Genomic DNA, 135,456 nt, shown 5'->3' with positions numbered 1-135,456 from the left:
AAAATGTAGAGTAAGCATGGAAGGTAATAAAATTTTGACGAGGAATACTGAAACTAACTGAAAGTTCTAAGTCAAAAAATATAATTAATACTTTATATATCTCAGACTTAGGGAGAGGTTTGAATAAAAATACTAAGTCAAAAATTTGTAAGTAAAATTTTGAGTAAGCTCAAGAAAAAATTTCTAAGTAACTTTTGTTAAGGATTTCTGAGAAAATGTTTGTAAGAATTTGAAAAAAAAAATATTTACAAAATTTGAGAGCAATTTTGAAATAAGGAAGATTTCAAAAATATTTTTCTAATATTTTTTTGAGTAAAAGTAAGTTTGAAAAATATTCAAAGTAAGTTTGTTAGAAAAATTTTCTAAGTGAGAATTTCAAAATAATTTCCAAAAAACTTTTCTATAAAGGAAAATTTTGTTTTAATAGAAATACTTAAATAAAAATGCTTTAAAAAGTTGTAAGTAAAACTTTCCATAAAAACTTTTGTAAATATCTTCAAAAAGTTTCCAGGTTAGTAAATATTGTCAAATAATTTTAAAAGTAGGTTACCAAGTATTTTAAAATAATTTTTAAAATAGGTCTTTGTTATATGAAAATTTTTTAAGAATTCGAAAGATTTTTACAAAAGATCCTTTAAATAAACAAAACAAAAAAAATATCTTTAAAAATTCTTTCGAAAGAATTCAAAATGCTTTTAAGTTATTTTGAGAAAAAAAATCAAAACAAAACACAATTTTTATTTTTAATAGTGAAAGTTAAAAAATAATACAGGTTTCAGTCTTGACCAAGATAATCAGTTACATACCAGTCCCTTGTACGCAGGTGGAGTCACAAGCATGCTAAGGTCTAGTCAGTCGGACTTGAGCCTCTTTTGACTTGACTTGGAGGGGAGGTTTGTAATACGGTGCATAAAGGTAGGGCCTAATAAGGTCAGACAATCAATAGTCAAGGGGACGTGACAATCAAAATTCAAGGGGACGTGACAGTCAACAATCAGGAGAAAGAGGGAGTTGGACAGCCTTACATCATCAGCCGCATATTTCTTGGACGGTCACAGCCAGGGCAAGTGCCTGATAACCATGATTTTACTTTATTATTTTGATTCATATATGCATGGTTTGATGTTGATTTCATAGGTTTAAATCATGGTTACACCACATTTTATGCATTGTATACATTTTGGACCTAATTACAAATTATTGTATTTTTGTGTTATTTGATGCTAATATTTGATTCTTATTTTGTAGGCATCAAAGGATCTTGGATTTGGATCTATTTGGACCAAATTTGTGCTCGAATCGGAGTTGAAACAAGAAGATCAAACCTTGGAGTTATTTAGACTGTTCATCTACAATCAAGCAGATCTAAGTCATCCATTGAAGATCTGGCTCATCCAACCTAATGAGGAGGAGATCTCAGCCATAGATGAAGATCCAGAAGTTTTGATTCAGATCTGAGTTCATACAGCCATTGATCAAGCCCGAATTAATCTGGACCGTTCATCGAAGATTGGGCAGATTTGAACCATCCAGTGAAGCTCTGGTCGATCCGACCTAAGGGAGAGTAGATCCAGACCCTAGCTCAAGACCAGTACCTCCGGATCGGATTTTAGGCAAACTTTCACCGTTGATTTAGCTCCGAAGCATCTCAGCCGTCCGTTCAGATCCAGATCTGATTCAAAACAGAGAAGCTACAGTGTTTTCCAGCGTCGATTCTCCTCACGCTGTGTTCGCGTCCGCGAGCGTCTCCGACGAGATTCTGACCCCATCTCGACTTCTAGATCAGTTTTCCGGCCAACTTCATCGGCGATGATGTTCTCAGATGCTTGCGACCAGCTTCCGGCGATCTGACCTAGCTCCAAGGTGATCCTACGGCAAGAATTCTGTCTATGATACTCTGCTTCTGCCGCGCCCGATTTGGAGGTGTTCTTCCGATTCGAGGTTCCGCTTCCATTAGTGAGCTTTGGCGGTGTTCCTCCACTGCTACTGGACCATTCCCGACGACCTTCCGACCACCATCGACTCCACATCAGATCTGAGATTGCAGCTCACATATTTTCAGATTTCCCGAGTTGGGCGGCTCCGATCTTCATCAGCTTCGCTTGGAGAGGTGTCCGGTGAATCTGGTAAAGGCTGAGCTTAGTCTAGCTACTGAGGTTGTCTTCTCCGATTGCTGAGATGAGGTTTCACCAATGCTTCCTTGTGTAACGGCAAGGAGAAGTTGCCGTGAGAAGAGATTTAGTGTTGAGATGGTTTAGAGTTTACTTTTTACATTCTTGTTATTGTTGATTGATTTAGATTTCAGTTCTGTTGTTGAATTCAGTAATCATAGGTTTTTTTATGCTTAATTGTTTTAATTCATGTGTTTTGAGTAATTTAGTTTCAATTGATTTTAAAGTTGTTGTTAATCTTGCTTTAGCTTAGGGTTTAGTACTAGCGAGTAATTTAGTTTTTTGTAGTTTAGTTAGCTTTAATTTCAGCAGTAGAGTAGTTTTTTATTTGCTTGCATTTCATTTGCTAAATTTGGATTTAAAGCTTAAACCCCCCATTTATATATTTTAAACTCCAAAAATAAGAATAAAATACAATCCTAAATTACATTCTACCGTTGGTTCCTCGAGATCGATCCTGAGCTCGTTACTACAACATGATTGTGTAGATAAGGGGTTTATGGAATATACATTGTTAATTTGATTTACGAGTGTGACAGACATCGTTATCAGTCCCCCAGGTCTGAAACATAAGATGACGCTCGTACTAGTTCCAGACCTGCCCCGACTAATCAGACTTCCTTAGCTCAAGCCGTGTATCCAGGCCTGGTGCTTTCACTAAGACAACTCTCGGTCGACCCTTTAGTGATCAAGGCGTGAAAGATGGGTCCCTCGCCACAGCTCATCCTCCTTATCGAGACTCAAGTTGAGTGGTGCATCTGAATGATCATCCTGAGCTGTCTATAGCTAAACCCGGGAGGGATGAAAAGCGCTAAGCGACAATAATGTCAGAGAATCATAACCTTCTATAAGATAATAACTGTCATATGTCAGGGAATATTCTAGTAATCTACTATTACCCGCGAATGAAATCTTCCTTCCACCAATAAGAGGACACCGTACATCCTCTCTCACCCGATAGATCCTGACACCCGACGTTCTCTAACAACAGGCAGGCTTTGATGGTATGTAGCGTCATATAAAAAGGGAAGTCCTCTTCCTTAGCAAGGTACGCGCACATACGCACTCATCTTCAATAATTCTTTTTCCATCGAACACGGTTCTTTTGAGGGAAAATGACCTGATTTGAGCGTCGGAGGGCCTACGCCGGGGACTTTTTCCCTGATTTCTGGTCTCTAACGTTTTGGGTACTTGTCTGGGTGTGTGCAAAATTCGCTTACCATCAGTTCTCGTACTATTAGGGGTGTCAATTCGGGTGGGTCGGGTCGGGTTGGGTCGGGTTGAGTTTTTTTTTTTTTTTTTTTAACCCAACCCGAACCCGACCCGAACCCGAGTTCAACCCAAAACACCTCAACCCGAACCCGAACCCGACCAACCCGATCAACCCGAACCCGACCCATATAACCCGAAAATCCGATTCAAAACGACTTTTTTGGGCTATTTTCCCTATAATTCTTCACTTTTATCTCAATATTCCATCATTATCATACAAACATGATATTAATATACATAAAAACATCTAAATTTTTAAAATAAAATTTGATTTAACTCTAAAAAAACCCACAAAACCCTATATTTAAGCCAACCCGGGTCAACCCGGGTCAACCCGAACCCAACCCGACCCAACCCGAAATTTTTTTACTCTCCAACCCTCCAACCCGAACCCGACCCGAACCCGAAAATGCCCAACCCGAACCCGATTTTTTTCGGGTCGACTCGGGTTGGGTCGTCGGGTCGGGTTCATTTTTGACACCCCTACGTACTATAGATCAGGGAGTTCCATGTGGGGGTTGACTTTTCGAACATGTGTACATCGAGTACATCAAAATCATCTCTTCGTCAACACTGATGTCATCTCTATCGGACTCGGTCTGACTCAGATTGTAGACATGATCAATAGCCATCAAGACGAATATCTTTGAAACTTAATAAATTTCAATGGGACTTAGGTGAAAATAATGCATTATTGATTAACAAATTAGTCTCTTCTGGTAATAAAATGTTTGCTTTGTTAGAGATTTCAATTAGAGTTATACTATTATATTTAGTAATCACATATTTTGCTTTTTCATAATAAGATTAGAGAAATATTTTTTATTTTGGAGGATTGTATGTGTAGTCGTACTGTCTATGTGACAGAGATCCTCATCTTCAATCTTTAATGGAAGTTTAGATGCAATAATAACCATAGGTCTTCAAAAAACTAAATAAATGAACAAATAATAAACTTGAATTTATTATAGATATTAAAGAATCAAAATAATTATGTTAATTAAAATCACCAAATTCAGCGCTATCCAGAATCATCAACTTCTAGTTGGGACAAATTTTCAAGACCCTAAAAAATATTATTAGGGTCAATATTTTGAGATAGGGCATTTGCCTCTACATTATTCTTCTTTTCCTTCAATGAAGTTTCATAAAGCTCGACAAGATCTTTAGCGTATGATAGGTATAAGACCAATGTCCAATCACTCAACATCTATAGAATTTATTCTCAACATTCTGGCTAAATCCATATTTTTTTAAATTTTGTCTCATTATTTTTCCACTTCTGGTGGTTTGTATGCCCACCATGATCATTACGATAAACATCCCAGCCACGACCAAAATCATGACTGATCCTGTCTGAAAGTTGTCGGTGACAAGAGCTAGAACATTGACAAAGAGAAGATTCAGGCCTAGTTTTAGTGGAGAAAAGAGGGGGGATCGCCAAATTTGTATCCACGGAACTGCAAATACCACAGACCAAGCACCTAGGAGCATTAAAGCTAAAACCAGGGAAGAAGTCCCTGACGTAAGTCCTCCAATGCTCAAGTAAAAAGAAATCCAACAGAAAAAGTATGAAATAATTGAAGTGATGCACGTGTATGAGCAAGTTTGTGCACGTGAAAGCGTATTTGGCAAACGAAGATGACATCCCTTTTTATACTGCCTTTGTAATCTTCGTAATCATCAGACTTCAGAGAATGTTGGATGTCAAGATATGTCAGATGAGAGAGGATATATGGCGAACTCTCATTGAATGGAGGAAAGTTCTGCTTCATGTATTTGGCAGAGTCTCCTGCTGTTATAAATATTCCTCCTTTCCAATGCCATCATGCCTTTATCCAACTTTCTTTTCCCAGGCAAGATAGTGAACACACGACATTCTATTACGCTTTGCCTACTTCTAGATCCAATGGTCCTAGGGGAGGGGCAGTTTATCTTCCAATGTGATCTATCGGTTTGTGTCTTATGGTCCCTCTTTAAAAGGACCAACGATGTCTAGTACTCACACACTTTTTGCCCCCATTGTATCGTATTCTCATCTTTCCTTCAGCGAATCCTATCTTAGCAATTGTTCAGAATCTCATCCTAGCACTATGATCAGGGAGATTCGCTAGCTTCGACTAGAAGCAAAACAATCAATCCAACTACTTGCCGAGAAAGAAAAAGCCCTAGCAGAGGCCTTGCAAGCTAGAGACATCCAATGCATGATTTGAAGGGAAGTGAGGAGCACTGGCTTGCAACTAAATTTTGAGTCCTGCCACGATAGTCCTAAATCACAAAGTAAATTCTGACCTTGACAGTATGACATGGGAATTGAACACCCTAAAAATGAAGTTCCTTATTGGCCCAAGCAGCTAAAGAAACACAGGCCAAAAATTGGGTGATATCGCAGCAACAATGGGAGAAGGATTCATAGATAGCCAAGTTGGGATCTTTGCAACCTAAGTTAGAACGAACTAGGTCCAAGGTGGAAACTGAATAAGGGAAGGTTAGGCGAGCAGAGTACTTCTATCTGGACTATAACTTAGTCACAAGCCCTCAACTAGGGTAGGAGGAGTAGTTCGGCCATTACTCGAGGGACACTTGATGGCTAACCCGTCTGAAAAATTTTACATACAATAATTTGTATGGGAGGGCTAGAGGATACAGACTGTCTTTGTATTACGTGCTTATTAATGAAATAAAAAACCTTGCATTTTTGCCTTTATAGCGTGACAATCATCTTTCAGATCGGACGTTCATAACCGAGCAGAGCAGCTATTAGGAGAGGAACCGATTAGAACGGTAATTTAAGATGAGAGCTAGGCAAGGTGGTGATTTGAGCGTAAGAGCCAAGCAGAGTGACTATTCAAGATAAGAGCTTAGCAGAGTGGTTATTTGAGGTAAGAGCCGGGTAAAGTGGATGTTTGAAATAAGAGTAAGGCAGAGCGGCTATTCAAGATAAGAGTCGGGGAGAGTGGCTATTCGAGACAAGAGTCGGGTAGATCGACTATTTGAGATAATAGTCGGGCAGAGCGGCTATTTGAGATAAGAGTCAGGAAATCATTGAAGCACGTGAACCATACACGGTTATAATTTGTACTGGGGTAAGAGTCTAGAATTTGACTAAGAAGTCATTGAACGCGAAAGCTCTGTTTGCTTATAACTCAAACTGGGAAGAGAGTTTGGAATCCGACTGAGAGGTCGTTAGACATAAGAGTCCTACTCACTTATAACTCGCACTAGGACGAGAGTTTAGAATCTGACTGAAAGGTCGTTGAGACACGAGAGCCCTGCTCGCTTATAACTAGCACTTGGTTGAGAGTCTGAAATCCGACCAAGATGTTGTTAGTGTTGGACCCCGTGGTAGTTTTGATGTGATCAACCAAGTTGGTTAGGTCCTGCTGTGTTTGATCCCTGTGTCTGAGTGTGCAGGAGCTTAGGAACACAGGAAGTCGAGCGGAAGACGCAGCTAGCGAGAAGGACGGCACGGGAAGGGAGCCGACGGGCTCGGTGCGTCCGAAGGACGAGAGAGCTGCGGAAGAGTACTCCGGTGGGCGTGAAGAGCGTGCGCGGCGTTCAAGGGACATTAAGCCGGGACGGAAGGCTGCTCGAGGAGAAGGTCGGGAATTGGGTTCGGGTGAGCCCTATTCCGGTTGGCCGCAATCACCCAAAAGAATGGAGCGTCGGAAGCTGAAGAAACCAAGCTGGAAGCTTGGAGGTGCCCTTGAAGGCGCCCTGGAAGGCGCCTTCAACCCTGTTGAAGGCGCCCTCAACAGATCAGATTTGACCGTTTGCGTGCAGATAAAGTTTTATCCGCTGACCGAGCTGGAAGCGCCTTGAACCTGTAGGACCGTTAGATTCGATAGAGGGGGGGTGAATATCGATTCGAAAAACAAGAGTATAAATACGCAGCGGAAAAGTAAATGAACACAGTTGTTTTTTACTTCGTTCGGAGCCTGTGACGACTCCTACTCGAAGGCCCGTGGTCTTTGACAACTTTCGTTGGGCAATCACTAGCAATTCGGAATAATAATTACAAAAGAGCCGTACAGGGAATGCTAATGAAACTGAAAAACAAATACCGACAAAAGGGAAAAGATGAAGCGTAGTGTCGGAGCTTTGTTGGCGTCGCACTGAGCGTCGAGCAGCAAGACCAGCAGTAGAAGAGTTCTCAGCTTGATTGATTGTTCTGAAGCTCCTGTCTGGGGCTTCTTTTATATGCTGTTCCGGGCGCCTGGATCCCTTCCGGGCGTCTGGAATGTGACGTAGCTACTCCACCCGAGATGCTCCACGTGGCGACGACTTGGCTGGATAGAATTCGCCTTCCGGGCGCCCGGACCACCTTGTTCCAGAAAACTCCCTTTTCCTGCAAAACAAAGTTAGTCCGAGGCAAATGTATATCCTGTAAAACAGATTGTCAGCACAGTTAAAGTTCAACAGATAAATAAAAAGAGTATGACTTAGATTCCGTCTCTCCGAGACCGGAATCTAGTCACGATCTCGACTTAGACATCCGAAATGGATCTAAGCCGGATCGACGCCTAATGTCCCCTTCCCGGGAACGCGTCCTCACAGTCACTCCCTTCCAGTGACTTACCTTTCTTACCTGCCAGACGTCCGGTCTGCCCGTCGACCCGTCTGGACTTCTCGCCAAGCGTCTGGTCAGCCCGTCGACCCGCTTGGACTTCTCGCCAGCTATCCGGTCAGCCCGTCGACCTAGCTGGACTTCTCGCCAAGCGTCCGGTCAGCCCGTCGACCCGCTTGGACTTCTCGCCAGCTATCCGGTCAGCCCGTCGACCTAGCTGGACTTTTCCTGCACACTCGATCAAAGTGTCAGACAACAACAAAACTAACTTAACCTATTTGTCATTCATCAAAACCTGGGTTAAATCGTTAGTGCTAACCGCACCAACAATCTCCCCCTTTTTGATGGAATGACAACCTGGATAAGTTAGTGAAAACATATGTACGAAACAACATGCATTTATGTGGTTTTTAAGTTAGTCTGTATTTTCAAATTAGTTTATCTAACTTAACCACCTAACCCTCCTCCCCCTTTGGCATTCATCAAAAAAATGAACAAAGGTAAATAACTATAGTGAAGAGTTACTGTAATAGGTAATCAAATTTTGAAAGATAGCTAAGTTTGGTTCAAAATTTGAAAGATAAAAGTACAATTTTGAACACCAAGTTAAAAAATAGTCAAGTTGACTTGGGGTAGACAAGTTGAGTTTTGAAAAGTTAAAGTTAATCAAGTTTAACTTTTCAAGCGTGTAGAAATTTTCAAGACAGATTTTTCAAATTTACTTTTTATATTTAAGTAACATTTAATTTTCAAAAAGGTAAAATTTTCAACTTCGATTTAAAACAAAGCAAAATTTAAACTTTTCAAGAAATAAAATTTTTGTCAAAATTAATTTTTAAGGCTAATTTTGGAAATAGTTAATTTTTCAAATCAGGTTTGAAAATTAATGTTCAAACATAGGTTAGGTTTTAAAAGGCATTTTTCAAACATACAAAATTTGAGTTTATTCTCCCCCTGAACTTGATACTTACTCTAACCAGCTGTCTAACCAATTAGCTACTAACTGACTATCAGTAGATAATAGCTTTCACTTGGTTAGTCAGATTAAGTTAATTATAACCAGTCAGTGTTTGACTTGACTGATGAACTTTAATCTGATTAATGTCTGAAATGTATTTAACGTCCAGACTTATGTTGATGCACTGAAATAAGCATCTTAAGTCCAGACAGTTGGCCTATGCATCTCACCCCTTTCTATGTTTGTCAAACACAAGCAAGGTAAACCTAAGGTGTTGGTGAGATGCTCAAAAACTAGTCTTATGGGTACATGCTTTCTAAGGATTCAAAACTAGTCTAAGGCCAAAACTGTTTTTGAAAATCTAAAAATGGAAAGTTTTGAAAACAAACAAGTTCAACCTATAAGTTGGTAAAATCATTTTTGAAAGTATTTTTGAAAGATCCTAGCCTATTAAGATAGAACATATTCAATGTAAGTTTGAAATGCCACTAGATAAATCCAAAATGTTTTACAAGTAGTGTAGCTACAGAAGTAGGTCATCACTAAAGCTACTGAGATGATGAAGGGGTGGTCCAGATCCCAAGGATCGAAGAAGTGACATCAGCTCAGTGTGTCGGGTGTCCCCGGCAGCTCGTAACTCGGCAACCTCTCGCCGTATGTCCCGATGAAAATCAGAGTTCTCCTGCTGGAGACTCGCCATAGCTCTCTCTAGTCCGGTCATACGGTCGGCTAGAGTGCGGGGAGCCTGTCGTGGTGGTGGTGGTGGAGCCAGTGCGGCTTCCTCTGGAAATAGTGCGAGCATGAACTCGTCCACCTGTGCGTCTTGGCTGGTGCTGTGCCCCCTCCGCCAAGACATAGTCCCGTCATCTCTATCTATATGGATGCTGGCTAGGGAAAAGTTCCGAGCGGCTATAACATCGAACTCGGTCATATGGGCAACGTCTCCCTAGTGACATCAATATGCAACGAGGACATATAGGCCGTCAGAATGTGACCAAATGGCATATGGACTCTCTGTCAGTCACATATCCAGGTGAATAGATGATGGTGGAGAAGATATGAAGGTGATGTCAATTTTAACCTATGAATCAGGGCATAAAGTAAGAACGAATGGAAAGGGCGCATCACGATGTCTCGGGTAGTCGGTGGTAAAATGCAAAGGACTACAACCCTATAAAGAGCGTAGTCCCGGACTCAAGTTCTATTGACCTAAACCGTGTCACCGTGGGATCTCTCTCTCCCAGAAAAACATAAATCGTATCGAGAGTAATATGTGAGTAGGGATCTTGAGCGGTAGATCCTCGGAGGATAGCACAAAAAGGAGCAAGTAGATGGACGCAACTCTAAAAACTCTCGGATGGTCGTAGGGGAAAATACGATATCGGTGCCTGCTGCCCTAGTGGTATAGGTGAGATCGTCTACTTTTACTAGGTTATTGCAAAATTCGGCACACAGACTTATGTTTATTGGACTGGTACATTCGACAAGGTTCCTTAAATTATAGTGGCCTATAACCTCTAAAGCAGAGGGACATGACCTTAGAAAGAATGATCTATCTATGCATGTAGTCCTAATGGCCTTATAAATGGTGGACTCAAATTTAATCCTAAGTTCGTCTGTGGGAAACCTAGGGTCTGTACTAGCATTGGAGGGTCCAGCACCAGTGTTTGTTCGTTTCCTACTGTATATAAATAAAAGAATATTCAAAAAAAAATTGAGAAGACAAAAAATAAAATTTTAGAGAGGGGAAGAATTTTTTACCGAGGAGCCATCGAAAAATATAAATTTGACGACCTCGGTTGAATCGCAACAGCGTCTTCACCGCAAGAAAATTTTGATTTAGAGTACTTTCGCACTGAGGTTCAAAGTGAACCTTGGCAAAAGTGAGAAGTAGTGGGGCAAAGGTTGGGGGCGCCTGCTGCCCCTTATTTACAGGGGACTCCGGGCGCCCGGGGTTGCGAGGCGGGGCGCCCGCCCGTGGTTTTTTACTTTTTTTTTTTTTTTTTTTTTTTGGGAAATTAGGTTTGAAGTTAAGTTTTAAGTTTAAAATAGTTCTTTTTAAGTTTAGAATTTTGAAATTAAGTTTTAAAATTAAAATTTTGAAGTTAATTTTTAAGTTTAAAATTAAAATTTTGAAAATAATTTTTAAGTTTGAAATTAAAATTTTGAAATTAATTTTTAAAGTTAAAATTTTGAAATTAATTTTTAAGTTTAAAATTAAAATTTTTGAAATTAATTTTTAAAGTTAAAATTAAAATTTTGAAATTAATTTTTAAGTTTGAAATTAAAATTTTGAAATTAATTTTTAAGTTTAAAATTAAATTTTTGAAAATAATTTTTAAGTTAAAATTAAAATTTTGAAAATTATTTTTAAGTTTGAAATTAAAATTTTGAAATTAATTTTTAAAGTTAAAATTTAGAAATTAATTTTTAAGTTTAAAATTAAAATTTTTGAAATTAATTTTTAAAGTTAAAATTAAAATTTTGAAATTAATTTTTAAGTTTGAAATTAATTTTTAAGTTTAAAATTAAAATTTTGAAAATAATTTTTAAAGTTAAAATTAAAATTTTGAAATTAATTTTTAAAGTTAAAATTAAAATTTTGAAATTAATTTTTAAGTTTGAAATTAAAATTTTGAAATTAATTTTTAAGTTTGAAATTAAAATTTTGAAATTAATTTTTAAAATAATTTTTAAGTTAAAATTAAAATTTTGAAATTAATTTTAAAGTTAAAATTAAAATTTTGAAATTAATTTTTAAGTTTGAAATTAATTGAAATTAATTTTTAAGTTTAAAATTAAAATTTTGAAAATAATTTTAAAGTTAAAATTAAAATTTTGAAATTAATTTTTAAGTTTAAAATTAAAATTTTGAAATTAATTTTAAGTTTGAAATTAAAATTTTGAAATTAATTTTAAGTTTAAAATTAAAATTTTGAAAATAATTTTAAAGTTAAAATTAAAATTTTGAAATTAATTTTAAGTTTGAAATTAAAATTTTGAAATTAATTTTAAGTTTAAAATTAAAATTTTGAAAATAATTTTAAAGTTAAAATTAAAATTTTGAAATTAATTTTAAGTTTGAAATTAAAATTTTGAAATTAATTTTTAAGTTTAAAATTAAAATTTTGAAAATAATTTTTAAAGTTAAAATTATAATTTTGAAAATAATTTTTAAAGTTAAAATTAAAATTTTGAAAATAATTTTTAAGTTAAAATTAAAAATTTTGAAATTAATTTTTAAGTTTGAAATTAAAATTTTGAAATTAATTTTTAAGTTTAAAATTAAAATTTTGAAAATAATTTTTAAAGTTAAAATTAAAATTTTGAAAATAATTTTTAAAGTTAAAATTAAAATTTTGAAATTAATTTTTATGTTAAAATTAAAAATTTTGAAATTAATTTTTAAGTTTAAAATTAAAATTTTGAAAATAATTTTTAAAGTTAAAATTAAAATTTTGAAATTAATTTTTAAGTTTGAAATTAAAATTTTGAAATTAATTTTTAAGTTTAAAATTAAAATTTTGAAAATAATTTTTAAAGTTAAAATTAAAATTTTGAAAATAATTTTTAAAGTTAAAATTAATATTTTGAAATTAATTTTTAAGTTTGAAATTAAAATTTTGAAATTAATTTTTAAGTTTAAAATTAAAATTTTGAAAATAATTTTTAAAGTTAAAATTAAAATTTTGAAATTAATTTTTAAGTTAAAATTAAAAATTTTGAAATTAATTTTTAAAGTTAAAATTAAAATTTTGAAATTAATTTTTAAGTTAAAATTAAAATTTTGAAAATAATTTTTAAGTTTGAAATTAAAATTTTGAAATTATTTTTTAATTTTAAAATTAAAATTTTGAAAATAATTTTTAAGTTTAAAATTAAAATTTTGAAATTAATTTTTCAGCTTAAAATTAAAAATTTTGAAATTAATTTTTAAGCTTAAAATTAAAAATTTTGAAATTAATTTTTAAAGTTTAAAATTAAAACCTTATTCATCTCACCCGATCTATATTTTCAATCAGGGAATCCTTTGATTTCGTGAGATGAAATTGGATTTTTAATTATAGAGTTTTGGTTTAACGTGTGTTAGATTCAGTTTTAGTTTTGGTTTCCACAAATAGGCATTCTTCGGATAAACTTCTAAGCTTGGTGAGTCACAAGGATATCATTAGAAGTAACCAACCTTTCGAGGTTTTCCGAATAGTCCTATCCACGGAACTTAGTACTAAATCTTGGTCTAACTGGTTAGGATTCGTTTAAGGGTAGCTTCGGTCAGTTCCACTTGGCCAAATGCACCAGATCGAAACCATATCTTTCTAGACATGCGATGCCCAAGTTTCCCTAACGTACTATCATCCAAAAATTTCACCAATACCATGATTCAAGTTAAACTTGGTCTCTAATTCTAATTGCCCTGCCGGGTTTATTAGTTTTGGGTTACCCTGTCGGGTAAGTTAGTTTTGGAGGTGCCAGCTATTCTAGAGCCTCCCCCTGAATTATTGGTCATTAATTTATGTTTTAATTTTAGGCTTGTGTCGATTCTTTTTATAGTTATAGTTAACTTGGTGATAATTTTGTTGTTTCTTAAACTGTTTAGATTTTGAATTTGATTTAGGTTTGTATTTTGGATTTTGGTTTGGTTTATTTAATTTTATATAATGTATTTTTTCTTTAGGTATATAATATTGATTAAGTCCTACTTGCGTGGTCAGACACGCTTTCGGAACCCAAGCTAAATTGGTTGACTTGTATTGGGTTATTAATGATTTGAAGGTTTTATTTGAATTCGACTTATATCCTAGTCCGGTTTTATTATAACATGCTTTTTGATTATTTAGGATTAAGTCTAGATTTTTTGATCTTGTTGTAAATTTTTCTAGCATTTCTTTTAAATCTTTAACATCATTTTTTAACGATAGATTTTCCTCTTCAAGTGTTAGATCTTGAGTTGGATTCGAATTTTTTAATTGTTCCTTGAGGTTTTGATTTTCCTCAAGAAGTGATTTGTTTTCATTTTCTAATTTAGTTAATTTACTATTTAAACATGAAATAATTCTAAAAAATTTTTTGTTTAAATTAAAGTATACCTCATTCGGGCTTTCGGAAACGAGTACGGACTCGTGGCTTGTTTCGGGTTCAGACCCGTTTTCTGTTTCGGCTTCGCGGGCCATCAGTGTGAGGTGGCTTTGATGTTTCTGCTCTTCTTCCTCCGATTCGTCCGAGGAGTCGTCCCACGTTGCTTTGAGTGCCTTCTTTTTGGTTGGCTTTGGTTTTTCGAACTTTAGTTTTGGACATTCGTTCTTGTAATGTCCCTTTTTGTTGCAGCCGTAGCAAGTCACGTTCTTTTGTTCTGAGGGAGAGCTGATCTTTTGAAGATCCTTTTTGCTGAAGCTCCTCTTTCTCCTGGTGAACATTTTTCTTACCAAGTTCACCAGGTGTTCTTCGTCTTCAGAATCTTGATCGGAGTCTTCTTCAAGTTCAGGCTTGCTTTTCTTTTCTTTGGAGGAACCTGCAAATAGAGCTATACATTTCTCGGCTCCAGCATTAGTTTGTTCATGTAATTCTAATTCACAAAACAGCTCGTCTAATTTTAAGTTGGAAAGATTCTTAGAAATTTTGTAGGCATCCACTATTGATGCCCACAAACTATTACGTGGAAAGGCGTTTAAAGCGTACCTTATTAAGTCTCTGTTCTCCATTTGGTGGCCTATCGCATGAAGCCCGTTAAGGATGTCTTTGATCCTCGCGTGTAGTTGATTCGTTGTTTCTCCTTCCTGCATTTTTATATTAAAAATTCTATTTAAAAGCAGGTCTCGTTTTGTTACCTTAGCGTCGCTCGTTCCCTCGTGCAGTTCGATCAGCTTGTCCCATAGCTCTTTAGCGTTTTTGTGTGGACCGACTCTGTTCAGTTCTTCTCTTGTCAATCCGCACTGTAGAGTGTTGATCGCTTTATTTTTTGTTGATGCTTTTTGTTGGTGCAACCTTAGGTCAAGGTTGACCTGGTTGACCCGACTCGAGTTGACGTGACTCGAGTTGTATTTTGATGTTTGACTTGGGAAGATTGTCGGTGCAACCTTAGGTCAAGGTTGACCTAGTTGTGTTGCATGTTGATGTTTGACACTCGTGAGAGAGTTCTATTCTTGATGTGGGACAAGAATAGATGTTTGGGAGATTATTGGTGCAACCGTAGGTCAAGGTTGACCTGGTTGACCTGATTCGGGAAAAGTCCAAGTATGGAGACTTGGCACGGAAAAGTCCAAGCAGGGAGCTGGCGCGGAAAAGTCCAAGTATGGAGACTTGGCACGGAAAAGTCAAGCAGGGAGCTGGCGCGCGAAAAGTCCAAGTATGGAGACTTGGCTGGAAAAGTCCAAGTATGGAGACTTGGCAGGAGAAAAACAAGGAGTTTGGCATGGGGAAAAGTCCTGGTGAGTGAAGCCGGGAAATCCTGGTGAGTGAATCGGTGAAAATCCTAGTGAGTGAAGTTAGGTGAAGGTGAAAGTCCGGTAAGTGAAGCCGGGCATTGGAAATCTGGTGAGTGAAGAGGCATTCGGAAAATCCTGGTGAGTGAAGCCGGTGAAAATCCTAGTGAGTGAAGCTAGGTGAATGAGAAAGTCCTAACTGGGATGTTAGGCGGTGTGATCTAGTGAGTGAAGCGGTGGAAAGTCCCAGTGAGTGAAGCGGGCAAGGGAAAATCCAGATGGATCAAGGGTGATCGGACATCCGGTGTTGAGAAGTCCAAGTGAGTGAAGCTTGGCATATGGAGTCGAAGAGGGCTCGGTAGCTCGTTCTCCGAACTAGGTTAGAGAGGGCACTCTAAACCTAGGAGTTGGATCGGTGCACCGATCCAGTGATCTCATGTTTCTGATCGGTCGGTGACCGATCGGTGACCGATCGATATGCTGCGATGGTTATCGATCGGTCCGAGACCGATCGGCGAGATCGAGACGCAGCCGAGAGGTGGGATCGGTGCGTGGACCGATCCCTTTGATCGGTCCACGCATCGATCGAGATTCCTCGATCGGCCGTGGCGACCGATCGAGACGATGTCGCGAGCACAGAGTTGGGATCGGCGTGGACCGATCCCTGATCGATCCACGCATCGACGAGTACGCATGAAGGTTCGTACTAACCGATCGGATGCGGGACCGATCGAGCGAGCTCGATCGGTCCGTAGACCGATCGGGGTTCTCTTCGCTGCTAGTTTGCCACTGTTCTCCTTGTCTTCTTCGCAGGTATAAAAGAGGGCTACGGGACTTCGGTGTCTTCTCCTTCTTCTTCTTCCTACTGAGCTGCTGCTGTGCTCTTGAGCTTTGTTTGAGCTGAGCTCAACCGCTGCTGAAGCTTCGCGTGAGCTTCCCCGACAGTTTTCTTGACTAGTTTGCTGTTGCATCTGTCCGTGGAGTTGCTACTTCATCCGGGACCCCAGTCGACGAGAAGGCAAGCCTGTTTGTTTTACATTCATTTTGTTCTTGCTATTCTTCTTGTACTCTTTGTTTGCTGTTGCAAACGTTTGTGGCGAGGTTTCTCCACCCACAAGGAGTATATTGTATTAGCCGGTTCTCCGGGGACTCATCCACCGACGGATTGACTGGACTCGTCCACCTTACGGACACGCCGAGGAGTAGGAGCCCTAATCTCCGAACCTCGTTACATCCTTGTGTTAAGGTTTGGTATTCTTCCTTTCGTTTCTATTTGTGGTTTCCGCTGCGCTAACAAATTGTAGGAAGAAACGCGAGAGATTTGGGGCGGCTATTCACACCCCCCCTCTCTAGCCGAGTACGAAGGATCCTAACACTTTTTTCTTGAGATCTGCTGTCCAGTCTTCAGGATCCACTAGATTCCCGGCGTTGTCCACTGGAATTTTGTAAGGTTTCATAATGCTCATCCACTGGTCGAAGTCTGTTTTGAGGTAGACCTCCATGCGCTTCTTCCAGTAAGGGAAGTCGTCCCCGTTGAAGAGTGGAGGTCGCACTGTGCTGAATCCTTCTTGTTGGGACATTCTGTGCACAGGTAAATAACCAAAAAAAATCCCAAGACTTGGTCTTGGATTAGTAGTGCGGGAAGAGAAAAATAGAGAGAAAAAAATCTAGATTCGTGTTGCACTAATTTAAATTGATTAGAGAAATATTAAGTTAACGAAACACCAGTTTTAAAATTAATTATTAAAAAAAAACAAAAACAATTCACCCCCTGTCTGATTGGTGGTTGCACCAAATCAGAGCGGTACCTGCTCTGATACCACTTGTAGAACCGTTAGATTCGATAGAGGGGGGGTGAATATCGATTTGAAAAATAAGAGTATAAATACGCAGCGGAAAAGTAAATGAACACAGTTGTTTTTTACTTCGTTCGGAGCCTGTGACGACTCCTACTCGAAGGCCCGTGGTCCTTGACCACTTTCGTTGGGCAATCACTAGCAATTTGGAATAATAATTACAAAAGAGCCGTACAGGGAATGCTAATGAAACTGAAAAACAAATACCGACAAAAGGGAAAAGATGAAGCGTAGTGTCGGAGCTTTGTTGGCGTCGCACTGAGCGTCGAGCAGCAAGACCAGCAGTAGAATAGTTCTCAGCTTGATTGATTGTTCTGAAGCTCCTGTCTGGGGCTTCTTTTATATGCTGTTCCGGGCGCCTGGATCCCTTCCGGGCGCCTGCAATGTGACGTAGCTGCTCCACCCGAGATGCTCCACGTGGCGACGACTTGGCTAGATAGAATTCGCCTTCCGGGCGCCCGGATCCCCTCCGGGCGCCCGGACTACCTTGTTCCAGAAAACTCCCTTTTCCTGCAAAACAAAGTTAGTCCGAGGCAAATGTATATCCTGTAAAACAGATTGTCAGCACAGTTAAAGTTCAACAGATAAATAAAAAGAGTATGACTTAGATTCCGTCTCTCCGAGACCGGAATCTAGTCACGATCTCGACTTAGACATCCGAAATAGATCTAAGCCGGATCGACGCCTAATGTCCCCTTCCCGGGAACGCGTCCTCACAGTCACTCCCTTCCAGTGACTTACCTTTCTTACCTGCCAGACGTCCGGTCAGCCCGTCGACCCGTCTGGACTTCTCGCCAAGCGTCCGGTCAGCCCGTCGACCCGCTTGGACTTCTCGCCAGCTATCCGGTCGGCCCGTCGACCTAGCTGGACTTTTCCTGCACACTCGATCAAAGTGTCAGACAACAACAAAACTAACTTAACCTATTTGTCATTCATCAAAACCTGGGTTAAATCGTTAGTGCTAACCGCACCAACAGAACCTTGTTGGAGGCGCATTGGACCCTCGGGATAGACTTTCCAGGAGCTATATAAAGGCCCCTGGAGCTAGGAATTACATAATAACTCAAGCATCCAACTTGTAATCAATTCCTAGCAACTAAGTGAGCGTTCTAAGTGTAAAAAGGCTTCTCCGCCTACAATAAAGGAGATTCTGCTAGTAGAGCTTTTCATCGCCCTGGATTAACAACCTCCTTGGTTGTAACCAGGTTAAATTATGTTTCTGTTTCTTTTTCTGTCTCCTTAATTTAGTTGTTATTTTATTGCTGATTTATTTCTGAATTGAAATCCGAGGAGGGTATAGTTTATTTTTGTTTACAGCAATTCACCCCCCTCTTGCCGGCCTCCAATGCACCTACAATTGGTATCAGAGCCTGATCGCCTCAGAAGGACTAACCGTCAACTGAAGCACTACGATCAAGACGATGGCCGGAGCTAACATTCATCCCCCGAAGTTCGACGGAGACTTCGCCACATGGAAGCGCAAAATGGAGGTATTTTTTTAAACATATTTTGATATTCTTATTACAATGAAATATGGTTTTGCAGCACCGAAAGATAAAGAAGAAAACACATGGAGCAAGAAGGAGCAAGCCGATTTCGTCGCCAACGGAAAGGTTGAGTTCCATCTACTCAGTGTACTACCACCTCAGGAGGTAAATCGGATCGGAAGCTACGACTCCGCGAAAGATCTCTGGGAAAAATTCCTGGAGCTTCACGAAGGTACTTCCGAAGCGAAGCTAGCGAAGTGCGACATCCTCCGGAACTAATTAACGAACCTCCGGATGAACCAAGGCGAGAAGATAGCGCAACTCCAAGCGAGAATCAAGGAGCTGATAACGCAACTAACAAACCTTGGAGAAGAGATAACCAACCAGGATTCTATCCGATACGCGCTCAATGCCTTCCCGAGAACTCCATAGTGGACTTCCTTAGTAGATGTGTATTACATCTCTAAGGACCTCGAGGTAAGTACTTTAGAACAATTATTTCTACTTTTGAACTTCACGAGTCTCGAGTTTCAGAATCCAACGGATCTGAGAAGACAAGTCAGAACATTGCCTTAAAGGCAAAGATGAGCAGTTCTGACTCCGAAGCCTCAGTCAACGAATTCGAAGCGGCACTACTGGTAAGACGCTTCAATAAGTTTTTCAGTTCTAATAAATTTAAATCGCAAAGGCATCATCGAAAGAAGAGGACAGTTCGTTGCTACAACTGCAACGAAAAAGGGCACATCAAGGAGGACTGCCCAAAATTGAAGAGAAAGGAGAAAGAAAAGGAAAAGCCAAAATACAAGAAACCAGAACCTTCCAAGCACAAGAATCTGAAGTCTACTTGGTCAGATTCATCAACCTCTGAGTCGGACATCGAAGAATTCTCAGGGTTAGCGCTATTGGCGAACCATCAACCGGAAGAAGACTCAAGCCCAGAGATGAGCATCGATGAAGGGGGAGGAACATCAGAAGAAGAAAGCAGCAGTGAAGGGGGAGCGTCGCCAGATCAGGTAAGTAAGGTACGCAATCTAACCCCGTCTCAGTCATTTCGATTTATTAAATCGCTTTCTAAAGACTTATTCGAATTAGAAAAAGAAAATAAGGAATTAAAAATGAAATTAGCAAAAGCATGTCCACTTGAAATTTATGATAGGATAAAATCAGAAAATGATAAATTAAAATTAGAAATTGAAAAACTAAAATCTGCTGCATGCTTAAATCAATTTCTAAATTCAAAATTAAGAATTTATAGTAAATTAAATTGGTATATAAGGAAGCATCAAGGTCAACTTAGGAAAATACTAAGAAACTATGTACCCCCTAGATTTTTGAATAATCCTGTAAGAAGGAACCTCTATTGGGTTCCAAAATCTGTGTTTAATTAATTTTTCAAAAATTAAAAGCTTACAATGAAAAAATTAAACATTGAAATTCTTTATGGAAGCTTTGTCTAAGGAAGTGGTTGTTACTCCAATAACCAAGAAGGCCTAGTGCCTCGCCACAACCTGGAAGCTAAAATATTGAAAGAAAATGTTTAATTAACTTTCTGAAAAAGCATTAAATCAGAATTAAATAATGTTTTGAAAGTTTATCAAATATTCGTTAAAATAAACAAAAATTCCTTAGAATTTTTTTTTTTTAAAAAATATTCTAACTTAATTTTTTTTTGGGTTAGAAATTTTCTTCTGGAAAATTCACTTGACTTAGAAAATTTTTTGGGGGAATATTTAAACATTTACTTAGGATTTTTTCTTAGAAATTTTTTTGGAAAATTTATTTTAACTTAGCAATTTTTTTTCAAAAATTCAATCTTACTTGAAAATATTTTACTTAAGACCCCATTTTTGCTGTGATCAAAGGGGGAGAGAAAAGTACAAGTTTAGGAGGAGTTAGATAAATTTAAAATTTCTTTTATTATCTTTATAAATGTTTAGGGGGAGTTAGACAAATTTAAAATTTCCTTTATCTTTATAAAAAGTGTTGCAATTTTACTAATTGTAAAAATTATATTTAACTTGTTAGTTTAGTAATTTTTCTTTAAAATTACTTTTTATGTCTATTTTAACCCTAACTTGAACTTGGGTTGATGCACATCAAAAAGGGGGAGATTGTTGGACCCCGTGGTAGTTTTGATGTGATCAACCAAGTTGGTTAGGTCCTACTGTGTTTGATCCCTGTGTTTGAGTGTGCAGGAGCTTAGGAACACAGGAAGTTGAGCGGAAGACGCAGCTAGCGAGAAGGACGGCACGGGAAGGGAGCCGACGGGCTCGGTGCGTCCGAAGGACGAGAGAGCTGCGGAAGAGTACTCCGGTGGGCGTGAAGAGCGTGCGCGGCGTTCGAGGGACATTAAGCCGGGACGGAAGGCTGCTCGAGGAGAAGGCCGGGAATTGGGTTCGGGTGAGCCCTCTTCCGGTTGGCCGCAATCACCCAAAAGAACGGAGTGTCGGAAGCTGAAGAAACCAAGCTGGAAGCTTGGAGGTGCCCTTGAAGGCGCCCTTGAAGGCGCCCTGGAAGGCGCCTTCAACCCTGTTGAAGGCGCCCTCAACAGGTCAGATTTGACCGTTTGCGTGCAGATAAAGTTTTATCCGCTGACCGAGCTGGAAGCGCCTTGAACCTTGTTGGAGGCGCATTGGACCCTCGGGATAGACTTTCCAGGAGCTATATAAAGGCCCCTGGAGCTAGGAATTACATAATAACTCAAGCATCCAACTTGTAATCAATTCCTAGCAACTAAGTGAGCGTTCTAAGTGTAAAAAGGCTTCTCCGCCTACAGTAAAGGAGATTCTGCTAGTAGAGCTTTTCATCGCCCTGGATTAACAACCTCCTTGGTTGTAACCAGGTTAAATTCTGTTTCTGTTTCTTTTTCTGTCTCCTTAATTTAGTTGTTATTTTATTGCTAATTTATTTCTGAGTTGAAATCCGAGGAGGGTATAGTTTATTTTTGTTTACAGCAATTCACCCCCCTCTTGTCGGCCTCCGCTGCACCTACAGTTAGAACGTGAGAGCTCTGCTCGCTTATAACTCACATTGGGGCGAGAGTCTGGAATCCAACCAAGAGGTTATTGGACGCGAGAGCTCTGCTTGCTTATAACTCACACTGGGGTGAGAGTTTGGAATCTAACCGAGAGGTTATTGGGATGTGAAAGTCATGCTCGCTTATAACTCACACTAAAGAGAGAGTCTGGAATATCACCGAGATGTCGTTAGAACGTGAGTGTCCTGTTCACTTATAACTCGCACTGGAATGAGAGTCTGGAATCTGACCGAGAAGTCGTTGGATGTGAGAGTCTTGCTCAATTATAACTCGCACTGAGACGAGAGTTAGGAATCTGATTGAGAGGTCATTGAATGCGAGAGGCCTACTCGCTTATAACTCGTATTGGGGTGAGAGTCTGAAATTTGATCGAAAGGTCGTTAGACGCAAGAGCCCTGCTCACTTATAACTTTTACTAGGGCGAGAGTCTGGAATCTAAATCGAAAGGTCATTGGATACGAGAGTTCTGCTCACTTATAAATCACACTAGGGTGAGAGTTTGGAATATATTTATTAGATAAAGGTCTGTTCAAATAGAGGATGCTCCCCAAGTGTGGTAAGGCTAGAGATAATTTGCATCCTATAGGCGATCCAGCTTCTTACCATTGACATTTTGGAGACAGTGATCACTGGATATAAGTTTCTTGAGGGCCATATATAATCCCTCCCCGTGGGATACTAGCTTAATTATATCTCCGATCGGCCCTACATAGCTTCTCTATCGAGTAAAGGACTCGTCTACATAATGTCACGGATGACAGTATTTACTCGGTTCTCCTCCTCCCGTGTCTCCCTCATTTCCTTTCATCTGTCGATTGATGAGTCGTCTGAATTCTCCTTACCTGGAGGTGGATTGGTCGATCAGGTAGAGGTGTTGGGGGTTATTGGCCTGTTGTCACAGACGTTGAGGCGTGATTTCGAGCAGAGACAAGCATAGTTCTGTTGCTCGACGAGAATTTAAAGCGAACTAAAAGAAATTCCCTATGTTATGAGTATGTGATCGGTGGCAAGTGTAGTACCGGGCTTCCAAAGGTGTAGGTCGGTCAATGGGGGGCCCGAACAACTTCGACACGCTATGCCACCCTTGCCTCTCAAACTGGAGGGAGATTCGGTCGGGGGTCATTAGGCCGAACAGGTGGCGGTGGTGGCCTCCTTTCTATTTGACATATTAAAGTAGGGGATTTGACTTCCTTCTTCCAGGCAGCTTGAGCTTCCATTACATTAATGTATTTAGCTACTTTTCCTAGTATCTCATTGAAATCCTGTGCAACTTTCGGATGAGGGCTCGAAAAAAATCCCCCTCTAATAGACCTCGAGAGAAACCACTTATTAATATCTCAGAGGTGGTGAACAAGACATCTAGAGCCACCTGGTTGAAACGCTTAATGTATGTTCTCAAGGACTCCATAGTTCATTGTTTGAGTGCGAATTGATTATGATTAGTTTTCTGGTATCTCCTACTACTGACAAAATGATGTAAGAATTCAGGTGTCTCCTGAACTACCCGGGCTTTTCCCTGTTGGGGGCAATTTCCCCAGACCAAGTTTGACAAGTTTGACTAAGCTTGAGTTGAGTCAAGCTTGAGTCAGGATTTGAGTTTTGATGTTTGACAATAAAAGGATATTGCTGGAGCAATCGTCCGGTTATGGAGATGATCAAAGGGTTGACCAGGTTCATGAGAATACAAGTCAAGTAAGTCAAGGTTGACAGGAAACTTGACTGAGAAAGTCCTAACTAGAGGTTAGGCATATAAAAGTCTTAACTGGAGGTTAGGCGTATGGAAGTCCTAACTGGAGTTTAGGTAGTGGTGGAAGTCCTAACTAGAGGTTAGACGTATGGAAGTCCTAACCGGAGTTTAGGCAGTGGTGGAAGTCCTAACTGGAGGTTAGGCAAATTGGAAAGTCCAAGTGTGATCTTGGCAAAGGAGAAAGTCCTGGTGAGGAGCTAGGCATTTGGGAAGTCTTGGTGAGGAGCTAGGTAACTGAAAGTCCAAGTGTGATCTTGGCAAAGGAGAAAGTCCTGATGAGGAGCTAGACAATTGGGAAGTCCTGGTGAGGAGTCAGACAACGAAAAGTCCAAGTGTGATCTTGACAAAGGTTGTAAGTCCAAGCATGTGATCTTGGCAAGGTAAGTCCTAGTGTGACTTGGCAAGGAGAACTCGATAACTAGGATGAGGGCGAAGGAAGCTCTTGAAAGCAAGGCGTGAAGGATGGGGAGATATCCGAGGGACGTAAGGCTGATGGAGGAGGCTAGAAAGCTAGTTCGAGGTTGGTCGAGTGTGGTGGTATAATCCGACAACTAGGATGAGGCCGAAGGAAGCTCCTGAAGTCAAGGCGTGAAGGATAGGAGATATCCGAGAGATGCAAGGCTGATGGAGGAGGCTAGAAAGCTAGTTCGAGGTTGGTCGGATATGGCCAAATGTTAGGCATGGAGACCCAATAGGTCACGGTTGACCAGGAGTTGGATTAGAGATTTTGGACTTGAGGTTGAGTCAAGTCCAGGCTGGTCAATCGATCGGGCGATCGATTGAACCAGAGTCCAATCGATCAATGGATCGATTGGAGTGTGTTGCAATTGTGGGAAAGCCCAATCGATCGGTCGATCGATTGGAATGTGAAATCGCAAGCACAGAAGCTTTCCCAATCGATCGGACGATCGATTGGGAGCTACCAATCGATCGGGCGATCGATTGGGAGCTATCAATAGATTAGGTGATCGATTGGGAGCTACCAATCGATCGGGCGATCGATTGGGAGTTGCCAATCGATCGGTTGATCGATTGGGCAGGGGAGTTCTCGCGCGATCGAGAGAACACATAAAGCTTCTGAATCGATCCACCGATCGATTCAGATGTTCCCAATCGATCGGTCGATCGATTGGGATTCAACCGTTGGGAAGGATGCAGGTGATGGACGACTGCGATGGAGTGGTGCTGACGTGGCAATCGATTGAGGATGGATTGGATCGATTGGGAGCACTGTTTAAAACATTGGCGGAGCGTTTTCTCCGCAGATCTTTGCGATCTTTTCTTGCGGTCTTCTGCGATTTTCACCAGCGATCTTCTCCGAGATTCTTGCCAGTTCTTGAGGGTTCTTGGAGTGCATCTCCAAGATTCAAGAGGCAACAAGCAACAAGCAAGAAGAAGGGTGTATTTCAGTTGTATTCTTGTATTTTCTTCTTGTGTGAGTTGTTATAGTGTTGTGTGGGTTTGTACGAGGCTTCTTCGCCTCCGGCTGCGACCGAGAAGGAGTGTTTCATAGTAGAGGAGTGAGTCGATGTGTGGATCCTTGGATTAGTCACCTCTTCTTGAGGTGGATACCAAGTAAACCCTAGGCGTTAGCATTGTGTGTATTTGTATTCAATTTTCCGCTGCATATCAAGACGAAGCAAGCACAAGTACGCGACGAGACGCAATTCACCCCCTCTCTAGCGGGCACATCAGTCCCAACATTCCCTTCTTTGGGTCCCTCTAGGGCGAATTCCCAACTGAGGAAGCTTGCGATTGCTATATTTTGGTGTCATCATCTCCCGGGGCTCAATACAATCCTCGGGGGAAATCACATGGCTGCTTCCTCTCAGACCTTCAATCCGAGGTGGAGGGTCCATCTTTCAAGACCACAGCTATCCGACGCTAGTGAGAATCCGCAGTCTAGTTTTATGAGGACGCTCGTGTCCTGGTTTCCTTGAATAGCTCATATTCCTCGGGTGTCATTGTGATGTTGATTCTACCAGTGTCGTCCATCTGCTCGTTCTAGAGTAGGTGAATGTGTTCCCACAGACGATGTCAAATTAATCTCGTCTGGAAGCTGAGTCGAATGGAGATGTCGGTGACGGGAGCTAGAACATTGATAGGGAGAAGATCCAGGCTTGGGACCAATGGAGAAAAGAGGGGGGATCACCAAATTTGATATCCACGAACCTACAACACCACAGACTAAGCACCCAGAAGCCTTAAAGCGAGAATCAGGGAAGAGGTCCCTAGTACAAACCCTTTGACACTCAAGTCAGAAAGAAGCCGAGCGGAAAAAGTATGAAAGAGTTGAAGTGATGTGTGTGTATGAGCGAGTTTGTGTATGTGAGAGCGTACCTAGTCAACGGATAGGACCTCCCTTTTTATACTATCTTTTTTAACCTTCAGAATCATCAGACTTCAAAGAATGTCGGATATCAAGGTACATTGGGTAATAGAAGGTATACAGTGAACTTCCATTAGGTGGAGGAAAGTTCTGACAACATTGCCTCCTAACAATAGTTTGCCCGGTATTTATGTTGGGCGGGCGTAGAATGGAAATGTCGCAATGGAATGGGGTCAAAATGGTATTGTGCCAACCGAAAGAATGAGGGGACTAAGCCCTTGGGGTCCGACCGGTATAGAGACAATCGGGAGTAGATGGGAAGTTGTGTCCGAGAGCAGTGAGGGGACTGAGTCCTTGAGATCCGATTGGCATAGAGTCGACTGGGAATAGATGGGAAACTGTGCTCGAGAGCAGTGAGGGGACTGAGGCATATAGCCGACCGGGAGTAGATGGAAAGTTGTGCCAGAGAGCAGTGAGGGGATTAAGCCTTTAGGGTCCGACTGACATAGAGCTAGCCGGGAGTAGATGGGAAGTTGTGTTCGAGAGCAGTGAGGGGACTGAGCCCTTAAGGTCCAACTAGCCTAGAGCCGACCATATTATTGATCTAGACACGTACCCCTCGAATTTGATTGTCATCATATTATTGACTTTTGACTATCACATCACTTTGACCCTTGATCTTATGTTATATTTGAGGTCACCCGTTATGCGCCACATCATCTTGACCCTTGACCATTGACCATGACCATGATCAAGACCATAGCCACGTCCTCGACCACAACTATTTCCACATCCTCATCCATGTCCAGGATTATTATGAGTTGTGGGAATGGATATACTAGAGCCTATTGAATGAGATTCATAATTTTTTTTTGATTAATAACTCATTATTTTGTTCAGTCACAAGTAAATAAGAAATCAATTATGAATACTTTTTGAAATCTTTTTGTCGACATTGCTTATACATGAGCATATTTGAGGTATGAAAATTAGTAAAGAGTATTTTCTCTAACATATGACAATCAATAATATTCTCTCTACATAATTTTAATTGAGAATTAATTTTGAAAGCGGCTAACTTATATTCACTAATTTAAAATCTTGGAATCTTAAATAAATCTAATCATAACGAGCTTTAAGGAGTATTATAGTTTCTTGATGGTTAATAAACATTTCCTCCAAACTTTTCTATAATTAAAGTGGAACTTTGGCGATCAAATACTTGATTTTCAAATTTTCATAGAGGTGGTGACGGAAAAAATTCATTACCTTAGCTCAATTTTATAAATTCTCTTTATTATTTTCTTTAAATTGTTTCTCCGATTTCATTTGCATTCAAATGGATTTCAACATCAAACATTGATGATCAATAATTTTTTTACAAAATGTCAAAAGCCACATTCTCAAGTTTAGTGAGATTTACCATATAAAATATTATCACATAAGCCCAAAAAATAAATTAGAAAATAATCTATACAAATGTTACTAAAATATATTATTACTGGCAATATGTTAAGAAATTATTAGATGATAAGTATGATAAAAAGTTCTTAACCAAATTGACACACAAGAATCATAAGGTGCGTCAAGACAATATTATTAGCACATTACCACTATACAATTTAAATATCAAGAATGCCATCAATGAGACAAATTAGGCAATAGATTCTTAATTATTAATTAAAAAGTGAGCAAGATGATCCGATGACAAATCATGACCTCAAAAAATTGTCGGTGCTCAAATTACTTATGTTACTTAAATGTGATCAAAATTAATACTCATAACAGGATTAACTTTTTCAGATAAAAGTAGCTCCGGTCCTTCTACAAAGGAGGTCCGGGATAGAAAAAAAAAATTTCAAAATAAATTTAGGTCTCAACTACTCAAGGCCTTAATTACATGTTTAAAAAAATAAAATTAAAAGATAATATCAAAAAATTCTGAAATATATATGAATTTGAGTCTAATTATTCAAGGCCCAATTATATGTCTACAATACATAATATTAAAACAAAAATATTTGAACCCTCTCAAATTATGGACCTAGGGCTATTGTCCAATACCACCCTCCTCCAGACTGGCCCTGGATAAAAGCAAAGTATCAATGGGCAAGATAATGATTTACTTACAAGTTGTGATTATCGAAAATGATCTTGATGTTAATCTTGTATAAAATTCGAGCAAAAGTCATGGGGCCCTCACTTAATTAGCCCGTCAACAAATGGAGTGGGCAAGCTTAGTCCACCAACTCTCCCCAAACAATTTTTATCGTATGTTAAGCACATATATGTGAGGTCAGATCCTCTGATCCAAAATTTTTTAGATAAAAAAAAATTCTATTCATTCATTTGATGGGTGAACTAGCCCCCATCTATTAAACAGGTGGGATTCAGCCCATCCAACCAATGAATGAGTAAGAGACCAGGACTGATCCAGGGATCCGGGACCAGAGGATCCCTACCCCATATATGTGGGCATGCATCTATAATAAATGTATCTTATTATTTTCTCAAGACGGTGTAGTGGTTAAGATATGAAGTGTTATCATATAAGGACATATCCATTCGTTAAAGCTTTGAATGAGTTTTTTTAGAATTCTAACATGCCACATCAATATTATAAAAATTCATTGAAACATTTTCAATCGTTAAAGCTTTGAGTGACCTTTTTTTTGTAATTCTCTCAATATGTAGTTGCATGACTCCATGTATATTACATCAATTTCAATACAAATCTATATTCTCTCCATAATTTTAAAAAAACCTACGTACAATTTTTTCATTTAATATCTTTATATAGTTTTCATTTGATATTTTAATTAATTATAATCTTTAATTTAATTTATTTATAATTAAAAATTAATAAATTAATATAATTTTAATTTAATATAATTTAATATAATTTATCATTTTATTTAATATTTAATTATTTTATAAATTCAATTTAATTATAGTCATTTGTATATTTTTTAACTTATCTCAAATACATTTATTTTTTTTTAAAAATATAATTTTAATTATTACTAATTATTTATAAACTGAAACATTATAATTAGCACATCAAATAATTTATTTTTAAATTATTTAAAAATGATCAATCATGTACATTAATTATTGACTCTATCTTCAAGAGAAAAAACAAGTTTCAAAACTCAAACTTGTTCTTGAATTAAAAACTCAAGACCTCACTTATACAATTATAAAAGCTTTAAATATTACAAACCTTTGACAAAGCTTGTATTGGAGATGCTCTAAGATTTTGAGGTCGAAACTTGACGTACCTGAGCAAGCATTCTTCCATATCTTGACCACATATACTAATGATTAGTAGTCATCCGTGATTTATCTCTTTCATATTAATTTAGTAACAAATTAGTTGGACATTACGAGGAACAAATCATTTTTTTATCCCATATAATAAATGTATATTATTTATAATAGGTCTAAATTATTTATATATATATACAATTTATGAGCCGAGTCCCACCGGCATCACATGCACGTACGTACTCAGTTGGAATAATCTCACGTTCCCATGCAAAATAAAATAAAATAAAAATAAAAATAAACAATCGCATATTTAAGTACTGCACCACAATTTAAGTAATGCATGCATGCAAGCATTCATGATTAATTAATTAATTAATTAATGGCCACTTCACAGAGCCTATAGAAAATTTCGAAGCTACTGATAAAGCAACCGCACTGTCCTACCTAATTAAAAAATAATAAAAATAAATAAATAAATAAGAGCACAATGTTTACTGAGCTAATAATAAATTTGCTTACAGAAGGGAGATGGAAGATTTGCTTGTCTCCCTCTGCCTCAAAGTGTTTTAATTTTACTTTTATATATTATGAAAAAATTAACTTCGAATTTAAGGATTAATTAAAGAAAAATCAGCATTAAATGTGACAGCTGAGTAGACCAAAAAGGAAATAAAGATGAAGTATTGTTTTATTCCAATTACACATGTTCTTGCGGCTACACAATGCTACTCGACTACTTAATAGTTATTATAATATTATTTATAGAGTTATTATAACAGTTATGATTAGTTGTACACTGTGTAAAATATACTAAGGAGCTAATACAACGGTTATAAAATAATTTAGAATTTTAGATTAATTTTAAATGATTGTAATAAAATTTAAATAATTTTGATCAAGATTATAAAAAATATTTTGATATAATAGTGTTAAGTTTAGGATTTATGGTTTAATTTTTTAAGATTTAATCACAATGTGTAGAAGCTACTCAGTAGTTGTTTCAGTATAAAAAAATTAACTATTTTAGGGCATCTATATCAAATACCTTATTTAAAAATTTTACCTTAAATTTTAGATAGAGTAGCTAAAAAATCTTTACAACAGCTATCCTATCTATTTCCTAAATTATACATTTATTAACAATACTTCTCTTAATTTTGGGAATATATTTCATTGCACAAACATTATAGAGGAGAGAGAAGAAATAGAGAATATGATATATGATGTATTTAAAAGTACATATCCAAATTTAATAAAAGTAATTTTTTATCTTAAATTATGTATTTTGGATAGAAAAACTAATGTGAATGTTCTTAATATTTAGAGTTTAACATTTAGAATACAAGATTTTAAGATTTAATCTTAATGTGTAAAAAGCTACTCAATAACTGTAGTTAAAACTAAATGGTAATTGTTATAGCGTATAGAAGATACCTGATAACTACTAAAATATGTAAAAATTACTTGACAATTACTATAATATGAAAAATAACTGTTTCACTAAAACTTTAAATCCTAATTTCTGAATAAGATTATATTAAAATTTTCTATCAACCTAGTTAAAATTATTTAAAATTTATTAAAATCACTTGATAATAATTACAATAACTATTTAGTAGTTACTATAACATGTATAAACTGTTAAGTAGCTATTATAATATACCAATAATATCATATTAAGTGTTATATGTTATAGCAGGTACAATTAATTACTCTAATAACATTGAAAGTAAATATATTATCAAGATAAAATTAAATATCTCATGAGATGTGCTTTTATTTTTTTTAGGGACATCTATGATTTACTTAATTTGAGATGCTCCATTTTTGCCCTACATAATAATATGAAAAGTTAACTTTAAAACTAAGCAATAATTAAAGAAAAATCAGCATTAAATTTGACAGCTGATGAGACCAGAAAGAAAACAAAAGAGGGAGTTGTGCTTTCTTCAAGAAGACAAGGTGTCACTTTCAGCCCTAAAATCCCACCCCATTCTCATGTTCCACAATATATTAATTAATTTTTTATTTTTTTATTTTTATTTTAATTTATTGTATCATTATTACTTCATTATTTCCTCCATCTATTTCCCTCATAAAATAACATGCTTGATTGGGTGGAAATCTATAATTCAAATACAATTATAGTAAATTTGAAATTTTAGCTAGGTATCTCACTTTTACGAGACTCATCTTTACATGCCTAACAAATTAAGAATATATCTCATGGCTACTGTAATACTTTGCGAACTTTTTTCTTTTCTTCTAAATTAGAGTAAAAAATGATATCATTCAGCTTTAAAATTATTGTATCTTCGATCCCTACGATAAAATGTAAATAGATAAGTTATGAGAATTTTTTTAAAAAAATAGTAACTATTATAGTAGTAAAAGGTGTGTATATTTATTTTATAATTAATTTTAAAATTATGTGAAAAAAATGATAAATTATAGAATAAGTTTATATTCCACTCTCCATAAGTTTAACTCCATGATGATAAAAAGTGAATACGTTCGTTCTTAATGTTTTTATTAATTTATTCTAGGATCAATACGAAGAAGATAAATTATTAATTTTAGAATAATGACTATCTCAATTTTATAAAAATTCGAATTTTAAATTTTATAATGATAATATCTCATATGTGAGTCACTGGATCACGCTGAGAGGAGGATAAATTTAGCTCCATGGCCATGGGTGTGAAGGTGACAAGGTGCCCTGCATTCTCGGTTCTACCCTTCTGGCCTCTTTTCTCTCTCTTTCCACAAACCAATGCAATGTCCGCAAGTGATTTATTAAATGTGCGTAGCAGACCTTCCTGCGCACCTTCACTCGCTCGGTGAGACAGACAGATTGAAGAGAGAGTCAAGTTATTGTTGGCGTTGGCGTATTTGCAAACCCTAGTTAGTGCGCGAAGTTTCGTCCGAGAAGCTTTCCAATCAGCTGTTCTTCGGTTGTAGGTGTGATTCAGGTGTTCCTCCTCATCTTATTTGTGAGAAAAAGATGTTTTTTTTCTTCCGGTCTCGCTAGGTTTTGTAGGGAAGGTGAAGAAAGCTAAGGCTTTTAGCCTTCAAAACCATCTCCTTGTCTCTTTCAGTCCCCTTCGGCTCCACTGCTTAGGTAGGTAGGTTAGGTAGAGTTGGGCAACCTGCTTAAACCTAGGGATTTCGCTTAGATTTTAGCTTTTTTGTTCTTCGTACTGAACCCCGGAAAACCCCTCGAGTCTAAAACCTGAAGCAAGGAAGCTCCTTTCTTCGATTTCATCGGATACTCAGTTGCTAGACCACTTTTTTGTAAGCTAAACCCTAGGCGATTCTGGGACACTCAGCTAAGGGAAGCAGGGGGAAGAAGAAAGATCCACTTTTTATGAGATTTCCTCCCTGTCAATGAGTTGGATCGATCTCGATGTTTTCGGGGTGCTCGGTTTCGAGTCTGGCGGCGAAGTTCGCCTTCTTCCCGCCCGACCCACCTACTTACAGCGTGAAGAAGGACGACAGCGGCCGAATGGTGGCGTCCGGCGTGCCAAGGGACCATTCCATGGATGTCCTGGTTCTTGATACCAAGCAGGGGAACAAGATTGTTGCCTTTTATTGGAAGAATCCCCTTGCGAGACTTACCGTGCTCTACTCGCATGGCAATGCTGCAGATCTGGGTCAGCTCTACGATCTCTTCGTGCAGCTCAAGCTCAATCTCAGGGTGAATCTGATTGGGTTAGTGGATTTTTCTTCTTCGTTTTTACTCTTCACCAACTGTTTGTTTCTTTGTCTTACTGTTCTTTTCAGCACATGTTGTTCATGTGTTTTTGTTCGAGCAGTCCTGATCTGTCGACTCCATCTCGAACTTTCTTTTGTATTTCTTGCCCTCGCTTGCTGTTGAATCTGCAAATATCTGCAGATGAAAGGAAGTTTTCTATCTGTTTTTGTTACTGCAATTTTCTCCTCAAAATTAGATCTTTTGCATCATAGTCTCTGGTTTAGATCGCTTTAATTCAGTAATTCAAAGCATAAATGTGTGGGATAATTCAGGAATATGACAGTGATATTTGAAAACTATTAGTTTTACAGTAGCTAATTGATTTACGAGTTGATTAGTTTTGTTGAATGGGAATTTTCTCCCATGCATGTTCATAGTTTGACACGATTTCGGTCGAGCAAATTCTGTGTAATTTTGAAACTGCATGAAGACAGCAGAATGCTCGATTCACCATTTACATCTACATGTTGAATGTAACGCGAGGTGAATCCATATTTTACATTGAGTTATCGAAGGCATTATAACAAAATTAGACTCGATGAAATTGAGAATGGATAAGGCATTTACAATGTAGTAATGCAGGCTTAACTACTTGATGATCTATAAACTCTGTAGAAGTATAGCAAGAAACACTTTACAACACCGTAGTTTTAGAAATGGACAAAATCTTTGAGATGTTTATCGCTGTGCCAAGAAGCTATACTTGTTCTGAGACCTTCAAATATTTTCAAAATGGAATTCGTGTCTAACAAAGCTTTCTTCTAACGTACAGATACGACTACTCAGGATATGGAGCATCTAGTGGTAAGGTATGGTAGTTCATCGAACCAAATAAAGTCTCTTTTTCCTCTTACAAATAGCAGAAAGGTTTGTATTTTCACACACCGAGATCTCAAGTTCAACGTACGCGTTATGATTCTTGAGAAAGTGTTTGTAACTTTTAACCAAGTTAAGGAGGTGAGTTTTGTTCTCTCCGCTTGAAATTGTGGAAACTCTTTAAACTTATCAATTTATGTGAACTTCTCCCTAATTATCATTGTTGGTTCTTTGGATTCACTTCGATGAGTATCAGTTCTTCTGGTTTTATGTTTTCTTAGCGTATTCATTTGGTTCTTCTGGTTTTCGTGGTGTTTAGCCAAGCGAATACAGCACATATGCAGACATTGAAGCAGTATACGAGTGCTTGCAAACCGAATATGGAGTCAGTCAGGAAGACTTGATCTTGTATGGCCAGTCGGTTGGTAGCGGCCCAACATTGCATTTGGCATCTCGGTTGGCAAGATTGCGGGGTGTAGTGCTCCACAGTGCTATATTGTCGGGAATTCGCGTTGTTTGTCATGTCAATTTCACCCTTTGCTTCGACATATATAAAGTATGCCTCATTCTTAACTCCATTTCTTTTCGCATGCTTTTTTTTTTATAGCTATCTCGATACTAATCGGCCTACTTGTTGGTGCAGAACATTAACAAAATTAAAAAGGCCAAATGCCCAATTCTCGTAATTCATGTAAGTTTTCGTCTAAAGTTCATCCAATTTCTCTACGGAAGTTGAATTCTTAAAGTTAGTACTTCTCACACTGTAAAAAAGACAAGAATAGCAGCATTGCTTTCGTATTTCGATATGTCTGAACATACCTTACTTGCAGGGTACCGAGGATGATGTAGTGAATTGGCTCCACGGACATGGCCTATGGAAGCTCGCAAAGGAACCGTACGAACCGTTGTGGATCAACGGAGGAGGTCACTGCAACCTGGAGCTGTATCCGGACTACATCCGTCACCTTTGCGGGTTTATACGCGAAATTGAGAACATAACCACCGCAACCCGGCTCAAGAAGATCAAGCAAACTCTCAAGCTCCCTAAAAAAGCTACCGTGACTACCAGCACTGCCTCGACGACTACCTTCACCACAAACTGCTGCTGCCGAATCAAATTCGTGAAACCAAACTGCGCAAGCTGTTCGTGCGGAGGATGCCTAACGGTGCGGCGTTCGAAGGGGTCTGCTAACTTGTGCAACTGGTGTTCTGGGAGAAACAGGCGGTGATTGCGGTCTGTGTACAGATTTGCCGAAACATCTAACCGTGTTTATTGTATCTAAAGGCTGTAATTGGTGGTGAAGATATCGGTCGAGAATTGTGAGGATTTGGTGCTAGTTTGTATTCATATGTTTCTTAGCTTTGCTAAAACACTTGTTGAATTAGTTTGCCTTTCTCGGTTTGATTGTTGCTGTTGAATGTGGTGTTCTATGGTGAACCTGAGATAGTCATCTGTCTTGCTGCATCTGTAATGTTCTACTTTAGGTAAAATCCAGCCCATGATCCGTCTAGATTTCGGCCCAAAATTAGACATCGAATCTAGTCCTCAAATCTAAGGCGGTGATGGAATCTTAGAATTGGAGATAATGTGAAATTGGGTTTAAGAATCTTGATTTCTTTTTGAAAAAAGAAAATAAAATACGAACGATGAAAAGAAAAAAACAAAAAAAAAAGAAAAAAAAGAAAAGTGTGGGAATGAAAAGGCAATTTCCCATTTATCATGGGCCACATGTCCATAAAAAATCTAAGACAAAGTGCATTATTTGCCTTATCCATGAGAATGTCAAGGAATGAATGATGAACAACCAATCTCTGTCCACGATGGTCGTCTTCTCCCCTATCCTTATCTAGCAAAGTGATAGAAATACACACATAATAATATAAAATTTTTATGTGTTTTCTTTAGAAAAAAATCTTTAAACTGTAAAATATTGTTTAATTAATCCCGTCTAAGTTCAAGTGAGAATTATAGTAAAAAAATAGAATCCGTCGTCTCAACGGTCCCATACGATCAGTCCCAAACGAAAAGTAAATCAAAAACTATAATTAGTCACTGCAGGAAGGATTACAACTTCGGCTTATAGGCTTCTACCAAGAATAAGTTAAAGTGTGAATGATAATATATCAGATGGTGACAAAGTGGTGTCATCGTCAGGTTTGGCAGGATGCCAACAAATTATTGAGAAGTGTATAGATATTCAAAGTGATGGTCGTGAAGTCCACTCAAACCCAGCAAAGATCAATTATAAAAAAATCATATCAAATTTTACTTTTATATTAAAAGGATATTTATTCTGATTTTTTAACTATTTTTTATCCGATAATTTATGAAAGGGCAAGTAGGTTTGTAAATTGATTAAAAAGGTTAATTAAACTTTAGTAATTATCGAATGTCACATTCAATTTTTCACTCTTCTCATCTTACCCTTCTAATTTTTTTTATCTTTTCACTTTTCTTAGACAAGTGATTATCTTCTCTTTTATCTTATCTTTTCTCTCACTTTTGCATTCACATTTAAGATTTAATTGATTTTTAATAATATTTTAATATATCCAGAGAAATCAAAGTAAATAATGAAGTGGTTAAATTTCTTACAACTTTAAAAATTTAAAAGATCTGAAATTGATCCAATCGAATATTGTCTATATCCATCAATAAATGTTTCTTAAATTTTAAAGTCAAAATAAGTAATAGAGGATATCGTTAAACTTCTTACAATATTATAAATTTACATAGTCTAAAATGGATCCAATTAAATCCGTCTACATTCATCAGTTATTCCAATCAAAATCTATTGATATATCTAGATATATTTGATTGGATCTATTTCAATTCCTATGAATTTTTAAGATGATAAGATGTTAAAATATTATTAAAAGTATCATTTAAATTATTAATTTTAAATCTAAAATTATGTAAATCTGATATGAATCCCAGGGAGAAAGAAAATAAATATTGTAGATATAGAAGGAAGGGAAAAAAAATCAAAAAAGTTAGAAAAAAAATAAGAAAATTGAATGTGACCTTTAATAAATACTAAAATATAATGTTCTTGCGGTTTTTTTTATAAATTGTCATTTTTTTATCTGATTGATTTATACTATAAATTATTCTAATAGTTGAATAGAGAAGTACGTTTTTTTAAAAAAAATATTATGATGATAAAATAAGTTTTGTTTTTTTTTTAAAAAAAATTGAGAGAATGTAGAAGACAGAAGAAATATTTAAGGTGGTGGGGTCCCTAAAGAAGCCTCCACTGGTGATGCGGTAAACACCAACAAGAAGTGGACATGATTCTCTGTGACCATGTTAAGAGAAGATAATAATAATAATAATAATAAATACTTTTATTTAAATAATAGTAATAAATACTTTTATTCAAATATTTATTTTATAAACGATAATTTTAAACCATAGAAAAATAAGAAGAATCTCGATAATTTCTCAAAGTACTACGAAGCCACGTAAGGAATTAGTACTGACACGTCATCTCCAGTGAGCGACTTTACGTACCGTTCATGGTCATTGAGCCAGTCTGCTGGCAGTCCAAAAGTAGTGGTCCCGGACAGCCTACTCACACAGCCACCGCCAATCACTATCCTGACTCCGTTCCCGATGCGCTGCACTGAATGCTACTGCGAGGACAGGAGCTGGGTAGGCGGTGGGTAAGTTCTGGTATTCGCCTGTCCTTCCCCATCAATCACCGCACCAGTTTTTTATGCGATTCGTACTTTATTTTTTTTTCAATTTAAAAGAAAATTAATTTTGAGATTTTATGTAAAATTAAAAAAAAATATATTTTTTTAGACTCATCTTATTAATTAATTAATTTAATTAATTAAGAAATCATCGAGGGACCATTTCCGACCTGAAAGTGACATGACTCTGCATGCCAAATTGCCAACTAACGTGATATATTTCTATAGCATTTTGACAACGTATATGGTATTATACGTGGATATCTATGCGGTGAGATCTAGATTAGGAGTGGGTATCGGCCGGTTTTGTCTATTTTACTCTAATATGATTTAATTTTTTTAATTTCGATTTTAAAAATTTTTATTTAAAATTAAATTATATTATACAATTTGATCTAATTTTTATTGTAATATGATCCGATTTATACTATCAATTATATACAATTTATATAATAAATTAAATTGATTTTGTGTGATTACAAATATTAGTTTAGAGACAAAAAAAAAAATAATATCAATTTATTAAAATAATTATAAATTTAAAGTAATATTAAAATTTTATTATCGGATAACAATAAGTAAATATATAAATAGATTATGTTATTATATTACAAATGATTAAAGACTCAATCCACTTGTATAATTTAATATCCATATAAGTCATATTTTAAGTATAATATGATTGATTTAATGTATTTGATTTTTTTAATACTCAAAATTATAATTTGAATCAGCTAATCGAATTTTAAAAAATTTGAATTAAAATCGGTCGAAACATCAAAAAAAATTGAATAAAAAAATCAAAATTTTTTGATTCGATAGATTTTTTCGATTTTAATTAAATTATGTCCACCCCTAATCTCACGCTGCAAAAGTCAGCATCAACCTTTTGCCATTTACTTCTTCGGATTTTTCATAATTCTTTTTTTTTCCAAATTTTATAATATTATCTATCTTTTTGGATTTAAGTAAATTTAATGATTTTTTAAATCTAAGTCCTTAAATTTTCATCAACTAACTTTATTTTTTGTCTTGTTATAACTAGTGGACCCACTCATATTATTATGATGCATGACGGAAGGACCCCACTTCGATTCATGCATTTAATTATGCAAAACATGTGGATTATAAAAGTATAAAAAATGGTAATCGAATTTAATTATATTATTATTAAATATTTATTATTGAGTGTAAAGTTAGAAAGTGTTAATTCAAAAAATTGTTCTACAATTTTAGTTTTAGGTAAAAAAAAAAATATACACGTGTAGCAATGTAGATGGTCCCTGTTTGCATCAGCTTGTGTCTGAAATGCAAGTGGCCCTGTATTTTATAGGGCTCGTGCTTATCGCCGACGATAAGTAGGTGTTCTTATCATTTTAGAAAGGGACATGTCCAGGCCTTATCCCGTGTCTATTGACTTGTATAAGGTAATAAAATATTGAGCTAAAGTCACCCCGATTTCCATTTTTTTATACTTCGAATCTGGAGAAGGAAGGAACGCACATTGATGCGGAATGGGCGTGATGTTATCACTTCCCAAAGAACGATCCGGGGAGAAATAGCGAAAAGCCTAGCGGGTTGAATCGCGTACGAGGAAGGATGACGTGGCGATCTCTAGTTCGAGCGTCCGTAGATTGACCAAAATGCCATCGATGGTTGTGGGCCACGGAAGGAAGATGCCCTTCATTTGGGCGGAATGACTAATTCGTCCCTATTGTGAAAGTGAACGATGCTACGTTGTGAAATCCCGAAAATGGGCTCAATTCGAGCTGATTAATCCCGGGCACCGACATGTCTCGTGGAGGGTGAGATAGTAATTTCGGATGTGGATGGGGTCAGTCTATAAAAGGTGAGAGATAGGGGGGACAGGACAGCGAACGCTGCGGCTGATGAGAGAAGTGGGAAGTAGGGAAGAGTCGAGAGAAAGAGGCGGAGAGAGAGTGGTTGAGGGAAAAGAGACTCCACCAAAACCCTAGAAATTCACGTGGAGGCGTGGAGTTCGCTGCATCGGCGGGTTCTCTGTCCAGGAAATTAGGCGTCTTCGTCAGTTCGTGAAGGATTCAGCTCCGGATCGAGGGTTTCTCGTCGTCTGGTTTGGTAAAGGGTGTTTGTTTGGGAGGCGTCGATTGGATCGGGTTGCTTTGCGGCGCGAGTTTTCCCTCTGGTTTAATCGCTTCCGGCGCGCTATTTTTGGTTGGATTCTGGATTTTGTTGGATGAAAATAGCGCCTTTTGGGGGTTAAGATCGTAGCTTTTGTGCTCGGAGGCTGCGAACTGCAGGCTTCTTGAAGCTTTGGTTTTTCTGTTTCTGGGCTCACTGACTTTTCTGGGTTGTACTGATTGTGATTTTTGTGCTCCGAGACTCAGGAAACACGCGCTACGGTCTCCACTATTGTTTTTTTTTTCGAGTCTTTGCTCTGCCAATCTTCTTGAGGTGGGAAGTTGTGAATTTTTTGTTTGCTCCAGAGTTAGAACCTTGTAAGATTTGGATTCTGTTGGTGGTCGAGGATACTTTGGACGGAATTCATTTACCGCTACATTTTGTAGCAACAAGGTACTTGCGCAGGAGGAAGAAGTTTTATGCATTTTCCGTTAGGGGATAGGTGAAAGTGGGATTCTGCCAGCGTGAAGTTTGGGATTTTGTTGTTTGTCTGTCTGTCTTGCCTTTTCCATTCTATCTGCACAACAAAATTTCTGCGCTGGAGCGTATAGGGATTCCTGGTTCGATGTCTTCTCTGAGCAGGGAACTGGTTTTCCTGATACTGCAATTCCTAGATGAGGAAAAATTCAAGGAAGCTGTTCACAAGTATGCTAACATTTTCCTTGACAAACTTATTATCTGGAGTTCTTAATTTCTTTTGGTCTTTGTTTAAATCTCTGGTTGTCTTGTAGGCTGGAACAGGAGTCAGGCTTCTACTTCAACATGAAACACTTTGAAGATCTAGTTCAGGCAGGGGAATGGGATGAAGTTGAAAAATATCTTGGTGGTTTCACTAAAGTTGAAGACAATAGGTACTCCATGAAAATCTTCTTTGAGATCAGGAAACAGAAGTACCTTGAAGCACTTGACAGGTAAAGTTATGCAACTGCCTTAGCTTTTGTTCGAATTTAGCTGAAAATTTCTGTTTTCAGATCATTTTACGCTGTTACTTTTACAGACATGACAGAGCAAAAGCCGTTGAGATTCTTGTTAAGGATCTCAAAGTTTTTGCTTCTTTCAATGAGGAACTCTTCAAGGAGATCACTCTGCTGCTTACTCTGGAAAATTTCAGGTAATATATTCTAGAGTTGGATAACATATGTGTTTTTCCTTAAACTTAATTGGTCATTCACATTTTTCAAATTTTAAAACCTATGTAGGCAGAATGAGCAACTTTCTAAATATGGAGATACAAAATCAGCAAGAACTATAATGCTTCTGGAGCTTAAGAAACTTATTGAAGCTAATCCTTTATTTCGTGACAAGTTAACATTCCCACCTTTTAAAGCTTCTCGCTTGCGAACACTAATCAACCAAAGGTGCAAAGTTACTTTTCCCTTATTGCATGATTACTTTGATTAGTCGATATATCCAAAGATAGCTAATTCATGTGATCGAGGCTCCGTGTATGTATTGTCAATTTTGTATTCCATGGATTGGCTAATGGAGTTGGTCTATACCTATAATAGTTTTTTTTCCTCTTGGATGTTTGTCATCTTTTCTATTTTCATGCATTGAACTTGTTATGAGGACCCATCAATTTTCTTTTTCTATTCTTGAATTGTCCCAAGTTGAAGGGTGCTTCAAATGTATAACAATCTGGTGCTATCCAATATTGATTATGGAAAGTGAACCTCTTACCCTTTTTTCTACCTAGGATAGAACTTCTGTATCTTCTTTATTTTCTTGTTTAAGTCTCATTCTGGGGAATGCATTGTAATAGCGCAGTACTATTTATTGACTTATGCCTGTTGTTTAGTCTCAACTGGCAGCACCAGCTTTGCAAAAATCCACGTCCCAACCCTGACATTAAAACACTCTTTATTGATCATTCATGCGCTGCTCCTACAAATGGAGCACGGCCACCTCCGCCTACCAATGGTCCACTTGTTGGGTCAGTTCCCAAGACTGGGACGTTTCCTCCAATGGGTGTTCATAGTGTAAGTGGATTATGTTTGTCAGTCTCTGCGTTTAATTTTTTTTCTTCATTTTTTAATCTGATTACTAATTATTGTGCTCTATCCTTTTTTAGCCTTTTCAATCAGTTGTTTCTCCACCTGGTAGTGCCATTGCTGGATGGATGACCAACCCTAACCCTTCACTGCCACATGCTGTTGTAGCACCTGGCCCCCCAGGTTTGGTGCAGCCTCCAAATGCAGGTACTGATTGTTCAATGTTTCTCTCATATGCATTCGAAAAGTTTAACATGGTGTCGAAATCAAACCATGCATGTGATATTGCAGCTGCATTTATGAACCACCCGCGGCTTCCCACAGGAGCTCCTGGGATTGATTATCATACTGCAGATTCGGAACACTTGATGAAAAAAATCCGAACAAGCCAAGTAGATGAAGTATGAAGGACATAATGCTTACAGATTTCTGGGATGGGATTCTTTATTCATAAAGTTGAATGCATTTCTTCTTGGAATGTAATTGAGTTTATCATCTAGGTATCCTTCTCTGGTGTAACTCATCAGCGCAATATTTATTCTCAAGATGACATTCCCAAGGCCGTGGTACGGACTCTTAATCAAGGTTCAAACGTGATGAGCTTGGATTTTCATCCAATCCATCATATGATTCTTCTAGGTAATTTCTGTTCTTGGGAAGTATTTTGTTTTTTTTGCATTGAGCTTCTCTATTCAAGTTTATATTTTTTATCCTATCATTTTCTCTTAGTTGGGACAAATGTTGGTGACATTGGCATTTGGGAAGTTGGATCCCGAGAAAGGCTAGCACAAAAGACATTCAAGGTTTGGGATATTACATCTTGTTCTTTGCCTTTGCAGGTATTCATCAAGCTGAAAACCCACCCCTTGTCTTTTTTTGGTCAGACTATAAGAACATGAACAGACAATTCTTTTTTAAATCTCCTAGTATATTTCATACTTGACATCACTTTCAATTTCAATATACTTGCAGGCAGCACTCATGAAAGATGCTACCATATCTGTCAACCGATGCTTGTGGAGTCCTGATGGTTCTATTCTTGGTAGGCTTAAGCAAATTTTTTTTAACCTAGTTGGATCATTGGTTGGGCGGGTATATTCACAACATTATTATATTGTTATAATTCTTCTTAATTCTTTTTATTCTTCTATGATACTTGTAGGTGTTGCATTTTCAAAGCATATGGTGCAGACATATGCTTTTAGTCTAAATGGAGAATTGCGACAACATTTGGAGGTTAGTTAATTAGTTATTGATTTTTGTCAACCATATGATGGTTCTGATAGTATCTTGTTTTGTAGATTGATGCACATGTAGGTGGCGTTAATGACATTGCCTTTTCCCATCCCAACAAGACTCTCTCAATCATTACTTGTGGTGATGACAAGACAATTAAAGTGAGTAGGAAACCATGTGGTTAATTAGTCACAAGTTAAAAAGAAGAATTGCATGTTATCTTCTGTTGCATGATGGATAGGTATGGGATGCTTCAACTGGACAGAAACAATACACTTTTGAAGGTCACGAAGCCCCTGTTTATTCTATTTGTCCTCACTACAAGGAGTCCATCCAGGTTTGTATTTGCTCACCTTTGTATGTACTGTTTATTTGCATGATCTTCATGGTGCAAAACTTACAATTATGGTTTATTTATCCATACCCTTCTGACATTGTTTCACCATTTCTCTCTGTGAAGTTTATCTTCTCAACTGCAATTGATGGTAAAATCAAAGCATGGCTCTATGACTGTTTGGGATCTAGAGTCGACTATGATGCTCCTGGCCGTTGGTGCACAACCATGGCATATAGTGCTGACGGAACAAGGTGATGCATATTCATATAACCTCTGTCACAGGCCTGAGTATATTTGCTACTCTGTTAATTTATGAACAACACAACCAGTGACTGGTCATTTTATATCTTATGCACATATAGTCATGATTATTATTTTTTCTGTAGCTTTGATGCTATCTTTCTTGTTCTGCTCTTCTAATGTTAATAATTATTCTGTATTCTACTATACTCATTACTATCCAGTATCCATGCTAAAGTTTCATCTTTTGGTGGCAGGCTTTTTTCATGTGGAACAAGTAAAGATGGTGATTCACATTTAGTTGAGTGGAACGAGACTGAAGGAACTATTAAGCGGACATACACTGGTTTTAGAAAACACTCATTAGGAGTTGTCCAGTTCGACACAACTCGGAACCGCTTCTTAGCTGCTGGAGATGAATTCCAGATTAAGTTTTGGGATATGGATAACACTAATATACTGACTACTACTGATGCAGATGGCGGGCTTCCTGTTAGTAGCTTTTCTTATATATTTCTTGCAATTCGAACTTTTAGTTTGTATGTAACTATTTCTCCATGGCAGGCAAGCCCTCGTCTGGGATTCAACAAAGATGGTTCATTACTTGCTGTTACGACTAGTGATAATGGAATCAAAATTCTGGCAAATGCTGATGGACAACGGGTTATAAGGATGCTTGAAAGCCGAGCATTTGAAGGTTCACGCAGTGCTTCTCAACAAGCTATTGCGAACGTGAAGGTAATATTCAGATCAACTAATTCTCTAAGAGAATATTTTCTTTCAAATTCCTGTGTGGCAAGTGCTTACTGCTAAAATGAAATTCATTGATAAACTGCACTTCAATGATGTGCAAAATTTTATGTCACAAGCCTATTCATAGTCAGCACTTCAATTATCTAACATTCTCTTCACACTTTCTGCAGCCCCCTGTTATCAATGCTTTAGGATCGGTTTCTAATGTCTCTAGCCCTATAACTGCAACATCTGAACGCCCTGATCGAATCTTACCTGCAGTATCTATGAGTGGCTTGGTAAGTGAACTTGGTACTAATGCCATTGTCCAAAAATTAGAGCTATGACATGAACAAAATCTGCAGGCTGTTATGGATAGCAATAGGACTGCAGATGTCAAGCCAAGGATTTCTGAAGAAGCTGAGAAAATCAGAAGCTGGAAGTTACCTGAGATTGTGAATTCTGGGCATCTTAAAGCTTTGCGGTTGCCTGATTCAACATCAGCAGTGAGCAAGGTACATTTTTATGTAATGCAAAATTTTATTTGGAAAATTTCTTATTTTGCTACCTCCAATTATTTTTCGGGTTGCTTCAAATGTTTTTATGTTGTTACCTTTTTAAATAATTTTTGTTTGTTATTTTTATTCAAGAACCGCTAGGTACGGTCCAGTTTAAAAGTATGAAAGCATAAATTTGTCAATTAGGCAAAAGGAATTTTATCTTAAGGGAATTACTTTTGATATGCCAGGACAAAAAGAAATCATGAATTCCTATTTTTTTTTTATCTCAAAGAACTTATTTTTCTTAAAACTAATAAATATTTAGCCTATTCCTTTGTATAATAAATTTACCATGTTTGCAAAATTATTTTTTTGTCTCTTTATAATGTTAGTTCCTTTATATATTTTTTTACTTTTAAAATGAGTTCTTTTCAGTATTTGTATTCCTAAGAGATTAGTGCGGGCAGTATGTCCTTAGCAGCTATTATAGCTCCGTCCATGCTTGCAATAACTCCAGCAAATTTTATGGTTAATGTTAGGTATGTTTGAGATAGAAGAGTGAAACATAATATCAGCTTTTGCTATTACAATAATTGAATCTTACACAACATCTGTTGAGTGTCCTATACGCTAGTTTGTTTGTTGTGACTGTAATGCTACGTAGATTCTACTACAATTTTACTTGCATCAATTGTCTTTTGTTCTAATTCTTCATCTTCTCTAATCTCTATAATGTGTTCTATTTTACATTCTGTCAAGTATTACATTAGTTATCTCCTTTATTTTGCTAATTTCAATAAGGTGATCAACTTACATACTTGTGTTCTCTCGCAGGTTGTGAGATTGTTATACACCAATTCTGGACTCGCTGTATTAGCACTTTGTTCCAATGCCATGCATAAACTATGGAAGTGGCCACGCAATGAAAGGAACCCATCATGCAAGGTCAGAAAGTAACAGTTGTAATAAATTGGTATTTGCTTTTAGGGTAGCGTTGATTGTTTCTATTGTTCTTTCAGTCAACTGCATCTGTTGCTCCTCAACTTTGGCAACCATCAAATGGTATTTTTATGACCAATGAAACAAGTGATAACAATCCAGAAGAAGCAACTGCTTGTATTGCTTTATCAAAGAATGACTCTTATGTAATGTCTGCATCAGGAGGAAAAGTTTCTTTGTTTAATATGATGACTTTTAAGGTACATAGCCATGGTCTGATTTGATCTGTTGCTACCAGCATCTTTTTTATTTCACAGAGAACTTGAGCCGCAACATATCTTGCAGGTTATGACCACTTTTATGTCACCCCCGCCTGCAGCCACGTTTTTGGCATTTCATCCTCAAGACAATAACATCATTGCCATTGGAATGGAAGATTATAGTATCCAGATCTACAATGTCCGGGTTGATGAGGTTTGCAATCCCATAAATTTCAATTAGCATAGGTCATCCCTCATGCTTTCTACTAGCCAAACTATTTGTATCTTTGATGTTTTTCAGTGATTTGTATTGCTTTTGAAAAGTACATGCCATTTTCAACTTTTGAATCATTCCATTAGATAACTTTTTCTCTATAGCATTAATGCCTTTTTATTACCCTCTAGCTTCCAAATGTTTGGATCTTGTAGAAATTTTAGCATCCGTTAAGGATTTTATAGTTATGGATGGTTGAGTTTGATATCATGTAGGTTCAGAATTATAACTTTTTGGTAATTCGAAAATCTCTGATCTTGTACTTGTGTCCTTTTGCGTCACTTGAAATCATCTATAATTTCACCTGCTTGCAGGTGAAAACCAAGCTCAAGGGTCACCAAAAGAAGATAACTGGTCTTGCATTTTCCCAGTCTTTAAATGTTCTCGTGTCCTCTGGCGCTGATGCTCAGGTTTGCAGATAAAAAATGGAATTCTTTGTTGATCATATCTTGAATCACATTTCGGAGCTATATCTTTTTTCAGTTTTATCTTTTAACATCTTCTGTTATTACTCGTAGACTAATGCAATAATATGCAGCTTTGTGTTTGGAGCATAGATGGATGGGAGAAGAAAAGATCGCGGTTCATTCAGGCACCTGCTGGGCGTGCATCTCCATTAGTTGGGGATACCAAAGTTCAATTTCACAATGATCAGACACATCTCTTGGTTGTCCATGAAAGTCAAATCGCAATCTATGACAGTAAACTCGACTCTCCGCGTTCGGTTAGTTCTCATCTCCAATAATAGACATTACTTACCAGTTATAATCTATCTTCAAATACTTATTTCAATCCAAATGTGCAGTGGTCTCCTAGAGATGCACTTCCAGCATCAGTATCAAGTGCAATATTTTCTTGTGATGGTATGTTGGTGTATGCTGCATTTGTTGATGGCGCTGTTGGAGTTTTTGAAGCTGACAGCTTGAGGCTCCGGTGCCGAATCGCTTCCTCTGCTTATATACATAGGTACATATCTCCTTTTCCCAGTAAATTACAGTTTGATGATGATGAACTAACTACATTGCGATAACTTTCTTTTCTTCCTTTCAATCATCAATTCCCAGTGGATCTGCCTACCCCATAGTGATTGCTGCTCACCCATCTGAACCCAATCAGATAGCCCTGGGGATGAGTGATGGTGCTGTTCATGTGGTGGAGCCATCAGACAGCGATACGAAATGGGGGTCGGCGGCGCCTTCCCAAGACAGCGGAGCTCCGCCAACCACATCCTCGACCCCTGCTCAAAACAGTAGTCAGGCATCCGAACCCCCCTCTCGATGACTTTGACAGTAGTCGAGCTCAAGCGGAACTAAATGAGGAAGATCAATCTAAAGGCTAGAAGCAGGTTATCTCCTTTTTGTTTCTGCTAACCTGTTTGTTTTCTGTAAATCTCATTGTGTATGGTACCTTTAGAGATTCTTAAAAGAGTGAGGAAGATGTTTGTTGTGTAAAGAAATATATATAAACTTATGGTAATCTAGATTTTTATTTGCTCTCTTAATTATTATCCTTACAAATCAGAACTAATCAAACAAACAAACAAACATATAAAAAATCGTAGTTGCTTCTGGCAAATATTTGCTTACAATGTTTTTGGCTTTTGCTAAAAAAAAAAAATTGTACACTTTAAAAAGAGATTTTACTTTATGTTATAATTATTAATTAAAATAATTGAATTGATGGGTAAAAATTAAAAGGATCTTTTAAATTTTGTAAGATATCAACAAAAGAAAAACGAACTTTTTTAATAAAAAAATTAAAAGGGTAATTCATTGGATATTTTATATCTAAAATATTTTTAATTTAAGTTTTATTATAAACGATGCAGTAGTTATCGAGTGGTTATTAGCACGCAAAAATTAATTATTTTGTTTTAACTATAATATAATATAAAACATGATTATATTAAAATATTTTTTTATCAATTTAATTAAAATTACTTAAACTTTAATAAAATGGCTATAAAAACTACTTAACTCGTTGCTACAGAATAACTAAATTTTAAATTTTAAATTTTAAATTCTCAAGGGTGTCTTTTTGATAATTTATAAAATTTGAGGGGCCCTATTATTTTTCCCTAAATTGTTTACATTTATCTTTCTTTATTTATGTATGCACCCTGTCAGTGAAGCGGAAGCAATGGCGTTCGCTCCTTCCTCTGCTTCACTCTCTTCGGCTTCGCCTCTCCCCTTCCTTCTCCGCTCGGATTCCATCGCCTCCACGGACGAGATCAAGCAAGGCCACGCACCCACGGCCTCCTTGGGCGTAAACCACGCTCGATCCCTCCTCGCCCGCCTCCGCGCCGGCAATAAGGATTTGGCCGCGTCGACATCCATCGCCTCGTACAGCGATTCGCTGAAAAGAGGTACCTTTCCGGATAATTTCACCTTTCCTCCCCTTCTCAAGCTCCTCGCCGACGCCCACGCGTTCCGGGCCGGGGTCGCCCTCCACGCACACACGGCGAAGATGGGGTTCGACGCCGATGTGTATGTTAGAAATAGCCTTATCAGGTTGTACTTTGTGTGCGGAGAGATCGGTTGTGCGAAGAAGCTGTTTGATGGATTTCCTGAGAGGGACTTGGTCTCTTGGACTACTATGATTTCGGGGTTCACGAAGGCAGGCCACCCGAAAGATGCCGTCAAAGTGTTCTTCGAGATGGTGGATGAGAATCTGAGAGTGGATGGAATGACCATTGTCGCGGTCCTGTCGGCCTGCGCTGAGATCGGGGACTTGGAATTGGGTAGGAAGTTGCGAAGGTGCGTTGATGCCTTTCATTTGGATGCCGACGTCTTCATTGACAATGCTCTTGTAGACATGTATTCCAAGTGCGGCGACATTGACTCTGCTCGCGAGGTGTTCGACAAAATGCCCTTGAGGAACGTCGTCTCTTGGAACTCCATGATTGCCGGGCTAGCTAACAACGGTGAGTTCGAGATGGCCTTGGTGCTGTTCAGGCAAATGCAGTGCGATGATGTGCAGCCCGACGGCTTTACGCTGGTTCCAGTGCTTAACTCTTGTGCAAGTCTTGGTGCACTTGAGCTAGGAAGGTGGGTTCATGCTTGCCTCAGTAGAAAAGGCATCGAAGCGGATGGTATCGTAGGGAATGCCTTGGTTGACATGTATGCCAAATGCGGGATGATCGGTCCGGCCATGGAGGTTTTTAGCAGCATGTTTCACAGGGATGTCTACACTTTCACTTCCATGATTGTTGGACTGGCAATGCACGGTCGAGGAGATGAGTCACTTACACTCTTCGATGACATGTTGAGAGCCGGTGTGAGGCCAAATGAAGTCACATTTATTGGAATTCTGTCAGCGTGCAGCCATGCCGGTTTCGTTGAAATTGGCCTTCGTCATTTCAGGAGCATTACGGCGACGTATAACCTCACTGCAAAGATCGAGCACTATGGTTGCGTGGTCGATATGTTTGCACGAGCAGGGATGCTAGATGAAGCACAAGAATTCATTTCGAGCATGCCTATTGAGCCTGATGAGTTCATATGGGGATCTCTTCTAGGTGCTTGTAAAAACTACTCAGAGGTAGATATCGGGGAAACTGCCTTGGAACGTATTGTAGAGCTAGACCCGGACGAGGAAGGAGCTTATATTCTCATGTCAAATCTGTATGCCTCCTCTAATCGTCGCAAAGATGGATATCAGATAAGGAAAACAATGAGGAAGAACAAGGTCAGGAAGACTCCAGGATGCAGCCTAATTGAGGTAGATGGCATCATTCACGAATTCCAAAAGGGCGACAAGTTGCACCCACAAGCCCAGCAAATATACGCCATGGTCGACGAGTTCATTCATCTTCACCGAACTCTTTCTCATGAAAAGTCATGCCACCACAGTGAGAGGTTGGCCATTGCCTTTGGTTTGATTAGTACAAAGCCTAGCACATTGCTAAGAATTGTCAAAAATCTTCGAGTATGCAAATATTGCCACATTGCAATTGAGTCGATTTCAAGGTTGTACAATCGGGAGATCATCGTCAGAGATCGATACCGGTTTCACCACTTCAAGAATGGAGCATGCTCATGTAATGGGTTCTGGTAATGTTAGAACGATTTCTCTTGTTTGCAAAGGTCACAGAACAGGTGTGCTCATTGCTCTCCATTCAATTACAAACAATCCTTAGGCTTAAATTCCATTTTTTTTTAAAAGATGACTAGGTTGCATTGATCTTTTTTTATTTCTTTTGTTGATAGGGTTAATGAATCACTTATTGCAGGTAAGACTGAAGGCAATGCCAAGGGCATTATATACTAGTGCTGCTCGAACAGCAACTACAGCAGGCATGACTGTGAGGTTCATGCCAGATTGTTCCGCGAACAAACCTTTACGCTGAAACACAAGATGAAAACAAAAAAAGAAAACTGAGAATTTTTCATCGGGTATAAACAACCTCGTCTGAACGGTATGCTGATGCTTGTCCGGACAACTGATGTATGACTGGTTGCAATATGTTGATGCTACCTATAAGCTCCATGCCTTCTCTATCCTTGTTCCTTCTGCGAGAATCATCTGAAGGTTATATCGATCTCATTGTTTTTCATTTTTCTTTCATGGTAAATTCCTACTCTGCATTTGATCTTTCTTAAGCTTTATCTACAATGCAGTTCTATGTTTGTCGTAACAGTTCCACTCTGAACATAGTGACTTTATCACACAATTTGCAAAATTAAAATAGGGTTAATGTCAGTGTATATCACTAAATTAGACTCAATTAGTCGCTTAACTGATACCAATCCACTACCTTGTAGCTTAACACATATTGAACCCATTACGACACAACTTGGATAGTTAGTTGACATTGCATTTGTTCTCTCATTGAACTACATGAACTTTACATATCCAAAATACCAAGAAACTACTCGGCCTTCTTCATTGACCAGCAGAATGAAAACTCATCAAGAGGGAGGGAACTTGACTACATTCCCTTCTCGGTGTGCCACTTCTTTATGACCCCAAACCAACTCCACTGGAAGCACAACCCTACGAGGCGCATAAGGCTTGCACCGAGAACCTCTCTGAATGCCATGAAGATGGATGGTTGAGGAGACATACCGGCTGTTGCAATGCAAAGCATGACTCCCTCAAAGTTGCAAGGAACAACGAATAGAGCAGACTTGATCCCGTTCAAGGCTATTTGGGCAACTTTATCAGCCTTCATGCCACCTGAGGATGCTGCAATTTTGTTTGTAACCTCTGGTCTTCGCTTCAACTCTGCAATTCGGAATATAGACGGTTGAGAAACACACACCACCCTAACAACTATGTCAATATGCAATTTTCACTTTTAAATTAGCAAAAGCAATCACTGTAAATTTTAAAATTTTGCATATGCGATAGAGAATTTTTATCTTCAATTTAATTATATATAACTCTCCTACATCTTTTCATCCCTTGAAGTGATGCCAGACTCTCTTCAACCTCTCTTGATATTAACACTTAGTGGCATAGAGTAAGTCGATATATCAGTGTGATTTTTCTTGCTTTAGTCATAATAATATAATTTCTTCACTCCCAACTCCTTCCATTCAAATAAGCTACACAGGCTTATGTTTAAAGAAATAGTAACAAGCATTATAAATTTTGGATGAGGAAAATGAAACAATAAATAGCATGAGTCTTTGAAACTAACCTTCAGCAAGCCCTGGTGTTTCAGTATCTGGAGGAAATATGAGAGTGACATGAATATGATCTGCAACAACCTCATGTTGCAATGCCTCTGCAAGACCTCGAAGTGCAAATTTACTAGCTGAGTATGCCGTATAACCATAAACACCCACCTGCATGACAAAATACTCATCGTTCAGATTAGCCATAGTTTATTCTAGTTTATTGTGAGTGCTTACCATTGACAGTAAGATAAAAAAAAAACACTGATTCTTAAATAGAATCCTGCTAACCAAATTTGAGATGGTTAACAGTTCAGGATACAATATGTGGAAAGGATTCACCTTTTAAATATTAGTATGTTTTCCATTTTATCCTGAGTAATCCAAGTTTACTGTAGAAAAATTATAAGATTAAACAGGAAAAGGCTGATATTGATGACCTTTGAAATGCTTCTCGACATATTTCAGATCATCAAATATTGATCACACAATTTCCCTTTGTTAGATATGGTAACTTGAAATTTCTCATTATGAAATGTACAAGTCTTGCTTGATTCACCTTTAATGAATCGTGTTGCTTGAATTTCAAATACTTAGGGTTCCTGTTTATCAATCTTAATCATCAATTTATGATAAAATTTTATATCAAATTCAAAGTAAAAAATAAATAAATTAAAGCTGACATAGAAAGAAAACAATTTGGAATAGGGGAGGAATATGGATACCTGACCAGCTTGGGAGGACATTAGGGCAATTGATGCGGGGATGCCAGTCTCTCTGGCCCTCTTCTTCATGGCAGGCAGCGCAGCCTTGATCAGGTGAAATGTGCCCATGAGGTTGACATCGACCATGAATCTGACCTCATCTAGGCTCTGCAGATCGAGCTCCTGCGGCACGAACACGCCTTGGTTGCAGATGAGGACGTCGACGGGGTCAAGGGCTTCGATGGCGCGGGCGACGCCCTCGGCATCGCGGACGTCAACCGCGATAACCGATGCGTCGACGCCGGTGGCGAGGCGGATGGTTTCCCGTGCGTCGGAGAGGCGGGAGCGATCTCGCGCGAGGATGGAGACGCGGGCTCCCTCGGCGGCGGCGCGGCGAGCGAGGGAGAGGCCGATGCCGCTGGACCCGCCGGAGACGAGCACGTGCCGCCCCTTGAGGGGGATCCGCGCCGGTCGGGGGCGGACGAGGACCGCAAGGGCGAGGAGGAGCGCGGCGAAAGGGAAAACGAAGAGGAGGAGGAGGAAGTAGAGGGAAGAAGCCATTGGTCTGCAATGAAGGTCAGTGAGCAGAGTGGTCTTTATGAATTAATTATACTGATTTCATAAAACTTAAAATTATTTTCTTCTTTTTTAAATATAATTGTAGATTATAAAAAATTATAATTATATATATATATATATAATATCTAATTTTTCGAACTTACTAGATGCTCATGAACATTTAGTCAGTTGGTCTATTTTTTTCCAGGTCCGTTATCGATTAAAAAAAATCGCTTATAATTCGTCACAATCTTCACCTGAAAATTCTTGAAATCCGTACTTAGCATGAGGCGAACTGCTTCTCCACCTCCCTGGACACAACCTTCCCTTTTGTCTCCCTTTGAAATGACTTTTCTACCCCTCTTCTTTCTTTCAACTCTTTTATTTATATTTTTTGTTTTCAATTTTATTTAATTTTAATTTAGTTTTCTTTTTAATCATTTTTTTTTATTTTTCATTTTATATAATTTTTAACCTATGTCATTCGATATGATTCATGTTTATTCGTGGTACGAAATAATATGTACACTTTTAAGTGCGTCAAAGTAAAATTTAAAGATAATATTGATTAAATTTTTTATTTATATATATATATATATATTTATATTATTATATATCAGGAGGAGCAGATCTTCTAACTCATAGAAAAGTGGACCAAGAGATAGATCATTCTTAATTGTAGCTAGATCTTGATCGCGATCTGGTCGCAATTAATTATGATACCTTTTTTGATGCACCGTTTCATCTAGGTTATAATTTGGATAAGAGCAGGCGATCAGAAGTCGTCTGAAAGCCGCTTCCACTTGGGAGGCCGGATCCTCTAGTTTACAAATTGCGGATCAGAGGATGATTTACTTTTTTAGATCCTTGATTTGGATAGACCCTACCTATTTAAAGGTGGAGTCTATCCAAATCAAGGGTCCTCATGCAATGGACCATTCCCTGGTCCATAATTTGCGGACCAGAAGATCCCTACTGCCCACTTGGCGCCCAACAGCCTGACCACTTGCCCACATCTGACGGCTTTTAGGCGGCCTTCAGCCGTCCGCACCGACCCAAACTATAACCTGGAGGGGACGTTGAATCTAGAAAGGTATTGCAATCAATTACGGTTGGATCGTGGCCACAATCCAACCACAATTAAGAGTGGTCCATCGCCTGGTCCATTTTTTTATGGACCAAGAGATTTGGCTCTGTCCCCGAGGTTATGATCCTGCGGTAGGACATCCAGATTATTACCTAGGCACTCACGGTTCAATTCCCAACTATGACATATTTGCAAAAAAAAAAACTCTTCCAAATAAGGGATGCAACCAAAAGATGTTGAGTTTCTGGGTTGGTTGCCGCGTGCGCTTCTTGATTTACCTTGGTAGCTGGTGGAAAATTTTCGTAGGACCGGACCGATTATCTAAGGATAGTTAATCTCAAGGATAGTTAATGAGATTAACTGAGATTATCAAATTTTTTTCATTTTAAAAAATATTTATTTATAAATTATAAATGTATTTACTATTAAGTATTAGTATTTTTATTAGTTTATATATATATATATATTTTGATATTTTTAAAATTTTTACAAATAATAAATCCTAAAATTTATCTAAAGATTACAAACATATAATTTAAAAAAATTATTAAAAAAAAACTGATAAAAAAAACTAAAAAAACTAGTTAAAAAAAATAAAACTAAACCAATAAAAAAGATATAAACATAAATAAAATTAAAATTTAAGATGGAGCCTGGAAAAAAAAATGTCACAAGGGTACGGAAAACATCTCTCTTAAATTACCCATATTCTAATCATTGACATGTCAAAATTTCACTCTTTCTTTAAACTATTTTCTCTAACTTTTGACATGTTACAACCTCTCCTCTTACCCTTTTTAATTCTTAAAAATAATTGATAAAATAAAACCAATAAAAAAATAAACAAAACTTAAAAAAACTCCAAAAAAAAAAGAACGAATAAAAATCAGATTGCAAGGATATAAATGGAAGATTGAAGATGGAGCCGGAAGGGAGGCGTGTCAGAGGGGTGCCAAAAGCACCTCTTTACAACAATATAAAATCACTGCACATTTATAGCACCAAGCATCACTGCACATTTACATGCAAAATTTAATGTAAATGAATTCAACAACTTGTTTCGATGTACTAATAATAGTTATTAATGTTTTAAAAAAATTCAAATAAATAAAATAAAGCTGAAGCATGAGATCTCCATAAAGAGAGAGCTGTCGAAAAAGCAGAAACACAACTCTCTCTCTCTCTCGTGTTTTTTCTCCCTTTTTTTTAAAATATAATTGGATATTCAATTCTTGTGGAATAGACTATTCCGCCTCGTATTTTCTTCATCAAATACATTTCAGTTTTGTACTGTATACGAGGGATCGTGACACACTATATCAGGTGGAGCAATACCAGGAAACGTTGATAAAAAAAAAATTGACTTATAAAAATTAATTTTAATTTTTAAACATTATTCCTATTTTTATTTTTTTTTAAGTAGGACAAGACTTTAATAGTTTTATAATTTTATACACTTGTAAGGATATATATAAAAATTTGAGGTGGGCAACTGCCTACCAAAACTACACGTGTCTTTGTCCCTGATTGCGTATGTAATGTTAGGGTGACTCTCAAGAATCCCAATAACAAACTACTTTAATAATTTTTTTTTAGATTTTTAATTGATTAATGAGAAATTTTTTTAATAATACGTCAAAGCTAAAATCTCGAATTCTAAATTTCTGATTGATTAATGAGAAATTTTTTTAATAATATATCGTAGCTGAATCTCGTACTCTAAATCATTGATTGATTTATGAAAAAAATTTTTAATAATAAACCGAAGCCGAATCTTCAACTTTTATTTTTGATGTGAAAAAAAGGACATTAACATAATTTCATTTTAGAATTTATCAAAATTAATTAATAAAGAGGATACATTTTTAATAAAATAGTAAAATAAAAGTTTATGAAATATTTAAATCGAGTACCTAATTTTACTTTTGCACCTGCGTTCCAAGGTTTAACTAAATTATACTCAATTAGTTGCTTAACTGATACCAATCCACTACTTATAACTGAACTCATTTCCATAAAACTTGAAGGGTTAGTTGGAGAAAAAGATGATAATACTCATATAAGGCGGTCTAGTATCGTCGGTTCACCGGCTAAATATGGACAGATAAATCATGAAGAATAATTTATCCTAACACAACGGTCCTTTGTATTAAGGAGATCAAACACACAAGAAGTATTTTACAACTTAAAAGAGTTAGTTGACATTGCATTTGTTCTCTTATTGAACTACATTAAGTTCTAAAACTTTATGAGTACATATCCAAAAGACCAAGAAACTACTCGGCCCTACATGCCCTTCTTGGCGTGTCGCTTATGACCCCAAACCAATTCCACTGGAAGCACAACCCTACGAGGCGCATGAGGCTTGCACCGAGAACCTCTCTGAATGCCATGAAGATGGATGGTTGAGGAGACAAACCAGCTGTTGCAATGCAAAGCATGGCTCCCTCAAAGTTGCAAGGAACAACGAATAGTGCTGACTTGATCCCATTCAAGGCTATTTGCGCGACTTCATCAGCCTTCATGCCACCTGTGGATGCTGCAATTTTGTTTGTAACCTCTGGTCTTCGCTTCAACTCTGCAATTCATAAACATAGACGGTGGAGAAACACACACTGCCCTTACAAGTATGTCAATATGCATTTTCACTTTTAAATTAGCAAAAACAATCACTGTAAATTTTAAAATTTTGCACATATGTCATAGAGAATTTATATCTTTACTTTGATGTTATCTCTTTTCAACCTCCCTTGATATTTTACTCTTAATCACAAGAGTAAAAATCGGAAATTTTATCTCTCTTTTTCTTTGGGATTGTTTATAATTTGTCCCTATATTCATCTTGTAAGGGGAATGTTAGAATTAATAATTATATGCACTGAAGATAATAGTTCACTCAAATATTATATTTGGTCATTTGGTGGCATAGAGTAGTAGGTATATAAGTGTGATTGTTCTTGCTTTAGTCATAATAATATAATTCTTCACTCCCAACTCTTTCCATTCAAATAAACTACACAGGCTTATGTCAAAAGAAATAGTGGCAAGCTGTCTTCACTCTATCTTACCTTACGCTGTAGATAAGGAATTATTTGGACAAGGATTTGATTTAGATGTTTAAAAACGTAATGAACTTGAATGTTGTGTAACAAAATTTTCAAACTCATCTAAGAAAAGACATTCTACCCGAACAGCTATCCAATATTCCACTGACAATAACATGAGAGAACAATTTAAACACACTAACATAAACATGCATGCCTTATAAATAGGTGAAGTAACATTATCAATTTTGGTTGAGGGAAAGAAACAATAAATAGCATGAGCCTTTGAAACTAACCTTCAGCAAGCCCTGGTGTTTCAGTATCTGGAGGGAATATGAGAGTGACATGAATATTATCTGCAACAACCTCATGTTGCAATGCCTCTGCAAGACCACGAAGTGCAAATTTACTAGCTGAGTATGCCGTATAACCATAAACACCCACCTGCAAGACAAAATACTCATCATTCAGATTAGCCATAGTTTATTCTAGTTTATTGCAAGTGCTTACCATTGACAGTAAGAAGAAAAAAACACTGATTCTTAGTATGCGGCAGGGATTCACCTTTTAAATATTAGTATGTTTTCCATTTTTCCTGAGTAATACAAGATTACAGTAGAAAAATTATAAGATTAAACAGGAAAAGGCTAATATTGATAACCTTTGAATGCTTCTCGACGTATTTCAGATCATCAAATATTGATCACACAATTTCCCTTTGTTAGATTTAGTAACTTGATCTTGCAAGATTTTTTCTATATAAAAATTAAGTCTTGCTTGATTCAGCTTTAATGGATCGTGCTTCTTAAATTTCAAATAGTTGTGCTTCCTGTTTATCAATCTTAATTATCAATTTATGATAAAATTTTATATCAAATTCAAAGTAAAAAATAAATAAATTAAAGCTGACATAGAAAGTAAACAATTTGGAATAGGGGAGGAATATGGATACCTGACCAGCTTGGGAGGACATTAGGGCAATTGATGCGGGGATGCCAGTCTCTCTGGCCCTCTTCTTCATGGCAGGCAGAGCAGCCTTGATCAGGTGAAATGTGCCCATGAGGTTGACATCGACCATGAATCTGACCTCATCTAGGCTCTGCAGATCGAGCTCCTGCGGCACGAACACGCCTTGGTTGCAGATGAGGACGTCGACGGGGTCAAGGGCTTCGATGGCGCGGGCGACGCCCTCGGCATCGCGGACGTCAACCGCGATGACCGATGCGTCGACGCCGGTGGCGAGGCGTATGGTTTCCCGTGCTTCGTCGAGGCGGGAGCGATCTCGCGCGAGGATGGAGACGCGGGCTCCCTCGGCGGCGGCGCGGCGCGCGATGGCGAGGCCGATGCCGCTTGAACCGCCGGAGACGAGCAGGTGCCTCCCCTTGAGGGGGATCCGCGCCGGTCGGGGGCGGACGAGGACCGCAAGGGCGAGGAGGAGCGCGGCGAAAGGGAAAACGAAGAGGAGGAGGAGGAAGGAGAAGGAAGAAGCCATAGATCTGCAATGAAGGACAACAGCGAGCAGAGTCGTTCGATTTAAAGTGACTTAAAAAATACTCAAAAGAAACATAATTGTAAATAAAAAAATCATAATTTTGTATGTACTATTCAATCCAGTATTTTATTGGAATTGAGTATATTTTCTATCAAAATTAATCCTCATATTTTTTCAGTACAAATAGTCTAAAAATGAGTATAATTCCTATCAAATTTAGCACATTAAACTAGAATTGAGTATATTTTCTATTAAATTGAGCACGATTTTTTTCTTGTTTAATATAATTTCTCGTAAATTCAGCACCATTTACCATTTTAAAAAATCTAATATATTTTTCATCAAATTGAGTATCATTTTTAAAAAATCTATTATATTTTCCATTCAATTGAGGTGAAAAAAGAATCATACTCAATTTGATAGAAAATGTACTAGATTCTAATTTAATGTACTGAATTTAAAAGGAAATATACTGATTTTTAGACATTTTATATCGAAAAGTATCATGGACAATTAGGTAAATATATTTGATTAGGGAGTGGAAACAAAGATTTTTATGGATGGGGACTGCATAAAAAGATGAGTTTATGATTAGGGACTACATGCAAATTTAGTTTATTTAAATTTATTTCAAAATGCTTTACCGTGCCTATTAATTAATTAATTTAGTTTATTTAATTCTCATCCAACTTAATTAACAATTTTATTGTCCTTATAAATTAATTCTCCTGATTCATAAAACTTAAATTATTTTCTTATTTTTTAAGATATAATTTTAAACTATAAATTTTATATATCTAAATAAAAAAATTAAAGATATATTTATAATCAAATTCTATTTAAATTAATAAATAAATTTATTTATAAACTTTAATAAACTAAAATTATTAGTGTACAAATTTATATATTTTATTGTTGAATTAATATAAATAAATTTTATCGAATCGAACATTTAAATTTTTGGCAGGTATTTAAGGAACAAGCAACACATAACTAACTTCATGTGCATTTAAGTAAATGAATACGACGCGAACCGGTTTCAATTGACTAATAATAGTTATTAATATTTCAAAATTTTCCAAATAAATAAAATTAAGCTGGAGCACGAGATTGTTGTGCAAATTTATTTATTATACATATATTTTATTACTATTGAACTAACCTAAATAAATTTATTAATGACCTTATCAAGTGGATCATGGAGGATCGAATATTTGACATAGCTAAAAAAATTCAAGTGAGTCAAGGATTGACTGTGCACTTGATAACAAAGTCCTAACAGGTCAAGGTTGATTAGATGTTAGACATGATCGAGTTCCAACAGGTCACGATTGACCAAATGTTGGGTTTGCGACCCTAGACTTGAGTTAATCAAGTTAGAGTTAGTCAATCGATCAGCCGATCGATTGAACCAGAGCCCAATCGATCAGTTTATCGATTGAGAGAGTTTCACGAGCAAGGACAGCCCAATCGATCAGTTGATCGATTGAGGCTAGGCCAATCGATCAGGCGATCGATTGGAGGACGCTCGCAAAGAGCTAGAGGAAGAAGAAGTTGGAGCACCAATTTCATCAAGTTAAAGATTTCAAAAGCTTAACTTCAAATGGATTTCCGAGATGAACTTGAATACGACACAAGGATGCCTCCACCATTCACATCCATGAGCTTCAATTCTTGGAAATCAAGAATCGAAAACTTCTTAATAATGGAGATAGAGCAATGATTTGCTCTAATGGAAAACTTTTAAGCTTCAAGAGATTCAAAAGACAAACTCATCAAAAGGAGCAAATGAAGCCAAGAGCAAATCCAAAGTGTGAGGCTAATGATAAAGTGACCAAGCTATTAGTCAATTTATTGCCTAACAACATCTTGAGCAAGATAGAAGAATTTGAGGATGCTAAGGAGTTTTGGAGTAAATTGGCAAGAATCCACGAAGATTCCTCCACTATACAAAATCATGAAGAATCTAAATAGGGCAACTCATTAGATCAAGAAGAAGAGGAATCCGAAGTTGAGAGATGCTCAACATCGAAAGAAGTAGAAGGTTCATCCTCTATAGAATATGAAGACAAAGGCAAAGGAATATACTCCTTATTTTAAGTGCATGAGGATGATGATGAAGAGACATTCGCCTCAAGGATTGAGGGGGAGCGTGGAACATTAATATCGAATTAAGAAGAAGTCTCTTCATCTAGATCAAATGAAGAAAGTGTCACTCCTACAAGTAAAGGTATAAAAATTCTAATTGTAAATAATAAAGATCATATCGATCGTATCATTTGTTTTGAGTGCAGGGAAAAAGGATACTACAAGAGTAAGTGTCCCAAATTGACCAGAAATAAGAGCCAAGTGACACCAAAAGGCAAGGAGAAGCCCAAGGAGGTCAACCCCATGGTACATAAGAGCAAGGAGCGCATTGTGTGCTTCTTGTGTAAACAAAATGAACATTGCCGAAACTAGTGTCCAAAGGGGAAGAATCAGGCCAAAGTCAAAGGAGGAAGCTCAAGTTAAGAGGGATCTTCTAAGGGGAAACTCAAGGTATCATTTATTGAACAAATTCCTTTGACACATGATAAAAAGCATGTTAGGTGGAGGTTATATCATTTTAATGTTATCTATCATGAAAATAGGAAGCATGATAAGATTAAGGAAAAATATGTAGCGTATCATGCAAAAACTATCTCACATAAGGTTAGGAAGGTAGATAACAAATTAGGCAAGAACTCTAAGAATTTTAGATATATGTCTAAAAATAAAATGCTCATGGGAATTAAGAAAATTCTAAATCTATGGATTTAAGGATTGAAAATCAAGTTTTGAGGTTAAGGTTTGATAAATTAGAGAAGACCCTAAAGAAAATGGAAAGAATCTTAAAAGGGTCAAATAGACATAATCTAGGTTTAGGAATAGATAAACAAGAATCATCCAATGGACATAGAGGGTTGGGATACAAATTTAAAGCCAAGAAGGATGTGTGACATCATACCATAGGATTCCATATAGTTATAGAACCAATCCTAGGTCTAGGGGTCAAGTCAAGGTTACAAGGGAGACCATCCCTAGAGTTAACTTTGAGAAGATCAATATGACTAAGGCTTCTAAGAAGTCTAAGAAAGTTACTAGGAAGGTCACAAGGGAAGTTATCCTTAGAATTGACCTAGTAGAGCCCAACATGACCAAGAATTCTAAAAAGACTAGGAAGGTTACTAGGGAAGTTATCCATAGTGAGTACCTAACATACCCAAGGAGTACCAATAGATTTTGGGTTCCTAAGAGTGTGTTCTCTACATCCTAGATGGGTCTAGAGAGTGTTAACTCTAGTTGGAAGGGTAGTTAACATAACCTTAAAGAAGTTGACACTTGGAAGACATTTTCAAAGTAGTTGTACTCCTTGAAAAGAAGGATTTATTGTTTACTCTTTTGGAAGAGTAAAATGTATCAAAATTTGAGAAATTATGATTAATTTAAATTGACACAAATAAGAAAAGGTGAAAGAAATGTCAAGTTGGGATTTGGACATTTTCTTTGATGATGAGGGCAACTTAGGATAAATTTTAGCTAAGAAAATTAATTAGGGATACTTAGATAGATTATATATATATATGTTAAATGGCTATGATTGTTTGCTTTTCATATGTCATGATATCATATGTTGCATTCATATTTATTATGAAAAATAAAAATACAAAAATATCATATCATGTCATACATACATCATATAGTCATAGTAAGTTTTCTTTTGAAAATTATACATTTTGATATATGTCATAATCATTTTCATGCATTATTTTAAGTTCCTTGTAATTAAGGATAATGACATTAATCAACAAGTGACATCCTAGGTGGATGATCAATTTTAAAATGCCTAGATAGATATACATGATCCCTTAGTTTAGGGCAAAAATCAAAATCTACATCTCACAGAGACTATAACTTGACTTGTATGTGTTTTAGTACACATTCGATACATGTGAGATATTAGGAAGACGAACAAAACTCAAGATATTAATTTAGTGCATCTTTTGAGTTTTAGTTTCATCCAAAACACATAGTTATAAGTTATCCAATCATTGGAAAAACTAATATACAAGTCATGTGTATCTAGCCTAGAGAACATGGTTGAAAATTGGTTTTGAAAATCACTTCAAAATGTCTTTGGAAAACCTTTGTGAAGTGTATCTTTTGATAGCAATCACCATTGAAGAGTTGGACACAAACTTGGAAGAAGCATTAAAGTTTTTCAAGAGTTTCCAATTTTGTGCCAATCTTTGAAAATAAGATGTATTTTCTTATAAAACTATTTTTTCATGATAGTATATGTTTTAAATAATATCTACATGAATTTTCATGATTTTTAAAATTTTATAGAATTATTGAAGTATTTCTGAATTTTAATTAAAACTTAATTTCAGGAAATTAGAAACCCAATCGATCGGTCGATCAATTGAATTGGATTTTTTTTCACGAATAAAAGCTCACGGAATCGATCAACTGATCGATTGAACCCTACATAGATCGATCAGCTGATCGATTTAAATAGCTTTCTCACGACAAGCCTTTTTGAATCAATCGATTGAGTCCTAACTTCAATCGATTGGAAAAGCTGATTTTTGGCTGAAATGGTCTAATTTCAGTCTATTAAGCCACATTTAGTCGTGTTAAGCACCCTAAACCCTAAGAAATTCATTGATGATCATTTAAGGGTAGTTTTCTTGATGAAAATAAAATTGGATTAGTTAAAGAAGACTAACTTGAAGTTTAGGATGCGGTTTGCATTCAATATTGATTTTTAGACCTCAAAATTTCAAATTTTGGGTTTCCTACCGTTTTAGGATTTCCAAGTCATTGTTGGTGCAATGATGAAAACTTAGAGCATGTTTTGAAGGGGAGGTATCCTTAAAATCATGATTTACATTTTCTTTGTAAACGATGAAACAATGGAAGGTTGGAAACCTTCATGATAATGAATGTTCAAGGTTGAGCATTAAAAAATAATAGGAGATTGAATATCTTCATTAGTTGAGTGTAAATGCTTTGGGATATGATGAGCATTGAATGATGGATTAATGCTCAAGAGTGAGCATTGGGCACAATGAAGGGTATGAGACTTTCATTGTGATGTTGTAAACAACTGTAAACAACAAGGTTGTTGAACAACGTGTGGATAACTTTTCAGGGGGAGAGTTTTTGATGTGTGCTAAAGGGGGAGAATGCAGGGTTTAAGTTAAAAAATTCCTCATTTTCACAAGGGGAGATTGTGAAAATCTTTGGGTTAAGGGGGAGAATAAGGGAAACTCTCATTCATGCTTTGGCATGAAGAAGAAGTTGAAGCTATGAGATTAGCCTAAGTTAAACGTATTGTCAAACATCAAAAAGGGAGAGATTGTTGGTGCAATTTCCCTAGGTCAAGGTTGACCAAGTTGACTAAGGAATTAGCTCAAGTTTGAATTTTGAGTTTTGATGTTTGACAATGTTTGGAGTTTACAAGTGCAATAATCTATTTAGGGAGATTTTTGGAGCAATTCTCCTCTGGTCAATGATTGACTAGTTTGGTGTGAAGAAGAGTCAAGTAGATCAATGTATACTTGACTGGGAAGTCCTAGTGAGTGAACCTAGGAAGTTGGGAAGTCTTGGTGAGTAAAGTCAGGCAGATGAAAAGCCTCAGTGAGTGAAACTCGGTAGTTAGAAAGTCCTGGTGAGTGAAGCCAACATCTATAAAGCAAGCGAATGAGCGCGATGAACTATTCGTCCCCCTCCCAACAATCTCTTTAATAACCCATGAACGACGCATTAATAACCCTTTAATGAGAAAAGTCTTTAAGATTTTCTCTCTCCAAAAGTAAAAGCAATAGAAGGAAATAAATAATAATCACATAGATCTCATATTATTTCAAGAAACATATAATAATCATGAGGATATTGAGTTATTTGAGGAAACAGGTAATATTAAGAAAGGGTCCCTTTTGGTAGAGAAACCTCGCCACAATCTTGATCATAAACACTTGGATTAACGAGAGCTTGGAGATATTAATTAGGGGTTAGCTACCTCTAATTTTGTTACCCAAGCCAGTCATCCTAAACTCCATTATATAGAGTTTGGAAGAAAATATCCAAGCTGTTTTCTCGCTACTAGTTGACTGGTAAAGTCACCGGTCGACTGACCTCTGTGAAAAATTGACCATTACACCCTAATGGCTCGATGCAAGTCGACTGATGTCAGGACCAGTCGACTGGTACCATTCAACTAATGAAGACACCCGTCGACTGATCCACTTCGATTGAGAGAACAGAAATATTTTGTTCTCTCCCAGTCGACTAACCAGATGATCATATCGGTTGACTGGTCACCTTAGGCTGAGCAAACAGAAGCTCACACTTGTTGTTTCTCAACCACCAGTCGACTAGAACATATACCAGTCGAGTGGTAAACCCTAACACTAGGATTTTTTACCCCGAGTACAATCACTCAGCACTCGTCTTCGCTCACACAACTTGACATTGTCTTCTAACTTCCTCCAGCAATCTTGCATCCCTTAGATATTTCTCCACCCTTAACAATTTGCCTTCAAGAGCTTCCTTCGACCTTTTGCTTTGTTGTCAGGTGTCAAGAGGCTCCTCATGCACCTTCAGAATTTCAACTTTGCTAAGCTCCTCGCCCCGGGATTTCATCATTGTGAAGCCACACTTCAACTTATGTTGTCAAGATTATACACTTCGACTTACACCGCCAAGACTCTCACTTGGACTTACACCGCAAAGACTCCCACTTGGACTTCTCATTTGCCAAGATCACACTTAGATTTTTCTTTGACAAGATTACACTTGGACTTTGCCTTTGCATCTGCACACTCATAAGCGCATATCAAATACAAAAATAACTTAACTTAAACCCTTGCCCAAACATCAAAACCTAAGGTCACACTAATTGCTCCAACATGCTAGCCTCACCCGGAGGCAAGGTGGAGGAAGAGAGAAGAGGGGGCCTTTTGGACTTTTGTCTCTTTCACCCCTATCCCTTTTAGGATTGGATTTTGGCCCAAGCCAAGTAGGGGTGTAAATAAATCAATCCGCTCACGAGCTATTCGGGTCTTGGCTCGAAAAAAGTTCATTCGAGTTCATTTGATTAAATTAACAAGTCGGACTTGAGCATGATTTCGAGCTCGAAAACATTATCAAGCCGAGCTCGAGCTTAACAGTATTTGATTCATGAACTCGCGAACATTTTCGTTTAGCACACGAGCGTGTTTTGTTAAGAGGCTCACGAACATGTTCGTTAAGGGGCTCGATGATGATGATGATGATAATAATAATAATAATAATAATATATTAATTATTATAACTAATTAACTTAAAACTAAACTCATTTAATTTTTAAAGGAGTTTTTTTTTGAGTCGAATTAGAGCTATTTAATTTTATTTCTAGCTGAGCTAGAGCTTTAAAATTAAAACTTGAATCGAACTCGAGCTTAGGATTAACGAACTTAGTATATATATATATATATATATATATATATAGCTAATGATGTTAAACGAACTTAAACTAAATTCATTTAATTTTTAAACGAGCTTTGTTCGAGCCGAGCTCGAGCCCAACTCGAGCTATTTAATTTTATTTCTAGTCAAGCTAGAGCTTTAAAATTAAAGCTCGAATCAAACTCGAGCTTAAAGATAACGAACTGAGCTTGAGCCTCTTATTGTTCAACTAAGATTGGCTCGATTACAACCCTAAATCCCAGAGAAGGGGGATTCTGGACGCTCACTAATGCTCAATTTACATGGATGGGCAGATGAATGAGGGAAAGGAATCAATTACAAAAAAATATCTCCACCAGAAGAGAAGGGAAAATAATATAATCCCTAGGGAAGAGAAAGGGGAGAGAGGAAAGAACAGACAATACTTCAAATGCCCAAGAGATCCAGCAATAGTGAGCTCCGTGATTTTTCCTCCTTGATTGATGGTCCAACTATTGGTTTCGACAGATCCATTAGCATTGAAGATTCGCATTTCGGAATCTTCGGTGGAATCTCCGAGAAAGCTGGTTGTTGGAGAGGTTAATCTGCCCTAGGTTTGATGAGATGGCAGCGACGTCGATGTTCGGGAACCCACCGATAAAGATATTGTCCTGGAATTCGATCTATGAGAACTTCAAAAATCAAATTCACACTTCACTTCATTTAATTTTGAAAGAAAGAAATAGAGGTCGCATCCCTCTCCCTCGCCGCCGATTGAACGACGCCTCTTTTCCTCTTCCTCACGTTGGCGTCATATTTTCTCACGCCAACGCCAATGTCGCCACCCAAAGGGTCTCCATCGTCGCAACCTCCGGTCGGATCAGCTCCCTCTTCCTCACGCGACCTACCTCCTCACTGGCGCTGTCATCACCACCTCCAACTACATAAACTACAACGCACTCCTTCACAACTACGTGCCCTGCTCCCGCCACGGTGCCTACCACAACGACCGCCCCGACGCTGAGGCGAATCCCTACTCGAAAGCTTGGTGTGGTGCCAGTGAAGGAACAAGGAATGGAGCATCATAAGCACGGTGGTCTCAGCTCAACGACCACCGAACGCTCCACATGTGTCACCCGCTCTTGCCTTACGTTGCTTGGTTTCTCTACAGGCGTCGGGGCACTTGGCCCACGGATACTGCCGCAAGGCTGGATTTTTGGCTCTTTCTGTTTGAAACTTCGATTTTGTATTTTGCCTGTGGCATCGTGCGTTCTGTGTTAAATTCCGCTAGTCATGCCATAGTGGAGTTTAGGGACGCGAAGCTCTGTCGATTTCCCTACTACTTTGGGAGACCAGATCTTTTGGTCCACAAAAAAGTGGACCAGGGGATGGTCCACTCCCAATTACGGTCAGATCGTAATTACGATCGGACTGTAATTGGTTACGATCCCTTTATAGTTTGGGTCGGAGTGAGCGGTCGGACACCCCCTACTCAGCGCCCGGCAACCTGGACACTTGTCCACTTTTGGCGGCTCCCGGGCGATCTTCGACCGCCCGCTCCAACCCAAACTATAACTTGATGGGGACGATGAACCCATGATGGGATCGCAACCAATTACGACCGGATCATAGTTACGAACTGACCGTAATTGGGAGTGGACCATCCCCTGATCCACTTGTTTGTGGACCAAGAGATCTTCTCTCTCTACTTTGGCCAAGCTAGGATAGTGGCTGGGTTTTTAAGGTGTTGTTAGGCTTACTCATAATGGTCTTACTTCCATGCTCTGTTTATTTGAGAGAGTGAAAAGTAATATATTAAAAAAAAAGTTTTTACAGGTTTTATCATTTACTTGATTAAAGTTTTAAGAGGGAAGAGAAATGTAATCCATCAACGGATATTTTTAGAGCCAAAATAGATCATCTCAAAATCAGACGGAAAACAGCGGATGGAAAAAAAATAATGCATGTACCCCTTTTTATTAATAAAATTACACCATATAAAAAAATAACGCATGTACCTTTTTTAACTCACAAAATTACGTCATATACTAAAAAAAAAGCGACATATATCCTTTTTCAGTTACAAAATTTACACCGCATATACCCATCTTTCTCAATTAAGGTAAATAAGAATAGACATGCAGAGGCAGAGATTTCTTTCCCCTTCCATTCTCTTCCCATGCCTCTAAGTTTGTTTCATCCATCCATCACTCATTCCTTTAGATAAACAGAGCACTAAAGTTGCTTTGCTTAGTGGATCGCTCTTCCCAGTGTTGCCATTAAGGTGGTCAAGGTGAGGCCAGTGCACAAGGCCCCATCTCCTAGTGGGCCCCATTTTTTTTTCAAATAAAGTATTGATATTTTTTATAGCATTAACAAACAATTCTATATGTGAAAAAAAATTAATTAAAAATGATCTAGATATAAATTATAAAATATTATGGACTTTTCTTTTTGTAAAAGTGCTAAAAAGAACATCGATAAACACGCACACGACATTATCTTCCTTCACCGTCTTTGATTTTCCTAAACGACTAAACCTAATCATCTGCCTTTTGTTCTTTGAACCTTTCGCCCACACCCACGCCCACGCCCACACCCACGCCGAAGGCTTGACAGGCTTTATTGGGTGCAAACAACACACCGGTCACGTGAAGTTGCAAACCCTAATGATCTCGAGCGCCATCATCACTGATTCACAATCACCTCGCCTTCGTGGCCGTAATCGCAGCATCGGGTTTGTGTATCAGTTTCCATTTGTACTTATGCATCTATTGTTTTGTTTAAATATGTTTGGTTGGATTATACTTTTCATTGTTTGCCGACATCAAACTAATGTATTTTTTTCTTTGAAATTTGTGGTTTTTGGATTTCTAGGAATTTAAGTGGGTAATTAAAATGTAGGCAGTGTGCCATTATAGAGAAAACGAACAAGGACATAATCCAACATTTTGGTGGAATTCATTTTGACCATATATTTTACTGCCCTTGAGAAAATTCTTTCATAGCAACTAGCTAGAAACCTCACTGTTTGACACCTTGTAGATCTGCAAATCTCATGGTAAAGGTTTAAGGTTGCAATAAAAAGGAAAACTTATCATTAAATCCAAAAAATGTCATGGTTGATGAACCAAATTGTTGCTCCACTTTAAAATGGCAGTTCAATGACATTTCTTGTATCCTTGTCATTATGCATTCATTGGCATTCACTCCAATTAGTTAGATGTAATTGTAGAATAATCATTTTATTTTCTAGATGTTGTATATTTTCATAGAAAATTGAGTTAATAACATTTTATCATCCTTTACGTGAACACTCATCTCCATATTTTATCAGAAAACTTAACTATATTATGCACTTTTGAATAGTGCAAATCCTCATGAGAACTTAGGATAGTTCCCTAAAAGAGAATTCAAACCCTCATGAGAATTGTAAGTGAATAAATAAAGATAAATGATTTGGTTGAAATAATCCAAAATCGAATAATACGAGTTTGAAAAAATGTATGATTTTTAATTCTAGTTCAACGTCATTAAAGCAAAATGAATATTTTATGGTAAGTGCTTATCTAATGTATATAATAAGTGATTGTCCAAGAGCTTGATTTATTTTTTTTTAGAATATTAGAATGTCTGATACCAGAGAGTATTTATCAAGACATGAAAAACGAAAAAAAAAAAGAAAAAAAATTGAAGAATTTATTGAGTCTCAAAGAGAGCCAATCGTAATTTGTTGTCAAAAAATCGAAAAATTCATCACTTGAAGATTTGGTTAATGAAGAAGAACAAAAAAATTAATTCTAATGAATTACATGAAGGTTTAGCCATTGAAAATGATATAGAGGGAGGTGTGAATAAGATTAAAGACAATGAAAGTTGTGATGACTTAGACTTTGAAAATAATTATTCTGAAAGTGATGATGATGTTATTAATGTCATGAATGAAGAACCAAGTGCCCCAAGTTCATCAGTTCCACTTGACTTTTTTGATCCTAAAAATTAGGAGAATTTAGATCTCAAGTGGAAGGATCAATTAGTGGAAAAGGGCCCTATAAGAGATCTATTAATAGGAAAAGGTCCTAAAGATAGATCAAATAAATGATTCTCTTCAAATTTCTATACTCAGATTTTGCCAAATGGTCAAAAACACCATAGAGATTGGTTGGTCTATTTAAAAGCACTTGATAAAACATTTTATTTTTGTTGTAAGTTGTTTAAAAGAGGGCCTCAACCAAGTCAACTAGCAAATGAGGGATACTGTGATTGAAAGCATCTTAGTAGCAAACTTAAAGAACATGAGAAAAGTATTAAGCATATCAATTATTATTTAAGTTGGTCTGAGTTGCATATCAGGTTAATGAAAGGTACAACAATTGATCATGTTATTCAAGATCAAATCAAGAAGGCAAAAGAGCATTGGAGGAAGATATTACACTGATTAATTTCACTTGTGAGATTTTTTGCTAAACAAAATATAGCATTTCATGGTAGTAATGAGAAGTTTTATGATGATAACAATGGAAATTTTATGGCTACTGTTGAGATGATTGCTGAGAGGGGCTCAGTGATGAAGGAGCATATTGAAAGAAATACACATCATCATTATCTTAGCCACAAAATTCAGAACGAATTGATATGTTTGTTAGCTTCTCAAATCAAGAGTTCTATTCTTGAAAACATTAAAAAAACTGAGTTCTTTTCTGTAATACTTGATTGCACTCTTGATGTTAGTAACCAATAACAAATGACTTTGATTATAAAATATGCTGATGTTTCTTCAAGAAAGTAGAAAATACTTTTTGAGATTTTTAAAAGTGGATGATACAATAGGACAAGGGTTGTTTGAAGAACTGTAAAATGTGTTAAAAAGTTTTGATCTTTATATTGATAATGTGAGGGACAGGGATATAATAATAGAGCAAATATGAAAGGCAGATACCAAAGCGTACAAATTTTTTTTTTTTTGGATATAAATCCTAGAGCATTATACACTCCATGTGACTGCCATTGTTTGAATTTAACACTTTGTGATATTACAAATTCTTGTGGAAAAGCGAAAGACTTTTTTGTAGTACAACAGATTTATATAATATTTTCTCATTCTACAAAGAGGTGGAAGATTTTGATAAATTATGTGACAGTAAAAGGTTTAACTCTCATGCCATTGTCAATCATTCAATGGAAAATTCGTACTGAAAGTGTGAAAGTAGTGGTACTTCAAGCTCAACAAATCATAAAAGCTTTACTTCGAGTTGTAGAAAAAAAAGACACCGACTCTAAAATAAGAAGTAAAACTAAGTCTTTATCAACATTTGAACTTGAAAATTTTGAGTTTTTAGTGGGTATGATTATTTGGTATGACATATTGGGTAAAGTTAGCATTGTTAACAAAGACTTACAATCTGAAAACATGCTTATTAACATTGTTATGACCAAAGTTAAGGAGCTAATTGCTTCTTTTGAAGAGTATAGAGAATCAGGATTTGGACAAGCTATTAATACAGCAAAGAACTTGCTTCAACAATGGAAATTGATCTTATTTTTCTTAAAAAAGACAAATATATGGGAAAAGATATTTTGATGAGGTTGCATGTGAGTCTTCCAAAATACCTTAAGAATCTACCGAGGAAGCTTTTACAATTCATTATTTCTTGTATATAGTAGATTAAACAATTGGGTCATTGAAGAAAAGGTTTGAACAATATAGGGAATATGAAAATCTTTTTGGATTTTTTTTTCACAACTGAAAAGTTGTGTTCATTTATTGATGAGGATTTGAAATCTCGTTGCAAGAATCTTGAAAGGAAATTACAAAAAAAAAGGGTACAAGACAAGATGTTTCAGATTTGGATGAAGATGACTTACATCAAGAATTGAAAAATCATACAACATATTCTACCAAAGGAAACAAAAACAGCAAGTCAAGTACTAATTTTTTTGCAAAGAATGAATTGTTTCCCAAATTCATTCATTGCATACAGAATATTATTAACTATTTCGGTGATTGTCGCATCTGCAGAAAGAAGTTTTTCTAAATTGAAATTATTGAAATCTTATTTGAGATCAGCCATGACCCAAACAAGATTGAATACATTAGCTATGATTTCGATTGAAAGTGAGTTTTTAGAAAAACTCAATTATGAAAGATTGATTGATGACTTTACAAATAAAAATGCAAGAAGATCAGTTTTTCATAGTTAAATGTAATAGTTATTTTTCATTTTCTAATACAAATTATTAGCAATGTGGAATATAATATTTTCATTATTATGGATTTTAGTTTATGTGTTCTGTTAATGAATTATTTATATAGTATCGATTTTTTTTATTTGAATTTAAAGGGCTTACTTTTTTTTTGCTTTTGCACCGGATCCTTCAAAGTCTCGGTCCGGCCCTGGCTCTTCCTATCATCAGAGTTCCTTGGTTGGTGGAGAATGTTGGCACCACTTCTGATGTTTCTGAGAAGCCAATTTTAAACTTGACTCTCCCCATAGCTAATATTGGATGCCAGGCTTATTATCTGGATTTTCATTTCTCTGTTCAAAACCTTGAAAATGCTTCAACACTTGACAATCGACAAAGTTCATCATCCCAGTGGTCACCCACCTAAAATCCAGTGAATCATGGTTTCTAGGTCTTCAGTAGATTGGAAGACTTGACGGAGGATTCAGCAGGAAGTATCCTATTCGTGGTAGTTCTGATGCAACTAATAGTTCATTGCTTCTGGAAAACCAAGAATGGAGCTAAATTAGATATTATTATGTCTTGCTTCAAGCTAGACCACGATTGTTGGCCAGAACTTATTTTCTGTTGAACAACTTGGAAGTCTCAAGGAATCTTCAGTGGCGAGGTAAGTCATTTGTTTCTCATTTCCTCATTTATCTTTTGCAATAACAATATCAACTGATAGTTTACACATTTAGTGAATCTTCATTTGTTTCTCAAGGAATCTTCAGTGGCGAGGTAAGTCATTTGTTTCTCATTTCCTTATTTATCTTTCCAAGCTATTCTTTTGGAAGTGTTGGATGCATGAAAACCATTGTCCAAGATGAGCAGTGGTCAGGTCTTCTTCATTGGGTGAAGTGCAATTTCCAATTGCAAGACCATCAATTATTGTCAGATTTGTATGTATTAAAAGTTCTCTCTAGAAAAAATGAGTACAAATCTGGTGAAGACCGAACACCATTTCATCTCATTATTAAGGAGACATTTTGTCTTCTGTTGGACAACCAAAGAATGTGGCCCTTGTGGCGAAAAATCTGGTGGGGCCTGAGCGATGTTTGCACTATGCGGTTTTGATTTGCTTCGTCTGCTAGGGCTTTTGCTAGGTGTTCGTTACTCTAACCCTCAGCATCAAGCACATGTAAGTGAACTTTACATTCATTAGAATCTGAGTAATGGTTGCATTTTTGCAATTCTTTGGGCCAAAAGAGCCACCATTAGCGTCATCTTATGCTGTCTGCCTACTTACCTCTTTCGTGGTAGTTCTGGAATGGATTGACAGGCATGCTGGGGTAAGCGCAATCACCTTAGGCCAACTTATACCGTTTGCCTACAAACACAACCTCATACTCTCGCTATGAAGCAACAACTCATATTTTTGACTCAAAGATTGTCAAATGGTCTTGTACTAAACCAATACATGCTTGGTGTTGTCTCAAGAATACGACAAAGCAACTCTGAACAAAACTATCGATACATCATCAGCCATCTTATATGTGATAGTTCTATCATTGAATAATTGATGTTTGCCCTTACAAAGAAGTTTCCATCCATTTATTTTATCAGAGGAATCGAGTTATTATCCACTGGATAGCGGCGGAGTCACCTTAAAACTCTACCTTAGGTTCGAACGCATTTAGTTTTATATTTTGAATATGAATTATAGTTTTTCCACGCAGCTCTATGTAAGGTACTTCATCGAGACCGTCGACTATTTCTCCTTGTCTCGGACCAACATCCTCCATCAGCAAGTATCCTTTTCAGGGTCCAGACTGCCCCTGACTTGGATGTAGTTAGGGTCGATATCCTCCAGGTTGCAGTAGCGGACTCCCCTTCGTACAAGGGTCAAGCGAGTACCATATCGCCTTGTCCTTTTCAGTGCTCAGACTCCCTCAGACTTGAATGTAGTCGAGGTCGAAATCCTCCAGACTGTGGTAGCAGACTCCCCTTCGTACAAGGGTCAAGACAGTACCATATTGCCTTGTTTTTTTTCAGGCCCATACTCCCTCGGACTTGGATGTAGTCAGAGTCAAAATCCTCCAGGTTGAGGTAGCGGACTCCCCTTCGTACAAGGGTCGAGTGAGTACCATATTGCCTTGTCCTTTTCAGGGCCTAGACTTTCCCTGACTTGGACATAGTTAGAGTTGAGATCCTCTAAGCTACGGTAGCGGACTCCCCTTCGTACAAGGGTCGAGCGAGTACCGTATCATTTTGTCCTTTTCAGGGCCCAAACTCCTCTACACTCGGATGTAGTCGGGGTCGAGATCCTCCATGCTACGGTAGCAGACTTCCGTTCGTATAAAGGTCGAGCGAGTACTGTATCACCTTATCTTTTTCAGGGCTCAGACTCACTCAGACTTGGACGTAGTTGGGGTTGAGAGGGGTCGAGCAAGTATCGTATCGCCTTGTCCTTTTCAGGGCTTAGACTCACCCAGACTTGGACATAGTCGTGGTCGAGATCCTCCAGGTTACGGTAGTGGTTTCCTTTCGTACAAGGGTCGAGTGAGTACTGTATTGTTTTATCCTTTTCAGGGCCCAGACTCTCCTAGACTTGGACGTAATCGGGATCGAGATCCTTTAGGCTGTGATAGCGGACTTCCCTTCGTACAAGGGTCGACTGAGTAACGTATCGCCTTGTACTTTTCAGGGCCCAAACTCCCCTAAACTGAGACGCACTTGGGGTTGAAATCCTCCAGGCTACGGTAGCAGACTCCTCATTATATAAGTGTCAAACAAGTACCCTATCGCTTTATCATTTTCAAGGCCTAAACTCCCCCAGACTTAGACGTAGTCGGGGTCGAGATCATCCAAGCTGGTGTAGTGAACTCTCCTTCATACAATGGTCATGTATAACCTTGTCCTTTTCAGTTCTCACTCTCTTCTAGACTCAGACATAGTTGGGATTAAGCTCATATATTCTTACAAGCCTCACTTGAGCAAGATGCTGGTAAGCCTCTCCCTAACTCTGACTTGTATACAGTCGCGGATCGAGCCATTCTTTTTCTCTCCCGACTCAAACATAGTCGCAGATCGAGTCATTATCTATTCCACCGGTACTCAAGAGTAACAAGATCAAGTTTAATTATTCTCTCCCGACTCGAACATAGTCGCGGATCGAGCCATTCTCTCTCCGACTTCACAGGTATTCAAGAGTCACGAGATTGAGCTTATTATTCTCTCATGGCTCGGACATTGTGGGGCTCGAGTCATTCTCTCCGACTCCACCAGTACTCAGGAGTCACGGGACCTAGCCTTTTATTTTCTCCCTGACTCTGCAAACAGTTGGGAGTCGAGGGATCGAGCCTCTTATTTTCATCCTGACTTCATCGGTACTCAGGAGTTGAAAGATCGAGCCTCTTATTTTCTCCCCAACTCCACCGGTACTCGAGAGTCGCGGAATCGAGTCTCTTATTTTCTCCCCGACTCCGCGGACACTTGGGAATCGAGGCTCTTATTTGCTCCCCAACTCCGCAGATGCATGAGAATTGAGGGATCAAGCCTCCTGCGGACACTTGAGAGTCGCGAGATCGAGCCTCTTATTTTCTCCCCGACTCTGGTACCCGGGAGTTGTGAGATCGACTTTATTTCCATCTCCCAACTCATACATAGTCACAAATTGAGGTTTTCTCTCCAAACATAGTCGCGAATTAGTTTCTCTCCTAAAGCCCCGATAGCTCTATATCAAGGTACTCAGCCATATGGACTTGGACGACCGTTGAACAAAATACTTGTCTAGTCAATCAGCATACACCCTCATTTGACTAGACTTGAAAGGGATACATGTGAGAAGGTCCATGTGATGATCCCTTAACCCGATCAACAGGGAATTCGGGTGGCATTCTTCAAGACTGAGTCAACGCAAGGATTATATGATGGTATCCCTTTAATAACCCATTAATAACCCTTTAATGAGAAAAGTCTTTAGGATTTTTTCTATGCAAAAGTAAAGGAAATAAATAATAATCACACGGATCTCATATTATTTTAAGAAATAGATAATAATCATGTAGATATTGGGTTATTTAAAGAAACTGGTAATATTAAGAAATCATCCTCTGCCCCTTTATAAAAGCTCTCTTGGTAGCAAAGATATACACGCACACCTACAAGCATCCAACCCCTAATTATTGCTCATCTTCTTCTTCGTCGTCTAACTTAGGCATCAGAGTGGTCTCGCCAGGGTAACGCTCGACGAACTCTTTGATGTTTGTTACTCTCTGTAGGAAATCACGATGCTAAGGGAAGAGATCTAAGAGAAGATCTTGACATCATTGTTCTTTATACCAGGATGGATTTCTACTACTGTGGACACTTGGAAGTTGTGAGATCGAGCCCCTTATTTTCTCCCCAACTCCGGTACCCGGGAGTTAGGGATGTAAATGAACCAAACGGTTCGCGAGCGATTCGGAGCTCGATTCGGTAAAAAGCTCGTTCGAGTTCGTTCGTTTATCTTATCGAGCCGAGTTCGAGCAGAGGCACCTCCCATGTGAGAGATGCCCACGGTGGTCACCTACGATGGACGCCAAGGCTAAAAAGTCCTTATATATATATATATATATATATATATATATATATATATATATATATATATATATATATATATATCTTTGATACCTTACATACTCTTGGACGCTCCTCACATGTCCGAACGGCCATCCGGGTACTCGGACATGTGAGGGGCGCCCAGGAGTATACAGGGTAAGGGTGTGCAAGCTAAAAAAATTCTCTCTCTCTCTCTCTCTCTCTCTATATATATATATATATATATTATATATGAAGGTGATTTAGGCTGTTGAATCATGTTGAGAGCACCAATTAGCACATAATGTGTTGAAGATTCAAGTAATGTATGTTTTCGAAGATCATACAAATACAAAGATTGTAGGTAAAAAAGCACAACAAATATTAGCAGTACCGAAAGACAGTTCTAAACAAACCGATGGTGGTGAGAATGATCTTAGGATTAGGGTACGAATCTTGTTCTTGCATTTCCGGAAATACCTTGCAATGCATCTTAATCAGCATATTCCAATCCTTAGCTACGCATTTCCACGAACACCTTCACTGCTTCGTCTCAATTGATCATACTTTCATAAGGTATCGATCATGCCGTTGTGCAATCTCACGTTAGGCACTCATTGCCTTCTTCCACATGTCATTGGTCCTGTAAACCCTAATAGTTTGGCCGTAGACACAGAATTTCCTTCTTCTTCATCTCTTCGAGAAGCCGTCGGGTGTTCACCAGCAGGTCGGAATGGACTTAGGAATGAGATAGAATCAAGTAGGTCTCTCGATTCCTCTATGTGCCGTCCTTTGTCGCCTTAACAAGCACGTGAATCCCCTCCGCCTCCAAGGCGACGCTTTGTGCAGTGGGAATGGATCAGAGCGTCGGAGTCTTCCTTCTCACGTTATCGAGAAGCTTTATCATCCATGCGTCTCGGGAGACAAAGATCGAGTTTTTGAGCGGGATCTCCGTGAGTTTGAGGCGATTGCGAAATTCCTTCGAGGGGAGGAGATGACGCTGCGAGGGGAGGGCTCGGGAAGCGAAGGATGCCGCGGCCATTGGTCTGATTCTGGATTCATTTCGGCATGTTTTTTTTACAGGATTTCAAAGGCGAAGAAGAAAGGATTCCGCCATTAAGAACAGAGAGTTGAGGTGAAGGACAAAGGAAGGCGATGACACGAGAGGATTTGGGTATGCCGCGAATTAATTCGTTTCCAACTCGTAATCGACAGGCCCATGAATCATATCGGTCCAAATAAAGTCCCATTATTAGGGGTATAAATGAGCCAAGCCGCTCATGAGCTATTCGAAGCTCGATTCGATAAAAGCTCGTTGAGCTCGTTTAATGAAGCTCGTTAAGATAAACAAATCAAGCTCAAACTTCACAATATTTGGCTCGTTAGCTCGTGAACATGTTCATTAAACTCATAAATCAATTTTTAAATAAAAAATAATAGTTTTGATATTAAATTTATAGATTTTACACTCTACTTATAAAAAACATAGATAAATATATTAAATTTATTTATTAGAATAAAATTATAAATTTTAACAAGACTATTATAATTTTTTAAGAATATATAATTTAGTTTTTAATGAATATTTAAATTTATAATTTATATTTATTAAGTTCGTTTATACTCGATAAAAATTCGAATAAGTTCGTGAACCATAAATATATTCGTTACATTCAAGAGTTCGACTCGACTCGACTCGACTCGACTCGATTACACCCCTACCCATTATCTTCCATTAATCATACGCGCAAATTCTAGGCTTTAAGTTCGCACGCGAGAACCATCGGATGTCTCTACGATTTAAGTTCTCCTATTTTATCGCAATCTAACGACCAGAAATTGTTTACAGAACGCGTGGATTCTGTGCGTACGTTTAGCAGGTTCGTTTTGGGTGTGTCCCTTCCCCTGCCAGCCGATTCATTTCCCATCTCTTCTCCTTCTCTGCGTTCTAGGGTTTACAATCAGGCATGGCGGATCCCGCGGCCGCAGATGACGATGATACGGTGCTCGCCTCCTTCCTCGAGTCGGAGATCCTATCTGCCGGCCTGGAACAAGTAATCGTCTCCTTTTTCCGTTTCAATTTCAGGACCTTTTGGTTTGGGAATATTTTGTCCGATTTGGGGCTTCTTTAATGGTAATCATGTGGGCTCAGGAGGATACATCGGAGGTTAGACCAGCGAAGAGGGTCCGCTCTGACGAGGGGTCGTCGAGGGAAGCTTCGCAGATTGGGACCGGAACCTTCAGCAAGATGCCTCCTGAACTCTTCCATTACATCTTCAAATTCCTATCTTCCGAGGTCTGACGATTCAACTTCTCTTTGCAAAAGAAAAAAAGAAATATAGTGAATCATGTAGCTCATGTCATAGCTGGTCTTGATATTGATATTCCAATTGACGGTTGCAGGATCTTATCACGTGCGCCCTCGTCTGTAAGTACATGAGTTTTGCGGCATCAGATGAGAGCCTCTGGCGTCACCTGTGAGCAAATTCTACTTTTTCCCCGTTTATTTGCAGGATTCCATGGATCAATATTTATCTTTATTTCTATCATCATATTTGCAGATATTGCATGAGATGGGGGTTGGGTTGTTCGAAGGGGATGTTGAGACAATGTGCTTGGAAGAAGCTCTATATTCAGGTAGTTAATGGTGAATGTTCAGATTGAGATCCAAAGTATCAATCGTTAAGACATGGTTGTTCCCACAACTATTTGAGATTGGTTATATGGATCTTGCCCAAACTATATTGAGATTCACATAATTTTGTTAAAGTCATTCTTACTGTATCAAGTTATGAGGCCTTGCATTAATTTTTAGTTTTTTAATAATCTTTTTTGAGGTTATGTCAAACACACATCATTATCATAAACAAGTTACATCAATGTTTTGGTTCTTTTGCCTTTTCTTTTGAAGGTTCTTAATAAAGTTTTTATAACCAAACACTTCTTTTTAGCGAGATCAAGAAGACATGAATGAGTTCGTGAGAAACACCCCTTCAGAGTTTAAGGAGTACTACATACAAATGCAAGCGGCAAAAAGGAGTCAAGCACCTCGTCCATCACAAGTAAGAAAATTCTCATATCTTGAAATGTCACTGCATCTCTATGTTGGTTGATATTTAAATGGAGAAGGATTAATTTTTCCTTTGCTCTGTTAAGGTTGATGACAGAGCCCTTGATAGAACAGTTGCTGAGCAAGTGTCAATGTGGAAAAAAAGCAGAGGCTTAACTGATGAAGCAGCAAATGGCCATATCTGTTCTGGAAATACCTGCTCCTACTCCCAAATTGGTGATGTATTTATTTGTGAGAGAACCGGTTGTGTACATGGTATGCACTCTCCACTTCACAAATTGTCTATGCTAGATCTGTTTGTGACTATTTTTTTTATATGGTAATGCAGTCTGTGTTGATAATTGCCGAGAGGCTGTCTTCGATGCTGTTAGTGGATTTATGGTGTGTACTATTTCTGGTCAATGCTTTGATAGATTGCTGGATCCTGGAGATGAATCAGAGACCTTGCAAAATGTAAGTTCTTCTAAAAAATTGTAACAATATCTGTCTCTGGCTTCTGCTTTATTCTGATGCCTATCAGTGTTTAAGTTGTCAATTTCAGTATTATGATGCCCCTAGTCTTTATCGACCATAAAATTTTGCTTATGCGGCTTTAAACAGCTAGTTTAGAGAAAAATGTGACAGGCTCTATTTGGTTGTTTTATACATCATCACCTTGCCTAATCATTGCACAATGGACTAGTTGGTGGTCTTTTCACTTGATCTCTACAAAAGTATTATTCGACCCAAAAATAAATCTTAAATGTGTTATAGATTCCTAAGTCTATTTAGTTATTTTAAGCAATGAATGTACTTTTACAAAGGGCATTAATATTTTATTCCTGTGTTGTTCTGATTATCTTTGTTCTTTTTATCATAGATAAGTTAACAATAATACTTTTCATGTGGCTTGTAATACAGCAGTCAACAACAATTTGATAATGTAAAACTTTGAATTCTCCTTTACCATTAACTGTTATTTGGTTCCTGTCATGTAGTGGATTAAGTTTATTAGGGGTTAATGATCAAGCCATCATGTATATTATGAATGCATAGAGTACAAAGGAAGCATAAAATGATTACAGATGATTGGAAGTAGTGGCGACTAATGCAGCATGTTTATGTTAATCATCTCGATGTTGAAACCTGTTCATCAGTGGCAACTTCATACACGCCATGAAAATTTAGGACCAAATGATATTTAGCAAACTATTTACTATTTAGAGACCACATCACTTTTGTTGTTCTGCCAGCGAGCAATGTAACTAAGCTTTTTGCATGTTATTCAGGATCAGGATCAACAAGCAGCTGCTGCAGCTGAAGAACCAGAGCCTTTCTGGGGATCTGGACGTTTCGGTAATGAATTGGGATGATTATTTTCCTTCGATTACACGCAAGCGAGGCAGTTTCAATGATATTGATTTTTGTTTGTCTCCCCTGAACAGCTCGTTACTATATGCTTGGTTATAATTGCGCCGATGAGAAGGAGCTGGAAGATGCTTGGCAGTTTCTCCCATGAGGATTCGATATCCTGAATGAACTACAGCACTTTGTGCAGTTCTGTAGCGTAAACAGCTACTGGTAGCTTTTGTAGTTATATCTAAAGAACGAATGCCTTAATCCAAACTACTTAGTGTGACAGATGAATTTGTCGTTGCCCACTGTGTTTGAGTTTCTCATTGTTTTTTGATATGGTCACTTCCATATGATTAATGATCTCGATGATTAGTTATCTACTCAAAATTTCACAAATAACTAATTAAGTCTCGATTAAAAACTAGTGGCAGAATTCAAAAAGCGTGTTTACAAAGCTATCCATGCATTGTAGTAGTTTACAAGACTGCAAAATTTCCAAATCCTCAGAATTTGTTTGTTAAATATATGTCACTTCTTTTCTTGCAACTCCATAAGCAAAATCTCATGTTGAGAGATCAGTAAACTACAAGGAGAAAAGATGTACAAATCCAACACTTGAAAGTTAGCTAGTACTAATCATTACAAAAAGTAGCACTTTAAACATTCTGAATACTTCAAAATGTTGTTGAGTTTGTAGCTGTATGATCTAATCTCCCAATATGACATGATTTCGAGAAACATCACTGAAACTACAACTCTGTTTACTGCATTCCGTCGTTAGGACCAGGATCACTTGTATCCCTGAAACACAGTCGAAGGGGAAAAAAATGTTAATTTGATAATGAAGTATAAGTAAGCTTATTAACAACCAGCACAACAATAGTCATACAAAGAGGCATCTTTATCACATCTCTTATCTCTATCGCCATCCTCTTGAGCTGATCTTGCAGGAGTCTTCTTTGCCTGCAGTTTCGGGAGTGGCATTTTGAATTGCATCTTTTGAAGACGCGCAAATCTTTGCATATTCTGCTGGCCCTTCCGTTGTGCATTTTTTGCAGAGACTACTTCGGTGAAGGCCTTCTGAAGTGCAGCCTTAGCGACCTTGTATATCTCAGAAGACAAAGCGCCTTCAATTCCATATTTGACAGCATCAACACAGAGATCATTGTACCAAGCAAGTAGACAATCTTGGAAGTTGGATCCATTTTCAATAGCTCGTTCATCTAGTAGCTCGGTGCTAGCAGCATTCCTAGTCCATCGTTTCAAGATGTAATATTCTGGGATTACATGTACCCCAACAGTAAAGAAAACCCTAAGAATATGCCTGCATAATATCCCAGAACTCTCAAACTTGCAACAACTACAATTTGCAGTCTTATCAGCTTCGTTGAAGTGGACAAAGTAGGTTCTATTGTTTTCTTCCTCCTTGATCACACTATACTTAATATTAGGACCATCCTCAATCTTATTAACATAATAACCTAACGACTCAATAAATTCCTCCTGAAACTTCTCAAATATTTCTTTTGTATAGACAGCAGCAGCTTGTTTCTCGATTGGTGACGGGGTTTTCAGTAGTGGTCTAGTATAGGCTGCAGCAAAATCTGCTTGAGCTTCCTTCTCACATGCAGATGCCATCTCTTGATCAAATCGTGCAATGAAAACAAGTAGGGATGTTTTTGAATTAAAGTTTCTCTTGAAAAATTTGTTCAAGCTTTCTGATCGCTGAGATGCAGATAATTCAGGGGAAAAGTTGCCCCTCTGGTAAGCTGGAGCCCACTGATGGCGAACTTCGTACAATGATTGCAGCCATGGGTTGTCCCAAAGGTTATACTTGTCAAGAATGAACTCCCATCGAGTCTCAAACTCATCAATAGTTTCAACTTGGTTGATGCATTCTTTTAAATCAGTCTTTAAGGTAGCATATTTTGAATAAACATCTGATAGCTTCTGCTTGCACCTACTCAGTATGTGCCAATTGCAAAACCGATGACTGGTGTTAGGAAATACCCTTGTAATAGCTCCTTCCATGGCCTTGTCTCGATCAGTAACTATTGTCTCTGGGTGGCGTCCTCCCATAGCTGAGAGCCAGGTCTCCAATAGCCAGACATACGATCCCTTAGTTTCGTCCATAAGAAGTGCACAGCCAAAAGTGACACTCTGTTGATGATTGTTCACACCTCTGAACGTCGCAAATGGCATCATGTACTTTGTCTTCTTATATGTCGTATCAAATGTTACGACATCACCAAAGTACTGATAAGCCATCCTAGCTTTAGCATCAGCCCAGAAGACATTAGTCATGCAATTGTTATTGTCAACTTGAATTGCGTAGAAGAAAGCAGGATTTGCAGCTTGCATTCTCTGCAGATATTCCAAAAGGCCCTGTGCTTCGCCTCCTTCCCCAAACGGATTGACTCTGATTCCTCTACTGAAATTTTTCAAATTACTAAATCCTCCACTGGATGCTGCATTAAGCAAGGTTGAGTTATTATGGATAACTGAATTACTGAGAGGAGGCTGAGCTTTATCAGGAAATGCCACCACATGTGAGTGCTCAGTGATGAGCTTTGTAACAACCCATTTACCATGATCCTTACGGATCACTTCAATCATTGCCATGCAACCTTCCCTTGTTGTCCCTCGCTTTCTCTTCTTCTTGCCATCATCATAGATTACCCTCTTAGAATGGAACCCTTCTTTTGTGCACACAAAGCGGCGCATGATGACAGTGTCATCCTTCCTTGAGCGACGTGACTTGTTCATGCGAACTCCAAAACCAATACGATTAGCATAAGCAATGTAGTACTCTTTTGCAACCTCATCAGACTCAAACTCCATGCCAATGCATGGTTCCCCGAGGTCAGTTCCATCCAAGTTTAGCTCAATGCCAAGAGCGCCAAGAGCTAAATCCATTTGAGGATCACTAGAGTTGCCATTGAGATCCATACTTCCATCCGGTATCAGTCCATCATCTTCACTTATTGTTCCTTCCATTTCTCCAAAGCACACAGCCCAAAGCTATGCTATCTCTGAAAGAAACATCCAAACTACCACCATTAAGGTAACAACTACATGTCAAGTCTTCACAAATCACTACAAATTTACAAATGCATCCCCATAAAGCTTCCAAATGCTGTACTGAAAGAGCACATTACAAATGTAATCAAACAAACAAAAAAAAAAATAACTGAATTTATTCATTATGATCACTAGGTTTGTTCCTGACAAAGAACAAGATTGATTAGCATTCATCTCTTTTTTAGTGTTCATTGACGAAATTTATGATGGAATAATTGGTTAAACTACCGATTAAAGGGAAAGCAAGCCTCAAAACATCATTTCATCCCAAAACCGAGCAAATTATTTACCTACACAACTGCTTCAATGAAAAAAGAAAAAAAAAATCTTTTCTTTCCTATCAAAACTCACCGTTCATGTTTACCGCCACGAGACGAAAGAAAAACAAAGGACACCACCTCGATGCCTGGATGGAGTCGTCCTTTTATCTTCGTAGAAACTACTAGAGGCTCGCCGGCCACCGGCGACTGATAGTAGGAAGGCGAAGAAACTGTCTGCACAGGGCATTCGTCTGCAGCAGCACATCCAGTACACGAAGAAACGAGGAGAACGCCGAGGCAATACTGTCGCATGTGGCGACCACCAGAATCGAAAGAAGAGATCAGGAGATCGACGTAGACGCCGCGGCGGCGAGGAATTGAGGTGAAATAGCCGCCGAGCGAGGCGGCGACGGAATTGAAAACGCGAGGCAAGGGATGGCGGAGAGACTGGACCTCCATTTGGGGCTTCGCTGCCCATCCGTCGGATTAAGATCGATCGGTTGAGAGCCTCTCATTTGTCGGACAAATTAACCGGCCGAACCGGCCCAGAAAGCCGAAACCTAGGTCCATATTAACAATAATATATAATTCAAAATTTATTTATTATTATATTAGTTAATAATCTTTTTTTTTCATGATTTTTTTTTCTTCTGAAAATGATTAATCAATTTTGTATGTATTAAATGGATAATAAATTTGGTCAATTCCAATCAAACATGGATCGAATTGGATCCGATCCGCCCGAAACCCGATCCGTTTGTGGCTTTGTAGTTTCCACTCGCGCGGCGTCACGAGAGCACCAGATCGACGGTGGCCATCGCCCCTTATCCCTTTCCTCATCCTCCTCCTCCTCTCCCATCCCACTCCGCTCCACTCCCTCGTTCACTCGCGACGAAGAGGAACAGGAAGAGGAAGAGGAAGAGGAAGGATAAGAATCGCTTCCGGCCGCGTCGCCATGTCGTGCTTGGCGGCGCCGCAGTTCAAGTGGCCTTCTCCTCTCCATTCGCTTCACCGTGAGTCGCCTCTCTCGTTTCCTCTTTGACAGCGTACGTTGGATTTGATTCCCTACAGCTAAAATGCCCCTTCCGTGATGATGGTCTTCCGGAGCTGCTTTTGATGGGCGTAAGTTAGTATCGACGCGCTGGTTGTTGATGCAAATTTTGATTTTTCGGTTAATCGTTCGCTCTCTTGGTTTCCTCGTGCAACCTGGACTGAGAAAGTTAGTGTCTTGGAAATTGCGTTAAATTCTTTATGGAAGTTGTTTCGGAACTCCGGATATGGGAATATAATTGTGTGCTGTCTATGAGGAATGAGGATTCTGAGTTCATTGTTGTTTATTTTTTCAGAATTGATGGAAGAAACGAGATTTTTATGTTGGCTTACTGAGTATTTGCTGTTATCATTTTGGTAAGCCATTGTAATAAACTACAAAGCCAACTTATACATGCAACCGATACACTTGAGGGTGCTGACATATTTTAGATGTGTATCCCATAAGATCTTTAACCAACAATCTTGGAGAATCTAAGCTTTGCAAAATTTTCAGAAGACTTAAGTATGCTTGTCATTTTTTAATGCCAAGAAAGAATGTGTTAATCATGTTTTTTTTTTTTTGCAAGGTTGGAGGCCTTACTAAGAGTTTCAACTTAGGAAATTGCTAGTTCATTTTCTTAAATGCCTTTGGCTTGTGTGGATATGCCTTCTATAACTCTTGCTTAGTTTGTGAATTTTACTCTCGTTTGCTATCCTAATTCAGTGGCTAGAAGGTAACTCTATGAATGATTGATTCTTCTTTTTCAGCTTAAATAGAAAAGGAACGAAACATGATTTTGGAGCATTGAAATTAATATATGACATTTCATTAACCATTTAGGCATTGGTGTCTTACTGCATCCTTGTATTTCATATGTTAATGTTATGCACAATTCTCATTATACTATATGCACTATTGTTTTCTTGTGCAGCGAAGGCTAGAGATTCTGTTTGCAGCAGAACTCAGTGTGCATTGTCGCCTCCATCAGTGGTTGAAATTGAGCACATACCTACTCTGGAAGCTCATTCAACTTATGTTAGTAGACCCCTAAAATATGCAGCAACTGTCGGTCCTCCTGGAAAGGTTAGATTTGAAATTGCACACTGGTTACTAAACAGAATTTTGCCAAAAAAACAAAAATCTTTGCAGAATGAAATTGAAAATTTTGCATATAAAAAATAAGGCTTAGTTTGTTTAACATTTTTTGAGAAAAATATTATCCATATCAAATTTATTAAAAAATTTTACTGATAACAAAAATATTCCTTAGAGTCATTTATTGATACTAACAAATTGTAATATGGATGGATATAGGAAAATAATGTGTTACAAACAACTGATAGCTCATTAATACAATAAGCTAATCGTCATAGTTTTTCTTGGTACTTTTTCTTGCAGTTCTAGAACTGTATTAAATACATGATATAAGTAATTAAACTGTGACAACTTTTTCCAATTGTGCAACATTGTTTTAGTAGAACCTAATATAGTCCATTTGAGCATAATCAATCATTTCTTATGCTTCTTTTATCGTAACATTTTATAGGCAAGTATTGTGGCAACCTTGGCCACGGAAAGTCTTCTAACATGTGAGGAGGCAGTGATAGCAGCCGCAGCAGCTGAGGCAGTTGCTCTTGCTAGAGCAGCAGTCGAAATTGCCAAAGTGGCTGCTTTGAAAGCTGGAAAAAATACATTTGCAGAATCACATATGTCAGATCTGCCGTCAACAAGCACAAGAATACCCAGTCAAGAGATGGTTAGAATTACTGAAACAAAGTGGATCAGTCACTCTCATATTGTTGAGCCCTTCAAAGACAATGCAACCAAAGATCCATCTGAGAGTACAGATGCTTCTACCTTAGCTTTCAATGAACCAAACATTCAAGAAATATATAACTCTATAGCTGTCAAGTCTGAACGTCAAACTGAGAGAAGAACTAGAAGAGCAAGAGCAGCAGAGAAGCCTGCTGGTGCTATTTCTCGCAAGTCTGGAAAGAAAAAGCGCTCCTCTATTCAGCCAATTGACTACTCAGATCCCTTGCGTTACTTCAGGGGTACAACAAACAGTTCAAAGCTTCTTTCAGTAGCTGAAGAGCTAGAATTGTCAGAAGCAATCCAAGTAAGCTCCTTAGTTATTATGATTTCCTAACCTATTCTTTTTACTTGTTTATCAATGACCTGAATAACTTGTAGGTAATAAGGACACAAATAGATACTTATTTCACTGTCTTCGTCGCATTAATTCAGGCACATTAGTCTATTTTGATAACCTTTAAGGGGTGTAAATTTTCTGATAGAGATTGTATTGAGTGTGACTGTAGATACTATAGTTAGAAGAGCTGAATCTATTTGAGTGAAAAGTGTAAGTGTAGAGGGAGACCCAAAAAAATGTTAATGTGATGAAAATTGCTTTAAATTGTTAATTTTTTCTGAGTATTTCTAGTAACATAAAGCTTAATAGAGGGGCACCATTCATGTATTTAACCTCAGTTGGACAAATTGATGATGAATGTGTGATAATGGGAAATCATTGTATTCTAGCTTCCTCTGTTCTGGAAATACTGATACACCAGTTGCTCCTTAATTGGGTATAAAAAAAGGGCAACTCGGTGCACGAAGCTCCATGTGAGGTCCTGGGGAAGGATCCATTGTATGCAGCCTTACCCTGCTTTTTGCAAGAGGCTGTTTCCAGGATTCGAACTCGTGACCTTTTGGTCACAAAGCAACAACTTTACCGTTGCGCCAAGACTCCCCTTCACTCCTTAATTGGGTATGCAAATCTTTTTTGTTAAGCATCTTTCCTTGTTCAGCTTTATTTCTGTACAATTTTGATGCATGATGCTTTGTGTCTACATGTAATGGAATGCCAGCTAGCTTGTTTAGAACCATCTGGAACTTCTAGGTGTCTATTTGATTTCATTTCATGTAGTGCTATAGCTAACAACTACTTTTGCCAATGGACATTACCAGCACCTACTAAGCCTGGAAAGGCTCAAGAAGGAGCTTGTTGAAAGAAATGGTGGTGAGCCAACATTTGCTCAATGGGCAGGAGCTGCTGGAGTAGACCAAAAGACTCTAAGGAAACATTTAAGCCATGGTAGATTTTGCAAGGATAAGATGATCAAGAGCAACATCCGTCTTGTGATTTCAATTGCGAAAAACTTTCAGAATGCAGGGCTGAACCTTCAGGATCTTGTTCTGGTGCTTGCTTTTGCTGATAATTTTGTAAGTTTAGAATAGTACCGATTCAGTACATTGAACCTTCCTTTCTTCGACAGGAAGGATGTAAGGGCCTTGTCAGAGGTGCTGAAAAGTTTGATGCTTCAAAGGGATTTAAATTTTCTACCTATGCACATTGGTGGATCAAACAAGCAATCCGGAGATCTCTTTCTGAGCAATCAAGGATAATCCGTTTACCGGTAAGTTAAGCTACCATTATTTCCACTGAAAGTGGTTTGGGATTACAATTTTTGTTGAAACATGTTAAACCTAAATTTTCTCAGTTTTTCACAGTAGTGTTATATTTGAGTGGTTGGCCACCTTTCCAAAAAATTTATACATTTTTATTCTTAACACTAAGAATTGATGGAATTCAACGAAATTGAACAGAAAAATAATACTGAGAGAAGTGAGATTCAAACATAGTACCTCTTGTTCTTGTACCATATCAAATTTGATTGATCAAACACTCAAACTAAAAAACTTGAAAATTTGGAAAGACAAATTTATACATTTATATTTTTGACAATTAGTACATAAAGTATCAAAAACATTCTTTGCAAAACAAAGGAGAGCTAATGAATTGTTTCCTACTTTGACTGTATAAAGTAGAAAAAAAGTCAGTGTGAATTTTCGTTTTCTAGTGGAGTAGACATGATTGCAGAGATGGAGTAGACATGATTGCAGACATGCTCCTTTTATATGGAGTTGAATGTTGGGCTATGACTCGAGCATATGAGCAGAAGATGAGAGTTGCAGAGATAAGAATGTTAAGGTGGATGCTTGGACGTATAAGAATGGATAGAATAAGAAATGAAAACATTTGAGAGAAAGTCGGAGTTGCATCTATTGAGGGAAAACTCTTAAGATAGTACGGGTATGTACTTAGACGACCAATAAATACTCCAGTTAGGCGATGTGAAACTATGACAAACACGCATATCAAACGAGGAAAAGGAAAATAAAAAATGACTTGATTAACGATAATAAAACAAGATAAAATTTATTTAAATATAAATGATGATATAGTTGGAGATAAAGTTCAATGGCGTAAAAGGATCCATATTGCCGACCCCATCTAATGAGATAAGGCTTGGTTGTTGTTGTTGTTGTTGAGTAGACATGATAATTTCAATTTTAAACTTTGCTAGAATATTCCTACAATTTGCAGCTGTCCATTTGTGAGATACACTCAAAAGCATGTAATTGTTTTGTATTGGGTATGAGATCAATTGACACAATATGAAATGATTTTGCACTTACTGGTTATGTGAAGTTTTCAGTTTTAGCTACTGTCCTTAACAATCTTTGAATAAAAGGAAAGTTATGTTGGCATTCACTCAGTAGGACAAGATTTTATGAACTCATGTTCTAAGCTTTAACAGTTTCACATGGTCGAGGCGAATTACCGAGTACGAGAGGCCAGAAAGCAACACTATAGTGAGAACAAGAGGTATCCTGATAATGAAGAAGTTGCTCGGATCACTGGGTTGCCTTTAAAGAGGGTTGAAGCAGTATTGCTTACCCGAAAGGCTCCTATATCTCTGGACCAGAAGACTGGATTTAACCTGAATCTAAAGCCTTCAGTATGTCAATGTCCTGCTATAGCATCTCATCTGATTTACTTCATTCAGGGATCTTATTTTGCTTCAATTATAGGAAATCATTGCTGATCCTGAAGCTGAGACGTCGGAAGACATTCTCATCAAGCACTTCATGAAGGAGGAACTGCATAAGGTACTCGACACTTTGAATCCCAGAGAGAAGCAGGTTATGAGACTGAGATTTGGGCTGGAAAATGGGAGGATGAAGACATTACAGGAGATAGGGGAGTTGATGGGCATAAGTCGAGAGAGAGTTCGTCAAATTGAGTCTTGCGCTTTCAGAAAACTTAAAAGCAAGAGGAGAACAAGGAGTCTGCAGCAGTACCTGATCTCGTAAGTCCTGTTTCTGTCTCCAAGTCCTTTTTATGTGCATTCTTTCTATTCCTTCTAAACAAATGGATTTTTTATAAGTTCCATTTGGTTTATGTATAAGTTGACTATATCACAGAGCTCAAATCTATTGTGTAGATCGCTTTAGTTATGAAAAATACCTACATGAATAAATTGTGGCTTATATATTATTTAGGGAATCATTAATGCTTTGCCTTTTGATTGAAACAAGTTATGCTGGGCATCTTATTTCGGTTACTTTGCCTATTGTTTATAGATGATACTCTCAAAACTTGATCAGTAGTTCTTTCCACATTTTCCAACCGTATAACGTAGAACTTCACTAGTAGGCAATTCTCGAAAAGTTGAGAATGCTTGTAGGCATTAGTCTGTTATTTTGTATCCTCTGGGAGGCTTGAATCCATGGTTATTCAACACTCACCGCGGTAGCTTCTTCTCGAGACATAGTCTTGGTTATTCTTTATCACTAGCGTTGTAGATGATGTAATGCGAGATATGCGACTAGCCGATAGCCAATGAGCATTAGCCCCATGATGCACGCATCGATCCACATATGACCGAGCCCCACTGATTTGATGGCCGGATACTCCATCACTGGGCACATCGCTACCTTGGAGCACTCGTAGGCATCACGGTCGGTGAACTGGACCCCTAGTAGGAGCTTGTAGCAGTAGAAACTATAGCTCAAGTACTTCAGCCAGACAATGAAGCTCGGTATATGTTGGACATAGTAGCCGCCAGCCATTAGGAAGACCAAGGTGGTGACTGAGGCAAGGGTGGTTGCCTGCTTAACATCCATTAGTATTGCTCCTACCGCGAGGCCTAGGCTCTGCGCAACGAGAACACTGAAGAGGACTATGAGAAGGGAGAGCAGGAAGGTGACGGGATCCGGCTTGAGGCCACCCATCCAGTATATGATGAACGTGAAGGCGGTCGGGAGGGCAAGCTCCATGGGCAAGTCACCCACGGTGCGTGCCATGAAGTAGGACGAGAGTCGGTACATGCCCGAAGCCTGCTCCTTCCGCAGCATCGGTCGCTCTTGAGGGAACGTGAACACAGCATTGTAGAGCGGAAAGAAGCCCCAGAACACCGAGAAGAAGAAGATCAATGCTGTCTGATTGAAATACATGAATGAAGTAATGAGAAAAATCCTTTTTTGAATGAATGAAGAAGGCTCTTTCGGGATGCTTACCCTGTCTTGGATATGAGAAGTTGGGGTGTGCCACCATAGGAGACCACCGAGAGTGGCGACACTGAGGACTTGGAAAATCCTGAGCTTGTTGAACGCTTCATACCGCCTCTCCTTCAGCCCTCGGCTGAGCAAAACTCTGAACTGTTCCCACCAACTCGTGCACCATGGCTCCCTCTTCACTGCATCAACCAAGAACACATCAGTTCGCAAATTGGTGTTCTTCGAGGGTCGATCAGAGTGGCTTACTGGCGCTAGACATTTCTCGAGTGTGCCCGTAATTGTTCGGGTCTACCGTGCAAAGCTCCGCCTTCAATTGTGCGGCGATATTGAGATCATACGCCTTGATCAGTGCCTCCTTGACGGCCTTTTGCTCCTGCTGCAAGCCATTGCCACCATTCGCGAAGTCACCATTCTCGATCGCGTACTTGGAGTTCGGCGCAATTCCTGCTCCATAGAACAGTTCATTAGAATAAGATGAGGAACATTAGAAGTGAGATTTCCACTAATCTTGTCTTTCATTGTATCTTTGTCTATGTTCTAAAGATATCAGTTTGGATCTACATTCCCCTTTTGCTCTCACTGCAAACTTCTAAAGTTGGATATGATGCACAGAGTGGACAAGGTGCAAATTGTGAAAGGGACTAGGAGGTGACAAGAGATTGCGGACTAGAGGATCTACCCTCGCCTAACTCCCCACTTTCAAATGCCTTCTTGTTGGCAATGTAGACGATGGAAAGAGATGTGCATGATACAGAGAGGACCTGCACGGGACAGAGAGAGGCCAATTCATCCGCCATTATTGAGACTGAGAACAGTTCGAGAATAGGAGATGCATGAGGAGGCGATGGGGCCATGAGACAGGGACTTAAAGTATCAGTGTCGTAAGTCTCATCACACTTGTCTCTTCATCTCTGTTGCAATCGTTGTTTCAGATCTTGTGATAGAAGAGATTTTAGTATTTTCCTTGATTTTATTCTGCTTTTATGATCGAGAAAAGTGGCAGTGAGAGAGGGATGCATGGGGAGAAGAGTCACTCACCGTTGGCGAGATCTAGTAAGAGGTCGGCGGGGTTGACGCCGTCGGTGGGGGAGGGGAAGCCGATGGAGGTGAAGTAGTCGATGGCGGCGGCGGCGCGGCCGTAGTAGATGGCGGCGCCGTCGGAGGAGAGGAGCACCACTTTGTGGAACATGCGGTAGAGGCGGGTGGATGGCTGGTGGATGGTGGTGATGACGGTGCGGCCTTTGTCGGCGGCGAGCCGCCGGAGGGTGCCGACGATGCGCGCGGCGGTGGTGGAGTCGAGCCCCGAGGTGGGCTCGTCCAGCAGTAGCAGGCTGGGGTCCACCAGCATCTCCAGCCCGATGCTGACGCGCTTCCGCTCGCCGCCAGAGACGCCGCGCATGCCGCGGGCGCCGCCGACCATGGAGTGCGCGACTCGGCCGAGGCCCAGCTCCGCCACTACCTCTTGGGCTTGGTGGGCCTTCTCCGCCCGCGACAGTGCCGCCGGCAGCCGCAGCAGCGCCGTGAACAGCAGCGTCTCCGCCACCGTCAGGTGCGGGTACAGCACGTCGTCCTGGGCCACGAACCCAGTGCGCCGCTTCACCCCGGCAGAGAACGGGCTCCCGTTGTAGGTGATCTTGCCGGAGAGCTTCCCGCGGAGGCGCCCTCCGAGCGCTGTCAGGAGAGTCGTCTTGCCACTGCCCGAGGGCCCGAGCATGGCCAGCAGCTCCCCTGGACACACAACTCCGGTGATACCATTCAGTATCGTCTTCTCGACCGGCGCCGCCCCTCTCTTCCTCCACCACCACCCCCCTCCTTCTCCAACCTTCACCTTGTACACCACCTCCTCAAACTGCATAAAAATCGCATCTTTTCTTCACATCAAAACAGAGCACTAAAACAGAGGATCATAAATTGGCTACCTTAAGGGTGATTGGAAAGACAGAGGTCGCATCGGCCGGGTAGGCGACAACGGTGGACGGTGATAGGTTAGCTTCTCGGCCGCCGGCTAACTCTGTTTCGGGCTCAGGCGTTGCCATGGTGGATCAGCGGAGGAAATGGCTGGTGGTTTGATGATGGTTAAGGAGAACGCAAGCACAAACTTATAAGAGAGAGAGACCCACCAATATGCTTTGTTGCACTCACTTTTACAGTTTTAGTTCTAAGAGCTCAAAAACTTTGCATGTGATTCCAATCACAACTTAAATTTTACATGCAATTTCAATATCCAAAAAATTTTATTTTCACTCTCTAATCAAACATATTTCTAACTAAACATAATAGACACTAATAATCTTTCATATTTTTTGGGTAAAAAATTCTAAAAATAAATATAATTTCTTTAAATTTAGTACATTAAATTAGAATCTAGTATATTTTCTATCAAATTAAGCATAATTTTTTTTTTCACTTCAATTGGATGGAAAATATACTAGATTCTCTTTAAATGATGCTCAATTGGATAGAAAATATACTAGATTCTTTTTAAATGATGCTGGATTCTGGAAGAATTATATTAAGCGAGAACAAAATTGTGTTTAATTTGATAGAAAATATACTCGATTTTAGTTTTAAGTATTAAATTTAACAAGAATTATACTCATTTTTAGACTTTTTGTACCTAAGAAATATGAGGGATAATTTTGATAGAAAATATATTCGATTCTAGTTTAAAGTGTTAAATTTAAGAGGAATTATATTCATTTTAAAACTTTTTGTACTTAAAAAATATGAGGGACAATTAGGTAACGATATTTGCATGAGAAAGTTGAAGCAAACAAAATATTACATGCAAAGAGTGGAAATAAAATTATATATATATATATATATATATATATATATATATATATATATATATATATATATATATATATATCTCGTTCAAATTAGTATAATAACACCGACAATAGAGGAAGTTATCTTATCCCACTCATATGTGAACCTTGCACCCTCGTTGGCTACCGTCTATCATTGAGCACAAACCGCTTTGCCCTTAGTTACCAACTATAAGTTCCCTTTACCATTCGTTATTGATCACGAGCCCTCCATCGCGAGGAAGAGGTTGGATTTTAGTTGCTCTTGTTTACTAGGAGACACAATACCTTAAAATTTTCAGTACATGATATGAATTATAGTAAAAGATGATTACATTCATCCCATACACCCCTCACAGTTCACCCCATGTTATACATGCATTGAACTACTGTTATGGTACTAAGATGCTTCACTAGTGTTATGGTAGATGAATGATGCCCTTCTTGCTTCTTTTTGTTCATTGTCTTAGTGGAAAAGTGTTTCAAGTGGCTCATGTTGTTTGAAGTATATAAGTAGAGATGCTTTCCTTTATTTGACCCTTCTCGATGGGGATATGCATAGATTTGTTCTAATTGTTGCTGTTGTTATCTCAATTGTTTTATATTAAGTGTAACATATATGGGATTTCAATTGTACATGAGTATGTATATATATAGGAGAATGTATACGTATGTATATACAAAAGAAGTGAGTGATAGCGATGGAGAAAATGACTTTTCAAGGAGTAGCATGTGTGAGAAAATTCTAAGTATTCGAATTGACTAACCAATTCAAATTTGAATTTATAATCCTAAGTTTGATATAATTTAACATAGAAATTAGAGAAGACAAGGATCAACAAAAATGTAGCAAACCTAATTATAAAAGTGAAGGTTCCATCATAATTTATCAATAATTTACTAAAACATATAGCCACCTTTCTCTGATATTCAAATTGCATATTTAAGTTTTATATTTTCTTAAATACGTGCTTAGTTTTTTATTATACTTCTGCTTCACTCCATGTGTGGACTATAATCACTGAGTAGTCCATTGATTGTAACTCATCAATCTATTAGTCCAATCGACTAGTCTAATAAATTTTTGAATTTTATCCATCTATTTTTATTAGTCCAATCGATTAGGCTAATAGATTCTTGAACTTTATGAGCTCCATCTGTGGATGTCAATCAACTCCGTCATAAATCTATTATTAGTAGTCGACTATAATAAATTAATATTTTAATCTTAATATCTCAATCCATATTTGAGGGTATAATTACACTCATAAAATTATAAGGAGCAATAAGATTAGTTTAAAGTATTTCTAAGATGTCTAATTAAGGCTATCAGTGATTTTAATTAAAATTCATTGATAATCCTAAAATATTTAGAATTTTAAAATCTTGAGATGATATATGATCCTGTCCGAGCGCTGAGTCGACGGACGTTAGGGACGTGACACTCTCCGCTGTCTCCGACTAATGGTGTAGATCTCCGGCGAACCTGCAAAGAAGCCGAGCCGAGAAAGGTTTCCCGGCGACGACCCTCCGACGCTCAAGTCAGGCAGCGAAGAAACAGAGTAACATTACTGTGGCTACAGTGATCCAAATTGCATACCTCCGTCAAAGTCTGGGGGTCCTTATATAAGACCCCGGGGAGGCACGGGCACGCTTCTCGATGCGTGCACGCTTCTCCAAATATACCTCAGTAGGGCTGTGTCGGAAAAGTATGTCTGACGTCATTCTGTAATTGCTCGAGCATATCCCGGATGTGACGGTGGAAACTTCCACCGTACGATACTCTGTCCTCTTCGGCCGTCGACCGTGCTATTTGTCGGCGGCAGATGTCTCGAGGATGAAGTTACCAGCTGTCCTTTTTTGTCTCCTAGCGCTCTTGTCTGCTTCCGGGCCGAGCGGAACAGCCGCTCGACACTCATTGGCTCCCGGGAATGCACATACCTTAGCCCGGGCGGGGAAGCCCTGCTCGTTCTCGGATGGAACTGTGCCTTATTGTTCTGCGGCTCGTACGAGCGGCCCGTCCGCCCGGCCATAAACTCTTTTACCTTGAGCATCGGAAACTCGACCCCTGATCGGGCTGTCTTTCGTCCGGTCCGAGGATCCTTGGCCGGATGTCCGATCAGCCGGATGCTTGGGTGGCCCGCCGGTCCACTCGACGTGACATTTGTCCGCTCAACCTGACCCTGGGGTTGACCCTCTTGACCATTGACCTCCACGTATCGTTGACCTTCTACCAACGAGAGTCTCCCGTCTTTAGCACCGGATCAATATAAATTAAGGGAGTTCTGAAAATTCTTTGATAGTTTTACTGAATGAATATGACAAACTTAGGTTGTCTAATAAGCTCTTGAGAAAATATCTCAAAGCTATGTCAATTTTAAAAACTCATCATTGCTCTTTATCTAAACTATGAAATATATATATATATATATATATATATATATATATATATATATATATATATATATATATATATATATATATATATATATACCATAAAGGATTCTTAGGTCCCCTAATTTTGACCAAATCAAGATTTTTGAAATTCTAAATACTATAGTCTATTAGTGCATAATTTAGGTTGTAGAAAAAAAATATTAAATCAGACAATACCAAATCTAAACGATCGGTTTAGTTTCACATAAATTTTCTATCAACTATTAGGATAAATTAAAAAGTACGTAATCCAGAAACATCCTAAATTAAAAAGTACGTAATCCAGAAACCTAATATATCGTAGTTGCGTGCCATATTTAAAAAAAAATTATATTAATGAGAATCATGAACATCTGGATAATAAGTTAACGTTGATCATTATACGTTATACAGTTGCCCCAGGGCCGTAATTTGATAAATTGCCAAAATTTTATTAAAAGAAAAAAAAACAAAGAATTATAAAATGTTTGCATAGGATTTGCACGTGGAGAAAGGCAAGGAGAATAATATCAATTATGATGCATACAAAAGCAGAGATCTATATATTTAAATGTGCACGCACTTGAAAAAGCTTTTTCGTAGAGTCGTGTAGAAGGAACAGAGGAGGAGGGTTCTCTTCCGACCAGTAAATCAGACAAAATTTAGCAAATCTTACTCATATATACACAAACGCATCATAGATTTTCTAATGGAGGACATCTTCTTCTATCTAGTTGTCAGATTCGATTGAATATTGATGATTTTGATCAAAATCTTATAAAATGCTAGTTACATCTTACATATATATATATATAGCTGAATGTTAAACTATAATTTTAATATAAAAAAATTATTTAAATATAAATAATAATATAATAATTATCTTAGATGCTAAGGGCTCGGCCTTCATATATAAGAGATTTGTGTTCATGAAGAAATAATTAATTTATGAGGGAACATGAACAACACTCATATCTTTGAAGAATCATCAAAGATAAGATATAATTAATGCTAAAAGTATTAATTAAAGTGGTGATTGGATATGGTCATCATCACCATGCATATTATAAAAATAAAATAAGAATCTAAGGATTTCATGAAATATTTACTGTGATATTTTGATAATTTGTAGGAATATAACTTAGGAATAATGATCTGGTTCTATAGTCATTTTTTCTTTTCTTTTTTAGTTTCCTAAAAAAATAATGAATTGAATAATACATGAATAAAAATAAAAAAGAAACATAATTCAGTTGATATCTAAATATGCTCTCATGCATGCACATGCATGCAAACCACGTGTACTTGAGCTTCGATTTCCTCAACCTCGAATGAAACAAATTGATGCCACTTTTCAAATGCAAATAAATATATAAATATAATCCAAAGTAGATATATAATCCAAAGTTCTACTTTCAGGTATAAAAATTCATCCTTTATAATCCATAAAAGATCCAAATAAAAATGTAATTAATCAAAAAAAGTATAGAACTGATACATCATTTTAGAGTAAATTCCATGAATATAAAGGAAGATAAATATAAATATATAATTGAAAGTGTATGATCAGGACCCTAACCCTAGATAATAACACCTGGACCTTTTGTTACAGAATAATGTAAACTATATATATAAAGCTACTAACCTTTTGTTGCATAATGCTGCAAACTACTCTAGTGACGGGTCCGCGTTATATTTTTCATAAAGACAAGATTAATAAATAGAGGAAAAGTATTTAATTCATAATTGTAGCAAAAAGATGGAATCTACCATCCAACAGTTTCACACTATCAGCTCCACGACTATCTATGAAAAGTTAAATCAAGAAGTTGTAGTTAATCACGCGAGAAAGGATTGTTCATTCGACTTTTTCTGAGAATCGATCCTTACCCATTGTAACAAGTTCTACTGTATAGTAACCAATTCGTATAATAATCAATTCAACTCTAACTCTGCCTCAAGGGACACTAAAATCATAATTGATTTTATTGCATGGTGGACTCTTCGAAATAAGAAGGACCACTTGCATAAACCCTAAATTAAGTTATCTTTTAAAAAGTAGGAAAAGGGGGTTAATGCAAATCCACTTTAATGATACGATGCTAAATGATGATTATGGCCATGACTCTATTTTATTAATTAAGTTAACTTAGAATTAGATTGAAAGCCTAGCCTTTTGCCTTTAGCACAATAGGTAGCAAGGCTTTTACTTTTTACCCTCAAGTTTATTCCCTTATTCGAAATGTTCTTCAAAGTTAGAGCTTTGATTCTTAGGGTTTCGTAATTTGTTTTTTTTTTTATGCTTTGGTCTTCCGGATGTGTTTTGTGAAAAGTACTAGGAAATTCTTAAAAGAGCATGATAGGATGTCACTAGAAACCCTGGTCACCAAGCGGACTTCCATAATACCAATGTCGGGCACGCACGTATCGACACTACCTCAAACCCTAACTAGCCTTAGGTTTGGTTGGTTCTACACAATGCCTTCAAATTTCATCCCACTTTAGGCAACTCTCTTCTTCTTCAACTTCTTAATGGAGTGCATTTGAAGAGTTTTTGAGTAAGACAAATGATAATTAGACGGCACTACGAAATTAAGTTAGTGTGCATCCAATGACTAGTGTGGAGGAAAAGAACCACTTTGTTATGCCGAAAAGAGCTTCAAAGCTAAAGAGAAGATGCTCGATTGGAACTATTCTTTTTTAGTTAGTGCTCTTTCTCTTCGATTACTTTAATCTAGTTCCTAGAGGTAGCCAAGATTAAAAAATTAAACTAACAATAGTGAGGTTGAACCACACTCACTTAGTGACATTACCTATTTAAATTTGTTAAAGTAATGCAAATGTATGCAATGACTTACAAGAGTGAGGAAGGCACTTAGACCTATATTGAACTTGTCTCACTCGATCGGTAACAAATAAGATCCACACAATCATGAGCAAATCATCTTGACCTACAAAGCTTTGACCAACCAATCACTGCCAATGGTGACTCAAGTTTCTTCATTGAAATGATGACACTGAGCACCACATCAACCATGAAGAATGCCACTTGGAACAAACTTCTCAAATATAAAAACAATGATAAATGAGAATCAGTGGATTAATTTAATCTACTTGTGATTAAATTAAACAAGTGTTGATGTGTTTTTAATGGATTTTGGGTCAGTTGAAAAGGCTGCCAGTGTATTTGTTTTGGCAAGCAGATAGATATATTCCTTTGAGAGGATCTGCTCTGTCTATCTTTATTATACCAGCTGCTGTGTGACAATATTCGCCATCTTTTTTAATTAGATTTATTCTTTTCAGCACAAAGCAGAGATAGATATATTCCTTCTCAGAGGGTAAAAACAAATAAGATAATTTATAATTATAATAATATTCTCTGGTGATATATCTGCGTATCAGTTTATTATTACACATTTATTTATTTATTTTGTTTTGTGACTTTGGGAGGAGTTCTAAGCATGTGGATTCTGTTCTTTCTGTCTGTGATTGATATTTATTATTTGGACAAGAAACGATGCAAAAATTGTGCTGATTCAATTCTATTTTATATATTATTGTTCAATATTTCTAAGTGAAGGTTTGCATCTTGTCTAACGAGCCATTTTACTCACTCTAGCATGAGATTGTGAATAAAAAACTCAGGATCTTGAGAAAAATGGGCATAGAAGTCTCGTCTTCTTTCTCTTGTTTACCTGTTTCCTTCTATGAGCACATCGACATTTGCAGTGACTGCAGTATCGCCTTTTGATAGATTGAACATCATCGACATCTATGTTGGCCCCTTCGTCATTTCTTTGTAGGGTGTTGAGCCTGATATTCAGTTGGTATGTAAGTAATCAATAAGTAAATAATTGAATCAAGTCTATGACAAAATGAAACAAATAAATTCTCAAGTATAATTACTCTTTATAAGTCCATGCTTGTTACTCCATCCTCTGTTCTTGCTCTTTTCTATGCATTTCACTACATTAAACATTCTCTCTACTCCTGTACTAGAGCTAAGCAAATTCCAAACATGTGAAATGCACAACAAATAATCTTTTTTCCCCCTCGAGATATATTACATGACAATTTATTTCAATTTATGAAAGACAGACCAGAGATGAAACAAATAAAAACCTTTGACGCCCTTTTGCTGATGTTTGTTCAAGTCTTAAATCTCATCGCCTGTGGTTGATTTGAGTGGTGATGATGGATGGAGTTTAATCATTGTTATGGTGACCTGGAAGAAGTGAAGTTAAGAATCCAACAACAAACACCTGGATCTCTTTCACCAGTCGCCAATACTTGTTCCCAGGTGGCTCAGGCTGGGGAGGATTCTGGTTGTCATCGACTTGTTCCGGGTTTTGGGTAGGTTGATCTTGATTATTTGCACCTGCAACTGATGTAGAGTCATTTCAGTAGAGAACAAAACATTCGGCGTGAAGTAGGGATGTTCAATCGGTAAGGGAGGGATCTCTGACTGGTTTCAGATTTTGTTTCTAAGTTAAGGTTGTAAAACAAGCCACAAACATGGTATTTGACTTAAGGATGATAATGGAATCAAACAAACATATATCTATGAAATAGTAGAGAAATATACCAGGTTGAGGATTATTGTGAAGGTCACGAACCGCAGGTTGGCCATTCTGCTGCACTAGAGGAGCATGATGTCGAGGAGGGGCTCCTGCTTGCTGAAACCATCTTATAAATGGAGCCAAGGCTCCAGTTTGATACCTATGATATCAACATACATAAAGAATTTAAAAAGGGAATAGCACGAGTAAGGAGTAAATAATATTCAGGTAGTGAAGGAAGGGTGTTGCACTCACAGGTATACAAACGACGCAAAGAAAATAAGAAGAACAATGTTCTGCGGTGATCCATCCTGGCTAAAAAGAAAAACCATCGCTGCCAACTTGATGATCAGACCCAAGTCAAGCTGAAATGCAACTCGAACTCTCCTTACTACAGGTTGTCTTTGAACTCCATGTTGGTGCGCTGCTTCCTGCCCATGTTCATTTGTAGTTCCACCTGCACTTTGCCTCCTGAAAGGCACAAATGAGATGAAATAAATGCATGATCAAGCTCAACATGTCATTTGCAGCATAAATACATTTTACTGGACACACTAACTAACAAGCAAAGCTCAATGTACAAGCTGAGTTATACAATATAGTTGATCTGTTGAAGTATCTTTAAAGAAACTCTGGTCAATTTCTCAATGATATAGCTAGATATTAATCAAGTTTAACTAGAATTTTAGAATGGAAAACTGAATAACTGGTATTTGTTTAGACTTAATGAACAAAAAGGAAACAAATGTGACTTGGATATACAATTCAACAATCAAAGAAGAGACAATGTCTGCAATCCATTTTAGTTTATGCAGCAAGATTTGCTGACTTGAAATTGGTCCGTGCATCCCTAGAGCATAAAATTACTTCACAAGCTTTTGATTTCAAAGTGATCAAAGGCCAAAAGTGAACAATTATCCAAAACGGATGCATAAGTGCTTGTTGTAGGTCTACTACATAAGAGGACTAAGAACAGACTTTTACTATTATCATACCAGTTACATGGCAACATGAGATACAGAATATTTCATAAGGTTAAATGTCATGCCAATGACAAACTTTAAACTCAAGACAGTTAATTCAGGAAAATTTTGCAACAAGATGGATGTTGATTCCAATGACATGGATTGATAAATGAGAGATGAGAAATAGAAGGTGCAATAGTATTACATATCAATATAAACAAAAAAGATGAAAAAGAAAAAATGGGGAAAAACTGAAGTGATAATATGCCAATAAGGAGCAGCAATTATAATTGAACTATGATGAGAAAAATATACAATAAAGAATTATATAAAAAAAAAAAGTTCTCAAGATTATGCTTGCGAATAACTGAACTTAGTCAGTTTAAATGTCAATCTTAATTGAACTAGGAGTCACAACATGAAGAATACCTAAAAGAAAAGGATGTCACATGCTAGCTACCTTCAGAGACGATCTTCAAAAATGGATGAGGATCCAATCTACTCAACTAAATGCAATAATCAAGTAGCTGTAATGCTGCTAACTGTCCTATAGTAACTTAGAGAGGAGAGATAGAGATAGACTGTATGAACTCCGGATATTGATTTGTCTAGTAGAATCAACAGTTACTGAACTGGCAAAAGTTGATTTCAGTAACTAGAATTTAATTAAAGATAAAAGAAGTCAATCTGATCTAACAGAATTGAGCAGAAGCTTACGTAGGTATGTTGTATTTCAACGGAATAAGAGTCTTAGGAGAAAAGCCAGCCAATGGACTCATATATGGAAGACACTGAATAGCATAAATTCCTGCACCATTTTCGTTGTACTCTGGATTGAGTATAGGGGCCATTCCAGGTGACATTAGTTCACGAGGCATCGTGAAGCCAGAAATATCAGTTACCTACACTTCCAAAATACATGAGGTTAACCATCAAAAACAGATCAGATCGTAGAGGTTAAAGGTTTCAATTTTCTAGCTTTACAAAGAAATAAAAGTTATTTAGATACGAAGATTCCGAGGAAAATGCAATTAGACCACCATATGTTCATCCGATCAATCAAATAACATTGACGTCGCCGCAAGAGTAAAAATCATGTATGTTTTTCATCACGGAGCAAAAGAGAAACCGTAATAAAAGGTGAAGAAACACACGCATCTAACATCCAAAGACACAATAGATTCGGGAAAAATGATCTTGATATTCAAACCGATAGGACAGAAACCCTAGCTCTAGAAAAGAGCAGATCGAGAAAAGAAATCAAACAAATCAAGGAGCGTAATTAAAGGGATACGAGAGATTGCACGCGCCTGGGGTTTGAGAGATCCATTAGCGGTTAGAGTTGTCGGGTGGGGATCAGAGGGACCGATTCGCGCTTCTTCCGCCATGGCCACGGTCGGGAAGAGCAGCAGACGCAAGGGCTTGCTTAGCGGTAGGTTGTTCCGGCAGGCACAGCTTGACGTAAAACGAGGTCATCTGAACACGTCACCTGTTTGCTCGTACCGCCACGTGTCAAAATGATAATGAATGTGATCTGGACAGAATTTTGGATATTTTACGATCATGTTAACCGTCGCCCCTCGTAATTTGGAAATCATCGAAATACCCCTTAACTTTCACAATTTCACATCCTTATAATACAATATTCCAACATGAACACTTACTCTAAATTAAACTGAATATCTGGGATAATTCATTAAATATCCCTAATATTTCAACCAAGTCTGATTATATCCTTAAAAGTTTTTGTGGAACCATTTATGTCCCTCGTATTTTACAAAGTGTCCCAAATTTATCTCCATCATTAACTCTTCTATTTTTTTTTGACGAAATCTTTCACGTGAGATATGTGCATGACCAGTATTTTTAGTGCCCACCATTTTTAGTACCCAACTCGCTTGCTCGCTCACGTTGGGGCCAGGGAGGTAGGCAAAGACAGAGTTTGAAAAAATAAATAAAACTTGCTATCGTCGATTAGACGAGCGATGTTTTCTTGGTCTCCAACGAGGCTCAGCACAGCTGCCATTGATTCTTTCTTTGAGCTAGTGGGGCCATGGTGTGCCATCTACACTGATCTAGACCATGCGGTGGTGTTGCATGAGGCATCGTCAGTAGAAGTGGATGGTGGAGAGGCTTAGCTGTAGGATCGAGACGTGCTAGAGGGAGAGGGGGTGAATAACACTCGTGGTTTTTTTCACTTCCATTTAAAATCTTCGGAGTAAAATGTAGCAGAAATAAAGAAACAACAAGCAATCACAAATACAAAGATTTCCTTAGTTCGGAGTATATGACGACTCCTACTCTAAGGTTTGTACTTGAAAGTGCTTTCATTGGGCAATCACTATAGTTTTGGAAATTCAAGTACAGAGATGAAGTACAATGATAATGTAATTAAAGTATTATGAACAATTATACTGACGACTTTAGAATTTAGAGAGGCATGCTTTTGATCATTAGAGCAACGTTATGGCTTCGTGGACTTGTCTTTGGAGTAGCGAGCACTAGAGAGATTGTCAGAATTCATTTTTCGAAGTGCTTGGTCAAGGCCTCCTTTTATAGCCAAGTTGAGCCTGATCCAGATCCATTGATCTCGAGATCAGGTTTGACTCAACGTTGATCGGTCGACTAATCCTGCTTGAATTCGCCTAGCTTTTCGTCTAGATGTTACTGCTTGGATAAGACCTTCGTTCGTTCGACTGATCCCGTCATTCGATTGACCGAACCCTCGACGGTCCTCGGCTTATCTGATCCAATCAATTCAATTTGAAGTTTATCCACCGTTCGATCAACTGAACCTCCCTATTCGATCGACTGATCCCTCGATCTACACTTCATTGCGAGCTAAAATCTGATCTTCTAGCTTAGGCGTTCGGTCGACTGATTCGGACGTTCGGTTGACCGAACAAAGCAAAATCTGAACCTGCAAAATTGTTTGTTTCCTGCATAACAGAATAAAAGACAAATAACATGTATAGATAAGTTTTGACAATTTTCGGACTATCCGGTCCTGACTTAGAGTTTCACTAAAACTTTAGGTCAGACTGACGCCTACTGTTCCCTCTTTGGGGAACACATCCTCACCTACTCCTCTTAGGAAAGTTTACCTTTTGATAGACTAGTCCTCTAGATCGTCTGGAATTTTGCTTAGCGTCCAAGACTCCAGGACTTCATACTGAACGTCTGCTCCATGACTCGTCCAAACTTCCACCTGGTGTCCGTGACCCCCAGGATTTTCACCAAGAGTCCTCAACTCTAGGATTTCGCTTAAAGTCCTCGACCCACCAAGACTTCGCCTAGTCCCTCGGAACAAGACTTCATTACTTAACTGCACCTAAGACTTTCCATAACCTAAGGCTACCACCCCTAGAACCTAAGGTTATCTCTCCTAGGGGTTTCCATTTGCCTAAAATCCATTAGGACTTTTGCCTAAGAACACTTATGACTATCTTGCAAGCTCAATCACACTTGTTAGATTACAAGACATCTTAACTTTTGAACCCTTTGTCATTATTAAAACTCAGGTTCGATCGTCTGGTGCTTCATATACCAATATTAGCATGGTAGAGGTGTGCGCTCTCCTTCGCCTACCACGAGACACCATCTACTAGAATGTGGATGATGTCATCGATGACATCATCCGTGTGCATGATGCGCCACTTGTTGGCTTCCAAAATCGATAGGTTGAGCAAGACAGTCGCGGCGTTGACCTGAAGCCCGGTGTCCGCCGATTCGATAAGTGGGAAGAGCAGGGGAATTGTGCGGGCCTCCTCCATGGAGGCAAGAAGGCACGGTTGTCAAAGTCATGTTTTGCCAGAAGCTGGAGCTCATGGACGATCCGGTGCACATCATATGTTGGTGATGTCGTAGCGAACTCATCCACGAGGAACGACGTCGTCAACCTCACCGCCTCGAGGGTCACGTTGTTAGTCTCAGTGTGGGTGGAACCGTTGTCAGTCGAAATAGTCATCTTATTCCTTGGCGTTGTCGGATCCATTGAAGGAAATATAGTTGTCTCGGCACTATCGGATGATAAGGTTCTCGAGGGCCCAATTAGGGACGACCTCAAGGTGTGTAAGTACCTAAGGAGAATTAGGGCATGCAGCATGACCGAAACTGATCCACCAGGCAAAGGAATCCCTATCATATGTCTGCCCAATGGCCACAACCATCGAATCACACATCATCTCTAGTGACATAGAGCATTTGCAATCATCTGGCACCATAAGGTCCTCTGTGGCCGAAAAGGGCAACTTGTTGTCACTGAAAGAGGAACCCAATCGTCGAGTCGGAGCGCTAAAGATAACATAGCTACCATACCGAAGGATCGAGGCGAGTGCCACCATGACAATTGCCCACCTCTCATCCACTGGACCATCGGCTATGTCACATTCCATCTGTTCGATCTCCATTCGACAGCTCTGGGAGTCTCCAAGGCCTAGTCTGTAGAATATCCCCTACATCCCTCTCTGATCGGGCATGCTGCCACCTTCCACTCGCAATGAGCTCGAGGACGAGGACATCTCTGCGAAGGGCGAGAGAAGGCAGATCGACGACGGGCGATGTGTTGGTACGGGAAGCATCTGATAGTTGAACCTGTGTTTTGATTATGTCAAAGGGTCCAAAGTTAAGTTGTTTTATTATCTAACAAGTTAAATGAGATTGCAGAGAAGTCCTAAGTGTACTTAGACAAAAGTCTTAACTACGGTTGGACAGGTGGAAAATCCTAGAGGGTGGTAACCCTAGGTGAGGAAAAGTCCTATCTGTGATTAGGCAAAGGGAAAACCCTAGGGAGCGGTAACCCTAGCTCCTAGGGGGTGGTAATCCTAGGCGGAAAGTCTTGGCGGGTCGAGGGCTTCGGGCAAAAGTCCTAGAGTCGAGCACTCTATGTGGAAAGTCCTGGTGTCGCGAACCAGGTGAAAGACTGGGTGGGTCGTGAAGCGGACATCCAGCGGAAAGTCCTGGAGCCTCGGGCGCTAAGCAAAAGTCCAGTTGGTTTGGAGGATCAACTGACAACAGGTAAACTCTCCTGAGTGGAGTAGGTGAGGGCGCGTTCCCCGATGAGGCAATAGTAGGAGTCAGTTCGACCTAGGGTTTCCGTCGGGAATCCAAAGTTAGAATTGGGCAATCGGTGACTGTCAAATAATCATATTTATTGTGTTTAATTATGCTAACTCTGTTTTGTAGGATATATTTTTGGATTCTGGACTAACTTATTTTGCAGGAAGAAACTCTCTCGTAGCAAGGCGCAAGGACGCCCTCATGGAGCTTGAGGGCGCCCTGGATGTTGAGAAGAGGGCGTCCTCATGGAGCTTGAGGGTGCCCTAGACACTGGCGCGAGGGCGCCCTCATGGAGCTTGAGGGCGCTCTGGACCTTGGCACGAGGGCGCCCTCATGGATCTTGAGGGCGCCCTCAGGCGGATAAGCTGCGAAGTAGTCAGAGCTCATCCACGCTGCGAATTCTGTGTGGGTGAGGGCGCCCTCTATGGTGTTGGAGGCGCCCTTCACGAGCTTTATATGCAAGATTCGACCAACAGCCTAGGAGATCATCTGAAACGCAATCCATCTTCCGTGTGTTGTTTAAAGAACGTTCCGACAAAGCCGCAATTCGACTCCGACGACCAGACGCTTCAACTTCACTGTTTTCTTTTGTCGTTGGTATATTTTATTGCTTTAAATTGTACTTCAAAAGTTGTAAAGATTTACGAATTGATAGTGATTGCCCACCGAAAGCGATCAACGATCGCAGGCCTTAGAGTAGGAGTCGCCTAAGACTCCGAACCAAGTAAATCTTGGTATTTGCATTGTTTGTTCTTATTTCCCTTATTTTCGCTATGTTTACTCGTTAAGTTTTTCGAAACGAAAAGTGAAAGCACGAGAGCTATTCACCTCCCCCCCCCCTTCTAGCGCTTTTTGATCGAACACAACGATCTACGGATCTGCCGATGAAGGAGGTAGACGAGATCCCTAACATTGTAAGAGATTCTAAGCTCACCAGTGGGAGGATCTCGAGGAAGGTGGCCAGATGGATAACCTACCCATGGATCTCATCAGCGAGGTGCTCGTCGTGGAAGAGGAAGGCAATGCGATTGCGTGAGGATCAATCGTGCAAGAGAATCTTGAGGCGGTGGAAGACAAGAAGGATCTTACGGAAGCAGAGGGAGACAGAACGAGGCAACAGGTAGGAGTCATCATACTCACAAAAGAGCTCCTTGAAGAGGAGGGAGGGGGGTGGGGAGGACAGTGGAAAAGTTGAGATTAATGTGGAGGTGGGACGGAGAAGAAACCAACTCGTGTTGTTGTTGGTGGGCGAAGGCAGAGAGGTCGTGTGAGAAGAGGAGGAGAAGGCGGAGGAGGTCGGCGTCCGAGGAGTACTGAAAAAGATGGGCATGGAAAATGATCACACATATCTCATATGAGAAATTCTGTTAGAGAAAATAGAAGAGTTGATAGTGAGGATAGATTTGAAATACTTTGTAAAATATAAGGGACACAAATGACTCTTTAATTGAACATTAAAGATATTTTAATGAATTATCTTCTAAATATCTATTAAATTATATATTTAAGTAATTAATACTGATCCAGAAATATTTTTTCCAAAAATATATATTTATCTTTAAACCTATTTTTTATATTAAAAAAAATTCAAGCTTTCAAGATTCAGAGATCGCCTCACCGCCGGCATTCTCCGGCGATCCTCCTCCGCTTCTTCTACCTCGGAAGCTCTGGTGCTGCTGCACCACCATAATGGCTATCTTATCGGCGAACTCCATTGCCAACATGTCGCCGATGATGCCCAACTCCGGGCACTCGCTCCACTGTGACAGGCCGCTCGTCAGCTCCGTCTCCATCCCGTTCCTCCTCCCCACCATCACCAGCTCGAACTCCTGGCTCATCCGGTGAACTAACGCCGCCGTCTCCTCCCCGTTCTTCAACAATTTCTCCTCGTAGCCGGCGCACACCTCCCGCACCTGCGCCACCGCCGAGTCGTCCTGCATCAGCTCCTCGTCGTGCTCCACCATCAGCCTCTTGTCCTGGAGCGGGAGGAAGCGCACGACGGTGAGGCGGATGGAGATGTTGCTCCTCGCCATGCGGAAAGCCAACGCGAGGGCCTCGCGGTCGTCGGGGCCGCCGAGGAAGTAGACAGCGACGCGGCGGCCGCCGTCGTCGAAGCTCGCGCAGGTCGGGAGGGTGTTGCCGACGAGGATGGCGGCGGAGCAGGGGGCGAAATCGAGGACGTTGCGATTTACGGTTTGGACGGCGTGGTCGACGGTGTGGCGAGCGCCGTTGAAGTGCTTGTGGAAGGGGAGGAGGGCGAGGCAGGCCTTGTGGTCGAGGGCCAGCATGCAGACGTCGTTGTGCATGCTTCCGATGGGCGAGATTGCCACGAAGGTGCTTAGGGAGACGCTTCCCTGCTCCGACTCGAAGTGGCGGTGGAAGGCGTTCGTGATGCGGTCGGAGGCGATGGTGGCCTCAGCGGTGGGGTGGTGAGGGCGGAACACCGGGGCGGAACGACCGGCGAGCTGGTTGAGATGGAGGACGACGAGCGAGAGTGGGGATTCGATGGTGGGGCGGACGACGTCCAGGAAGTCGAGGACGGGGTTGACGTGGTCCTCCCTGTGGACGCAGACGACGAGGCGGAGCTCCGCCACGGGAAGAAGGTGTTCGACGGTTTGCCGCTTCAGTACCACGTACCGCAGCATCGGGTCGTACAACGTCTTGATGAGCGGCGTCGTGGCCGCCGTCGATGCCACCATTGAAAGCGTCAGCGCCGGCAAATGCTCCGGCAACGCCAGCTGAAATGAAATCAGGGGAAAAAATATTCAGAAAGCCTAGAAATTAAGACAGAGATGATGGAGAATGAGATCAAAATCGTGCCCTGTTGTGAACGAAGAAGAAAAAGTTGAAGGCTTCTACGAATCCCTTGACGTTGAGCATGAGCCCTAACGAGATGGCATCACTCATCGGCATCTTGTTGAAGTGGCGCGAGGCGGCGACTACTCCGGCGAGCTTTCCGGCGTAGCAGAGGACCACAACAAGCAGAATAACCCAACACAGCCATAGTCTGTCCAGCCCCCCCAAATCGGTCCGGTAGCCGACGATGAACAAGTAGAGCGGGAGGAGCAACCCGGCGCAGAGCGGCTGTAGCCTCTCCGTTAAAGTGACGCCCACCGGCATTCCTCCCGGCACAGCGAGCCCCAGAAGAATCGGCCCCATGGTCATGTTGAAGCCGATGAAGGTGGTCATGATCGATGCCATCAGTGCCATGAGGAGCAGCACAAGGAAGCAACCCTCCGACAGCATCTGCCCCCGCGCCGAGCGCTTCGCCACCCACCGCGCCGCTTTCCCGCCTCCGAGCACCATGAGCAGCAGCACCGCCGCCACCGTGGCCGGTATCCCAATGCGGGCCTTGACGGACGTCGTCTCGGAGACCATAAAGGCGGTCTTGATGACCACGACGATGAGTTGGTAGCCGACGTCCTCGAGAAGGGAGGAGGCGACGGAGAGCCGGCCGAGAGCGGAGTTAAGGAGGTGGAGCTCGTCGAGGGCGTCGACGACGACGGGAAAGGAGGAGAAGGAAAGGCGGAGGATGACAAAGTAGATGAAGCTGCTCGTGCGGAGGTCGAGGGGAACAACAGACTGGAAGCTGGCGATAGCGGCGGCGCTGAGGATGGTGGGCAGGAGGGAGCCGGCGACGCTGATGGCCACCGCGTTCCGCCCCTGCATCTCCCACCAAGCGAGGTTGAGCTCCGTCTTGACGCTGATGTTGAAGAGGTAGAGGATGATGCCGAAGAGGGAGATGATCTCGAGTATGAGGAGGCCGCGCTCCGGGAACAGACTCTGCTCCAGAGCTTGTCGTTGCCCGATCACCGACGGCCCGAGAAGAATGCCCGTCTGCAAATTGAAACCATCATCGACGCAAACATTCCCAGATAATCGAGAGATCACTGTGACGGAGACGAAGCTTACGAGTATGTGGGAGACAAAGCGGCACTGGTGGAGGCGGCGGAGGAGGGAATGGAGGAGGTTGGTGGAGGAGAAGACGACGATGAGCTCGAAGAGGAAGAGGGGGACGGAGAAGAGGAGAGGCTTGTCGCCGAGAAAGACGCCTTCAGAGTCGATGCGGTTGGTGTCGTAGCATACCATGCGATGCTCCGGCGACGTCTGGTTGAGCGCCATGGACACGGCGGGACGGAGAAGAAAGAACAGGGGAAGGAGGAGCGAGTGTTCGTTGTTTACATCGGTTGCCTGTTTGCTTCCTGACCGTTAAACCTTGACCGTTGACCGGTTTTGAGGGGATCGTGCGTTCTCCCGTGGTTGACTCCACTGGTCAATCAATCATTGCTTGCATCTATCTGACATGAATCTAGAGGTTAAATATGGACAAGGCAAATTGAATATTAATAGAAAGTCAACCTTTCGTTAAAAATTTAACAATTAAATGGCTATTTAAATGGCAAATTGAATATTTAAAAAAAAAAAATTTAAAAATATTTTTTTTTCCCAATTCTTTCACTAAAGAACTTGATTCAAAGAATCATACTGCCCTCTCTAATTGAGGTTATTTTGATCCAAAAATAATCATATTAAGAATGCATCTTTCAACATCATTCAAGAGATATGTTCTTGAGCAATTACTCATAAAAGGCTATTTAAGCTTCAGAAATTGAATAATAAATTACATGCAAGAAACTGATGAGAATTAGTTAACTTACACAGCTTGTACAACAAAATTGTTGGCCTTTCCTTTACAAGAATCTCATTTTCCCCAATCACCTCTCAGTAATATACTTGTCTATATCCAGTTCTACAAATTTATATATACAAAGATTACGCAAAATTTTCACACAACAAAATTCCTCTAGTTCCAGGAGCAAGAACAGGGACATGGCATTTTGTACCTTCCGAGTCGATACTTCAACTGGAGCCGTCTTTCGTGGATTTAGCACTCAGCCGACGTCTCAGCTGCAAGGCATTGGCATGTTCAGAAACAGGGGAATGTTAAAAGTAGTATCTTTCGATTCGAATGAACAACAAACTTATCGTCCATTTAGTTCATGGAGTTAAATGGCAAGGAATGGAGTAGCAACAACAAATATCATTGAAATTATTCTATTACATAACAGGGATAGTTTTTGACATAGATGCATACCCATCTTACAAATTTCAGATGGTTGAGAACCTCCTCGGTTTCGAGTTCCTACAGGTGCATAAGAACATGTCAAAAATAGTAAAATGCATACAATCGATTTGGGATACAAAAAATGGGGGGAAACCTATTTGGGTTCAATTACCTTGAATATGATAAAGAGTGACAATTGGCAATAAGATAACAAGTATTACCTAAATTTAAGTTGATTCACTAAGGATAACTCACCTGAGGCACAGCACAATCTGCATGAATTGGATCCCATTCAATGGCACAAGAGCAATCCCAATCTTCACTCTGAATTATGAAGAGAGGAGCCCTGCAATATAAATTGAGAGTTGACTACATCCTCAAAACACTTTTGAGAACATACAAGAAACATCTTAAAGAAGCATTTAAAGGATGAGGATTACACTCAATTAATCATAATACTTATTTATTTTTAACTATCTAGACTGTCCTGATACACATTTCCAATTGAAGTGTACCTTTCTCCATGAATCACCACCATTCATGACCAAAAGGTAAATCTAAATATCTTAGATTAATCAAATCATAGTTTCTTCTTTTGTCATTGCCAAAGTTATATTCAATTTTATCCATATACTGAAAACAAGATTTCAACAGAAAAAAAAAAGAAGGTATGACTAGTTAATTCGAATATTAATAAGGAGAACAAATAGAATGTCAACTAGGAACACTGCATAGATCTTTATTCTCTCTAAGATTATCTCCTAGCAGTATACAGACCATTTATATCACTTTTGATTAGTGTTCTAAGACCGTGTAGGAACATCTTTGACTCATCTTCTCTTATTTATCATTTAGCAGAGCAACTGTTAGATACCTCTAAATGATCCCATTATTTTTCTAGTAGCCTCATAAAGTCATTTTTCGGTTCTGATTTCTATTATGCTAACTCAATTGTGTTGTTTTCTAACTATATATAAACTAAAATCCAACAGATGAAGTTGATTGATCATACCAAATTTATAAAATTTGCTATTTATCTAAGCATCCAAAGACTATCCAATATAACTCTGGATGTTCCTTTTCATTTTAACCACTTAATCATTTCCATATTAATGATATATCCCCTTCATCTTGTTTGATAAGAGATCCAAGATATGTAAAACTCATAATTGCAAAAAAAAGAAGAAGAAAAAATTCCATCCAACTTAACTACACCTCACTGCTTTGTTATAAAGAAATCACATTTCGATATTAAATTTAAGTTTACTCAGCTTAAAATCTTTAATTTCTAAAAAAATACTGCACACTTCAAGCTTCAAGTTTATTTTATTACAACTTTCAATTTGTATTCTATCATTTGCAAATAATTTAGACCAAGGAGATTTATATTGCATATGGTCGGTAAGTTTTACAAAAGTAAACAAACGTGAGCAGCCAGTAAATCCAACCATAATCAATTGAAAAGATACTTGCAATATTTTTGGCACCTATATCAATAGGTATTCAGTCTCCCAATTAGTAAGACTAGTAAAAAAACAAGAAAAAGAAAAGACCTGCGCCACTTTCCACAAATAATCCCTTCATTAGGTCCGCCTAAGTGCAAGAATTCCCGGCATTGAACCCAATTACCAATACCACTATGATTTTGTGTTTCTCTTCCTTTCCATACCTAGTAGAATGTATGACATTTAGCATCCAAAGAAGATGGAATATGATTACTTAGATAAAAGCTTTACAACTTACATTTACAAATTCATCAGTTTCCATTTCAGATGGTTCATCAAAATAATCATCTTCACTGCATAATTAAGAACATGGATCAGGAATAATATGGATCACTGCATGGATAACCAACTGAAGTTCTAAGTGACAAGTTTAAAGCCACCAGAACAAGAAGTGCATGCACAAGGGAATGGGATATTTTCAATGGCAAATAAAAAGCAAATAAACAGAGAAAATAGACATACGGATTCACAAATAAAATCTACTGTGTATCGTGTTATCATCATCAAGGCTAGTAATGTTCTCTCATAAACCATGGGATAAAGGAAACATGTATAGAAAATAGGCAGTCATCTTGGAAAAGACTCAAATGTCTTTTTAGCCTATTTTTAATTCATCATGAAGTTAAGTATTATTAGCTAACTTGTGGATTCCATTTGCTATGAATTTTTTGAAACTTCAATCAAGGTAAGTAAAATGTTTCAAGCATGAATTATGTCCCATTCCCATATTGTTTTTTTTTTTTTAGCACACACAAATATAACTTATAAACTCATTCATCTTTTCTTTGGTTACCATAATTTTAGATAAATCCAAATGCAGCACTTCTGTAGGTCCATACATATGATTTCAAGGAAAAGTTTGCAAACTATTAGCATCACATGAAACATTTCATTTTGTAGTCTTGGATTACAATAGATCAGATTCTGTCTTTAGAAAATACAAGAGAATGTTTCAGTAATATGAACCAATGTATACTCTAGGTCAGGTTTTATCCACAAAGCAGAAATATGGATTAGCATATCGGAAAATATTTCAACAGACTAGGAAATTGAATGAGACGTGAAGAGTTAGCATACTTGGAAACTGGTCCAGACCAGTCCATAATTTCAGCTTGAAAATCTTTACCAATTCGAACTCCAGTGGTATAAGGCCTACTGTCCTTCAACATGAATGATATGGAATACTTTCTGGGAGATGTTCTATGTGTGTGATTGGAGATCTCACCCACTGTATCAGGTGACTTGCTGATTAGAAGCTTTGGCTTTTTCTTGAAACAGAGTTGGCAATACCATTCATCGAGTGGAATCTTTGTCACACGAGGAACACAACAGGACTGATGATATGTTTCATCACATTGGTCACAAATAAGCATCTGCAGTGGGTCATCAAATAGCCCACAAATTTTGCATTTCTGAGAAAGTTTACTATTATCATCAAGCAGACCTCCTAAATCAAAATCACTGCTGCTAGCACAAGAGTTCCCAATTAGCCCATGTCTTTTGAGGACATAGATACAAAGTTCCCTTGCTGAATCAAATTCTCCTAGTTCAAGAACATCAAAAGAAGAATCATCTGTGTCCATCTTGATGAAAGTTGCAGTAGATTCCAAATTAGATTTTGAAGATGAAGATCTATCATTTGATAGATGACAATTTTCCTGTGCAGATTTGGGAAATTTTACATTTTTTGTTTTATCTAATGCTTCATATTCTCCAATAGAATGCATGGCATGCAGGCCAGAATCTTGAAGTAAGTCAGTATCTGTGGTACAAGCATCAACAGGAGCTCTCTCAGTATCAGCTTTCCTATCTTCCAATTGGCAATACTCAGAACTAATACACAATTCGGCACCAAACTTTTGTCTTGCATCAGATATATTATTATTTTCTGGAAGAAGAGCAAGTGAATTTCTTTGTAACTTCTTTCTCTTGTACACATACCCATCATGTCCTAAGCTTGTGCAGAGTTCATTTGGAATTGATGGAGGTGCACAGCTTTCAGATGAAACTATTGCCTCCCTAGGAGGAAGTTCAAATTGTTCCTTGTCATTATCTGTTGTTTTATTATCTTCTGGAAGAAGAACAAGTGAATTTCTTTGCAGCTTCCTCCTCTTGTAGAAATATTTATTAACTGTATGCCCTGAGCTCTTGCACATGCCATTTGAAATAGATACATCTGTCCAGCTTCCAGATGAAACTATTGTTCCACTAGGGGGCAGTTCAAATTCTTTCTTGTCAGTATAAATGGAATTTCTAGAGGTGTCACAATGGCATTCTTCATGATTTGGAGACATTATGGAATTTTAACCAGTCTGTAAGCAACCACAGTTTTATTACTGAATTCATAAATTTTAAAAATATACATATATAGTCACCAAAACATACAAATACAATAGCACACATCAAGGCATAGAACAACAATGTCTTGAACATATTACCATGGTTCACATTGGCATGCCACTCTACAACTTGCATCATATGAGCGGCATATGTGTTGGTCCCGTGTTTTAAAATCTCATATTGTGCTAGATGGTATGGTTAAAAAGCATTGTTCTAAAAAATGCTAGGCAGTAGGTGGGCAGCCACCCACCGCCTAGCGCCTAGCCATCTAGGCAGCTGCCTAGGCGGCGCCTTGGAGGTTTTTTTTAATATTTTAATTAATTATAAAAATGATTTTATAATTATAATATTTTAATATTTTAACAATATATTGATAAGGCTTGAAAGACAATCTATGCATCACAATATTTGATTTCATTTATATATCTTGAATTCTTGACAATCTCCCATATGCAAATAATCTGCATTAAAAAAATCTTACTTTTTTATTTTCATTATACATAAAAAAAATACATTCAAAAGTTCAGTGGAGTATAAAACTTATAAATTATAAAATAATATGTCTATGCAATAGCCAATAAATAAAAATATAGCCATCCGAGAAGATTCCAGAGCAAACTTCATCTTTTTCTTCGGTCATATCAAATTCAAATAGTTCAAAATCACAAAAATACACAACTCACAAGTGATATCTCATTATCTCCTAAATATCTAGCTTTAAGCAAAAGCCAAAAACCATCCAATTTAAGGAAATTTACGTGATCTATTGTTTCTATATCACCAGTAAATGATATGGCGGGAGCGGGGGAGGCCGACGACAAGAGAGGCAGCAGCGTGATAGTGGGAGAGGCGACAGGCGACAGGCGACAACCGACGATAAGTGAAATGGGGAAGAGCCAAAGAGGTGGAAGACTCTTTTCTCGCTTGTTTGAGTTGTTTCTCACTTGTTTGAGTTTTAAAGGCTTCTAATTTTTTTTTAAAAAAAAATCAGATTTAAAAATAAAGTAAAAACACCCACCACCTAGGCGGATTTTGGGCCGCCTAGGTGGCCAAGGTGCCACCTAAGCGGCTGATTAATTCGACAATGCCCAAAGAATAAAAGGCAGGGAGGTGGGAAACCGCTCACCAACTAGGCGCCGCCTTTTAGAACACCAATAAAAAGTATCATTCTGATAAATTATTGAATCTCAATAAAAAGTAATCTTACTGACATTTAACAACCCCCTTAGTATGCTACAAAACGCAATTGAAATAATGTTGATTATTTTTTGTAGCTTGCATTCGTATAATAAAATGTCAAACCTATACCATTATATTAAAGCAAAATGTGATATCGCTCACCCCAAACGACCCGGTATCATCAGCCCTACAACAAGATACAAGCAAGCAAATAACAAGGATCTATTGGATCAAACACCCATGTAAGTACCAATCAACCTGTGGGGGCAAACCTATACCATTCTAGATGGCACGCTGAGTCTAAAATTAGATATATAATTGTGTTCTCTTCTTTGTTTCATCTTCTTCCTCTTTCCCCCTCCAATTCTCCATTGACATCAAGAAACTCCAACATGGCTCGAGATTTTGAAATTTACTTGGTCCAAGTTAAATTGATTTTATGTGATTAGGCACTTTTATAGCCTTGTATAAATCTCAATGGTAAGATAAGATTCATGTATCTAAGCACAAATAATTGGGGCATACACAATGATGATGATGAGATGATAAGGCACTTTTTTAGTTCAAAGAATATGTAAAAAAAATGTTAGATTGCCACCTATATGACCTTATCAATTTATTCTGACTATAAAAATACCAAATAGTAAGATAACAATGTTATATATCACATAGTGTGGATGAATAAAAATATGTTTAGTGTCAAATACCTTATTAGATCATAAATTTGTAGTTCTTCCTTTACTTAGCTATATAACCCTTAATGTCTTCTTTCACACCCTTTTTTAATCTGCCTTTATCTTCTTCTTTTATCTCTATCATTTAATTTTGTTGCAATCAATGAAACTTTTTTTGGCATCAATTGTGTGCAAGCCCTCACGTGTGCTTGTGTGATAGAAAGAGAGAGGAAACATTTAATTCCATTCCTCGTTTTGTGTTTGGAATGACCATTCTTATTCAAGTTGAATCTTTCACAGATTATTCCTCTATTTGTAAATGTCCAAAATACAATAAATTCTGTCATCCAGAAACAAAATCTAAATATCTGGAAATGGTGCTCGAACACCCTGACATGTACTCTAGTTCATTGATGTGTAAAGGCAAATCAATCAACTCTAAGTATCCACCATCTGTGGCCTACATATGACATGAGAAATCCAAATTTCTAACATCATTTCACAGATTTCTCGGTATGCTAACCAAACAGGCAAACATCCTCCATGGTGAACTAGAAAACCCTAGGATAATCAAATGGACCGCAGATCATACCTCAAATCAATGCATACCAATCAAGCTATATAACCAACAAAGTTGAAAATAATCACCGAAGATAACTCATACAGACAAAACAGACACATATCAGAATAACATCCAGTAAAAGAGGGCAATTTCGCACCTCAAGGCAACAGATTCATCACAAGCATGCATCAAGTAGCAAATCGAAGAAACAAATGGGTCTGAATCGGGCTTACCAAAGCTACAACGAAGCCCTATTGCAGATGAAGAGCCCTGATCTCCCTCTCCCCTCTCCGGAACCGAGGCAGCTGTGTCCGGAGATCTCTCTCCCCCCTTTAAATAGTTGAGGGATCAAAATAGAGATCTTTTTTGATACTATGCACTCTTCCCCTGTTCTCCACCGTTGGATTGGGCTGTCCTCCAAATTATGAAAATTATTTAATTTGAGCACAAAAAATTTAAGCTTTAGTGTTCCCACTATTCTCCGAATCTGGATAGGATCAAATTCGACGTTAGAAGTAAATAATATTACAAATTTTATGATCAAATAATATATAAAAATAATTGAATGAATAGAGTAGCAAAGCAAAAATAAAAATTACTAATTCAATTAATTAAGATAATACAATGTAAGCATACACAAAAATTTAACTAACAATTAATCAAGCAAGTAGTTGATCATTCAAATATGAAATGCAAACACACAAAGTAATTATAAAATATGATTCTTATTTTTAATTTATCCTTTTCCAAGAAGCTTTTAGAAGTGAGAAAACCTTATGGAAAAAAAACAAATGTTAAACACAAATACAATTAATATGACAACACAAAAAGAAATAAAAATGTTACTTGAATGTTGTCAATCAAAAATGAAATGCAGGTTGCAACGTGTTGCAACATAAAAGGCAAGAGAGCACGGGCACAAGCACAAGAGGCTTAAAGAATGAGTGATTGAGTTATTGAGTGATTTCCAAGCTCCGCCTCAAAGCCTTTTTATAGTACTTCCCCGGTCACTTGGAGGCTCTCAGTCGGCAAGGGATATACTGACGTGGTTCGTTATATAACATTAACAAAACTTTTTCTATCGATTGGAAGCCCTCCAGTCGCCAAAAGAGAGTCAAATTTGATCTTGGCACGACTCACTTAGGTTGCTGATAACGTCATCTCCCAGTCGCCTAAAAGCTACTTCGATCGCATCTATCCTTCAGTCGCCCCGATCCGATATGGTCACCTGGACCTTCTGAATTCGCTCGTCAAGAGTTATCACCAACTAACCCCCGGACTGTTGGTCCCTTAAAGGTGATAAGAGGGGGTGAATTGTCCTGCACAAAAAATGAACACCCTTCTCGATCTTTACAGCTTGATTAAAATAAACACTTGCATAAAATGAATTAAGAACCTAAAGAAAGAGGCACAGAGATTTTACTTAATTTGCAATCAGGGAATTGATAATCCAAGACGTTGAAAATCTCATTAAAATCTTTTTCAAACGGAGAAGCCTCTTACAGTAGTCAAATCTCATAATTACAAAGTTAAAATCAAATGGAATCATTTACAAGTGTTGTATTTAGCTTTTGAGATCAGAGCTGTATTTATAGCTCTGATTGGACCGCCTGGAAGGGTTCCAGGCACCTAGACGTGGATAGAATTTTCCTCGTGTCTCATCTGATCGTAACGTACGTTTCGATAAGTTTTTTGGTCCGGGCGCCTGGACCGGGCTAAACCGACCTGCAACCACAGGCTCACACCTAGGGGGGCTTGGCTGCCCTGGGTGATTCGGGCGCCCGGACCAGGGTCAACTTCGAATTGACTTCCTGTCAGGGTCTTCTGCTCCAGCTCCGCTCTTAGTGATTTCGGCCATCTGGAATTAGGCTTACCCGAACCCATTTTCCGTCCTTCTCGAGCAACCTTCCCCTCCAACTTCTCGTCCCTCAGAACCACCGCGCGCTTCCTTCTCGTCCGCCAGCGCACTCCTCCGCAGCGCCTCGTCCATCGGACACACTGAGCCCGTCGACTCTCTCTCGTGCCGTCCTTCTCGCCAGCTGCGTCTTTTGCTCGACTTCCTGTGCTCCTATGCTCCTGCACACTTAGACACAGGGATCAAACCACAATAGGACCTAATTTGACTTGATTGATCACATCAAAACTACTACAGGGTACTTACAATCTCTTCATTTTTGATATGAGCAACCCAAGTTAAGTTAGGGTTAACCAAAAACAAATAATAGAAAACTAGTAAGTACATATTTTGCATTTAAGAACAAAAATGTGCAAAAATTAATGTACCCCTCTTCTAGACTTAATTTCTAGTTCTCCCCCTTTGATCACATTAAAAATGGGGTATTTCATAAAAATAACTTTAAAACAAATTTAAATAAGAGTCTAAGAGATAAAAAAACACTGACTATCATCCAGAAAAGATCAGGAAGTTTAAGTTTTAAAAGAATTTATATTATTTTAAGCAGAAATAAATTCTTTATACATTAAGATATATTTTTAAAAAAATGCTTAAAAATAGTTATTAATCTCAAAAAATCTTGAAATATTTGTTGAGAATGTATAATAGCAAGTAACTTTGCATAAAAGAATAAAATTTCAAAAATTGAATTTTTGAGAGTTTTTAATATTAAAAATTTTCATTTGGATAAATAATTTATAGAAAATTCACTAATGGTCAAAATTTTCAAAAAAAATCTATTAGATAGGAAAAATGATAAAATTCCATAGAAAAATAAATTTTGCAAAAATAACTCTACAAGATATTTTTAAATGGACAAATATAATTTTTATTAAACGATTCATACAAAATAATCTAATGGTCAAAAAAATTTGAAATTTTTTTTATAGATAAGTGATGAAATTCTCTTTCTCAAAGAAATTAAATTCTAATTAATTTCTAACAGATATCATGCAAAGTAATTTATTTGTAAGCAAGAAAAACTTTAAAAAATAAGGCATGCATAACAATTTAACCTAAGCATGATCTTGAAACCCAAAATAGATTCCTTCTACAGATTAATGAAAATTTTTCTTGGAATATATTTTCTTTCTAATTTTTTGATTTGGCCCTTGTGATATCTAAAATACTAATTAAGTCCTGAATAATTTCAAGCTGTTTGAACATGTGAGCAGCAAAATTTTTCAAATTTTTTATTTATATTTTCAGCTTTTCAATTTCACTTTTTATCTTATCGAAATCTTCTAATCAACAAGATATTACTAAGGTTAGTTTTAATTCATTATTTTCCTTTTTATATTTTATATTTTTAATTTCAAATTTATAGGCATTTTTTGACAATATTTTTACGAATTTAAATAATTGGTCGGGAGGTAGAGACTGAACCTGACTTATCTTGTCGATTCTGATGCTCCCCCTGTAGAGATGCTTTCTTCTGATGTTGCTCCCCCTTTATCGATGCTCTCAATGCTCATTGCGGAAGAGCTTGCTTCGTCATCTTCTTGGTGACTTGCCATCAATGCAAGTCTGGCTTGGGCTTCGATCTCCGCTCGCTTGGGTGATTTCAGCCATCCAAAATAGGGTTCTGATACCAATTGCTGGTCCCTTGAAGGCCGACAAGAGGGGGTGAATTACCCTGCAAAAAAAATGAACACCCTTCTCGATCTCCGACTCTGACGATGTTTTATCCCACGTCACTTTTAGATTTTTATGTTTTGACTGGATCAGCTTCTTATTTTTTTAAATTTGGGATAGTTATCTTTGACATGTCCTTCTTCATCGCAATGGTAACATCTTGCCTTTCTTCTTCTTTTATCCTGCACTTGACTAAACTTATTAGTTTTAAATAACTTTTTGAATTTTCTTACCATGAATGTTGTTTCGTCATCGTCAAGGGACGTTTCTGATTCTGGTTCATCCATTTGTGCCTTTAAGGCAATGTTGTGCTTAGGCTCCTTCTTCAGATCTGCGCATTTAGTTTCATGAACTTTAAATGTAGAAAGTAACTCTTCTAAAGTACTTACCTCTAGATCCTTATTGATGTAATATGCATCTACTAAGGATACCCATTCAGAAGTCCTGGGAAAGGTGTTAAGCCCGTACCTTAGCGAATTTCGATTGGTTACCTTTTCTCCGAGATTCATGAGTCCAGTGATAAGTTCCTTGATCCTTGAGTGAAAGTGTGCAACAGTTTCACCTTCTTCTAATTGGAAGTTGCTGATATAGTTCTAGAGCAGATCCCATCTCGCTAGTTTTGCCTCCGAGGTCCCTTCGTGTAGTTCCAAGAATTTCTCCCAGAGTTCCTTGGCTGACTCGTAGGTTCCAATCTAGTTGACTTCTTGAGGTGGTAAATGTTGGAAGCAATCCCAATGGTCCGTGCGACCATGTGTTTTGGTGTTTGGGAAGAGGGTTTAAGTTAGGTTCACCCTTGTATTTGATATGTGTATGTGAGTGTGCAGGTATGCAGGATACACATGTGACTCAGGTTGATGCCTTCGGGTCCGGTGAAAGATGGAGCATCCAAGGGACCGTGGACAAGGCAGCGAGGACAAGGGCCGAGGGAAGCGACTTCGAGGCATACGCGAAGGATGACATTGGGGACGAGCCGCGGGCTTGAATGCATCCGAGGGACGAGAGCCAAAGGAAGTAGGCTTGAAGGCAAGAGGTCAAGACTGCAAAGAAGCGTCAAGTGAGTCATAAGGGTGAGGGTACGAGTGCATGAGAGATTGCACTCGGAGTAAAATCCTAGTTTTAGGGTTTTACTGTAGTAGTAATGTAGCGTTACTGTAGCAGTCGACTGATGCAGTCGACCGGGCAGTCGATTGGGAGCGAACAGAATGCTTCTGTTCGTTCTGTCAGTGTGGAGCAGTCGACTGCTAGTTTTATCAGTCGACTGGTATCGAGCCATTGGGATGTAATGGTCGAATTTTCACAGAGGGCAGTCGACTGGTAAGCGGGGTTTTCAACCCGCGACCTATATAACCAAGGCTTGGAAGCTTGGTTATCCCTGACGAAATTAGTGGTGGTAATTAAACCCTAATTAGTAGTCTACTAGTCTCAAGAGTCTTGGCTGGTGTTGTGGTGAGATTTCTCCACCCACAAGGAGCGACTTGAGATAGTCGGAGTTTGTCGAGGGCTAATCCACCGACGGATCTGGATCGTCCACCTCAAGGACACACCGTGGAGTAGGAGCTCTAATCTCCGAACCACGTTAAACGAACGTGTTAGCGGTTTGCATTTCCTTTCTTAGTTTTAGTCTTTAGCTTGTTTGTTGTTTGTATTTCCGTTGCATAAGCTAACAAGTGTAGGAAGCAAGGATTTGGGGGTGCCATCTATCCAACCCCCCTTCAAGCCGGCCTCCGATCCCCCTACAGTAAAACGCTAAGTAGATGAAACTTTGCTTTGTCATTTGCTACGAAGTCGACTTGCTTCTTTTTCGTCCATTGGTATTCTTCTTTACCCTCTGGTGCTACAAAATTAAATTTCATAATTAGTAGTAAATCAAAATATGTTTTAAAGAATATCTCCATCTTTTTCTTCCAGTTTGTGATTTCCCCCTCGAACTTCGGTGGATCGATGCTCGGTCCAGCCATCTCTTATGTTTCGATTGGGGGTTAGTCCTCTCGAAGCGTTCTGGCTCTAATACCACTTGTTGATCCCTTGAAGGCCGGCAAGAGGGGATAAATTACCCTGCATAAAAAATAAACACCCTTCTCGATCTTTACAGCTTGATTAAAATAAACACTTGCATAAAATTAATTAAGAAACTAATTAAAAAAGAGAAAGAGACACAGAGATTTTACTTAGTTTACAATCAGGGGATTGCTAATCCAAGACGTTGAAAAGCTCACTAAAGTCTCCTTCAGGCGGAGAGAAGCTTCTTACAGTAGTCAAAGCTCACAATTACAAAACTAAACTCAAACAGAATCGTTTACAAGTGTTGTATTTAGCTTCTAAGATCAGGGCGCCTGAAAGGGTTCCAGGCACCTGGACGTGGATAGAATTTTATCCGTGTCTCACTAGATCATAGCGCGCGTTTTGATAAGTTTTCTGGTCCGAACACCTGGACTGGGTTGAACCGACCCATGACTGAGGGCTCACACCCGGGGCGCCTTAGCTGCCCCGGGTGATCTAGGTGCCCGGACCAAGTCTGGGAGTCCGTACCAGGGTCAACTCTGAGTCGACTTCCTGTCCGGATCTTTTGCTCTAGCTCCGCTCCAGGTGATTTCGCCCATCCGGAATAAGGCTCACTCGAATCCATTTTCCGGCCTTCTCGAGCAACTTTCTATTCCGGCTTCTCGTCTCTCAGAACTGTCGCGTGCTTCCTTCTCATCTGTCAGTGTATTCTTCCACAGCGCCTCGTCCCTCGAACGCACCGAGCCCGTCGACTCTCTCTCTCCGTGCCGTCCTTCTCGCTAGCTGCATCTTTTGCTTGGCTTTCTGTGCTCCTAAGCTCCTATACACTTAGACACAAGGATCAAACCACAACAGGATTTAACTTGACTTAGTTGATTACATCAAAACTACCATGGGGTACTTACACGGACTCCCTCCGACCACCTAAACAATCAAACCTTGCTTCCCTATAGTGGTTACATTTAATGGATAAACAATGTAAATAGGGGCGTAACCAAGATCTAAATTTACTTCGGGCTGACCGTCAAAGTTATACTCTTCGATTCTTCTTCGAATCAAATTCATTAATTATTATATATTATCAATTTTTTTCAACCAACTCCATTATATAGATGACCATAAAATCTGCTAAAAACTCTTCTTCTATCTTGTTACAAAAAGCTATTTCAATATGTTTTATAACTGAAAATGCTCGTTTAGTTGTTGTTGTAGAAACAAGAAGAGTTAAAACAAGGCGAATTAATATGTCAATTAAATAAATATATTAGATTTAATGAATAAGTAAATGATATAATTATAATATATAAACTATAACAAATGAAAAAAATTAGTAGTTGACTCATAGAAATAATATCAAGCAGGGATATTAATAGTAGTTGACTCGTAGAGATAATATAAAAAAATTACGATGATGGTCGCACAAATATCGCATGCTATTTGAGAGAAGGGATGTCACAATTGTACTCATTGAGTCCTTGTTGGACGCCTATACCGGATATGAATACGAAATATCAAGTGAAGGATAACTTAAAGATATTCAAGAAATATAGAGATTATACAGTTGAGAAAGGAGGTTGAACGAAATCCATTTCAAAGATGAACGGATCTATTCGAACTTAGTGAAGGAAAATGACAAAGAGGATTGAAACTAGAATCTTTCACGCCTATGGCTCTGCGGCTGCGATGAGGCGGCAGTGTCAGTTGCTCCTGTAGCATGCGACAAAAACATCATGTGGGTGGTACTGATAAAGTGCTGAAAATGTTTTGATTTAATTAAAGTTCAAGCAACGTGCCTGCTCTAGAACTTTAATTAAACCAATTCAAATAGGAAAAAAGTTACTGGAACTTTGATAGGGAAAAAAAATTAAAAGGGAATTAACATGATGATGGGGCTATAAAATTTTTTTAGTTTATTTTTTAAATGGGTGGGGCTGAAGCCCACCCTAACCTAAGGGTGGCTCTGCCCTTGAATGTAAAGTTACTCACACTTATGTTGGGTCTTGATGTTCATCCTCAGCTAACTCATTTAGACTAACTTGTCAACCTACAACTCCCAACTGATTTCACTTGGACTTGTTTGCCAAGTTTCGGCTCTCAGTATACTCCACTTGGTCTTGTCCCTCAAGCCTTCAGCTCCTAGTTTACTTCATTTGTACTTGATTCGCCTAACACCCAGCTAGAACTTTCTTACTTGGTTCTAACCATGACTTTGCTCATGCTTAACTCCCAATTAGATTTTCAATTGCCTAGTTCAACTGGGACTTAGTCATTGTCAAGCTCCCAACCAGGACTTCACCACTTGTCAAATAATTTGTACATGCACACTTGACACAAATTATTAGATCACACCTCACCTAACTTTAATTTTAATCATACATCACAACTCTAGGTTAAATGTTATGCTCTCAGTATCAACAAGACCGCTTGATCCGATTGATGTATCCGAAATAGATGATCGTGATGATATCATATGAGTATGACTACCAAGTTTTCAATAATTTGGTGCTAAAACTTGACTCAAGCCATACTTTTGCTTAAACAAAAGAGAGCAATTCAATTCTAAACAAGTAGTTTGTAGGCATAAAACTCATTGATTGCCATCTTCTTTATATGATCGCAAACTGAAATGTTCAGATATTGCTTTTTGGAATTTTCTGAAGTTCCGATTATCCTCGTGAAACATGAATTGTGATACTTTTGATAATTCATTACTTTTACTGCATCATCAAGAAATTTAACATTCTTCATTAACTAATCACAAGCGGAATGGAAATTACTGATACTGATGGTTTAAATCATGATAAGAGCATCTGCAATGCAGATGTTAATAGGATACTATAATATCACTGTGATGTTAAAAGCATTGTGGAGGGATGTTAAACACCTCTCCATTTAAACACGTTCAAAGTTTTGAATGCATTTAAGTAAACACGGGGTGGGTGGTTGGCCCGCCCAGGTGTATATTTTTTTAAATTTTATTTATTAAAAAGTTATAAATTTTAAAATTTAAAATTGAATAAATAATAATAATAATTTAAATAATTTAAAATATATTTATTTAATATGATGTAATTTTAAAATGAGTGAGTAGGTTATGGAACTTATAAATAATGAATGTTAATATTAAAAGGAATATGGGTGAAAAGAAGGATATTATAATAAATATGTGACAGTGGACCCTATACTTTTTGATAAGATGGTGAGTATTATAACGATGATGTACTGTGAATCTTTAACAAAGATGATTATACTAATCTCATATGCTCCTTACAATACGTCTCTAAGTTATATGAAAAAAGATAAATTATAGAGTTAATTTATAAATGACTGTCAAATGATTAGAGGATAAGAATATTTTTTCCCCAAATGCATGTCAATTGGGTACCCTGATTGCTTGAATCATATTCAAACAGTTTGTGAATTACCACAACCAAAATAGTTCATTGCTGATGGAATCATTGTGGTTCAAAGTTCAAACTATAATAAAATTTGGTTTTTCCTCTTGTTTTGGATCATTCGTTCACTTTTTAAAATCGCCCTTAATAATTTTAAAATTACTCTTCCTGATCGAGCATTCTCTCAAATTTCCTCCTCTTCCCTCACCACCACCACCAACTCTGACATTCAGAGTTCGTCGACGGGGAACAACAGCAACCGACGCAGGACGCCGTGGAAGAAGCGGATGAGTGCACTGCCATGCACACCGCCGATTCCTGTAGAAAAATCGCCGGAATAATTCCTGCCCCAGGCGAAGAGGAAGATAGACGGCGACGGAGGCTTCCGCTTCTTTGCCGCCACCGGCGACCTCGCCGCCGACTTCCTCCCGGCGGTCTTGCTGTCGAAAATAATTGAATTTATTTGCAAAAATGAGAGTTAAATTCAATTTATTTAATTTGAAAAAATATCTCACAATAAAATTATTTTTTTGGTTGAAAATTATCTAGAATTGAAAATACATAAATAAATGGAAAAATCAAAAAAAAATTTTGGAGGAGAAAAATAAATGCGAACGTAGCATATACGGTTACCATCTGGTATATGTTTTTAAACTACCCAGTCAGAGATCCTTGGAACACTCGTGGGGTCGCGTCAAATCCTTCGCTAATAATCGAGGGCTATTTTTGGGTACGCAATGGGAGAGTTGTCAGAGATTGGCATCAGATTAAGGGCAGCATTAAGGTTAATTAATTATTTTTTTCATAGCTAATTAATCTCCGGATCGAGATTAATGAGAGTAGAAGAAGAAGAGGCTAAGGCGAAAGCGATGGTTCCAGCGCGGCGGACGCGGTACTCTTCTTTGGCATCCGAGGCGACGCCGCTCCTCTCTCGCTCTGCCTCACTCCCTGCCGAGATGAGCTCCTCCTCCCACGCAACCGGCGGCCGTCGCACTGTCTTCCTCGGCGTCGACGTCGGAACCGGCAGCGCCCGCGCCGGTATTAAATTTTCGCCTTTTTATTTTCATTTTAATTTTTTTCTCCAATCGATTGGGGCGTTGTGGTCGATTTGTTCTTCATGGTGCTATTTATCCATCTTTTGGGTGGCTTTTGCGACTTGCTTTGCGTCCCATCCACTCAAAGATGGTTCTTTTTATCTCGATGTCAGGACTTTTTGATGAGAAAGGTAGACTGATTGGTTCGGCCAGCAGCCCAATACAAATATGGAAGGAAAAAGATTGCATTGAGGTTGTGAACTAACAACAGATTACGGCTTTACTTCTCGTTTGTTTATTCATTTCTTTGGATAACATTATCTATTTCTCGTATTAGCAATCCTCGACAGATATCTGGCATGCTGTGTGTAGTGCTGTGAGAGCAGCGTGCACTCTGGCTAATGTTGGTCCCCAAGAAGTTACTGGTCTAGGATTTGCAGCTACCTGTTCCCTTGGTAACCTTTTCCGCAAAATAAATTTTTTATCGAAGGTGATTTCAAATTATGATTTTTGTAATTTATTTCAGATTTCGGGTGTCTTTTACAGTCGCTGTTGATTCAGATGGATCCCCTGTTTCAGTTTCATTGTCTGGTGATGCTAGACGAAATATCATTGTGTGGATGGATCACAGGGCTGTGAGTCAGGCTGAGCGAATTAATGCTTGCAAGTCAACTGTGTTGCAGTATTGTGGTGGTTCTTTGTCACCTGAGATGCAAGCGCCCAAGGTACTCAAATTTTCCTCAACGAGCTCGAGTTTTTAGCTGACAATTTTTTCATCAAATAAAAAGGCTAAGTTTTTCTTGAAAATCAGCATGGCTATCATTCATCAGGAGCTAATAGTTAAACGTGATGCCAGATGGTTGGAGTGTTGCAAATGATTTTTGTGAGGTTCACATAAAGGAATGGAAACTTACCATGGACCAATGCTACCAATTTGTTCCAAAGTAGTAACCATACAAACTTCATAAGGAATCATGCACCTATCATCTCATTTTCACTTAGAGATGCTTACACATATGATATCAGCACAAATTTGCCAAATTATGGTGTCTTAATATTGGACAACTTCTACAAGTGTAATTCTGCTGCAGCTGCATGAAAGTATTCTTGTGGTTTGTGTGTACCCTCCTTTGTTATTGTTTGTTGCCTCATTGTCATATGTTATTTATTTTCTTCTCCATAATATACTTCTCATCGTCATTATTAGTTCATCTTGCTCCAAGACGCATTTTCTAGTTAAGAATTGGCCCTTGAAACTTAACAAAAAACTATCAACTTCATGGTAATACTTACTCTAGATTCTGCAGTTTAAACCTCTGATATTACATGCACTTCTTTGCTACTGGTTTGGATCATGAGTTTGTAGTTTCAGTTTAACAATTGCTTAGCCATGAGTATGAGAACCAATGCTCTTGAAAACACCAACATAGACGATGATAACTTATTTCATTCATAAGGGTGGTGTAATATGATTTGGCATAGCCAATTCAGTAGACAACAAGGTACAATCAATTTCTGGAACTTGTTTTTCTGCATCTCTTTTAGTATGAAGGGTCATGGATTAAATGATTGGTAAATATTTGCATTGTTCTTAACTCAATGTATGACATTGTTTTGTATTTGCATATGTCTTTGTATTCATTTATTGAACTATTTATCTATAAGTAAACTGATACATACTAATGCAACATAACTATGCAGCTATTGTGGGTAAAAGAGAATTTGCAAGAATCTTGGTCTTTGGTATGTAGATGGATGGATTTAAGTGACTGGTTATCATTCAGGTATGTCAAATAATTTTATCTGCTTTATAGAGACTGTTTTATTTGGAATTACTTTGAAATTTTATTTGAATCTTTAATGTTGTCCTCATCATTGGATGTTAGGGCAACAGGAGATGACACTCGTAGTCTGTGTACAACTGTCTGCAAGTGGACATACCTTGGTCATGCACACCTGGAGCTTGCTAAGGAAAAGGATACACTTAGCATGGAGGCGTGTGGATGGGATGATGATTTTTGGGAGGAAATTGGTCTGGGGGATCTCTTAGATGGGAATCATGGAAAAATTGGTAAACAATCTTAGGCAACCAGATTTTATTTGATATTTGTTTTTTTGGTTTGAGGATTAATTTTCATATTCTGAACATCATGGAAACAAGATTTAATAGAACAAAATCCTATGGAAGTGCAATCAATGTAAACAATAAGTCCAGCTTCAGACATTCAGTTGCTCTTGTTGCTAGATTGCGTACTTATTGACCAATTGTCTTGACCATAATATAGGAGACAAAGTGAATGTTTCTACACCTTATTATAACTAAAGATCTAATTATAGCTATTTTGATTTACCTTTCTTCTTTTCTTCCAACATGTAATTTTCCTGGTTACAGGTCGAAGTGTTGCTTTTCCTGGCTATCCATTGGGTTCTGGTTTGACACCAACTGCTGCAAAGGTAAGAAGCTAGAAAATGATGAAATCATGGATTCAATCACAACTGTTCACTCAAGATATATGTGTAATAAGAGAAAGAAATTATCCATATCTTGTTTCTTGTAAAACCATTCTCTTCTGGAGTGCATTGTCTTCATTTTTTCTCTCTAAATATTCTCTCTATTTATGTTTCAGGAGCTAGGCCTATTGGCAGGGACTCCTGTTGGAACAGCACTTATTGATGCTCATGCTGGTGGTGTTGGAACTATGGAGAGTGTATCTGAAATAGAGTCTAAACATCAAGGTGCACTTGGAAAGTTCTAGTTCATTTCTATCATAATATGTTATAATAGAGTTTTCTTTTTTCGAATTGTTGGAGTTGTGGATATTATTCAGATTGAAACTGTGTTTCAGTTGCTGATGAGGAGGCAATTTGTCATCGAATGGTCTTAGTTTGTGGGACATCTACTTGCCACATGGCTGTTTCTTGCAACAAATTGTTTATCCCCGGAGTCTGGGGTCCATTTTGGTCTGGTATATCTTTTCACCTTTGGTCTCGATATGTCTTCCTTTTTGGTTCTGTATGCAAATTCTCTTTCCTATTCCATTTTACGACTTTTTCTAACTAATGTGTTGCGGCAATTATTTTACTTGTTGCAGCAATGATGCCTGGTTATTGGCTAACTGAAGGTGGGCAAAGTGCAACTGGCGCCCTTCTCGATCACATAGTCGGGAACCATCCTGCTGCTCCACTTATTGCCAACCGGGCTGCTTCCCAAAGTATGTTTTCAATTCGGCATCTTCAAAAATTGTCATTATGATTCATAGCAATTCATCAATACTGGTGCACACTGAAAATGCCTGTAGATATAGTTGTTTGCATTGGAATATAAACCACTAAAATGAGTTTGATACTGACACTAGATTTTTCAAATTGAATAGGTGTTTCCATTTATGAAATATTGAACAAGATTTTGGAGTCCATGATGCAAGAAAGAAAAGCGCCGTTTCTGTCTGCCCTGACAGAAGACATACATGTTCTTCCTGATTTTCATGGAAACAGGTAAGAATACAAAGAATATACTGTCATTCTGTTGATTTGTTGATTCTGGTTGTTCGAAGAAAAAAAGTTATAACTCATGAAAGTATAATGCCTTTTCACTACACGAAGCACTTAGAGTGGTTTAGTCTTTTGTTTCTCATCTTATTGATGCAAGCCAAAAAATGAGTTATGTACCCACATGATCAAATGTCTATGTTCTACAAATTTATTGTATAGCTATTTATTGTATGTAACAATCTTAGCTATTCTCTGTGAAGTTGCTAATTTGTATTTTACCTGTCTAACCATGTCTCTGTATCCAAATGTAACCATGATCAGGTCGCCCATTGCTGACCCCAAATCAAAAGGAATGATTTGTGGCTTGACCCTTGATACGAGTGAAAAACAGTTGGCACTTCTGTACCTAGCGACAATCCAGGGCATAGCATATGGCACTCGGCACATCGTGGAGCACTGCAATTCTCAAGGGCACAAGGCAAGTCATTCGCTTCTTTTATTTAGTGTACATATTTAGGGTTACAAGATTTGTCGAACATAGCATAATTGCCTCTATGACACTTTTAATAGCTACTTTCTATAAACACTAGTATGTGTTTCCAATTATAGCAATTGGATTGCCTATGCTCATGAGGACATTGTGTTATGACTTACACTGTCATTGCCGTCCTAAGTACGATTTGAGAAAATTGACCTTTAGGGCTTTACCTACTCTTTGATTGCTTGTATTCATGGTTAGGTCGATACAAGGCCTTCGGTTGTGTTAAACACATTAGTTTAACTCATTTGTTAGTCTAAGACTCCTAACATGGTTAAAAAACTGACTTGATAGCTTCCATGAAGAAGTTGCACGAAACGATCAGAATGGCACAAAACCTTAAACCCTGCTACTTCCTCTGTGCCCCTAAATGTTCTTCAACCAAGCATTTTATTGTGTTGATCTTTATGTTTTGAAGATATCCTCTCTCGTTCAAGAAGCTTCAACTACTCTTACAAAGACAAGCATCTGCTGAGCTAACTAATGACCTGGATCCTTTTGCAACTGCAGATTGATACACTTCTTGCTTGTGGCGGTCTCTCCAAAAACCCTCTGTATGTTCAAGAACATGCAGATATCGTAGGTAAGCTCAATTCCAGTATCTCTTCTCTCCTATCCTCTTGTACATCTCATCCATAAGAAATCACAATGTATGATTGCCAAACTGGCAGACTGCCAAATCGTTCTTCCAAGAGAAAGTGAGACAGTGCTTCTAGGTGCTGCCATTTTAGGTGCTGTTGCAGCCAAGAAATACACTGGCCTTCATGAAGCTATGAGAGCACTAAGTGCAGCTGGTCAGGTACACTAAATGCAGCCCTTATCCTTTCTTTTTTGAGTTGGGTATATTCAAAAACTTGTTTATGCTATGATTTGCAGGTTATACATGCATCCAAGGAGGAGAAGCTGAAGAAATACCACGAGGCGAAGTATCGAATCTTCAAGTCTCTTTATGAACAGCAGCTGTTGCAGAGGTCCATCATGATGCAAGCACTGCAATGAATGAAGCCGACAAGCTGCAGTTCCAGGTGCTCCTCCTTTCCTTTTCTTTCCTTTACTTCTGTGTAATTGTAAAGCTGGTGATGCAGAGTTAGCATAATTGTTTTTATTTTTCTGGAAAAAGTTGAAAATTGTTCTTCAAACTGTGTTTGATATTTGCAATTTGCCTCTGGAACAATTGAAATCTCCATTTTATCAGTTTGGTTTCTGGAATTTTTCTCTTTTATTTTTCAAAATTGAAAGTAAAAAATAAAAAATATTTTAAAATTGAAATTGCATTCCCGATGTCCTCTCTTCCGAACTTATGTTGGTGCAATTAGTTAAAAGAAATTATAATTGTTTGTATATAAATTTTTTTATTTTACCTTGGAGATATATATATAATATTCTTAATTAAATATTTATTTTTTAATCTAGTTCAATTTATAAAACAAATTTTTTAAAATGTTTTTTTTTTAAATTCAAGGTGGCAAAAGACGACTACAGTCGTCCTCAGTGCCTCCATCAATCTGTCTCAGAATTAATATGGAGGAGTAAATTAATTTTTAGATCTCATGATAACAACATCTCATGTGTTAGTTACTAGATAGGATGGGTTGGATCGTCAAAAACTTATCATATGATATGACATGAAAGGTCAAGCTAATCCAAGTGGATTAGAAAAGTCAATCCACGAGCCTGTAACCCGTAAAAAAAACCTGTAATCCGTAAAAAAAATATAGAAAATTTTAAATTTAAGTTGTGACTTAGTAAGGTCAAAGTCCACAAATTTATTGAGTTTTCTATGTAAATTTTAAATTTTTAAAAATTTATTTTTTACTAATCATGTGAGCTAACCGAAGCCTATCATAGATCGACCTAGGTAGGTTGTGCGAGTCTGTCTAGATCCCATGAATCCTATCTAAATTGATAGTATAGAATATTTATCAAAATTGATTAAAAAAAATATATGAATGCTAAAATTCAATGGCAAGTTAGTTTGTGTAATTGAAATTTCTGCTATTCATATCCAAATTAATAAAATAACCAAGAAATCTACCACCCTCTAATAATCCCCATCGTTGGCAACTAAGGTCGGTCGTCACTGTCGATTGCCTTCGCTCCACTGTATTCACTGCCTACTGTCGACTGCCTTCGCTCCACTGTATTCACTGCCTTCGCTCCACTGTATTCAATTAAGGATAGCTCCATTGCTAGCCATATGTCATGCAATTCCTTAATAAAAGGAGTAAGTATTTTCTCATAAGCTGGTTGAAGTGTACTAAAAGAAGATTTTATTTCATGACCGGTCATTAAATAGTGACCAAATAAAATTTTGATTGTAAATTAGTGACCGATTAAATATCAGTGGCTAATATAAAGAATGAAAATAATTGTCT

General features: G+C 38.3%; 13 protein-coding genes across 24 annotated transcripts; 6 read left to right on the top strand and 7 right to left on the bottom strand.

Moving 5' to 3' along the window:
• The first annotated feature begins 31,840 nt into the window (after positions 1-31,840).
• LOC121989739 (alpha/beta hydrolase domain-containing protein 17C-like) lies at positions 31,841-35,102 on the top strand. The gene is made up of 5 exons (XM_042543955.1): positions 31,841-32,824; positions 33,640-33,676; positions 34,003-34,239; positions 34,327-34,374; positions 34,514-35,102. Exons 1-5 carry the CDS (start codon positions 32,520-32,522, stop codon positions 34,910-34,912), a joined length of 1,026 nt encoding a protein of 341 aa, XP_042399889.1. The 5' UTR covers positions 31,841-32,519; the 3' UTR covers positions 34,913-35,102.
• Positions 35,103-39,253: 4,151 nt separating this feature from the next.
• On the top strand, positions 39,254-47,552 carry LOC121989738 (protein TOPLESS-RELATED PROTEIN 2-like). 2 transcript variants are annotated; one of them, XM_042543954.1, is made up of 25 exons: positions 39,254-40,187; positions 40,274-40,453; positions 40,540-40,653; positions 40,742-40,900; positions 41,341-41,521; positions 41,614-41,740; positions 41,825-41,934; positions 42,034-42,172; positions 42,263-42,336; positions 42,506-42,575; positions 42,696-42,769; positions 42,835-42,930; positions 43,011-43,106; positions 43,230-43,357; positions 43,604-43,838; positions 43,911-44,084; positions 44,270-44,377; positions 44,444-44,593; positions 45,413-45,523; positions 45,598-45,777; positions 45,863-45,991; positions 46,366-46,461; positions 46,590-46,775; positions 46,857-47,017; positions 47,116-47,552. In XM_042543954.1, exons 1-25 carry the CDS (start codon positions 40,108-40,110, stop codon positions 47,330-47,332), a joined length of 3,375 nt encoding a protein of 1,124 aa, XP_042399888.1. In that variant the 5' UTR covers positions 39,254-40,107; the 3' UTR covers positions 47,333-47,552. The 2 variants fall into 2 exon arrangements, with proteins under 2 accessions (XP_042399888.1, XP_042399887.1); XM_042543953.1 differs by having other exon boundaries at positions 42,263-42,372.
• A 617-nt stretch (positions 47,553-48,169) lies between these two features.
• On the top strand, positions 48,170-52,514 carry LOC121989736 (pentatricopeptide repeat-containing protein At1g08070, chloroplastic-like). Of its 6 annotated transcripts, none has more exons than XR_006114308.1 (3): positions 48,170-50,148; positions 50,283-50,581; positions 52,381-52,514. XR_006114308.1 is itself a non-coding variant. In XM_042543950.1 (2 exons), exon 1 carries the CDS (start codon positions 48,191-48,193, stop codon positions 50,105-50,107), a length of 1,917 nt encoding a protein of 638 aa, XP_042399884.1. In that variant the 5' UTR covers positions 48,170-48,190; the 3' UTR covers positions 50,108-50,148; positions 50,283-50,687. The 6 variants fall into 6 exon arrangements, 1 of the variants encoding a protein (XP_042399884.1); XR_006114310.1 differs by having other exon boundaries at positions 50,283-50,619; positions 52,381-52,492; XR_006114312.1 differs by lacking the exon at positions 52,381-52,514 and adding an exon at positions 50,950-51,286.
• LOC121989737 (3-dehydrosphinganine reductase TSC10A-like) lies at positions 50,809-52,937 on the bottom strand. Its single transcript, XM_042543952.1, has 3 exons — positions 52,398-52,937; positions 51,696-51,843; positions 50,809-51,277 (listed from the first exon to the last, which is right to left on the bottom strand). Exons 1-3 carry the CDS (start codon positions 52,935-52,937, stop codon positions 50,982-50,984), a joined length of 984 nt encoding a protein of 327 aa, XP_042399886.1. The 3' UTR covers positions 50,809-50,981.
• Positions 52,938-56,143: 3,206 nt separating this feature from the next.
• Positions 56,144-58,589, bottom strand: LOC121989735 (3-dehydrosphinganine reductase TSC10A-like). Its single transcript, XM_042543949.1, has 3 exons — positions 58,018-58,589; positions 57,362-57,509; positions 56,144-56,599 (listed from the first exon to the last, which is right to left on the bottom strand). Exons 1-3 carry the CDS (start codon positions 58,555-58,557, stop codon positions 56,298-56,300), a joined length of 990 nt encoding a protein of 329 aa, XP_042399883.1. The 5' UTR covers positions 58,558-58,589; the 3' UTR covers positions 56,144-56,297.
• A 20,055-nt stretch (positions 58,590-78,644) lies between these two features.
• On the top strand, positions 78,645-81,475 carry LOC121989733 (F-box protein SKIP31-like). Its single transcript, XM_042543948.1, has 9 exons — positions 78,645-78,806; positions 78,905-79,048; positions 79,156-79,229; positions 79,314-79,389; positions 79,704-79,814; positions 79,909-80,077; positions 80,151-80,275; positions 81,091-81,157; positions 81,247-81,475. Exons 1-9 carry the CDS (start codon positions 78,720-78,722, stop codon positions 81,318-81,320), a joined length of 927 nt encoding a protein of 308 aa, XP_042399882.1. The 5' UTR covers positions 78,645-78,719; the 3' UTR covers positions 81,321-81,475.
• A 233-nt stretch (positions 81,476-81,708) lies between these two features.
• LOC121989732 (protein FAR1-RELATED SEQUENCE 5-like) lies at positions 81,709-84,892 on the bottom strand. The gene is made up of 3 exons (XM_042543947.1): positions 84,590-84,892; positions 82,047-84,189; positions 81,709-81,958 (listed from the first exon to the last, which is right to left on the bottom strand). Exons 2-3 carry the CDS (start codon positions 84,152-84,154, stop codon positions 81,919-81,921), a joined length of 2,148 nt encoding a protein of 715 aa, XP_042399881.1. The 5' UTR covers positions 84,155-84,189; positions 84,590-84,892; the 3' UTR covers positions 81,709-81,918.
• A 408-nt stretch (positions 84,893-85,300) lies between these two features.
• LOC121989731 (RNA polymerase sigma factor sigB-like) lies at positions 85,301-92,896 on the top strand. 2 transcript variants are annotated; one of them, XM_042543945.1, is made up of 8 exons: positions 85,301-85,511; positions 86,463-86,614; positions 87,078-87,650; positions 88,502-88,732; positions 88,810-88,950; positions 90,136-90,336; positions 90,410-90,687; positions 92,510-92,895. In XM_042543945.1, the coding sequence occupies exons 1-8, from the start codon at positions 85,454-85,456 to the stop codon at positions 92,547-92,549; spliced, it is 1,674 nt and encodes a 557-aa protein (XP_042399879.1). In that variant the 5' UTR covers positions 85,301-85,453; the 3' UTR covers positions 92,550-92,895. The 2 variants fall into 2 exon arrangements, with proteins under 2 accessions (XP_042399879.1, XP_042399880.1); XM_042543946.1 differs by having other exon boundaries at positions 85,486-85,624; positions 92,510-92,896.
• On the bottom strand, positions 90,833-93,981 carry LOC121989730 (ABC transporter G family member 14-like). Its single transcript, XM_042543944.1, has 5 exons — positions 93,817-93,981; positions 92,936-93,746; positions 92,144-92,341; positions 91,898-92,076; positions 90,833-91,819 (listed from the first exon to the last, which is right to left on the bottom strand). Exons 1-5 carry the CDS (start codon positions 93,931-93,933, stop codon positions 91,172-91,174), a joined length of 1,953 nt encoding a protein of 650 aa, XP_042399878.1. The 5' UTR covers positions 93,934-93,981; the 3' UTR covers positions 90,833-91,171.
• A 7,165-nt stretch (positions 93,982-101,146) lies between these two features.
• On the bottom strand, positions 101,147-104,092 carry LOC121989729. 2 transcript variants are annotated; one of them, XM_042543942.1, is made up of 5 exons: positions 103,960-104,092; positions 103,367-103,551; positions 101,940-102,155; positions 101,711-101,844; positions 101,147-101,509 (listed from the first exon to the last, which is right to left on the bottom strand). In XM_042543942.1, the coding sequence occupies exons 1-5, from the start codon at positions 104,035-104,037 to the stop codon at positions 101,331-101,333; spliced, it is 792 nt and encodes a 263-aa protein (XP_042399876.1). In that variant the 5' UTR covers positions 104,038-104,092; the 3' UTR covers positions 101,147-101,330. The 2 variants fall into 2 exon arrangements, with proteins under 2 accessions (XP_042399876.1, XP_042399877.1); XM_042543943.1 differs by having other exon boundaries at positions 101,147-101,503.
• A 5,097-nt stretch (positions 104,093-109,189) lies between these two features.
• LOC121989727 (cation/H(+) antiporter 15-like) lies at positions 109,190-112,459 on the bottom strand. Of its 2 annotated transcripts, none has more exons than XM_042543937.1 (4): positions 112,366-112,459; positions 111,620-112,001; positions 110,528-111,544; positions 109,190-110,445 (listed from the first exon to the last, which is right to left on the bottom strand). In XM_042543937.1, exons 2-4 carry the CDS (start codon positions 111,827-111,829, stop codon positions 109,303-109,305), a joined length of 2,370 nt encoding a protein of 789 aa, XP_042399871.1. In that variant the 5' UTR covers positions 111,830-112,001; positions 112,366-112,459; the 3' UTR covers positions 109,190-109,302. The 2 variants fall into 2 exon arrangements, with proteins under 2 accessions (XP_042399871.1, XP_042399872.1); XM_042543938.1 differs by having other exon boundaries at positions 111,620-112,005; positions 112,366-112,455.
• On the bottom strand, positions 112,285-119,370 carry LOC121989728. 2 transcript variants are annotated; one of them, XM_042543940.1, is made up of 8 exons: positions 119,266-119,370; positions 115,355-116,589; positions 114,516-114,570; positions 114,326-114,441; positions 113,028-113,118; positions 112,803-112,850; positions 112,552-112,615; positions 112,285-112,457 (listed from the first exon to the last, which is right to left on the bottom strand). In XM_042543940.1, the coding sequence occupies exons 2-7, from the start codon at positions 116,569-116,571 to the stop codon at positions 112,568-112,570; spliced, it is 1,575 nt and encodes a 524-aa protein (XP_042399874.1). In that variant the 5' UTR covers positions 116,572-116,589; positions 119,266-119,370; the 3' UTR covers positions 112,285-112,457; positions 112,552-112,567. The 2 variants fall into 2 exon arrangements, with proteins under 2 accessions (XP_042399874.1, XP_042399873.1); XM_042543939.1 differs by having other exon boundaries at positions 112,285-112,615.
• Positions 119,371-128,844: 9,474 nt separating this feature from the next.
• On the top strand, positions 128,845-134,275 carry LOC121989725 (FGGY carbohydrate kinase domain-containing protein-like). Of its 2 annotated transcripts, none has more exons than XM_042543935.1 (15): positions 128,845-129,055; positions 129,225-129,304; positions 129,389-129,506; positions 129,598-129,776; positions 130,753-130,835; positions 130,938-131,122; positions 131,444-131,505; positions 131,679-131,787; positions 131,898-132,017; positions 132,144-132,263; positions 132,426-132,546; positions 132,865-133,021; positions 133,592-133,664; positions 133,753-133,880; positions 133,958-134,275. In XM_042543935.1, the coding sequence occupies exons 1-15, from the start codon at positions 128,851-128,853 to the stop codon at positions 134,078-134,080; spliced, it is 1,863 nt and encodes a 620-aa protein (XP_042399869.1). In that variant the 5' UTR covers positions 128,845-128,850; the 3' UTR covers positions 134,081-134,275. The 2 variants fall into 2 exon arrangements, with proteins under 2 accessions (XP_042399869.1, XP_042399870.1); XM_042543936.1 differs by having other exon boundaries at positions 129,578-129,776.
• The last annotated feature ends 1,181 nt before the right edge of the window (positions 134,276-135,456 follow it).

Source organism: Zingiber officinale, chromosome 6B (genome assembly GCF_018446385.1).
Source record: "Zingiber officinale cultivar Zhangliang chromosome 6B, Zo_v1.1, whole genome shotgun sequence".
In the NCBI taxonomy this organism is placed as follows: Eukaryota; Viridiplantae; Streptophyta; class Magnoliopsida; order Zingiberales; family Zingiberaceae; genus Zingiber; species Zingiber officinale.
Note: the sequence above shows the minus strand (reverse complement) of the source record. Positions and strands in the feature narration are given on the sequence as shown.

What these genes read in the sequence shown, in the direction of transcription:
- LOC121989739 (XM_042543955.1), top strand. Translation starts at nt 32,520, where the DNA reads ATGTTTTCGGGGTGCTCGGTTTCGAGTCTGGCGGCGAAGTTCGCCTTC. An exon ending in CTCAGGGTGAATCTGATTGG is followed by an intron (nt 32,825 to 33,639) that starts GTTAGTGGATTT and finishes TCTAACGTACAG; the next exon opens with ATACGACTACTCAGGATATG. An exon ending in TTTGCTTCGACATATATAAA is followed by an intron (nt 34,240 to 34,326) that starts GTATGCCTCATT and finishes TTGTTGGTGCAG; the next exon opens with AACATTAACAAAATTAAAAA.
- LOC121989738 (XM_042543953.1), top strand. Translation starts at nt 40,108, where the DNA reads ATGTCTTCTCTGAGCAGGGAACTGGTTTTCCTGATACTGCAATTCCTA. An exon ending in CTTACTCTGGAAAATTTCAG is followed by an intron (nt 40,654 to 40,741) that starts GTAATATATTCT and finishes AAACCTATGTAG; the next exon opens with GCAGAATGAGCAACTTTCTA. An exon ending in AACTCGACTCTCCGCGTTCG is followed by an intron (nt 46,776 to 46,856) that starts GTTAGTTCTCAT and finishes CCAAATGTGCAG; the next exon opens with TGGTCTCCTAGAGATGCACT.
- LOC121989736 (XM_042543950.1), top strand. Translation starts at nt 48,191, where the DNA reads ATGGCGTTCGCTCCTTCCTCTGCTTCACTCTCTTCGGCTTCGCCTCTC.
- LOC121989737 (XM_042543952.1), bottom strand. Translation starts at nt 52,937, where the DNA reads ATGGCTTCTTCCCTCTACTTCCTCCTCCTCCTCTTCGTTTTCCCTTTC. An exon ending in TGTCCTCCCAAGCTGGTCAG is followed by an intron (nt 51,844 to 52,397) that starts GTATCCATATTC and finishes TTTGTCATGCAG; the next exon opens with GTGGGTGTTTATGGTTATAC. An exon ending in AACACCAGGGCTTGCTGAAG is followed by an intron (nt 51,278 to 51,695) that starts GTTAGTTTCAAA and finishes TCCGAATTGCAG; the next exon opens with AGTTGAAGCGAAGACCAGAG.
- LOC121989735 (XM_042543949.1), bottom strand. Translation starts at nt 58,557, where the DNA reads ATGGCTTCTTCCTTCTCCTTCCTCCTCCTCCTCTTCGTTTTCCCTTTC. An exon ending in TGTCCTCCCAAGCTGGTCAG is followed by an intron (nt 57,510 to 58,017) that starts GTATCCATATTC and finishes TTTGTCTTGCAG; the next exon opens with GTGGGTGTTTATGGTTATAC. An exon ending in AACACCAGGGCTTGCTGAAG is followed by an intron (nt 56,600 to 57,361) that starts GTTAGTTTCAAA and finishes TATGAATTGCAG; the next exon opens with AGTTGAAGCGAAGACCAGAG.
- LOC121989733 (XM_042543948.1), top strand. Translation starts at nt 78,720, where the DNA reads ATGGCGGATCCCGCGGCCGCAGATGACGATGATACGGTGCTCGCCTCC. An exon ending in TATCTGCCGGCCTGGAACAA is followed by an intron (nt 78,807 to 78,904) that starts GTAATCGTCTCC and finishes ATGTGGGCTCAG; the next exon opens with GAGGATACATCGGAGGTTAG. An exon ending in TCAAATTCCTATCTTCCGAG is followed by an intron (nt 79,049 to 79,155) that starts GTCTGACGATTC and finishes TGACGGTTGCAG; the next exon opens with GATCTTATCACGTGCGCCCT.
- LOC121989732 (XM_042543947.1), bottom strand. Translation starts at nt 84,154, where the DNA reads ATGGAAGGAACAATAAGTGAAGATGATGGACTGATACCGGATGGAAGT. An exon ending in TGTGATAAAGATGCCTCTTT is followed by an intron (nt 81,959 to 82,046) that starts GTATGACTATTG and finishes ACTGTGTTTCAG; the next exon opens with GGATACAAGTGATCCTGGTC.
- LOC121989731 (XM_042543945.1), top strand. Translation starts at nt 85,454, where the DNA reads ATGTCGTGCTTGGCGGCGCCGCAGTTCAAGTGGCCTTCTCCTCTCCAT. An exon ending in CAAGGATAATCCGTTTACCG is followed by an intron (nt 88,951 to 90,135) that starts GTAAGTTAAGCT and finishes AAGCTTTAACAG; the next exon opens with TTTCACATGGTCGAGGCGAA. An exon ending in CTGCAGCAGTACCTGATCTC is followed by an intron (nt 90,688 to 92,509) that starts GTAAGTCCTGTT and finishes TATGATGCACAG; the next exon opens with AGTGGACAAGGTGCAAATTG.
- LOC121989730 (XM_042543944.1), bottom strand. Translation starts at nt 93,933, where the DNA reads ATGGCAACGCCTGAGCCCGAAACAGAGTTAGCCGGCGGCCGAGAAGCT. An exon ending in CTTACTAGATCTCGCCAACG is followed by an intron (nt 92,342 to 92,935) that starts GTGAGTGACTCT and finishes TCTATGGAGCAG; the next exon opens with GAATTGCGCCGAACTCCAAG. An exon ending in CTTCTCATATCCAAGACAGG is followed by an intron (nt 91,820 to 91,897) that starts GTAAGCATCCCG and finishes TATTTCAATCAG; the next exon opens with ACAGCATTGATCTTCTTCTT.
- LOC121989729 (XM_042543942.1), bottom strand. Translation starts at nt 104,037, where the DNA reads ATGGCGGAAGAAGCGCGAATCGGTCCCTCTGATCCCCACCCGACAACT. An exon ending in ATGGATCTCTCAAACCCCAG is followed by an intron (nt 103,552 to 103,959) that starts GCGCGTGCAATC and finishes TTGGAAGTGTAG; the next exon opens with GTAACTGATATTTCTGGCTT. An exon ending in TTTGCGTCGTTTGTATACCT is followed by an intron (nt 101,845 to 101,939) that starts GTGAGTGCAACA and finishes TTGATATCATAG; the next exon opens with GTATCAAACTGGAGCCTTGG.
- LOC121989727 (XM_042543937.1), bottom strand. Translation starts at nt 111,829, where the DNA reads ATGGCGCTCAACCAGACGTCGCCGGAGCATCGCATGGTATGCTACGAC. An exon ending in GCTTTGTCTCCCACATACTC is followed by an intron (nt 111,545 to 111,619) that starts GTAAGCTTCGTC and finishes TTCAATTTGCAG; the next exon opens with ACGGGCATTCTTCTCGGGCC. An exon ending in TCTTCTTCGTTCACAACAGG is followed by an intron (nt 110,446 to 110,527) that starts GCACGATTTTGA and finishes ATTTCATTTCAG; the next exon opens with CTGGCGTTGCCGGAGCATTT.
- LOC121989728 (XM_042543939.1), bottom strand. Translation starts at nt 116,571, where the DNA reads ATGTCTCCAAATCATGAAGAATGCCATTGTGACACCTCTAGAAATTCC. An exon ending in ATTTGTGGAAAGTGGCGCAG is followed by an intron (nt 113,119 to 114,325) that starts GTCTTTTCTTTT and finishes TTTATATTGCAG; the next exon opens with GGCTCCTCTCTTCATAATTC. An exon ending in ATCTGAAATTTGTAAGATGG is followed by an intron (nt 112,616 to 112,802) that starts GTATGCATCTAT and finishes AATGCCTTGCAG; the next exon opens with CTGAGACGTCGGCTGAGTGC.
- LOC121989725 (XM_042543935.1), top strand. Translation starts at nt 128,851, where the DNA reads ATGAGAGTAGAAGAAGAAGAGGCTAAGGCGAAAGCGATGGTTCCAGCG. An exon ending in TGGGAATCATGGAAAAATTG is followed by an intron (nt 131,123 to 131,443) that starts GTAAACAATCTT and finishes TCCTGGTTACAG; the next exon opens with GTCGAAGTGTTGCTTTTCCT. An exon ending in CTGGGGTCCATTTTGGTCTG is followed by an intron (nt 132,018 to 132,143) that starts GTATATCTTTTC and finishes TACTTGTTGCAG; the next exon opens with CAATGATGCCTGGTTATTGG.